This window comes from Heptranchias perlo, chromosome 15 (assembly GCF_035084215.1).
Source record: "Heptranchias perlo isolate sHepPer1 chromosome 15, sHepPer1.hap1, whole genome shotgun sequence".
In the NCBI taxonomy this organism is placed as follows: Eukaryota; Metazoa; Chordata; class Chondrichthyes; order Hexanchiformes; family Hexanchidae; genus Heptranchias; species Heptranchias perlo.
Genome location: NC_090339.1, coordinates 56,783,748 through 56,927,926, shown reverse-complemented (window position 1 = coordinate 56,927,926; position 144,179 = coordinate 56,783,748). Strand labels below are relative to the sequence as shown.

General features: G+C 43.2%; 1 protein-coding gene across 1 annotated transcript; it reads left to right on the top strand.

Annotated features, from left to right (window-relative positions):
- Window positions 1-41,654: 41,654 nt before the first annotated feature.
- Window positions 41,655-114,437, top strand: LOC137332821 (interleukin-1 receptor accessory protein-like 1). The gene is made up of 6 exons (XM_067996753.1): window positions 41,655-41,724; window positions 49,220-49,349; window positions 66,275-66,420; window positions 72,096-72,239; window positions 96,465-96,635; window positions 112,556-114,437. Exons 1-6 carry the CDS (start codon window positions 41,655-41,657, stop codon window positions 113,260-113,262), a joined length of 1,368 nt encoding a protein of 455 aa, XP_067852854.1. The 3' UTR covers window positions 113,263-114,437.
- Window positions 114,438-144,179: the final 29,742 nt, after the last annotated feature.

The window sequence follows — 144,179 nt, the reverse complement described above, 5'->3', positions numbered from 1 at the left end:
TATTGGCTATTCATATAGTGCGGCATCATCAGCCAATGCTATAATATTACAAGAAACAACATTTTAAACAACATTTATTAATCATATGAATGGCGGTGGACCCAGAACAGATCCCCAGAGACTTTCACTAGTAACTGGCACCAACCAGAGCTTTCAGTATTTTCATCAATTGGCAGTCAGAACATGAAGTCTGATATTCCTCCCTCTCCGCTGCAAAAACAACAGGAAATTTTGTTGGAAAATATCTTCTATGACTCTATTTTGGACAGTTACATGGGTAAGATGGGTATAGAAGGATATGGGTCAAGTGCAGGCAATTGGGACTAGCTTAGTGGTATAAACTGGGCGACATGGACATGTTGGGCCGAAGGGCCTGTTTCCATGTTGTAAACTTCTATGACTATGACTCTAATACTTTCTCCAATCATTTCCTCTTGTTTTATAGGCTGATTTTTATAAATAATCAGCTAGTTCGTAGTGTTACTGCCTTGTGATTTGAATTGCAACTCCAGACTGACGTGTACAAGTGAAAATGATTCCAGACACCATCACTTCCCAAGGAAACATTTCCTGAAGGGAACTAGGAGGCGATGCCACTTGTTCACTTTTAGTTAGTGGTGATGGATCTTCAGCAGTATTCTGCAGGATTGGTGTTAACAGCCAAAATTATAGTCTTCTTAACCATTACTTTTGTATTTTTTAAATGCATTCTCAGGATGTGGACATCGCTGGCAAGGCCAGCATTTATTACCCATCCCTAGTCGCCCTTGAGAAGGTGGGCCACCTTCTTGAACCGCTGCAGTCCACGTGGTGAAGGTGGTCCCACGATGCTGTTAGGTAGGTAGTTCCAGGATTTTGACCCAGCGACAATGAAGCACTATCCTCCAGGTATATTAATCAATGCCCTGAATTACCATTATTTCCCTGCTCAGCACCGCATCTTTTCTAAAGAGCCAATGCTTTTTAAGAAAAGTACCATGACCAAAACTGGACATCGTACTCTAATTGCATGATGTGATGTGGAGCATTAATGTAATATCCTTGGATTTAAATTCCAAACTCTGATAAAGCACCCTTAATATTCTGTTTATCTTATTAATTACCTTTTCACACTGCACAGGCCTTTTCAAAAACTGTAACCGCACTCGAATCATTTTCCACATTCATCAAGTGACATTCTTGTAATCAACGCAACCTTTTCGCATTGAATTATACTATCTTGCTTTAATCCACTTCGAGCATCACTAGCCCAACTATGGGGACTTTCAAAAAAATGCTCACCTCCATTATTCAATTTTCCTTCCCATGAAATTTTTTATTATGTTTAAAATACCTGCTTTTAATTCCCTTATTGAGAACATTGTGAAAATTGGAGGTCCAAGACCTGATGCCTTGGAGCTCAGAATGTAATGCCTATTTATATCTAACCTTGGGTCTAACCAGTTTTCAGTGCAGTTCACTGCCTCTGTGCTAATCCATGAGATATCAACCTTCACTACCAGTCTCTTGTGCGATGTATTCGGACATTCTATTTGAAAGTCAAGATCCGCAATATCTGCTGGAACGCTGTTCCCCAGTCTGTGGATCGATGCTCACCTGCTTCATTACAGACTGACCCAGAGTTTTGTGCATTATTATTTCACGTCCAGATCAAAAATGATCCCACAATCCTCTATTATGAATATTGAAAATGAAGAACTTATTTTAAAAATTCAGTCATCCTCTGATCATTTACACCCAATTTGGCATTTAAATCTAATGACAGACAACTTGCCCGTTAACCTACCAAATTATTAATCTCCGCCTGTACAAACATGATAGCAACATATTTTCTTAATACCCAATGATTTTATTTTATTCACTTCTTCATCTCCTCTCTCCTAATTTCCACTTTAGTCACCTTTAGCGATTAACAATTTGGAAGGTTGTGTATCGATGTATGTAAATTCCAAATTAGTTGCAGCTGAATTTTTAAATAAGTTCTTCACTTTTGCGGAAGGATTGAGGGATAACTCCTGGTCTTCCATATTCAACGTATCTCTTGCATTTCTGAATTTTTGAAATGTTTACCATCTTCAGAAGTTTTATTTCTCTCTGTATTTCTTACTGTATACTAAAAGTTATTTCCCCTGCAGTAAAGCTTACCGATAAAGAGTTTGGTGTCACATCAAATGCCTCACAAATTAATCTGAACCATAGTAGTAAGAGTGTACTAAACCTTCAGTACTGTTAGTAAGTGGCATTGCAAGGTCTGGCCTAAATTAAAAAGACTAACTGTTTTGATAACCCTGAGAGATTAAGAAAAGATTACATCATTCTCAGGTCTTTTGAAACATATTTGATCTTGATCATAAATACTATCTTTGTCCAATAAATACATTCTCAACGTTGGCTTGAATTTATGCATTGTCCAAATTCCAAAGATCAAATAGAAAAAGATATCATAGAATTACAGAATGGTTACAACACAGGAGGAGACCTTTCAGCCCATCAAGCCCATGCCATCTCTTTGTAAGAGTAATCCAGTTAGTCCCATTCCCCCACTCTTTCCCCGTAGCTCGTCTTTACGACCACATAAAGGTTCACTCTTACACATGGGCGGAGTGCAGTAAATATAAGTCGGAACGAAAAATGCTGGAAGTACACAACAGGATTAACTTTTAGGCATAGACCCTTTTGTCAGAATTTGGAGGGCTACGGGGTTAGGGGGGGGAAGTGGGACTAGCTGGATTGCTCTTGCATAGAGCCGGCACGGACTCGATGGGCCAAATGGCCTCCTTCCATGCTGTAACCTTTCTATGATTCTATGATTCTGACAAAGGGTCTTTGCTCAAAATATGAACCTGTCTTTTCTTTATTTCAGTTGTTGGCTCACCAACTATGTTTTTTCCAGCATTTTCTATTTTTCTTTTCAGATTTCCAGCATTTGTAGTATTTGCTTTGTGCACTAGCTCAGATTGGAGTGATCTTTTTGCATTCATCACTCACAGAGACAACAAAATAAGGATAATCTTGCTCTATCCATACCTTGCACTTCAGTGGGAACTACTGCCCTTTTGTAAATGTTTCTAAATCTTTTATTGAGATCCAGAGTTTATTAGTTAAATGTAGCTTTAATGATGCCACTTCTTAATTGTACCAAATGTTAATACCCTTGGAGTTATATTTTATATAATTTTTTAAACAAAAAAAAATTCTACTACTTTGTGCAGGGCTATGGGGAAAGAGCAGGGGAGTGGGACTAACTGGGTAGCTCTTTCAAAGAGCTGGCACAGGCACGATGGGCCGAATAGCCTCCTTCTGTGCTGTATGATTCTATGATTTGTGTCTATGCTTATCGCAGAGGTCTAACAATGTAATTATCTACATGGAGCAACATAATTTAAACTAGTTCCAGAAATAACTTTGTAAGATGATAAAGCTATAATGCTGGAAAGTGGCTGTGCAACAAAAGCAATGTTTTGTTCTAGGGATTTACTTACCCGCTGCAAAAAATTTCCAGTGTATCACAAACTGAATGTGGGCCTAAATTAATTTGCAAATCTACAATGCTAAACTACTTTCTGCACTATGTTAATATATCTGGGGGATTTTTATAAATTTCATACAGACCATTGGACTAAACTGAATATAGATTAAGAATTTGAATAAATATTTCTTTATGCAGAATAAATTAGAACTATTCCTTAGTGAGGAAATATTTAGTATCTTATAAGAGTTGATGAGATACCAGTATTAAACATGATTTTAAATTCTAATAGCATTGCTGTTGCCTTATTTAGGACTTTATTGAACATTCATAAGCAATTCTCAAAAGGTAATTACAATGTCATTTGATTTTGCAAGATACATCCTTGTGTATTGTGTTGCATATTACTGTGGAGATGCCGGTGATGGACTGGGGTTGACAATTGTAAACAATTTTACAACACCATATTTTGCATATTACTGTAACATTATTATAATTTATAATACTCATTTCTGCTTTCATATAAACAGATTTTAGAATAACTCATTATATATTGTCTGCTGTTGTGAGAGCATAGCTATCCTTTCCAGCCCATTTTCCAAATCTTGTCAACTGATGTTCAAAATTGTACAACCATTAAAGATTCGGATGAAACGTTAAACCAAGGCCCCGTCTGACCTCTCAGGTGGACGTAAAATATCCCATGGCCACTATTTTGAAGAAGAGCAGGGGCATTCTCCTTGGTTTCCTGGCAAATATTTATCACTCAACCACCATCACTAAAAAAACAGATTATTTGGTCATTATCATATTGCTGTTTGTGGGAGCTTGCTGTGCGCAAATTGGCTACTACGTTTCCTACATTACAATAGCAACTATACTTCAAAAGTACTTCATTTGCTGTAAAACGCTTTGGGATGTTCTGATGTCACGAAGGTTGCTATATAAACGCACGTTCTTTCTTTAAATGAAAAATTCAGCATTTGGGGTGTTAGTTCATTTATTTTCATTTCTTTAGCCTGCATGGCACCCATTGACAATTTTCAATAGTGACTGAGTTTAGACCAAGTAAAAGGAGCCCTTTGCCTTTAAAAGTTCAGAACTGTCTTATAAGAAATGCAGCTAATATGAAATAAAGTGGGACATTTCATCAGATTTTTCTTTTCTTACCTACATGTCCCTCTAGTTTTATTACTATTTCTCCCTCCTTTCAGTTTTTGTCTCTTCTAAAGAATCATTGATCTTCAGAGCGTTATCATCTATACGTCCTCTGATCAAAGTTTTAAAAAAAGTTGTATGTGATAGGCCATTTTTCCATTGCAAAAGTTAATTGTGGATTTTGTTCTTCAGTTAGTTTGACTTGCAGGAGCAGAATGAGCAGAAAAAGTCAGGCATTTAGTGTAAAATAACTGAGCAAGGAAATCCAACATGGCCATAAAAAGTGGTGCAACTGAGTGATGTTAGTTCTACGCTTAAACATTAACAACTTGCTTTCATAGAGCGCCTTTAACACAGAAAAATGCACTACGGCACTTCACAGAGGTATAGTTAAAAAATGGATACTGAGCCAAAGGAGGAGATATCCGGGGGGAGGTAGTTGGGCTTTTTGTTATCGGAGATGGTCGTTATCCGGCACCTATGTGGCACAAATGTTATTTGCCACTTGTTAGCTCAAACCTGAATGTTGTCCAAGCCCTGCTGTAGGTAGGCAGGAGCAGCCTCATTAGCGGAAGAGTTGTGAATGGAGCTGAACACTGTGGAATCATCAGCAAAACGCCTCACTTCTGACCTTATAATGAAGTGGAGATGCCGGTGATGGACTGGGGTGGACAAATGTAAGGAATCTTACAACACCGGGTTATAGTCCAACAATTTTATTTTAAAATCACAAGCTTTCGGAGATTATCTCCTTCGTCAGGTGAGTAGTGGACTACTCACCTGACGAAGGAGATAATCTCCGAAAGCTTGTGATTTAAAAATAAAATTGTTGGACTATAACCTGGTGTTGTAAGATTCCTTACACTTATAATGAAGGTCATTGATGAAGCACATGAAGATGCTTCCCCAAAGATCTCCGACAGCAATGTCCCGGAGCTACAATAATTGTTCTCCGACAAGCGCTACCATCTTCCAATGTGACTAGTATGTCTCCAGCCACTGGAGAGTTTGCCCCTTGATTCCCTAATGGCTGCAGCTTTACCAGGGCTCCTTGATGCCGTACTTGTTCAAGTGTTGCCTTGATGTCGAGGGCAGCTACTCTCACACCTCCTCTGGTATACAGCTCTTGTGTCCATGACTGGATCAAGGCTGAGACGGAGGTCTGGAGCTGAGTGGTTCTGGTGCAACCTGAATTGAACATGAGTGAGAAGGTTATTGTTGCTGGTTGAAGGCATTGTTGATGATGCTTTCTATCACTTTGCCGAAGAGTGGGAAGAGGTTGATAGGTTGGTAACTGGACGGATTAGATACATTCTGTGAATAGGATATATTTGAACAATTTTCCATATTGTCAGGTAGATTACCATGTCACAGCTGCACTGAACAGTTTGGTCGGCGGGATGGTGATTGGGGCTTGTTGGCCTGTTCTGGTACGTAGATATTTACCGCTACAGGATTTTGGTCAAGGTCCACTGTCTTCACTGTATCCAGAGCACACAGCTGCTCAATGTCATGCGGAGTGAAGTGAATCGGCTGGAATCTGGAATCTATGATGTTAGAGACCTCAGGAAGAGGCAAGTAGGATCATCCTCTCACCACTTTTGGTTGTAGACAACAACAACTTGCATTTATAAAGCACCTTTAGGTTGCACCATTTTTTTCACATCGTTCACCTGACGAAGGAGGAAGCCTCCGAAAGCTTGTGAATTTAAAATAAAATTGCTGGACTATAACTTGGTGTTGTAAAATTGTTTACAACCTTTAAAGTAGTAAAACATCCCAAGGCACTTCACAGGAACGATTATCAAAGAAAATTTGACACCGAGTCACATAAAGAAATATTAGGACAGGTGCAGAGGTAGGTTTTAAGGCGCATCTTAAGGGAGGAGAGAGAGGTAGAGAAATGGAGAGGTTTAGGGAGGGAATTCCAGAGCTTAGGGCCTAGGTAGCTGAGGGCACAGCCACATCAGCCTCATGTGTTGCTCTCATGCGCTGGGTTGCACCATGGTTCGGGATGCACATATTCGTGGAGTCTCCCCCTTTCATTAGTTGCTAAATTGCCAACACCATTTGTGACTGAATATGATAAGGCTAGAGAGCTTTGCTCTAATCCGTTGGTTGTGGGACCATGTCGCTCTATCTTTGGTCAGCTGATTTTGGTGTTTAGCATACAGGTAGCCCTGTGTAGTAGCTTCGGTAGGTTGGCACTTCATTCCTATGTAAGCCTGATACTGCTGCTGGCATACCCTTCTACACTCTTTATTGAACCAGGGTTACTTACCTGGCTTGATTTTGGTGGGCTAGTAAGGGATGTGACAAGCCATGAGGTTACAGATTTTGGGTTATATACAATTCTGCTGCTACTGATGGCCCATAGGGCCTCATAGATCCCAGTTTTGGACTGCTAAATTTGACATTACTTTGCCCACTTAGCACAATTATATTGTTATCATAATATCTTACAGCACAGAAGGAGGCCATTCAGCCCATCATGCCTGTGCCGGCTTTTTGAAAGAGCTATCCAATTAGTCCTACTATCATGCTCTTTCCCCATAGCACTTGCAACGCAATTATAGCTCCATTGAAAAACTAACAAGACAATGGGCCAGAATTTATTGTCAAAATAACAGTGAGGCTAATGGCCCTCACCGTTATTTATGCGTAAATCGCACAGCAACTTCAGACGCCTGGTTAAATGCGAAAATTGGGAAGTTGCTGTCCGAGACGCACTGCTCCGCCGTTTGCTTTGCAAAAACAGCATCTGGTCGTCTGACTCACCATTGAAATGTATTGAATGGCGTGAAATTCCTGTACTTGCGCAGTAGATACGAACTAAACTCGCCACAGAAAGTTAGCACTTGTCCATTTTAGTCTACGTACCTTTTTTAACAGCGTGATAAGTCTTAATTACTGCCAAACAACCTCTCTGACACTGAAAATTAAGTCTCATTCCTTCAGCTTTTAATTGTTGGAGATTTTTTTTTAAAATTAAATTACATTTTTCTTTACTTTTTCTTTCTGTCTCTTTTTCCGCTCTTAATCCAATCTTTCTTTCCCTTTCTTTATTTCTCTTTCTGTACCTGATTTGACATTGAATTCACTATTCCAACTTGTACTTCCTGGTTCAGACTCAGCGCTGCTCATTTAACAATTCTTCAATCTGATTGGTGAAGGAGATACCCAGTTGCTTGCCCTGTTCACGCAGGTCCCAGATGCCCTGTAGGGAGAGCCACGCCATTTCCATCTCCCACTTCCAGCAACTTCCAGCGCAAAAGCTCGTGGAAATTAAATGGGCAAGTGCAAGTCTAACTAATGGCGGGCTCCCTTCGGTCACTGGCTACTGTAAACTCTGGCCCTTTGTATTTATGTAGTGCTCTATCACATCTCTCAGTCGATGAATTATTTTGTGCTGTAACTGTTGTTATGTAGGCAGATTAGGCTTTATTACATTGCTGAGCTAGCCTGGCCAAACAGAAGTGATGGAAAGTGAATCTCTCTCAGGACAATAAGAAAGTTAATTTACATTCCGCTAATTGTTCAACATTTAAAATTTAAACTGTCTTAAAGTTATGCCTTTGGATTTAATCATATGGAAAAACAAAGGAGACTAAAAATTCAAACACTTAACGGTAGCAACATAATATAAATTAGCCCCATTGTTTCCCGTTACCACTAGAGTCTTGTCCTGTTGGTTAGCATCTCGTCCCGGCTGAAAGGCGGGTGACAAAAGAATAGATTTTCTTTTTTATTTGATAAAGTTCAAATCAGCAGAAACTGTACAAGATAAATGTGCCCAATACACAATGTCACAGCATCCGTGATAATGTGCACAATCTTAAGCACACAGCTATCACGTCAACTCTTTTCCCCTGTTATGATGATCATAAAACCTGATTACAGTGATAGAGTACCCTGTTGTATTTGATTACTGCACTATGCTAGACCCATATTATTATCTCTTGGCTACTGAAAGAGTACATTGTGTTTGTGGTTTATTTCGGGTGAGTGCAGCATAGAAACCTACTTGGGTGTTTCAACCACTAAGTGATTTGGGCCAATTATCCTATTGACTGCAGTATATCACTCCTGTCAGAAGGCTCCAAGGTCACTTTTAACAGGACATTTACCTGCACTGATGAATTACAGTGTCAGTCACTATTGCATAATGACCATGCTGCAGTAGCTTCCCACCGTGTGATCCACCTCCTCAATTCTGATTCTAGAATTTAGATTTTTGAAACATGTTTCACATGAAAGTTTTAATTTCCTTACATCTGTAATATAAGTTTATATTTCCTCGATACACAACTGGATTTTGCTTTCAGGGTTTCCTACATTTAAATTGTAAAAAGAAACATGCTTCAAAAAATTCTACCACAAAGCTCTGTCTCATTCAGGTGACATCAGAAGTTCTTTGCACATTGAAAGAAAAGAAAGACTTTCATTTATATAGCGCCTTTCATGACCTAATGATGTCCCAAAGCACTTTACAGTCAATGAAGTATTTTGAAGTGTAAACACTGTTGTAATGTAGGAAATGCGGCCGCCTATTTGCGCACAGCAAGGTCCCACAAACAGCAATGTGATAATGACCAGATAATCTGTTTTTAGTGATGTTGGTTGAGGGATAAATATTGGCCAGGTCACTGGGGAGAACTCCCCTGCTCTCCTTTGAAATAGTGCCATGGGATCTGTTACATCCACCTGAGAGTATAGACGGGGCCTCGGCTTAATGTCTCATCCAAAAGACGGCATCTCCGACAGTCGCAGCACTCCCTCAGTACTGCACTGGAGTGTCAGCCTGGATTTTGTGCTCAAGTCTTTGGAGTGGGACTTGAACCCACAACCTTCTGACTTCAGAGGTGAGAGTGCTACCCCCTGAGCCATGGCTGACACTCTTTATGAAGGACTCTCTATGACGTTTAACTATCTATCTTAAACTGTGGCAGAATTCAAATTGTCAGGCTGGAAAAGAGATCTTTTAGCCCATTTACTTTATATGTTTTCTTCCAACCGCAAGAGGCCATCAAAGGCAACCCTGAAACAAAGCAACAAAGTGCCATCAAACAGTTGCCTTCAATGGTTGGGCGCCGGGAGCAGTAAATATAAACGGCAACTGCTGGAAGCACTGCGGAAGGGGCCTACCAATTTAGGCCCAGCTTTCTCCCGCTGACCCTTCATGGACATCCCCTGATATCGCAACAACAACTGCACGTCTGTGAGCTTCATGGATGCTTGGTCGGTTTCAAGTAGTATTTGTGACCTGGGGGCAACTGCTGATGGGCAGATTCTTTGCACATTCTGCTACGTATTGTTATCTAATTTGCCAGGGTTGTGTGTGGAGTCGCTTTTGCAGCAGGAGAATTAGGTTAGATTACAGAACTTCTCCCAAAGGATATAAATGGAGTATAAACAACACATTTTTACTGTCTGGTTGCATTTCTGTAAGCCAATCTCGAAACTGATCGCTGGAGGTCTCGAACTGCCTTTTGAAGGGTTCCTGGTGACTGTCAGGGAGCTTGTGGTTTGACCCAAATTTGTTTTTGTTTTGAAGGCGCACTCATCAGCACTTCCCTCGATTGCTGCTGTTAGACTTGTAACAGCAGCATTAAGTGAATGAGATTGTGTTAAACGACACCATCTCACTCGACCAGCAGGAGCCGACTCAGCCTGCCTGTGTAATGGAATTTCACTGTGCCTGTGCATTTTCCATTGACTCCTGAAGTCTACGGAGGCTATTTCAGCCAGCCACACACGCTGAAATCTACTTACTGGAGTGAGTCTAGCCGCCCAAGAAACAGCAGACTAGATAGATTGACTCTTTCTGCACGGCATGATGTTGTGATGCGATGATGTTTCTCGGGCATTATATTGACTCCAGTTGTTACACTGGAACCAGCCAAATGCGACGCCACAAGCAATCAACACTCTCTAGGTTTAGCCGTCAAAGGAATAGGGTTTGATGAACTTCAATCTAATTGAGGTGTTTAAGATGATTGAAGGTTTCATAGGGTAGATAGAGAGAAACTATTTCCTCTGGTGGGAGAGTCCAGAACAAGGGGGCATAACCTTATAATTAGAGCTAGGCCGTTCAGGGGTGATGTCAGGAAGCACTTCTTCACACAAAGGGGAGTGGAAATCTGGAACTCTCTCCCCCAAAAAGCTGTTGAGGCTGGGGGTCAATTGAAAATTTCAAAACTGAGATAGGTAGATTTTTGTTGGGCAAGGCGGGTAGATGGAGTTAAGATACAGATCAGCCATGATCTAATTGAATGGCGGAACAGGCTCGTGGGGCTGAATGGCCTACTCCTGTTCCTATGACTTGCAAATTGGCACAGTTTATTCCTACAATTTGGCACCAAGGTTGAAACAGAGCACAAACATATATAGAGAGAGCTGGGAACCTCCTGGGCAATTCTGTAATTTGTTTTTAGTGCAAACTGGAATGATCTAGCCTCATTTGCCACTATTAGTACCACAAACTGAACATTTGTAGTTGATGTCATGGGTCAACAGGAACCCCTGAAGAAGTGGTTTTCCACAGGCTAGTTTGGATGCATGAGTCAAACGGACACATGTGGACTCCATTGCTAATCTCCCCAGCACCTCTGTCACCAGCTCACCCTGCCTACCTTCTCCAATATACCTTTTGCTTCCAACTAGTGAAATTTAAAATTTAAATGAAATGGTGTAGATTTTTTTTTTATTGTCCTTCATTCTGGTTTTCAATTTCAGTCACAGGGCAGCAGAGCACAGGGAAATAAAACAGTCTGAAGGAGAATAAGAAGGTGACTGGATATCAAGAGCAGTCGGCACTTGAGTTGCCTGGGTTTTTTTTTTGAGTGCACATGATTGTTTCCGGAACTGCCCTGAGGTAGAATAAAACAATTCGATGTAGCAGGAGGCAGCTGAGCCCAGATTACAGAACCAAACCTCAGGACTAACAATATATGAGAAAGCAATTACCTCAGGGTCCCATCCATTTGCAAGATCAACAGTTCAGGATTTGCAAGTTGCCAACTTCTCAAGCATTTGGATGTAATGTAGTTTAGCTAGCTTAGAATTATATAGATAGAATTACATAGAATGTACAGCACAGAAACAGGCCATTCCCATGTTTATGCTCCATGCGAGCCTCCTCCCTCCCTACTTCATCTAACCCTATCAGCACATCCTTCTATTCCTTTCTCCCTTAGGTGCTTATCCAGCTTCCCCTTAAATTCATCTGAGCTATTCACCTCAACTACTCCTTGCAGTAGCGAGTTCCACAATGGCTCAGATTTTCCTGGGGACTTGCGCCATTGTGCTGGCGCACCTACATTGTAAGGACCCTTGAACGGTGCAAAAGAAAGAGGAAATTACGGAGTAAGTGACTTACACTATTAATTATCCCACTCTATATTTTTGCCCCGCTCTGCCATTACCCTTGCCTCAGACAGTAAGGAGGTAATTATCATAGCTCCGCCTCCATTGAATTCAATGGGGATCAGGATTTCCTGAATTTAGGCCAGTTTCACGCCACTGCCACTTAGGCTTAAAAATACTGGTCAAAGTGACTTGGCAGCGATGTGATTTATTACTCCAAGATCGGGTTTAAACTCATATGTTGTTAAAAACGTGTTACTGTTGCAAAGATTAGACAACTAGGATCTTTGAATATCCACTTCCTGTACCTGGGATTTTCAATTTTAATATTGCCACACCATATATGTCCATTCAATTAATGGGAGCGTTTTCAGAATTTAAATGACCCGCTTCTCTTGTTTCCCGGAGCGCTCAATCTCACAAAAGCCACTAACGCAACAAATTATCTAATAACTTTAATTTGCTTATTAATCACTATTGTTTCTATCAGTTACAAATAAATTGATGTACGTAAACCTCAAAAACATTTCAAGCCCATCCACTCAGAGGAAAGTCAACGTGTCATTATGTCAGTTGTTGCTGCCCAAAAAGATTTTCGATCTTCAGTCTCAGCCAAACCCGGAACTTTTCAATTAGTTAAAAATTCATGGTTAGATTGCTTAGAATTATATGGAAAGAATTACATCGAATGTACAACACAGAAGGAGGCCATTCGGCCCAACAGGTCCATGCCGGTGTTTATGCTCCATGCGAGCCTCCTCCCTCCCTACTTCATCTAACTCTATCAGCATATCTTTCTATTCCTTTCTCCCTTAGGTGTTTATCCAGCTTCCCCTTAAATTCATCTGTGCTATTTGCCTCAACTGCTCCTTGTAGTAGTGAGTTCCACATTGTAACCATTCTCTGGGTAAAGAAGTTTCTCCTGAATTCCCTATTAGTTGCTTAGCTCATTATATGCCCTCGTAATCCACAAAAATAAAAGTCAATAATTATTTTATTCCTAAATTATTAATATTTTATAATGTAGCGACTTGGACTGCCCTGAATTCATAGATCACCTAGAGCAGTGAAACTGGCAAAAATCTCCAAACTCCAAAAGGGACGCCACAATTAATTGTAGATTCAAGTTTATTTTAAGGAGTTGCACTTTTGTTCACTGAAACCCTTCCGTGGTTCCGGACGGTGAATGTGCCGTCACCTCAGCTCTTCCATCGGCTCTGAGTGCACGATTCACCGCGTATTCTAATGACCAGCAAAATCTGGAGCAAGTTCGCAATGGCGAGATCGGTGGGTTGGACGGCGAGGTTTACAGCATACGTCATCAAACTCGCCGTTGCTGGAGATTCAGGCTCAGTCTGAGAAAAATAAATCTATCAGCCAACAACATTCTGATAGGGTTCAGATCAATGTTTGTTGAATCTCAGCTAACCAAGGTATCCTATTTATTCTGTGTGCTTAAAAGCCGTGGCTTCCTGTCTTTTCTGTTTCCACCATCAGGGGGGTCGGTAACCAGAGGACACAGATTTGAGGTAATTGGCCAAAGAACCAGAGGGGAGATGAGGATTTTTTTTAACGCAGCGAGTCATTATGATCTGGAATGCGCTGCCTTAAAGGACGGCGGGAGCAGATTCAATAGTAATTTTCAAAAGGGAATTGGATAAGTACTTGAAGGGAAAAAAATTTGCAGGGGGAGTGGGACTAATTGGATAACTCTTTCAAAGAGCCGGCACAGGCACGATAGGCCAAATGGCCTCCTTCCGTGCTGCATGATTCTATGAGAGCACCTTGCAAATACTGATCACACATCCTAGATTTCAAAACACAGTGACGGCTAGCCAATGGATAACAGCTCGCAGTTGTAAAGCAAAGTTTCATTAACGTACTGCAACCCTTCAATCAATAATACAGAGAGATATCGAAATTTGATGACAGAGAGAAATATCATGACCTCAGGGATGCCCTGAAATCCCTTTATCACCTCCAGTTTGAAATCTTTCAGATTACAAAGTCTCCCAGGCTGATTATCCCAGTTTGATAAATGTCATCCAGTTTGGCAAGATTCCTAGAGGATCAGTTTGGGAATTGACGGCAAATGTCATTAAATCATCCAACACTCACGCCATTATTTTTCACTCAATGATGCAACCTACTGTAGCTTTAAGAGGTACTTTCTCAACAGAGATTTTTTTTAAAAAGGACCTGCATTTATATAACATCCTTCGTGTTTTCAGGGTATCTTGAGAAGAGTGGAGGTACAGATCAGCCTTGATCTAATTGAATTTCAGGTCAGGCTTGAGGGGCTGAATGGCCTACTCCTGTTCCCTATGTTTCCTAAACAGAAGTGCCTTTCTGATAATTATTACATGACGAACCTCACAGCATGTGCTTGTTTGAATATGATTTGGCTCCTCCCCTTAAGCCGACGATTTGAAAACCGGTTGGAACCACCCTCGCAACGTGAATTAGGCTGGAGACTTGGTCTTTGAATTGCACCTGGCTTTTAAATTCCTGCAGGACATCTGCCCACCACTTCCTGGGTGGCCCCATCCCAAATCACAAATTGGCATGCAGTCTGCGCCTCGACAGCGTTTCCTGTTCCGCTGTGCTAGCAACAAAAACCAGAACAGAGCTTGTTACTCTTGGTTGAAGGGAAGGAAGGTGGGGAGGTCAGTAGGTGGAGTGGGTTTGGGGGGGTTGGGTGGGGGGGAATGGGAATGGAGACCAAGAAACTTATGGAGCCAAGATTAAAGTTTTTTTTAATTCTTAAGTCCCCGCTGGAAACCGTGAGCTTGCATTGTGAAGGCAATTCATCTCTTTTTGGGATCAATTACCTTTGCTCCTTACCTTTCATCGGAGCCTTCCAGAGGGGCCAAGAACAGAATCTGCACCTGCTGTCATCAGGCATAGAATTTGCTGGACCCAACTGGATGAGCTGGGTGGAATTCCTGAGGGAATTTGGGAAAGTGTCCACAGATGCCTCTAAAGTCAGTTCAGGGCAGAAAGGGAGTATCTGCCCTCTCTCACCCCATTCCCCCATTCCCCCCCTCCCCCCATGCACAATTTCCAATGAGAAATCTGGTGCATCCAGGTTCTGCCCCGATTTACCCCCCCGCCCCCACCTCCCACCACCAAACTGGGGATTGCACCACATTTGCACCCGTCCCAGAATTTCAGGCCATTTATGTTTTGCGACTGGATTTAAAGGGGACAGCCACCAAGCCGGAACCAGACAAAATGTAGTTCATTTTTGTTACAATCACATTCATGGGTTGTGCCTTGCAAGGGAAAGCAGTTGAACTGATAGGACATCGTAACAGTGGATTACACAGGTTTGACTTGTGGAGAAGGAGTGAGAATATGTCCGTCAGGCCTCACTGGAGGTTGACTGTGATCCAACCTGTTTTATTTTTTATTTAAAATCATGTTATGATTATAAGAAATTTCTTTTTACAAAAGTCGTACCATTTCATTGTAAAAGAATGATGATTAGTTCGGTAACCGCACACAATGCTGCGCAACTTAAAAGGTTAACTGCATACAAAGATATTTTAATATTTACTTTTCCAAAAGGAGCCTGAACATGTGCTTTTAATCCCTGTTTACATGCATCAACTAAGACTCAACAAACACAAATGTTTCAAATATATTTTCATGTGAAACTCTTATTTTTCACCACAAAATAAGTAGCTGTCAGAAAACTGTTCCAGTCTGACAGCAGCTGCACTTGGACATGTGGAATATTAATTTCTGAAATTCGTTCTCCACAGTTAGCAACCATGTAATTTGTACAAGCAGTTCAGTTTTATGATTGAATGGCACATAGACAGACAGCATTTCTGCTGGTTACTGACATAAAGTAAAAACAGTGAACAGAAATAAGTCATTGGAAACTGGACATCAACAAGACAGCTTTCATTATAAGGTACCAGCACGCCTTATTTAAAATCTATTTTTAACGACGGGAAACTTTAAAAATTAAATAACCAATTTGTGCCTGGGTTCTTGAAAATAAGCTGGTAATTTGATCAGTGATGATACCATTGGACCACGTGATTAAAAGGGAAGATCAGTGTAAGACTAAGTGCACTGAGTGTGTACTGATCTGCAATGTAAATCTCAAGCAATTCATTTATTGTCCCAATCTGTTCCTTATCAAGGCAATCTGTTTTCCAGGGTTCCTCCACAGAATGCAGCCTTCATCTATTTCAGATGATAATAGGACGCTTCTGGGGGTGGCTCTTTACATAGAATGTACAGCACAGAAACAGGCCATTCAGCCCAACTGGTCCATGCCAGTGTTTGTGCTCCACACGAGCCTCTTCCCACCCCTCTTCATCTCACCCTATCAGCATATCCTTCTATTCCTTTCTACCTCATGTGTTTATCTAGCTTCCCCTTAAATGCATATATGGTAGTCGCCTCAATTACTCCTAGTGGTAGCGAGTTCCACATTCTAACCACTCTCTGGGTAAAGAAGTTTCTCCTGAATTTCCTACTGGATTTATTAGTGATTATCTTCTATTTATGACCCCTAGTTTTGGACGCCCCCACAATGAAAACATCTTCTCTACGTCTACCCTATCAAACCCATTCATAATCTTGAAGACCGTTATCAGATCGCCCCTCAGCCTTCACTTTTCTAGAGAAAAGAGCCCCAGCCTGTTCAATCTTTCCTGATAGTTATAACCTCTCAGTTCTGGTACCAGCCTTGTAAATCTTTTTTGCACCTTCTCCAGTTTCTCTGTATCCTTTTTATAATATGGAGACCAAAACTGTGCACTGTGCTCCAAGTGTGATCTAACCAAGGTTGTATACAAGTTTAACATTTTAAATACAAGTTTAAATTTGAACAAATTTAAAATCTTGTGCCATCCTTAAAGGGCTGAATTGATTTCTAAGAGGGCTTGGCATTATAGACAGGCCTGGTTGTTAAGTATCCAACAGTACCTGGTCGGTAGAGATTGTTCTTGCCATCCAAGCAGCTCCCAATAGGCCTCCAGGCTAAACCGAAATAGAGGCTTCTAGTAAAATCAATAGCGTCCAGCAAGGGGAGCTATAGAGGCAGCTACAATGACACCAAATATTAAACAAAATTAAGGATATCATCTTTTAACTTCTACTTTTAAACAACAACAACTTGCCTTTATATAACACCTTTGACGTAGAAAAATGTCCAAAGGTGCTTCGCAGAGGTGTAATCAGACATAAATGGACGCTGAGCCAAGGAAGGAGTTGCTAGGAGGGGAGCAGCTCGGTCAAAGTGGTGGGTTTTGAGGAGGATCTTAATAAAGGAGGAGAAGGAGGTGGAGAGATAGAGGTTTAGGGAGGGAATTCCAGAGCATCGGGCCTAGACACCTGAAGGCATGGCCATCATTAGTTTGGGACAAGGTGATTTTAGGAACGGAGTAGGTTACAGAGATAGGGAGGGGAAAGGCTATGAAGCGATTTAAATATGAGGATGAGAATTTTAAATTGGAGACGTCGGGGGACCGAGAGCCAATGTAGGTCAGCTAGGACAGGGGTGATAGGTGAGCAGGACTTGGTGTAGGATAGGATGTGGGCAGCAGAGTTTTGGATGCACGGAACAGTTTTGGTCTCCTTATCTAAGGAAGGATATACTTGCCTTGGAGGCGGTGCAACGAAGGTTCACTAGATTAATTCCTGGGATGAGAGGGTTGTCTATGAAGAGAGGTTGAGTAGACTGGGCCTATACTCTCCAGAGTTTAGAAGAATGAGAGGTGATCTCATTGAAATATATAAGATTATGAGGGGGCTCGACAGGGTAGATGATGAGAGATTGTTTCTCCTGGCTAAAGACTCTAGAACTAGGATGAGGGATCGGCCATTCAAGACTGAGATGAGGAGGAATTTCTTCACGCAGAGGGTTGTGAAACTTTGGAATTCTCTACCCCAGAGGGCTGTGGATGCTGAGTTATTGAATATATTCAAGGCTGAGATAGATAGATTTTTGGACTCAAGGGTGAATCAAGGGATATGGGGATCGAGCAGGAAAGTGGAGTTGAGGTTGAAGATCAGCCATGATCTGATTGATTGGTGGAGCAGGCTCGAGGGGCCGTATGGCTTACTCCTGCTCCTATTTCTTACGTTCTTATGGAAGTTTACAGAGGGGGAAGATGCGAGGCTGCCCAGAAGAACATTGGAAGAGTCGATTCTGGAGGTAACAAAGGCATGGATATGAGGATTTCAGCGACAGATGGATTGAGACGGGGCGGAGGCAAGTGACATTATGGAGGTGGAAGTAGGCGATCTTTCTGATGGAAAGGATAAAGGGCCAAATGCTCAGCTTAAGGTCAAATTGGACATTGAGACTGTGAATGGCCTGGCTCACCCTGAGACAATGGTTGGGGAGGGGGATGGTACCGGTGGTGAGGGTACAGAATTTGTCGCAGGGATGAAGACGATGGCTTTGGTCTTGTCATTGTTTAACTGGAGCTAAATTGCGGCTTATCCAAAACTAGATATTGGACAAGTAGTCTAACAATACAGAGGCAGTGCAATGGTGGAGAGAAGTGGTGCAGAGGTAGAGCTGGATGTTGTCAGTGTACCTTTGGAAGCTGACACCGTGTTTGCAGATTATGTCACCAAGGGGCAGAACATAGATGAGGAAGGGGATGGTTTGGGGATTGGAGGTAACCGTGCTGGGTCAGGAAGAGAAGCCATTGCTGGAGATACCCTGGCTACGATTGGATAGTTAATAGTACACTCAAGTAAGTTCAGTCCTACTCAGCTGGATTATGGAGGAAAGGCATTGGAGGAGGATAATGTGGTTGACCAAGTGTCGAAGGCTGCAGAGGAACCGAGGAGGATGAGGAGGACTAGTATACCACAGTCGCAGTCACAGAGGATGTCATTTGTGACTTTAGTTCGGCCCGTTTCAATGCTGTGGCAGGGACAAAAAGCTGATTAGAGAAATTCAAACATGCAGTTGTGGGAAAGGTAGACACAAATTAGGGGACAAAATGCTCAAGGACTCTGGAGCGGTTGGAGATGGGGCAATAGTTTTCAAGAACAGAAAGTCGAGGGTGGGTTCTTTGAGGATGGGTGATGACGGCAGTTTTGAAAGTGAGGGGGACAGTACCTGAGGAGAGGGAACCATTCACAATGACAGCTAGCACGTGGGCTGGAAAGGAAAGTTGGGTGGTCAGCAGTTTAGTGGGAATTGTGTCAAGGGAGCAGGAGGTGGGTCTCGTGGTCAAGACAAGCTCAGAGAGGGCATGGGGAAGGTGGGAGAGAAGCTAGAAAAAGATGTGGGTTGAGGGCTGGGGCAAGAGGGAGCCTGGAGCGGGGCTTGGCTTCGTGGGTAAGGGGCAGAGTAGGAAGCAACAGAGGCAGCTCCAAGAGAGCTGGGAATACAGAAGGACCGCAATAGAATGAGTACTTTCAGCATAACCTTCTCCTTTAGGCATAATGTTACACAACAGAAATAGGCCATTCAGCCCATCTATCCATCTGCGTACGGGTCTCCTAATCTAATCTGCTGCGTGCTCACATTATCCTTTAATATTCCTCTTGTTCAGGTGGCTATTTTAACCATTAGCAACTAATTCCTCTTTAAAAGCTCTTGTCCTCTGCTTCAACAATTCCTTTTGTGATTGTATTAAATTTGTGCCCTCTTGTTCCCATCTCACCGACCTGCGGAAATGATCTATTTGTATTTATCTGCTCATAAGCATCTAGTCTCTATTAAGTCACCCCTCAATCCTTTCAACTCCAGTGAATAAAGCCCTGGCTTCTAAACTGTACATTCATAAATGTAACTCCTAGCTCCTGCAGAAATCGTACCTCTCCCATTGTCTTTATGCAAAGGGCTGTCCAAAATTATACACAATACTCCAACTACAGCCTTTAAATACCCCTTACAGCAATATATTTGTTTGCAAAAGCAATGTTTCTACACTTTTTCCTCTCTATTATCTAGCAAGCATTTATATTTATACCAGCTAGCTCTGTATTATGTCTTTATGCCTCTCTGTTAGTTTTAAGAATTGTGCATGATAAAATATCCTAATTTTCTTACAACTGAGAGTATGGTATAACACCAGTGGCAGTCCTGCTGAGTGGTGCAGGTGTTTTACAGACATACACTAAATCTGGAACATTTTCTTTCCAAACAAGTCTTTCCAAACAAAATCATGTCTTTCCAACTCACATTACCCTTTCTTATGGTGCAGCTTGCTTATGTACCAAAGTTAACTCTAGATTCAGGGTTTTCCCCTAAATTAGTTAACACAAGATAACCAAGGTCTCCACCCTTTAGCTGTCTACACTGCACCTCTGCTAAAGATACTGAACGATGTAGCTCACTGCTTTGTTAGTCCTTCAGTCAGAGGTGAATCTGACAAATTCAACCTCGTCCAGCCATTATGTTAGAATGAAATCCACAATCCCAATAAAAATATTAGCACCACACGGCTATATCAACACATACTTATTTCACCATTTCCTGCAGCTAAGTACTAGAGGTAATTGAAACATATTGGGCCTGATCTTGCTGGTAAATAGCAGCGTGTTAACGACACACATCATTATTAATGGGCGAACCAGCCAGCAAGTTTAGGGGATTAGGAGATACACCGTGAGTTGTGAATCTTCAGAACTTGCTGGTGGATTTACGCCACTCCGCTGTTTGTTTCGCACAAACGGCATCTTGCCCTTATTTTTAAGAACTTGCTGAATTTGCACATTAATTGCCCCTTAAACTTGCCACACAAAGTTAAGTCTGATAATTAAGACTGTCAGTACCCTTTTAACGACGTGATAATTGTTAATGATTGCCAATCAACCTCACTGGCCCAGAAAGGGAACAATTTAAATCTGTGGCGTCTCATTCCTCCATTCCTCAATATTGTTGATGGAGATTTAAAGAAATGTCAAATGTAAAACTTTTAATTTTTTTTTACTTTTCCTTTCTGTCACTTTTTTCTCTCTCTCTTAATCCAATCTTCCTTTCCCTCTCTTTATTTCTCTTTCTGTACCTGATTTGACGCTAATTCACCCTCCTTCTCCGTCGTTCCTCCGTTTCTTTCTCGATCCTTCAATCTCATTTGTTAAGGAGATACAATGTTGGTCCCATCCTTCACTAAGGTCCCAGATGCCCCATTACCCTTGTTATCAGCTCGCACTTTCCAGCAAGTTACAGCGCAAAAAGTTTTCGAGCTGAAGGGTGCAGAAAAAAGTCCAACTAATGGCGCACACTGCGAGATGCCCCACTACAGCAAGGTCCAGCCCATTAATTTCTACTAAACAAAAACTTAAATATCCTTCTTGGCCTCTTGTAAAATTGCTTCTCTAACCTTGTTTTTTTTCCAGAGTATCAGGACAGGATTTAATCATTGCTGGCTGGGTCTTTTTTTTTTGTCCCAGGTTTAAATTCCATCAACTGGATATGTGCAGTAATGATGCCTGAGTGACAGCCTTGTTTAAAAAAAGATTTCAAGTTCTAACCTGAGGCTTAACAATGACAAGGTGACCTTAGTGGATGAAAAGAATTAATAATGTCCATCAATAGTTTTTAATCAGACCTGTAATGTACCTTACAGGCTGGACACAGCATCCTTGGGATTGCGTATTTGGTGCTGAATTTAAATCCACTACATGTGTGTGTGGTGTGTGTAGTTTGTGTGTGTGTGTGTGTGTAGTTTGTGTGTGTGTGTGTGTGTAGTTCGTGTGTGTGTGTGTCTGTCTATGTGTGCATGTTCGTGTGTGTGGTGTATGTGTATGTGAGTGTGTGTGAACTGCTGATTCTAAGATTAATTTTAAATGAGTATAATGATGGCATAAAGAAATAGACTTCTTATAACATTTCCAACAAAACGTTTGGTGCATAATATGTTCCCATAGCATTGCTGTTTGTTTCACAGCAGGCTACCCCGGGACCCTATGCAAAGGTTCGAGGTTCAATTTGGGGCTCTTTACATTTTACTGGACAATAATACTAAATATCACCTACTTAACCTGGTGTCGAACCTGGTGTACGATCGTGGAAAGGGGTGTTTACAATAGGTAATACAAAAATAGTTGATAAAATAATTAGCAATCAATTACTAACATTGCATGGGTGTCCTTTCACTGGATGCACTCAGGGCCCCTGACTGGCTCGGGGCACTGTACAATTGCACGGTCCTAACAGTGCCCCTGGATCTATGTTAGCCAGCATCACCGTCATTCTCTTGTACAAAATGTGGTTTATGTCACTCGCAAACTCTCAGCACATTGTCAAAAAGGAAAACTTCACAACATTTTTTTAACTGATGTGATTAGTGATGTGAACATAATTCTCCATGAATTTCTCCATGACTAATATGTCTTGGGGAAATTTCAGCAACGCTTACAGGTACTGTAATGCGGCTTTGTTGGAAATAGTGTCACAAGCTGTAAGGCTTTCTGTCCATGAACTCTGCGTTTGCTGTTTAATGTGTCACACTGATACTTCTGAGGGTGGCAGCTGAAGATTAACATCAGACGCACATTACCCATGGCACTCTATACCTGGTATTAAATCAAAATTGTTGTTACAGACAGCAAAGGATCTCTTTGAATAACATGCTTATTTCCTAGCAGTTTTAGATATAAGGTGTTGTGGTTTATTCTGTTTTTCACCCTCAGTTTTAACTATTTGTTGACCAGATAATATCAGGTGCGCTCCTGTAGTTTCTTGTATCCATGGTTTGGTCAAAGTTAACATAGAAGTCACGGCTCAGTTATTAGTTTCTGGTTTTCATCAACTGCTGTCGATTGGAATGGGAACTATCTGCAAGTTTCACAGATGCACTCTGAAATGATTTAATTACGATGTACTGCTTTCGAAAAGGAATCATGCGACTGAACGACGAGTAAATAGGCTGAGAAAATGTACGGGGAGAACGAGAACTGTGAACAGTTTCTGGAGCCCCCAACCCACCCCTCCGCACCCCGATACTATTTGTGCAATGACATTTTAGCCTTTGGCCTGACTTCAGATCCTGCAGACATTCATCTGAGAACAGCAGGAGTTATGCTAAGTATGCAGTGGAAGGAAGCATTAAAATGGTGCCCTAAAATATTCATAAATAATGGTAATTTCACACCGTTTAAGCAACTTTGATGCCTAATTGGTTTTGGCCAGATAGGCATCATTGAGTTGAGAATGAGTTTGGAAAAAACGTAACAAACTGGTGCAACCAGTCGAATAGTGAGTCTCTTCAAGAATCAGTGGACTTGACACATGACAGTCTTATTCTTTGCTCTTTATTACTGCCACATCCCTGAGGTTTGGTCAAATCCAGATAAGAGAATGGCAGCTGAAATAACAATCTGCTGCTGTTCACATTTCAGTAACATATTGTGTAGCGAAGGCAAAGTTACCCATTGCATCTTCATTTCATTTATTTCTGTTTGTTATTAAAATGGAATGAATAAACTTGCATTTATATAGCACCTTTCACGTCCTCAGGACACCCCAAAAGCACATCGCAGCCAACAAAGTATGTTTTGAATTGTAGTCACTGTTGTAATGTAGGGGAAAAAAATATTAACATCTGAAAAATTACTGTAGTTCTGTTTCATATACGTGTTCTGGAGGCAAATTATTTTAATACCAATCAGAAATTTTAAAACTAATCTTATCAGATCAATTTATTTCAGCTGTATTTCTATTTAATAACATTTTTAGGTCGTCAAATTGTCTTTTCCACTGCAGTGAAATTTTCTGCAAATGGTGGGAGATGCAAAATCATTGCAAGCCTAAGCCTACAGACCAATGATCAGCTTAAAGTCCGAACATGCATGTCTTAAATTAATACAAGCACAACTCCAAGGAAGTCGACCCATCGGTCACCACCGCCTACTCCAGGATTGCTGCTGTCTGTTCAACATCAGGTCCTGGATGAGTTGTAGCTTCCTGCAAAATCGAAGCCGCCTTGTTTGGTTCCCAGCAGGGTGACCCACCATAACCTTCTTGGGGCAACTGATAATGGGCAATAAATGTGGTCTTCCAAGGATCGTCTACATCATGAAAATAATTTAAAAAACACTGATGCACCTCTGGTACTGACTCCATTAACTTCCCTGAGTTGCTCACTCGGGCTGAGTATGTTGCTGCACAACCTTGGTGTTCTGTTTGACTGTGAGCAGAGCTTTCTACCCCTGCATCTTGTCCTTTGTCAGGGCCCATCCTTTTCCTGCTCCTGCTTGCATCACTATCACAAGCCGACGCCTTCACCTACCTTGACTATCGATTCCCCAAATGCTGTCCTTACCGACCTCCCCACCTTCACTCGTCACAAACTTCAACTAACTCAGAACTTCACAGCCTAAGGGGGTTAAATTCGAGAGTGGGTGCCCACTGGTGCAGCGTTATTGCCCCGTACACAAATGGTGAGGTCTAAGGAGCTCTAGATATTGGGCCTCAGACCTCATCATCATGAAGATAGTGCTGCGGGAGGAGACAGCTACTCCAAGTTTGGGCAGCGGTCCGCAGGTAGCTGCTTAAACTCAGGATCAGGGCTTTAAATTGGGGGCCTTGGAGGAGTGATCGGCGGATGGGAGGGGGGAGGTGAGTGATCGGGGACCTGGAGCTCGAAGGTTGGGGATCACTGGACCAGGAGCACAGGCAATCAGGATGGTGATGGTAAGTACTTACCTTTTTGTTACTTATGCAATGTTTAGGGTTGGTTGGCAGCACTGGCTGCCTCGGGACAAACCAATGTTGCAGCAGGGAACAGAAGCAGGCGTTAGGCCCCTTATTTGCATATGCAAACGGCCTAATGCCTGCTTCCGGTGCGGGTAAAGAACATCTCTTGTTTGTCCTTATCTAATATGGCGGGCGACGCACTTCCGGTTGGAAGTGTGCACACGCTCCCTGCTCGCCATTTTGGGGCCTTAGGACGCCGCGTAGCGCCTGAAAAATGGGCGCTACACGGCCCAATTTAAGCCCGTACGTCTTCTCCTGCACAAGGTCCCACACACCAGTCAGGGTTTCTTTGGCTAGCTCTGCTGACTGACTTCCTGTGGCCCCAGCAAATTGGCTTCACGATCCTCATCCTCCTTTTCAGATTCCCGCATGACCACACACTTTCCTATTTGGATAATGGCTTCCAGCTATATTCAGACCCTTCACTCCTGTGACTCATTACTTGTCACTCCACTCTCATTGAAAGATGATCTTTCAGCCATTATGCCCTAAATCTGTAGCGTCCTGCTCCAAAACCATTTTACCTCACCACCTCTCTCCATCCCTTTGAAAGCCTTTGAACAAACTATTTTTGACTGTGTCTTTGGCTTCCCCGTAAATTCTTTTCTTCCTGTTGAGTAACATTCTTTTACATGAAAAGAGTTATGTAAATGCAAGTTGTTAATCTGTCGAATTTGGGTCTATTTAAGTTTGAATGCCAGAACAGTAAACAGAGCCAAATAAATATATTTTTAAAAATCTTTATATTTTATACACCGAAATGATTCTGAAATGGAAGATTTGAGACACACTTTGTAGAGACTAAAACCTATGAGGAATTTCAACAACAAAAACAACTTGCATTTATAATCGCGCCTTTAACATAGTACAACGTCCCAAAGCACGTCACAGGAGCGCAATCAGACAAGGATTTGACACTGAGCCGCATAAAGAGATACTCGGACAGGTGACCAAAAGCTTGGTCAAAGAGGTAGGTAAGGAGCATCTTAAAGGAGGAGAGGTAGAGAGTCACAGTGGTTTAGGGAGGGAATTCCAGAGCTTAGGGCCTAGACAGCTGAAGGCACGGCCGCCAATGGTGGGGTGAAGGAAATCGGGGATGCTTAAGAGGCCCTTCTTCACCAGGGATGAAGGCTGGATAATTAAATTTCATTAGTAGTGCCCACAGGCAGTGAGAACCAAACTTAAAACATCAGTAGTAAGGTTTCAAATGTTTTGGAAACTGCAAGCACATTGAATTTCTCACCAAGCGATACATTTTGACAGCTATAAGTGAATACAAGGTATGTATTTTGTTTTATTTGCTCCATTTTCTCCCCCGAATCTCACTGCTTCAGCACTATCCTCCTTAGCCAGATTTGGGAGGGGGTGTGTTCTAGGCTGAGACATGTACATGGTAAATCGAACCTGAATCTCCACTCCAGAGACTTGAGCAATAAATCCAGACTGACACTCCAGCGCAATACAGGGGGAGTGCTCCACTGTCGGAGGCGCCATCATTCAGATGAAACATTAAAACGAGTCCCCATCTGCCCTCTCAGGTGGACATGAAAGATCCCACGGCACTATCTCGAAGAAGGTCATAGGAGTTCTGGCCAATATTTTTCCCTCAACCAAAACCTAATAAAAAACACATTATCTGGTCATTACCAAATTGGCTGCCGTGTTTCCTACATTACAACAGTGACTTCACTTCAAAAGTACTTAATTGGCCGTAAAGCGCTTTGGGATGTCCTGAGGTCATGAAAGGCGTTATATAAACGCAAGTCTTTCTTGTTACCAGAAGCTGTGCATGAGTGACGTGAGAAGGGAATTGGATAAATACTTGAAGGGAAAAATTTACAGGGTTATGGGCAAAGTTCAGGTCGTTTTAGCTGTCTATGACTTGATCAATGCAATTTAATATCCAGTGCCATAGGTAATTACAGGCTAAAATTAACAAAATTGCCCTTAAATAAAATAAATATCATTAAACTGCTAATAATAAAGTAATTCAGTGCACTTTGAGATATTGGCTTTCGCACAATAAAAAATATATAAAAGCTACCCCATGAATCAACTTCAAAATCAACAGGGAAACAGTGATTCTGGTAAGATGTCCTTAATTTGGATAGTTCAGCTTCACAGGAACACAGTGAATAGTTATTGAGGAAAATCTATTGTTGATGGAGGAGGGGAGGGGGAAGTATTTGGTGCAAGAGCAATGTGGAGGAAAAATAGATCATTGCCTTTGACAAACAAAGAAAATTAAACTTAACAGCAGTGGGCATCAGCAGGAAAGAGATTGATTTCTCTAACTTTCATCAGCGTCGCACCAACACAGCAGATGTCGGCAAGACCTTGTGAGTAGTGCAATGAGAAAAAAAAACAGGGACCCCCCTTGAGCTCCTTTTCCATTTAAAACAATGGGGGTGCAGACCAGTGTGGAGTGCAGTGCATCGGACCATTTGATCTAGTGCCTACTATATATTTTAATAAAAATTCACTTTTTCCTTTGAATTCAATTTGACACCACTCCACGTTTAGCAAGAAATGAAAAAAAGCAATCATGGAAACATCACTTCTGACTTTTGGAGCAGCAGTTCATAGAAAGTTGACCCAAAGGAGATTTACCAGAATGATGCCAGGGATCAGTTATGTGGAGAGACTGGAGAAGCTGGGATTGTTCTCCTTGGAGCAGAGAAGGAGAAGGGGAGATTTAATTGAGGTGTTCAAAATTATGAGGGGTTTTGATAGAGTCGACAGGGGAGAGGCTGTTTCCACTGGCAGGTGGGTCAGTAACCAGAGGACACTGATTTAAGGTAATTGACAAAGAAGTCAGGGGGCAGTTGAGGAGAATTTTTTTTTAACACAGCGAGTTGTTATGAGCTGCCTGGAAGGGTGGTGGAAGCAGATTCAATGGTAACTTTCAAACAGGGAAGTGGATAAATACTTTAAAAGGAAATATTTGCAGGGCTATGGGGAAAGAGCGAGGGGAGTGGGACTAATTGGATAGCTCTTTCAAAGAGCCGACACAGGCACGATGGACCCAATGGCCTCCTTCTGTGCTGTACGATTCTATAAGTGTATTGCTCTTTATATGAGATCAGAAAGTGCCACACATACACTGCATGCCCATCAGCATCTGTAAATAGAAAAGACAAAGGTGGTCATTTTGACATTGGTCGATAGCATAAAATGGGTGATATTGGATCCGCCGCCTGTTATACACCTCTCGCGATGTTTGTTTTCATTGACTTCAAAGGAAACAAAAATCAGGAGAGGTAGTTAACAGACGGTCCAGCTGACATCATGCATTTTACACTATCGTCCAAAACCAAAATTACCCCCAAAGAGCCCACACCCAAAAGGTTAATGTTTCTTCTTTTTATGGATTTCCAGAATCTTCCGTGTTTCTTTTATTTCAGATTTCTGGCATTTGCAGCTTTGTTTATCTTCTTACATATTTGGCCCTAAATTCCCAGCAATTGCTCATGATAAATAATAAAGCATTTTCTTATGTAAAGCATGTGAACAACTGACTAGTTCATTTGAAATAAAAACAGAAAATGCTGGAAACACTCAGCAGCTCAGGCAGCATCTGTGGAGAGAGAAACAGAGGTAATGTTTCAGGTCGATGACTTTTCATCGGAACTGGTGACCAGTCTGTTTCCGGTAATGTCAGTAGTGTCGTCTTTCAGATGAGACGTTAAACCGAGGCTCCGTCTGCCTTCTCGGGTGGATGTAAAAGATCCCACGGCCACTATTCAAAGAAGAGCAGGGGAGTGCTGGCCAACATTTATCCCTCAACCAAAACATAAAACAGATTATCTCGTCCTTATCTCACCTTGCTGTGTATAGATTGGCTGCCGTGTTTCCTACATTATGACAGTAACTAGGCTTCAAAAGTATTTTATTGGCTGTAAAACGCTTGGGGATGTCCTGAGGCCATGAAAGATGCTATATAAATGCAAGTTCTTTCTTCTTTAGTCTGTTGCCCAGCTCCTTTGTAGTTAATTCCTTTACCAAGCTACCTTGATCAACAAAATTGAAAAAAAAATCAGTAGTGAAACCATAGTGAATGAAGTTTGCAGCCCAGACTGGACCAATTCATTAAACATGGTTTTAGTTATATACGATGCATTCAGTATCCATTACATGTGACAACTAAAAAAATGCACGTTTAAAGGAATTATTGTGTTGACTTTTCAATGTAATGAAATTAAGTTCATTAAATTAGATTTCTTGGATGTTATATTGTGTGAAAGTTAGATTACGTTTTCTGTTATAAATTTGTTTTCATGAGTCATTTTATCAGCAATTCTTTTCAAATCTAATTTTAAACTTATAGTTTTCAAATGGTAATAAAAAATGCTCTTGAATAACACTTAACTCCTCTCTCTCCCCACCCTCCTCTCCCCCAATATTTGGCTGTGCTTTTATTACAAGGGGTCACAATGAAATAACTGATTAACTTGAAGTTCAATATTATAAGCTGCGGTGAGAATCCAGGCAAATAACTGAAATACTTCTTTGTCATAATCAATATGTCCTATTTTATTGTGATGTGAAGTGCAGATATCCAGGGACATAAATTAAAACCTAAGCATTCTGTAATGTGTCAGAATCTTAGAGCTATTGGGGCAGAAATTATGATTGACACTGAAATTAAGAATACCATTGAAATCATGGATTGAAAGTTTTTTTTCCATGTATTGATATTAATGATTAACCAGATTTTTTTTAAGATGTTGCTTTGCCAGAATTGTTTGCTTTAATAATGATGGAGGCTCAGTAAAAAAAAACTATTAAATTCATCAAAGAGTTCATCTAGACTGTTCTGACAGTCAGCTTTCAGCTTTTAATAACAACAACTTGCATTTACATAGAGCTTTTAACATAGTCAATTTCCTAAGGTGATTCAAATAAGAAAAAAATGGAGGAGAAATGGACACCAGCCTATAGTTGGAGCAGATTTAGACACCTGACCAAGAGTATGGCTGAAGAGATTCTGCAGAGGTTTTTGAGGTGAAGGGAGAAGCATTGAGATAGAGAACTTTAAGGAGATAGTACTGGAGCGTGGTGCCAAGGTATTGAAGGCTGTGTCACTAAAGGGGGAAATGGAGGGATGGAAGACAGATTAGATCAGAGCCGGAAGAGCAGAGGGGGAGAGTTGGGACATAGGGCAAAAGGAGGTTGCAAAGGTAGGGCGGGGGTCAGGTCATAGTTGGATTTTTAAAATGAGAACAAAGCTATTGAATTCAATGCTTTGGTGGGCAAGGAGCCACAGGAGGTTGGTAAAGGCAGGGCTAATGGGTGAGTGGGACTGAGTGTGGATAGGATGGGGGCAATAAAGCTTTAGACAAGTTGGAGTTTGTGAAGGGTGGAGTTTGGGAGATCAGCAAAGAGAGTGCTGGAGAAGATGAGCCTGGAGGTGACAACAGCATGGGTGAGGGTTTCAGAAGCAGTGTAGACAAGGTAAAAGTAGAGCAGGCAATATTGCACAGGTGAAAGAAGACAATCAGGTTTGAAGCTCAGCTCAGGGTCAAACAGGATGCACACCCATTGGGTTCAGTCTGGAAAGGAGTGGAGTCAGAGGCTAGGGTGTGGAGTTACTAGTTGGAGCTAAACAAGATAACTGTGGTCATGGAGAAAGTTCTGGCTCATCCTTGACTTGATAGCAGACAAAGATGGAAGAACAGAGCTATGCAAGAACCTGTGGGATGAAGAATATTAAATCAGTTAGAACCATAGAACCATAGAACTATAGAAAAGATACAGCACAGAAGGGGGCCATTCGGCCCATAGTGTCCGTGCCAGCTCGAAGAACAACCATTCTAATCCCACCTTCCAGTACCCGGTCCGTAGCCCTGCAGCTTACAGCACTTTGGGTGCAGGTCCAAGTATTTTTTAAAGAGGGTCTTTGCCTCTACCACCAATTCAGGCAGCGAATTCCATACACAATGTTATTCAATGAAAGAAAGGATAGCAGACATATTCACAAAAAATCTTAAAATGACTTTCCGTCAGGATATGGGGGAAGATTAAAGATCGGGCACAAGTCTTGGAAAATTAATTCTCTTGCCATTGTTCACCTTGAAAAGCTTTGCTTCATATCCATGGGAAATGATAGGTGGAGCTCTGAAGCATGGACACCACAGGCTATGCATGTTACTGTTCTCTCTTCTGAACCATAAACTAATATAAAAGGGCAGCTATAGATTCTCTAAAATAGTTTCTAAGGCACAATCAAGTCATGCTGCTTTTCTCGGATGTGGAATGCAGTTATCTTGTGCAGTAAGTAAAATAAACAAGAAATGTTTCAAAAATGTACAGGGCCCAATTTCAAAACTTGCAGATGACACAAAACTCAGAAGTGTGGCGAACACTGAGGAGGATAGTGATCGACCTCAAGAGGACTTAGGCTAGTGGAATGGGTGGACACGTGGCAGATGAAATTTAACGCTGAGAAGTGTGAAGTGATACATTTTGATAGGAAGAATGAGGAAAGGCAATATAAACTAAAGGGTACAATGTTAAAGGGAGTGCAGGAACAGAGAGACCTGGGGTTCATCTTAACACCTCCTTGCTTTTGTATTCTATGCCTCTATTTATAAAGCCCAGGATCCCGTATGCTTTTTCAACCGCTTTCTCAATCTGCCTCCACCTCAATCTGCACACAGATCGTTGAAGGTGGCAGGGCAGATTGAGAAAGCGGTTAAAAAAGCGTACGAGATCCTGTGCTTTATAAATAGAGGCATAGAATACAAAAGCAAGGAATTTAAGATGAACCTTTATAAAACATTGGTTCGGCCACAACTGGAGTATTGTGTCTAATTCTGGGCACCGCGCTTTAGGAAGGATGTGAAGGCCTTAGAGAGGGTGTAGAAGAGATTTACTGGAATGATTCCAGGGATGAGGGACCTCAGTTGCGTGGATAGACTGGAGAAGCTGGGGTTGTTCCCCTTAGAGCAGAGAAGGTTGAGATGAGATTTGATTGAGGTGTTCAAAGTCATGAGGGGTCTAGACAGAATAGATAGAGAGAAACTGTTCCCATTGGTGGAAGGGTTGAGAACCAGAGGATACAGATTTAAGGTGATTGGCAAAAGAACCAAAGGTGACATGAAGAAAAACTTTTTTTACACAGTGAGTGGTTAGGATCTGGAATGCACTGCCCGAGGGGGTGGTGGAGGCAGATTCAATCATGGCTTTCAAAAGGGAACTGGATAAGTACTTGAAGGGAAAAAAAATTCAGGGCTACGGGGAGTGGGACTAACTGGATTGCTCTTGCATAGAGCCGGCATAGCCTTGACGGGCTGAATGGCCTCTTGTGCTGTAACCATTCTATGAAAACATTTTTTTAAAAATCATTCTTGGGATGTGGCAAGGCCAGCATTTACTGCCCACCTCTAGTACAACTGAATGTTTTGCAAGGCCACTTAAGAGTCAACCACATTGGTGTGGGAATGGAGTTACATATAGGCCAGACCAGGTAAGGACAGCAGGTTTCTTCTCTGAAGGACATTAGTGAACCAGTTGGGTTTTTACAACAATCCCATAACTTCATGGTACAGTGTGATTTGAACTCACATTCTACTCGGATTATTAGTCTAGGCCTCTGGATCACTGGCCCAGTAACATAACCACTACACTACCGTACCTTGTTACTCACAGTCAGAAATAAAACTACATAGTCACTTTACGGCACAGCCTTTAGGAACCATACCGAGAATGTTATGGCAAAGAGACGTAAACAACGCACTGGTTCAAGTCATGACACAACATTGACTCAGACCACATACAAGCTTCTCCATCATGGGCTCAACCCAACCCCTTTAGTTACCTGAGGAAAAGTTCGATAAAGATTTTCTCTGTCCTCCCCACCTATAAGGAAAAGATAAATTCCAGAAAACCTATCTGATTTCACACCCTACATTACTTACCTGTAACCATAGCTTGATCTGATATTTCAGTCATCCCAAAAGCACATGTATTGCGTTCCACACTGAAGTTAACCAGCTGTACCATACAACTGTCAACTTTGTTGCAAACTAGATATTCATCCACCTGTTTTATAAAGGAATTAATTGACATAGCACTAATTGGTTTCACTGGGAGACTCGTTCACATATCCATTACTCCATAGAAACAAAAATGTCCTTTACTTTCAAGTCCTGCTTGAGGCTTCTTAATTTTATGCTCCTATTCTCTAGTTTTGCGATCCCAGTCCAAGTCAAATAACTTGCTTGAATTTGTATGTTCATTTATGAATGCAATGGGTTCCTCCTTGTGATTATACAAATCAGCTTGAGCATGTCAACCGTGCAAGTAGTTTTGTCTTTCAAATTTCCCATTAAACTGGTGTTAAGCAAGAGATCGCTATTGTTGTCCATGAAGCAGGAGGAATTTCTTTGCTGTTTGTGTATTTTCTTCATAGCAATAAGTTAATCTCATTTTATCATCTAATAGAAAGGGTTAGCAAGACTTCTAGCCCATTCTGTACACGGAGAGACAACATTCGCTAAATGGTGCTGGTAATTGCCTCTGTAAATTCCAACTAACAATTACATTTTGCTCAAATAACCTTCATTTAATGGTCAGTGTTTTCTATTCTAATGCCATTGAATTACACTCGAAAGTTTGAAAGATTGATAATTATAAACTGTCCCTCCCAGTAATAAAGTAATCAAGCTACAGAAAGTGAAAGAAAAACTCAATTTGACTTAATTCATTGAACACTTTTAGCAGTGTTTAGTTACTTAAATCTGCAGCAAACGATATTAGGGATTGGTGGTGGAAGAAAGGGCTTTGCTTAAGTCTTGCCTTTCCACTTGTATAGGGGTGATAACTGCCATGCGGCCAACATAAGAAGCTGTCATAACTTACTTACACAGCTTGCAGAGATTCAATTTGCATCCAACTGATGTAAGCTGAATCATTCTGCTATGAATTACGACACATTTGCATGCAGCAAGCCTGCAGCTGTAGTTCACAGCAGAAAACGTAAATGTGAAAACCCTGCCAAGATACCAAGTGGTCTAGTTCTAACCTTTGGAATACATGTATTTGTCTAATCTGAAGTTGCAGGCAGAGGAATTTTCTTATAGCTGAGACCACAGACTTGGATTGAAGCAGGAAAGAGTGAAGTGTCTTTGCCTGTTTAAATAGTATGTCAGAGTTTTGCAGCAAGTGGCTGCTGCTCCTTAACAGGAACTGAATAAAATACAGGGAAAAATACCTTATTTCCCCAACGATAATGTGAGCCAATTTCAGAGAACTTCTCCAGCAGATTAAGGGTCGCGCTGTTAATTTGTTGCACTGAGAAGGAAATCAAATTTTGGGTTTAATCCTGGACAAAGGGGCAATCAGCCTGACCGAGTCTCAATGAAACAACACAACAATGAATGGCGAAATGTTCTGGGGGTGAGAAATTTCACTGAGCTATGCCTGGCTATTTGCATAGCTAGAAATTGCATTAATTTTACTGCAGAGCAAAATTAAATCTGTTCCCTAGAGATAGGAAGCCTTGCTCCAAAACAGATTACTTCAGCATTCATACAGCTACAACTGAGGTCACTATTCGGAAAGCATTGCTGATCTGCTAAATGTAAATAGGCCATATAGAATAAGTCATGCATTGAATATTGTTTTACAATAAACGAGTTTATTCTGTAAAATGTCACTCATGAATATATCACAAATAATGACCTCAAAATTGTACAATCCATTCCATAGTCCTATCTCACTTGCAACTATTCAAAGTCACTCTATTCAAATTGATAGTTCAATTTTTTAGCACTAAGTTCTCACTTTGCTGTGTTATTTACATTTCAATAATTCAAATGATTGGATAATTCTAATTTTATTTAGCGCAAAATGACTTTGAATTATGAGCAGCACGTGAGCTTACGTCTAAATAAAAGTATACAGCTCCTTTAAAAGCTGCCTTTACCTTTGTGAGTCCTTAACTTCTGTTGCATGTTGTAAAACACCCATTTGTTTTCTTTCCTGTAACCTCCAGTGAAATATACCTGTACATCTGCAATACGCTATGTTCTGAGGTAAACTTGTAAATCCTTGAAAGCCAAAACATTTTATTGCAACCTCTGTTTTTTAATGCAGAAAAACTCTCATATTCATCAATGGGTCCATCCATATTCTTCTGACAGCAAGCTTTCACCTGCTTTTAGAATATTAGCCTACACACTCCAAGTAAAATATTTCAACAGTTATCGGCTTGCTTGACATGTAGGGAGCTCTGGGACTATCTCAACTGTGTTCAAATTTATTTAGTGTCACTGGGTTTCGAGATAGTACTTGTCTTGCACATCTTCTGTAGAAATTGATTTTGCTTCCAGATTGCTGTCTTTGTCTCTTGGGCTGATGTACATGCTTAGTGAAAGAAATTATGATGATGAGAGAAAGAATGTTTATGAGCATGAAACATCTTTTTAATTCATTCTCAGGATGTGGGCAATGCTGACAAAGCAGCATCTCTAATTACCCTGAGAATGTGGTGGTTGGCCATCACCTTGAATGAGTCTGGGTGTATGAAGCTCTGCCTCAGCAGCTGGACAAATACAATTCAGACACCAAACTAAAATCACTTAATTGGCCACATTGATATTACCAATTTTATAGCAGCCTGAAAGCAGAATTGAGCCCAATATATATACACCTGCACTTCTACAACATTCATGGCAACTCCTGAAACCTTGATACTTTCCATTTCCATCTTCAGTCACCCTGCCCTCATCTTTTGTTTTCTTACTAAAACACCTCTTTCTACTTCTTTCTCTCCCAATTCCACTTCTGCAATTTCTACCCCAACTTCTGATCTAGAAGAGGTACAGGTATTGATGTTCATTTTGACTTCCCTGCTGCTCATCTTGGGTGTTTTGACTCACGTGAGTTTAATCTTTAATAATAAAATATCTTGGCCTCATCCCAGCAAATTCATCTGCTGCTTGTGCCGTTCTCCTAACCTTGATAACTCTCCAGAACTTTTTTGCAAACACAATTGGATCCATAAGCTCCAGCTTCCCCACTATTCTTGGCGACTTTAATGTCCACCATCAGCATTGGCTCCACTTCTCTTCAACTGATCAAGTTGAAACTAATGCCGAGTCCTTTGCTACCTTAAATTACCTCAATAAAACAAGTAAATCACCCTAACCATGGCTCAATTTTAAAAGCAAAGTCTGGGTGGGTTGGGGGCAGAGGGGGGCCAAAAAAAAATTGTATTTTTTTGGAGTGGGCAGAAATCCCAGCTCCAACAGGCTGGAGAACACACACGATCCAGAGTCAACTGGGTGCGCGCACCCTTCGCCGGCGGGACGATATTTAAACCATTAAATTAACTAGTTAAAGTAATTAAAAAATGAATAAATGTAATTTAGATTGAAGGCAAGCGATTTCAACGCTGCCTCAATGGACCCAATGTTACCAGGGCTGCGGGTTCTTGGCGGGGGGGCTATCGGGCGCGTGGGTAACGCGCCCAGCGAAATCAGTCAGCCACCCGCGTGATCATAGCCCAATTGGATCCACTTACCTTGTCCTCTAGGTTCCCCACTGCTGAGCTGCGCGTCGGGCGGGCTGCGCATGCGCAGTAAGGTCTGTCAGCTGGAGGAGCTCTATTTAAAGGGGCAGTCCTCCACTGACAGATGCTGCAACAAACAGAAAAAATTACAGCATGGAGCAGCCCAGGGGGAAGGCTGCTCCCAGTTTAATGATGCCTCACTCCAGGTATCATTGGATGGGGTGAGGAGGAGGGGGAGGACAGAGATCTTCCCCCCCGCAGGCGGGAGGAAGCGGCCTGCCTCTGCCACCAGGAAGACCTGGCTCGAGGTGGCAGAGGAGGTTACCTGCACCACCAACATATCGCCCACCTGCATACAGTGCAGGAGGCGTTCCAATGACCTCAGTAGGTCAGCCAAAGTGAGTACACTTATTCTTTCCCCTACACTCCGTCTGCCACATCACCGCCCCCACCCCACATCTCCTTCTGCACTGCCAACACTACTCTGTCACATCACCCCTCACACCCACTCAAAGCTCATCCTCATCTTACCTGCACCTAATCACCTCGCCAGTACTCATCCCGCCACTACCACTCAACCCAATCCTCATACAATCTCATGGATCTATCTCATACTCACCCTCTCGTGCATCTCTTTCACGGTCAGCTTCACTCAACCTGCCACTACCTGTGCTGCAGCCACAGGGCATGCATCACATATGTTCAGTAGGCAGCGTAAGGCAAACGTGTCGTGAGCATGAAGGGGATGCACAAGGGTGTTTGAGGGTTTGTCATGGTTGTTACTTATATTGAATTTCTGACCAACTCACATTACATATTATATTGGCACCACTAATGTCACGTCTTCGCGAATCTTGTCTGGTTTGTGCAATAATGCCCTTTCCTGAGGATCAGTATGAAGACCCACAACTGATGCCACCCATTGTGTCACTGCAGAGTGGTGTAGGTGTATTTGCAGGGCTCTTTTGTGCAGACGACTGAGAGACGTCAGCGATGTCCCCGGTGGCACCCTGGAAGGATGCGGAGGAGAAGTTTTTGAGGGCAGTGGTGACTTTGACAGCGACGGGTAAAAAGATGGTGCTCGGGCCAGCCAGGAGCAGCATGGCATGAAGGAGGCTGCAGATGTCCACGACTACATGTCGAGTGACTCTGAGCCTCCGTGAGCACTGCTGTTCAGAGAGGTCCAGGAAGCTGAGCCTCGGTCTGTGGAGCCTGTGGCGAGGGTAGTGCCCACTGCGACGCATCTCTCTCTGCGGTAGCCCTCCCTCCTGCTGTACAGGTGGATGTGTCACGGCGTGGATGGCGAGGCTGGTGAGGCTGGTGATGCTGTTCGCCCTCCGAGGAGGTCATGACTGCAGCTACAGCGGCCCCCAACCGGAAGATGTACATCTGAGGGGTCCGCAAGGTAGGTACATGTCTCTGGACCCCGGGGTAAGTGTGCAAGTTGGTGACTTTGATTGTCAGGAGGAGGGTGGTGGAGGCCAAACTTTGTCCCAAGTGACAGAGTGGCCTCCTGCAATGAGTGAGGGTCTCCCCCCGCCACCTGTCAAATGCACCTTTGCAGCTGCCACAGGCTGACAGCTGCAACACGTCCATTTGAACTGGGAAGTGTTTCCCCCAGTGTGGGAAACAGTCCCAGTTTGCTTTAAAATCCCACCCCTCCTCACATAATCCCTTAATCAGGTCAGTTAATAACCTGAACAAGCAAAATAAATAGCTTCAAGTGGCATCCCGCTGGCTTTAATTGCCTGCGGGATTCCCACCAGCGGGGGCTGCGCGCGCACGCCGGCGCGTCAGTGGGGCACCCGGAAGTGGGCGGGTTGGAGTCAGGCTCCCAACCCACTCCGGGATTCTCCGATTTTCAGAGCCCCCCCCGCTAGGAACGCACCCGATAGCGGGTGCTAAAATGCTGCCCAATGTGTTTCCCGTGCTGTGTGAAACACGCCATGGTGAAGGAGTCGTGTTTCAGCCGGCAGCCATTTGGACATTTAAATGCCTGTTTGACAGATGGGGATAAAAGGTGAGTTATTGCAGCAGGGCACTCAGTTCTCTCAGATAAACTTTTGCCTGGGAGATCTTTGTGTTTAGACTGAAAATTCTTGGTTTCCACTCAGAATTGCTTTGTTTGCACATATTTACCAACATTTCGGACCCCCTCAAACTGACACCATCAGGATGGGGGACGCGATGGCTGCATTCACCAGTGCACCCGAGGATGAGCAACATCACCGTCCTCACCAGGCACGGCGTGCACTTCCACCACTTGGAGCTCCACAACACAATGCTGTGCCACAGGGACGTGCACAAGAGCACAGAGGGGAACAACAGAGAGAGCGACGTTGCAGGAGGCACAACCCTCACCAGAGGGTCTACAGACCGAGGCTCAGCTTCCTAAGCCTCTCTGAGGAGCAGTGCATAAGAAGGCTGCGAGTGAATCACCAGGTGGTTGCAGAAATCTACAGCCTCCTTCGTGCCAAGCTGCTCCCAGTTGGGCCTGGCAGCATCTCATTACCCGTCACTGTTACAGTGACCACTGACCTCAACTTCTTCGTCTCCGGATCATTCCGGGGTGCCACCGGTGACATCGCCAGGGTCGCTCAGTCATCTGCACATAAGTGCATAAGGCAGGTCACCGATGGCTTCTTTCGCAGGGCCTCGCAATACGTCAACTTCCCCATGGACAACCTCAGCCAGACGGAGAGGGCAGTGGGATTCCACTCTGGCTGACTTCCCACGGGTACAGGGTGCAATCGATCGTATGCATATAGCAATCCGAGTACCTCCACACGAGCCAGGACTGCTCATCAACAGAAAGGGGTATCACTCCATCAACACTCAGCTCGTTTGTGACCAGTTCATCACGTGTGCGCCAGATTCCCTGGCAGCTGCCACGATTCCTTCATTCTGAGGGAATCCAACATCCCGGGCCTCTTCCACGCACCGAACACCCTTAAGGGCTGACTCCTTGGGGACAAAGGATACCCCTTGCACACGTGGCTCATGACACCTCTGAGGAACCCCATCAGCGAGCAAGAGCGTCAATATAACGACAGCCACATCACCACCAGGTCTATAATTGAAAATTTGATAGGGCTGCTCATGATGCGATTTCAGAGACTTGATTGTTCTGGGGGAGCGCTTCAATACGCACCAGCGAGAGTGGGTCGCATTATAGTAGTGTGTTGTGTCCTGCACAATATGGCGCATCAGAGAGGGGTACCGGTTGAGGAAGCCCCATCCCCTCATCCCTCATCCACCATCCACATCTGCCATCCACATTGAGGTGAAGGAGGAGGAGGAGGACGAACCCATCGGCAGGGCAGAGGCTCGCCTGGCTGCTCGTGAGGCCAGGGAATCACTCACGTATGAACGGTTCTCGTAAGATCAGAAAGTGAGAAGAGTCCAGTCCTCATACAAACCGGAAAGATCAGCGCCAACACCAGCACCAGCCACCTGCACGAAACAGTCCTGCAACTATACATACACCCAATGTAAAGTGACCCACTGGGTGGCATCAAGTGTCACCATTCATGATAAAGCACATGAAAGGGTGCTATCACAAAAGCCAGTCAAGAATGGGCAAGATGTGGCAGTAGTGATGAGAATGATAACATTTAATGTGAATATAACAAAAACCAAATATAAATGAAAAACATGACAGTCTGTCAGACACCCTTGTGCATACCCTTCATGATCACAAATCCTTAGCCTTTCTCTTCCTACCGCTTCTATGTGCTGCACCCCTGTGGCTGCAGCAGAGGTAGTGGCCGGTTGCTCATTTTCCTGCCTGGACTGCTTAGATGCTTTCGGCCTACGCCCTCTGGGTTTTGGATTCCCTGAGGGCCCTGCCAAAGACTGCTCCACCTGCACCTGTGCAGGGGCAGACTCGACCACCTGGAGAGGAGGCAGCATTGCGGGTATTGGTTGAGAGGGGGCAACGGGTGAGACATGGGAGTGCTTTGAGTGGCGTCCCCTCTTCCATGTCCCCTTTTGCCATGATCCATCTCCTGGACCAGGCCCAAATCACACCCACCACCCTGCTGGAGAACAGTTTGGTGGACAAAAATAATGCCTCGGAAGCCCAGTTGTAAAGTTTCTGTCTGCCTGTTTAAGGCGGCAGAATATTGTTCACCGTGAGTCAGAACAGCCATCGTTAGGGCCTGAATGGATTCCTTTGTGAGCCGTGTTTGAAGCTTAACAGAGGCTAGCCTTCTCTCCATCGCCGATATTCCTGTACTTACCGATGCCCCTATCTCAGACATTTCAGCAGTTACGTGCGACGCTATCTCAAACAGCTATGTCAGAAATTCCCTCACGTCTCTATGACACTATCTCAGAGATTCCCTCCCGTACCTGTGCCACCATTCCACTCATGCAGGAGTTGGACTCCTCCATCCTCTGCGCTATTCTGGAGAGTGTGCGTGGCACCTGTTCTAGTATCTCGCAAATGTGCTGCTGTCCCTCGATCATTCTCCTTTTAAAGGATGGCCCCCGGGATTCAGCATCTGCGTCCAGCTGAGCAGAGCCCGGGGAGGAGTGCTCCCACCGATGTGGACTCTCCACAGCTGCCCCTGCCACCAGTGTCTGCTCGTGCTCACTTGTGTGTGGTGACTCACCAGGTGCCAACCCAACTAAATGACTATTAGGACCCACTGAGGTGTGAGTATCTGCGCTGGTGGATGGCTCGCTAAGATGTGACAGTGCACCCTCAGAGGCCGGGAGCTCCTCTGAGGAATCGCCCTCTCACATCACTGCGGTCGTTGAAGGGCCTGTAAGAGAACAGAAGGCAATATTAAGCTTCATCACAGATGTGTCATGTTGTGACGAGCACACTGAGGTGTTCAACATGGCAAGCATTGTTAACATCAATTCATGTTGTGTGTGATGAATGTTAAAGTTCTGTCACCAGATGTTTGTGGGGTGCCAGTCTCGGCGTCCCCGACGGACAGGCACTCGAGGGTGCGGCTGATCTGGGCCTCCTCCTCTGCGTCTGTGAGGACCACTATTTGCTGTGCCCCCTCCAGTCCTCTCCCTCTTGCGTGCATTTTGCGCTCTTCTCCTACAAATGAGGGGCATAGATAAGGTAGATAGTCAAAATCTTTTCCCAAAGGTGGGGGAGTCTATAACGAGGGGGCATAGATTTAAGGTGAGAGGAGAGAGATACAAAAGGGTCCAGAGGGGCAATCTTTTCACTCAAAGGGTGGTGAGTGTCTGGAATGAGCTGCCAGAGGCAGTAGTAGAGGCGGGTACAATTTTGTCTTTTAAAAAGCATTTGGACAGTTGCATGGGTAAGATGGGTATAGAGGGATATGGGCCAAGTGCAGGAAATTGGGACTAGCTTAGTGGTATAAACTGGGCGACATGGACATGTTGGGCTGAAGGGCCTGTTTCCATGTTGTAAACTTCTATGATTCTATGATTCTAAAGGGGAGAAAGTACAGACGTGTGAGTGAGTGATGGTGAAGTGGCCAACAGATGAATGCATTTCTTTGGAAGAGGCTGACCATGAAAGAGGTGCATCAGAGGGTGAGTATGAGACAGAGACAACACATTGGATCCGGATCGGGGTGAGTGGTAGTGGTGGGGTGACTAATGGGGAGGTGAGGAAGTGCAGCTAAGTTGCAGATGAGCCTTAAGTGGGTGTGAGGAGTGATGTGATGGAGTAGTCTTGGCAGTGCTGAATGAGTTGGGTGAGGGGGTGGGGGGTGATGTGCACCACGGAATGCAGGAGAATCAGTAAGTGTACTCACTTTTGCTGACCTGGTTAGGTCATTGAAGCGCTTCCTGCACTGAACCCGTGCGGGAGATGTTGTCCCTGCTGGTGATCTCCTCTGCCACCTCGAGCCAGGCCTTCTTGGTGACAGAGGCAGGGCTCTTCCTCCTGTCGGCCGCGTAAAATAGTTCCCTCTTCCTCCTCACCCCGGCCAGTAGCAGCTGGAGTGAGGCATCGCTGAATCTTGGAGCAGCCTTGCCCCTGTGCTGCTCCATTGGGTCTTCTGGCTCCTTGCTCCAGCAAAATCCATTGGAGCATTGGCCCTTTAAATCCAGACGCTCCAGCTGACAGCCTGTCATGCGATTGCGCAGTCCGCCCACTGCGCAGCTTTCGGACGGCAAACCCGGAAACAAGATTAATGGCCACCAATTAAGTCGCGATCGCGTGGGAAAAGGTAAGTTTTTATTTTTCGGGTTTGCCGCTCGCCCAATGACCCCCCCACCCCCCGCCCCGCTGCCATCCCGCCGTCCTTTTAAAATTGACCCCCATATCTCTAATTCAGCTAATTTTCTAGACTTTAACTTAGTTCCAATCCTACCCCGTTACATAATATCTGTCTCCTCACCAATGGGACCCTTCACGCCATTGCCTCATATCTGCCTCTTGTCATAGTATCATAGTGGGTACAGCACAGGAGGGGGCCATTCAGCCCATCGTGCCTGTGCTGGCTCTTCGAAAGAGCAATCCAATTAGTCCCATTCCCCAGCTCTTTTCCCACAGCCCTGTAAATTTTTTCTTTTCAAGTCTTACAGAACATCATTCACAAATCGCACTAGGTGAGCCACTCCTGTCTTTATTTGGCACTGTAGAAAGCTAATCTTTACAGCTCATTTTTCTCCTCCAACTTTAATCTCAATAATTATTATAAAAAGCCTTCCTCATTGCTGCTTGATGTTCAAGAAAGAACTTGCATTTATACCATGCTTTTCACAACCTCAGGACATCCCAAAGAGCTTTTCAGCCTATGAAGCACTTTTGATGCATAGCCACTGTTGTAATGTAGGAAACGTGGCAGCCAATTTCTGCACAGCAAGCTCCCACAAACAGCAGTTAAATCAATGACCAGATAATCTGTCTTTAGATGTTTGCTGATGGATATATATTGGCCAGGACACCGTGGAGAACTCCCCTGCTCTTCTTCAAATAGAGCCGTGGGGCAGATGGGGTCTCGGTTTAACGTCTCATCTGAAAGATGGCACCTCCGACAATGCAGCACCCCCTCAGTACTTCACTGAAGTGCCAGCCTGGATTACGTGTTCAAGTCTCCGGAGTGGGACTTGAATCCATGACCTTTTGACACCGAGGCGAGAGTGATACCAACTGAGCCAAAGTTGACACCTTATGATCAAGTACTAATTTTATCCCTGCTGGTTCTGTTCTCTGATACCTGGATTCCATTAAGACCTCTGGTCTTTCAGTATCATTCTCAAGGTGTGTACTCCCAAACTTATTCCTGCTCTATGCCGTCTTTTTGATCTCTCTAACTCCTCACATACCTTACCTTCTCAATGGAAATTTGCTTATATTCGCCCTATCCCTGCAGCGTTTGCAGACCCTACAGAATGATGATGTAACCATGCTAATGTCAGTCAGGTGATGTCACCCATCAATTTAAACCAAGTACTGTCAGTACACCAAATTAAAGCCCAGTAGAGTACTCCTGGCCTAGATTCTACTACACATTATTGGCATTGAGCACCCCTGCTCCTTGTGTTCCTAATGTAAATTGTAAACAGGTCCAACTCTAAATATCCCAAAGCAGTTGCTTTAAAGCTGCAAACAGCGACTATTGCCAGCCACTGGGAGGAGGCTTGAGAGCTGAATGGCCTAATCCTATTCCTATCTTCTTCCATATTGATTAGTCAACATTCCTAGCAACAACAACTTGCATTTATATAGCGCCTATAATGTAGCAAAACATCCCAAGACACTTCACAGGAGCGTTATCAAACAAAACCAAATTTGATACCGAGCCACATAAGGAAATATTAGGACAGGTGACCAAAAGCTTGGTCAAAGGGGTAGGTTTTAAGGAGTGCCTTAAAGGAGGAGAGAGAGGTAGAGAGGCAGAGAGGTTTAGGAAGGGACTAGAAGGATATGCTGATAGGGATAGATGAAGTAGGGAGGGAAGATGCTCATGTGGACGACAAATACCAGCATAGACCAGTTGGACCGAATGGTCTGTTTCTGTGCTGTAGACTCGATTATAAAAATCTCTGTCATATCTATTGCTCATGGTATAAACGGTTAACTACTGCATCTTGGAAGACTGTATTATAATAAATCAGGGATGAACGCTAATGAGAGACTCAGCATATAGTTAGCCACCGATTTGAATTTGTTAATTTAGCTTTAATCAAAGTTTGTGAGATTACAGGAGATGTTCTGTATAGTTGAAGCCTAATCGATCTTTGGCTAAAGAAAATTAAAAGCTTAATAAAGTGAATTAAATTGATCCGCTGTCCTCCGATGTTTTCATTTTGGAATAATTAAAAACAAATATTTGAGCAAAGCGCACTGTTAATTAGATTGAAGTGCATGTCAATGTCATTTAGACGTCATCACATCATCAGCCAGTCCAAGATTACTTAGTCTACATTTTATCTTCTATAAAAGGTAATCATTTCCCTAATGGCATACTTAACAGTCACCATCATACAGTTGGGGAAGGTTGGCGCTTGTAGTGATTTAAGATCCCGTTCAAATCAGAGTGATGCACCTGGATCCCATTAGAAAAGGTGATTAGATTGCCCAGAACCATAACAGGAAAATTATATCGGAATAACACTAATTAATAATATTAGAAAGTAATTTAAAAGTCCTGCATTTTGAGCCCAGCTGGCATCAACGATTAAGATATATTTCTTTGCCTTCAGATAGTTTGAACCCAGCCCAGGAATTAGCGATGAGGTTCACTCTGCTGATTACTTTAAAGTGCTGGTACTCCCAGTGCATTCCTTGCTGCACACAAATCTGTTCCGAGCAATGTCGCAGACTCATCGGTTATCTTAAGATGTGATAGGACTGCAAGTTTTTATCTCTTTAAAGTGGGCTAAAATGACATAGTAGAATTTACAGTGCAGGAACAGGTCATTCGGCCCAACTGGTCTATGCCAGTATATATATACTCCGTACAAGCCTCCTCCCTCCCTACTTCATCTAACCCTATCAGCATACCCTTCTATTCCTTTCTCCCTCATCTACTTATCTAGCTTCCCCTTAAATACATATATGCTATTCGCCTCCATCACGAGCGAGTTCCACTTCTAACCACTCTTTGGGTAAAGAAATTTCTCCGGAATTCTCTATTCGATGTGATCTTATATTTATGGCCTCTAGTTTTTAAAATACAGCATGCAATATTTTCTAATCAGAAATATTGCTGCAAGATGTCACAGCATGTTGGTGTGGTGATGCTCTGAGCCACAGAATGGAGGACTACAGGACTTCAGCTGAAATTACTTGTAGAATGAGCTCCTGATTGTAACTGAGCTATTGAGCAAAGGAGGGTGGAAGAATTGGAGGTCACATCAACACAGGGTACTCGTGTGCACCTTCTAGCTTCTAGTTATGGGATGGCAGTGATGGAAGCCTGGAAGTAATTTATTGTATACTCTGGGAGATGGTGCTTGACATAGGGAGACCTCAAAATGGTGGTGGAGGGGTGGGAGGGAAAGAGAGGGGGAGAAAGACACAAATGAAATGACATATGCAATGACATTGCAGCGCGTACAGCTATAAATTCTGCCTCTCACCTTTTATGTCAATCAATTAAATCATCCTTTTCTATTCCACTGTGGTGTGGCTGCACAAACAAGCCTGCGGGAGAGTCTCTGATACTGGAGATTATTACATAGAATTCACAAAATGTACAGCACAGAATCAGGCCATTCGGCCCAACAGGTCCATGCCGGTGTTTATGTTCCACACGAGCCTCCTCCCTCCCTCCCTACTTCATTTAACCCTATCAGCATATCATTTCATTCCTTTCTCCCTCATGTGTTAATCTAGCTTCCCCTTAAATGCATCTATGCTATTCACCTCAACTACTCCTCGTAGTAGCGAGTTCCATAATCTACCCACTCTCTTGGTAAAGAAATTTCACCTGAATTCCTATTGGATTTATTAGTGACTATCTTATATTTATGGCCCCGAGTTCTGGTCTCCCCCACAAGTGGAAACATCTTCTCCACGTCTACCCTATGAACCCTTTCAAAATCTTAAAGACCTTTATCAGGTCACCCTTCAGTCTTCTCTTTTCTAGAGAAAAAAGCCCCAGCCTGCTCAATCTTTCCTGATAGGTAAAACCTCTCAGTTCTGGTATCATCCTAGTAAATCTTTTTTGCACTTTCTCCAGTGCCTCTATATCCTTTTTATAACAAGGAGACCAAAACTATTCACAGTTCTCCAAGCATGGTCTAACCAAGGTTCTGTACAAGTTTAACATAACTTCTCCGCTTTTCAATTATATCCCTCTAAAAATGAACTCCAGTGCTTGGTTTGCTTTTTTTTATGGCCTTATTAAACTACTTCTAGTCATTTGTGTATCTGTACCCCCAGATCCCTCTGTTCCTCTACCCCATTTAGACTCTTATTTTCCAAGCAGTATGTGGCCCCCTTATTCTTTCTACCAAAATGTACAATCTCACACTTATCTATATTGAAATTCATCTGCCAATTACACACCCATTCTGCAAGTTTATTAATGTCTCCCTGTATTTTGTCGCACTCCTCCACGGTATTAATCATATCCCCCAATTTGGTGTCATCTGCAAATTTTGAAATTGTACTTCCAATTCCCGAGTCCAAATCATTTATGTAAATGGTGAACAACAGTGGTCCTACAACCTATTCTTGTGGAACCCCACTTCCCATCTTTTGCCAGTCTAAGTAACTACATTAAACCCCTACTCTCTGTTTTCTGCTTTGTAGCCAGCTTGCTATCCATTCTGCTACTTGTCCCCTGACTCCACATGCTCTGACCTTAGTCATGAGTCTACTATTGTATCATCAGATGCTGCTGAATATGATTCTTCCCAATCATTAATAAAAAAGGATAGCATTATTGATAATTTTCAGATTAGAAATATTGTATTCTCAAAATCAAAATGTGGGTTTGTTTATAATATATGCCCTTTTCCATGTGATTCATCTCACCAATGTCAATATTTCACACTCCTGGAACTTACAGTGTGCCACAGATTTACCATCTTATTATGGTACAGATGATACAGATCGGAAGGCAATGCTTGAGCAATGTGCGTGTGCTGTTCCAGTATTGTAAGGATTAATGTAGTCATTTTGAGGGGTAATGTACACTAGTTGTGGTAGTTACTTATAGTCACAAATGGCTAGATGATGCTATGCAAAGTTAAGGTAACAAATTGAATGACACAATAATGTAGGCCCAAAATTCCCGAGGCCCTCCAGAAGTGTGGCAAGGCAAGACTTCTGGCTGCCAGTCTGCTGTGCCCCTGACCCAACTTGCACTGCTTGTAGTGCTACTGGGGGCAGGAGCAATAATTTACCGGAATGTGAGGAGGCCTGCAATGTGGGCTGAAAATGCCCAGTTATCTGTTACGAGTTTTAAAAGTAGAAAGTTGCTGTTTTCCCCAACAGCGGTTGTCGCTGTCCCTTGGCAGAAGTGGGGGCCACAGCTGCTTTAAATAGGGAGCCTGCATTTAAAACAGTTGCAGGCCCCACTTTCGCCAGAATTTGGGCCTGGCATGATAGAATGTCTGCATTATGCAACCATACTTGGCATTGGGGGCAATGGAGGTGGAACCTGTTGGAATCCTAGCAGATAATGGCATCACGCCAGCCTGCCTCTTCCAATAATACCTACATGGGAGTGGGAGAGACGGGGGGTGGGGGGCATGCAACAAGCACCCATTCCCTCTTCCAGCATCATTTGGTCACTTACAAAAAAAAATATGACAGAGTCCTTGCGGAATTGAGTCTCACCCCATATTCTGGTGCACCTGCTTGATTGCGTTATTGCTGAGTCCCAATTCCACACACTGTCCACCTCCCCCCATCTCCCAGGCCCAGAAACCTTGGATCCAGTGGCTTCAACTGTTTGACCCCAGCCTTTTGATGAAATGGCATAAGGTGCAAACATAATGCAAGCAGGCAGTGTCTTTCTGCCCACAAGGAGAATGTCTCGTCACTTGATGAGGCTGTGAGCGGCTGAAACTTATTCCGAATCAAGTCCCAGGTTCTGTTGAGTCAACCGCAATAGTCATCTCAACCACAAGGCTGCACAATCAGCCTTGTGTGCACCTTTTGAAAGAGGGCATAAATATTTGGCGGGCTATTTTACGGGGGGGGGGGGGGGCATTTCCCCATTATGAATTACAATACCATGAGTTACTGACTCAATGGAGGTCATTTTAACCCCCAAGGACGGGTGGGAAGGTAAAAATTGTAAAAATGTAAAATCCGCCCCACAACCCACCCACTTTTGGTTTTAACGGTGGCGGATCGGGCAGTAAAATATTTTAAGGAGGCTACGGGCCTCCATTTTAGTAACTTTTTTAACTCCTGGGGAACCGGGAATCCCGGGCCTTTAGATTCATGTAAGAGGAGGCGAGAAGGCCCAGATCAACAGGCCTTTATTGAACTGCTTGTGGGCCAAGAGGAGCAGGAGTGTTTCCTCCAGGCCCAACAAGCTCACCTGCCGCGATCCCACACACGCAATCGGCTGAAACCCCCCCTCCATGTCTGACCACCCCCCCACTCCAATGGCTCCGACCCCCCCCCCCCCCCGCCGATGTCTCCGAACTCCCCCCTCCCCTCCCAATGATCGACTCCTCTTCCCGATGTTTGATCTCCCTCCACCTCCAATGTCAGACGTACCCAGCATCTGCTACCCGGCTGCTTTCCTGTCCAACAGGCAGCCAACGTGTCAACCTGTGTGGGAAAACCACTGAAAAAATGTAAAAGACGTGTCCTGATGTCAAAATTGTCAGGACATCTGGGAAACTCAAATTTCCGGGTTTCCCATCAGGAAATGCTCCACACCAGCACCCCCGCCGCCCCCCTCACCAGTCTCTCCACAGCTCGAAGTAAAAGGCCGTATGATTCACACCAAACAGTGTAAGAGATTAGAAGACTACAACATTGAATCTGATGAGTGCAATTTCCTTTGAAGATTTCCCCTTTGGTTGCTCTTTCACCCAGGGCTACATATTGAACACGTGAGAAGAATGCTTTCATCTGCAAATTCTCTTTGTCTTTTGTTGATAGGCCGTCCTGCCACTCTGACCTGCAGAGCATTCTTTGGGTACAGTTTGGTAAACCCTATAATTTACTGGATGAAAGGTGAAAAGTATATGGAGGAGCTGGAAGACAATCAGATTAAGGAGAGTGATATCAGGTAAAGCTCATTTTACATGCATTATTATTTAAAGCCACATATTCTATGCCGTTTTTAATACTTTAGCTAAGCGTTTAGGCATATAACTTGACAATGAAATGGGATTTCTCTTTGTAGTAATTTTGCCACATAAACATGTCCTGTAAATTGAGCCAAAACTATTAAATGGAAAATAACAATCCCTAGCCTGCAGTATTTTTCATTAAGGCTTTGAATTGCACCTATTTGTTTAAATTGGACACATGATTTTACCACATTAGCTCTGCCCCAAGTAGAGTTATTGTTAATTATAAATCTTATTACACAAATTTTCTACTCAATATTGAATGTTTCCTCCCAAGGTGCATGTAAACCTGTTTCTCTGCTGTAGAAGTATATTTACCATGTAATATTTGTTCAAATATCTTGGCTTAGAAGTATTTCTAAGATGAAGTTATTCCCTTTAATAATCCTACTTTATTTGACTTGAAATGCTTCAATTATTAATTTTCACGTCGTCTCCTCAGGCATTATAGCCAAAGGTACCGGTTAAGGCATTTGATGAAGCAGTGGACTAGATCATAATGTTTTTGCCTCTGGGCAAAGGCTGAAATGCCTCTTCTTTCTGATGACTCCTGGAGGGAGAAATTGGTTTGCCCCAGACTACGGGTGGGGAAGGGGTGTCGTGACTGCAACGCAACTTGAAGAGGTTGGCCTGAGGATCACCTGAAATTAGTTCTCGAGCCTCATCACCATGATACCAGCAAACTGCGGGCACCAATTGGGCAGCCCCGTGCAACTTGCCGGTTGGGCCCAGCACAACATTTGCCAGCACGGATGCAGGCAGCGACCGTCAGGTAGATCCTGGGGGAGGTGGGGGGCGAACACAGGTCAGCAGTGGCCTACGGTATTGGTGTGGAGTCAGAAGGAAACACTCCTGTTCCTCCTGGCTCCACATTAAGGTAAGTTTTTTTTTCTAAAATTGACTTGCCTTGTCTTCTGCAGTCTCCAGCAGCCCCTTTAAGGACCTCTGGTTTGGCTGCAACCATTGCTTCTGTCTTTGACATTGAGCTGAAGGAAATTTCAGCTCGTCCATGCCGGACAACAGACAGTTGCACAGCACTACAGAAGTCATGGAGTTGAGGGTGACGACAGAGAAGTAAAGCTGGATTTTGTCACTGGACCCTGGAAGCTGACCTAACACTTGCGGATGACATTGCCGAGAGGCAGCATGTAGATGACAAACAGGAGAGGGTCCAAAGATGCAACTTTGGGGTAGACTACAGCTTACCATATGGGCCTGGGTGAAAAAAACCATTGGAGGAGAGTTACTGGCTACTTTGAAATAGAATGGAGTCACATTAGGACAATGCAATGGAGATTAACCAGGGATGAGAGGCAGTGCAGGAGTTTGGATTGTGTTGAAGGCCATGGAGAGGCTAAGAAAGCTAAGAGGAGATAAAGCATCACAATGTCACAAATGTCTTGTCAAAGGATTGTCTTGGTGGTGTGGGCAGGATGGAAACTGGACGATGGAAGAAATGGGCACAGAATTGGGTGAAAGTTATTTGGATAAACTCAATCCAGTCTAAGCTGATTACCAGTAATTAAGCAATTTTGGTATCAGGATAAATATTGTAGTAAATGTAAACATTTAAACATAACAGGAGTTTGCATAGCTTTAGGCTAATCTGTGGTTGTATTGAAATAATATAAGACAGATGAAGTGTTTTGTGACTGACCTCTGCTGTACCTGAAGTAAGAGGTTCATTTGTCACTGGGTGCAGAATGAGAAAAATACTCCGCATCCCAGCACTTGATCCTTCAGCTTGACCTGTGCATATATATCAATGCAATATAACTGGCTCAAACAGAAAGACAAAGTTTGCTATTAAAAATCCTATTACTGTCATTTCAATATTGATTTTTCCAGTGTCACTTGGCAGGCAAACAGCTCTAGGTGGAAAGCATTGGAATCTCAAACCAGTGGGGAGTGAGATTGAATCCCAGCCTTGGGATTGGTACACAATGGGCCAGTTTTGCTGCAAAAATAAGAGTCAGGTTAACAGCGCTCACCGTTATTTATGTGCAAATCGAACAGTAACTTCCGGCGGTTGCGCATGTGCAGTTAAACGCGGAAATCAGGAAGTTGCTGCCCGAGATACCCTGCTCCTTAAAAAGCTGTGCGAAAATGGCGTTTCGCCATCTGGCTCACCATTCAAACGTATTGAACGGCGTGAAGTTCCTGTACTTACCTCGGAGAAAAGGACTAAACTTGCCAAAAAAAGTTAGGGCTTGTCCATTCCAGAGTAAGCACCCTTTTAACCGTGTGGTAAGTCTTAATTACTGCCAAACAACCTCTCTGGCACTGAAAATTAACTCTTACAAGTGTGGAGTCTCATTCCTTCAGCTTTTAATTATTGTTGGACATTAAAAAAAATTAAATAAACATTTTTTTTTCTTACTTTTTTCTTTCTGTCTCTTTTATCTCTGTCTCTTAATCCAATATTTCTTTCCCTCTTTTTATTTCTCTCTCTGTATCTGATTTGACATTGAATTCACTGTTCTAACTTACTCTTCCTGCTTCAGTCGCTGCGCTGCTCATCAACGGTTATGATTGGTTAAGGGGATACACAGTTGCTTGCCCTGTTCACACAGGTCCCAGATGCCCTGTAGAGGACGCCGCACTGAATGGATCTCGAACTTACAGGAACTTGCCATGCAAAAGCTCGTAGAAACCCTATGGGCAAGGGCAATTCTAATGAACAGCTAGCATCGTTCATTTGCCACTCAAAGCAATATCCGGCGCATTATATTATGATGCACATTCTACCCATTTCTGATGTGGCGTTTTAATGATCTGTAATACCAATCATAAGTTTTTTTTAATCCTTTTCGGTCTGTTAAATTGAATTCTACTCGTTAGCAGAGAAATTCAGCTCTGTAATAATGCCAGTGTATTTTTCACATTGTAAACCACTGTGCTCACCTCAAGAGGTATTAATCCAGGTATAGCAGGCTCAGAGGACATATAGTTGTAACTGTTCAAAATATCTAATTTTCTCCCCCTCCCCACTGCCCCCCCCCATCAAATTCAAGTTCTACTTGAAATCACCATGTAAATCAAATGTTACTTTTGCACAATTCGTACATTCAGGTCTCAGATAAGATTTGAAATCAAGGCCCTGTCTACCTGTTCAGGTTGACGAAAAGCAGAGTAGTTCTTCTGGTGTCTTGGCCATCATATATACCTCAACCAAACCCACCAAAACAGTTTTAACTGGTCAGTTAACTCATTATGTGGAGATGCCGGTGATGGACTGGGGTTGACAATTGTAAACAATTTTACAACACCAAGTTATAGTCCAGCAATTTTATTTTAAATTCACAAGCTTTCGGAGGCTTCCTCCTTCGTCAGGTGAACAATGTGAAAATGAAATCCTCGAAATGAAATCGCATTTATAATTCACAGAACAATGCTTGGTGAGTACAGACAGTTTTTTCAACTGCCCGTTGCCAAGGCAATCAGTGTGCAGACAGACAGGTGTTACCTGCCAGGTCTCAGAATATACAAATCACCAAAAAAAACAACAAACAAAAAAAACAGAGATAGAGAGGTAGAAACATAGAAAAGACAGCAACTGACCCGTTATATTAAAAACAGATAACATTTGTTCGCTGGTGGGGTAACGTGTAGCGTGACATGAACCCAAGATCCCGGTTGAGGCCGTCCTCATGGGTGCGGAACTTGGCTATCAATTTCTGCTCGACGATTTTGCGTTGTCGTGTGTCTCGAAGGCCGCCTTGGAGTACGCTTACCCGAAGGTCGGTGGATGAATGTCCATGACTGCTGAAGTGTTCCCCGACTGGGAGGGTACTCTGTTGGTTGCGTCCCGGAACTGTCGATCGATGAGTCGAGCGTCATATCCCTAGTAAGAACAGGATATGACGCTCGACTCATCGATCGACAGTTCCGACGGGCCACAGCAAAAAATCGCATAGACCTCCTCAGGAGACTAACACGGGACGCAACCAACAGAGTACCCTTTGTCGTCCAGTACTTCCCCGGAGCGGAGAAACTACGCCATGTTCTCCGCAGCCTTCAACATGTCATCAATGAGGACAAACACCTCGCTATGGCCATCCCCACACCTCCACTACTCGCCTTTAAACAGCCACCCAACCTCAAACAGACCATCGTTCGCAGCAAATTACCTAGCTTTCAAGAGAACAGCGTCCACGACACCACACAACCCTGCCACAGTAACCTCTGCAAGACATGCCAGATCATCGACACAGATACCACCATCACACGAGAGGACACCACCCACCAGGTGCATGGTTCATACTCCTGTGACTCAGCCAACGTTGTCTACCTCATACGTTGCAGGAAAGGAGGCCCCAGAGCATGGTACATTGGCGAGACCATGCAGACGCTGCGACAACGGATGAACGGACACCGCGAAACAATCGCCAAACAGGAGAGTTCCCTCCCAGTCGGGGAACACTTCAGCAGTCATGGACATTCATCCACCGACCTTCGGGTAAGCGTACTCCAAGGCGGCCTTCGAGACACACGACAACGCAAAATCGTCGAGCAGAAATTGATAGCCAAGTTCCGCACCCATGAGGACGGCCTCAACCGGGATCTTGGGTTCATGTCACGCTACACGTTACCCCACCAGCGAACAAATGTTATCTGTTTTTAATATAACGGGTCAGTTGCTGTCTTTTCTATGTTTCTACCTCTCTATCTCTGTTTTTTTTGTTTGTTGTTTTTTTTGGTGATTTGTATATTCTGAGACCTGGCAGGTAACACCTGTCTGTCTGCACACTGATTGCCTTGGCAACGGGCAGTTGAAAAAACTGTCTGTACTCACCAAGCATTGTTCTGTGAACTATGAATGCGATTTCATTTCGAGGATTTCATTTTCACATCGTTCACCTGACGAAGGAGGAAGCCTCAGAAAGCTTATGAATTTAAAATAAAATTGCTGGACTATAACTTGGTGTTGTAAAATAGTTAACTCATTGTTTGTGGGACCTTGTTGCGCACAAAATTGGCTGCCTTGTTTGCCAATGTAATAACAATGACCACACTTCAAATGTAATTCATTGGCTGTGAAGCACTTTGGGATATCTTGAGGTCATGAAAGGCACTATATAAATGCAAGTTCTTTCTTCCTTTCTTTAAGTGGAGCTACAAAGTGAGTGAAATTAGGAAAGGAAGAAAGCACTTGCATTTGTATGGTGCCTTTCATGTCCTCAGGAGCTCAAGAAGTGATTTGCAGCCAATGAAGTACTTTTGAAGTGTAGCCACTGTTGTAATGTAGGAAACACGGCAGCCAATTTGTGCACAGCAAGGTCCCACAAACAGCAATGTGATAATAACCATATCATCTGTTTGATGATGTTGGTTGAGGGATAAATATTGGGCAGGACACCAGGGAAATCTCCCAGCTCTTCTTTAAAATAGTGCCATAGGATTTTTTATGTCCACCTGAAAGGGCAGATGAGGCCTTGGTTTAACATCTCATCCAAAAGACGGCATCACCAACAGGGCTGCATTCTCTCAGTGCTGCACTGAAGTGCCAGCCTAGATTATATGCTCAAGTCTCTGGAGTGGGGCTTGTATCCCACAACCTTCTAACTCAGAGGTGAGAGTTCTACCCACTGAGCCATGGCTGGGGATGTTAGTTTTGTGATTCCATCAATTGTCCACGCAAAATTTGTAGATCCACCAAATATGTGTCTGTCGAACCAGTGTTGTGTAATATAGCAGCAATTCAAGAGTGAGGATCAGTCCTACCCCACTGCAGCATGCCTCCTGTCAGCCAGTTAAAGAAAAGCATTGCCAATGAACATGTAAAAATAGTCACTGGAAGAAGAGTCTGAGATCTACAAAGGATTTAAAGGGACATTATCCTCTTCACAGGAGCTTTCAGGAAGCTTACATTTTTGGAATAGCCAAAGACAATCTGCTCCAAATACCCTACCACATCTCTGCTATGCTGCCCCCCTCACCAAGTTGATGGTGCAGCAGGCTGTGGAGTAGACTTTCCTGACCTTGCTTCTGGGCATGTTGGATCGTCTGACTGCAGCAAATATGGGAAAATCAAGCGGGGAGTAATGCACGCCTGTAAGAAAGCTGGCCTGGTTTTCCGAACATTCATTTAATGGGCAATTGGACAAGCTTCCTGATGGGGATTTGTGTTTGCTGTGTTCAGAGCGATCCAGGAGTGGGAAGAAGAAAATCTACCCCCATGTTTCAATGTAACTTATTTTTAGTTAATCTCACAAACAATATTACTGTATAATCTACACTCGACAAACAATATTACTGTATAATCTACAAACAGCAACCCATCGGTTTCCCCAGACATAGGCAGTGGTTTGATAATCTCATTGCATTGACGATAATGGCATTATGTAGTCTCATTTCTATGTAAAGTGCCTTGCTTTACATTCATAATCCAGCACTTCAAAAAGAAATGATAGGGGACTTGGTAGTGTGCTGGATTAAAGCACTGTCCTTTCACCAGTGAGACATGAATTCAAATCCAGCCCAAACTAACTCCTGAGATGTTAATCTTCTGTCTACTTGCAGTGTGAGACCTATTTGAATGGAGTTTCTGCAAGTTCTATGGACATGATTTGCCAGCACTCAGCTGCCCATAACTTAGCGCAGTAGGCACTAAATTAGTTGTCTTACTTAGGAGGTCACAAAGATGCCAGGTGTAGGAAACAATAGTACCAGCAGTCCTTCTGTCCGAGGTAGGGTAGAGGAGAGTTTGCATTGCTCTCACTTGTGCTCAGCCCAACATGAGCGTGATGGATGATGACATTAGGTGGGATGATCATAGAATCATACAATGGTTATGGCACTGAAGGAGGCCATTCGGCCCTTCGAGCCTGTGCCGGCTCTCTGCAAGGGCAATCCAGCCAGTCCTACTCTCCCGTTCTTTCCCTGTAGCCCTGCAAATTTTCTCCTTCAGGTACCTATCTAATTCTTTTTTGAAAGCCATAATTGACCCTGCTTCCATCACCCTTTCAGGCAGTGCATTCCAGATCCTAACCACTCGCTGCTTAAAAAGGTTTTTCCTCATGTCGCCTTTGGTTCTTTTGCCAATCACCTTAAACCTGCGCCCTCTGGTTCGCAACCCTTCCGGCAGTGGGAACAGTTTTTCTTTATTTACTCATAAGTGCTCATAAGGGCTCATAAGTGGCAAGTAACATTCGCACCAGACAAGTGCCAGGCAATGACCATCTCCAACAAGAGAGAGTCTAACCACCTCCCCTTGACGTTTAACGGCATTACCAGCGCAGAATCCCCCACCATCAACATCCTGGGGGTCACCATTGACCAGAAACTTAACTGGACCAGCCATATAAATAACGTGGCTACAAGAGCAGATCAGAGGCTGGGTATTCGGCGACAAGTGACTCACCTCCTGACTCCCCAAAGCCTTTCCACCATCTACAAGGCACAAGTCAGGAGTGTGATGGAATACTCTCCACTTGCCTGGATGAGTGCAGCTCCAACAACACTCAAGAAGCTCGACACCATCCAGGATAAAGCAGCCCGCTTGATTGGCACCCCATCCACCACCCTAAACATTCACTCCTTTCACCACCGGCGCACAGTGGCTGCAGTGTGTACCATCCACAGGATGCACTGCAGCAACTCGCCAAGGCTTCTTCGACAGCACCTCCCAAACCCACGACCTCAACCACCTAGAAGGACAAGAGTAGCAGACACATGGGTACAACACCACCTGCATGTTCCCCTCCAAGTCACACACCATCCCGACTTGGAAATATATCGCCGTTCCTTCATCGTCGCTGGGTCAAAATCCTGGAACTCCCTTCCTAACAGCACTGTGGGAGAAGCTTCACCACAGGGACTGCAGTGGTTCAAGAAGGTGGCTCATCACCACCATCTCAAGGGCAATTAGGTATGGGCAATAAATGCCGGCCTCGCCAGTGACGCCCACATCCCATGATTGAATAATAAAAAAACTTATTCAGGTCCCTGGTACTGACATCCCTCACATTGCATAGATCGTTCAAAAATAAGTGATTTAGAAGGTTCTCCCTTAACTGTGCCCTGAACTTTATTTACTGGAGAGTCTTGCAATGGAAAACTCCATAATTAGTAGCAAATATCATTGATGTGTTTAGTCGCACATTTAAATCTATAGAAAGTGCAAGATTCGCTTGTTGTTTCATAGAATCTTACAGCACAGAAGGAGGCCATTCAGCCCATCATGCCTGTGCCGGCTCTTTGAAAGAGCTATCCAATTAGTTCTATTCCCCTGCTCTTTCCCCAAGGCCTGCAATTTTATCCCCTTCAAGTATTTATCCAGTTCCCTTTTGAAAGGTACCATTGAATCTGCTTCCACCGCCCTTTCAGGCAATAAATTCCAGATCATAATAACTCATTGTAAATATTGAAATATACGTAAATATCCCAAAATGTCGCAGTTAATAATGACTGACAATGCCGGGAATGGCTAAACTGTGACTCAGTCCCTTAGTGAGGTATTTTCCCTCACCGTGATCCTACTTCTTCCTCGATGTTTACAAGCAGAGAACAGAATAAATAGTAAAATGGTAACTTGGTAAAATATGCGCCATCGATGATGTATGCATCATTACTGAGTGCATAGCACAAACCCTATTCAAAGTAAAATAGAGGTCTTACTTGGGTAGAAATAAACTTGTGTCTAACAAATCCCCCATGCTGAGAAACCTTAAAACCAGGCATCAAATGTAAATTTATGTAGCAGATGCTGTTATATTTGTTCACTCCAGTTGCAACATACAATACGCAAACATTTATTTGACTGCATTGCACCATTTTCAAATCAAAATAGAATTCATTAAAGTTTCATGTATATAAAATAAACATGACCTGCTGAGTGATGGGAATAAACAGTACTGATATCTCATTGAGAAGAAAATCTGCTATACACTTGTGAGCTTCTAAATCTTTCTTGCTGGTAATCTGTCAGTCATGTTTAATTGTACACTATGCATGTGGAGCTAATTATTGTACATCACCCATTGATTAACATGCAAATTGGTTTGTATTTCAATTGCGCCCTTTGGAACGCAAAGCAACAATCTCACTTCAGACGAACTGTCGTCAATCTGTTTACGCAGCATTCATTCTTTGTGCTATTGATGGCATCACTGCAGAAACCAGCTAGTCATAACAGCGCAGATATCAAAGAGGGCAACACGGGGGTGGGCAGGCGGGGGGGGGGGGGACGACAGCAAGTGTGCCTCAGCTTTTACAATAGCGATCACTTTGAATGATTTCTGAAGTGGAGTGTTCCCAAAAATAGTTTTCTTTTCCCCTCTCAAATATAAATCTCATGTTTGGCAAGGAAAAATAGCCTTTGTTAGAAAACTCAAGCGACAATGGAATAATACTCAGCTGTGCTTATTGCATTCTGTACCATAAGCGACACAGATAACATGTCTCAGTAAATCTTGGCTTTCTTCATCCCCGATTTTCATCGCTCCACCATTGGTGGCCGTGCCTTCAGCTGTCTAGGCCCCAAATTCTGGAATTCTCTCCCTGAACGTGCCAGACAAGTGCAAGGCAATGACCATCTCCAACAAGAGAGAATCTAACCACTTCTCCTTGACATTCAACGGCATTACTATCACCGAATCCCCCACCATCAACATCCTGGGGATCACCATTGACCAGAAACTTAACTAGACCAACCACATAAATACTGTGGCTACAAGAGCAGGTCAGAGGCTGGGTATTCTGCAGCGATTGACTCGACTCCTGACTCCCCAAAGCTTTTCCACCATCTACAAGGCTCAAGTCAGGAGTGTAATGGAATACTTTCCACTTGCCTGGATGAGTGCAGCTCCAACAACACTCAAGAAGCTCGACACCATCCGGGACAAAGCAGCCTGCTTGATTGGCACCCCATCCACCACCCTAAACATTCACTCCCTTCATCATCGGTGTACCGTGGCTGCAGTGTGTACCATTTACAGGATGCACTGCAGCAACTCGCCAAGGCTTCTTCGACAGCACCTCCCAAACCCATGACCTCTACCACCTAGAAGGACAAGGGAACAACACCACCTGCACGTTCCCCTCCAAGTCACACACCACCCCGACTTGGAAATATATTGCCGTTCCTTCATCGTCGCTGGGTCAAAATCCTGGAACTCCCTACCAAACAGTACTGTGGGAGAACCATCACCACACGGACTGCAGCGGTGTAAGAAGGCGGCTCATCACCACCTTCTCAAGGGCAATTTGGGATGGGCAACAAATGCTGGCCTTGCCAGCGATGCCCGCATCCCATGAACAAATAAAAAAAACCTCTCTACCTTTCTCTTCTCCTTTAAGTGGTTCCTTAAAAACTACATCTTTGACCAAGCTTTTGGTCACCTGTCCTAATAGTTCCTTATGTGGCTCAGTGTCATGTTTTGTCTGATAACGCTCATGTGAAGCCCCTTGCGACATTATACTATGTTAAAGGCCCTATATATATATAAATACACGTTTTTGTTGCTGTGCAAACATCCATGCACTTAGAAGACATCTCAGCTCCTTTAGGTAGAGAGGAAACAGGGAGTAGTGATGAACGGTTGTTTTTCAGACTGGAGGAAGGTGAACAGTGGTGTTCCCCAGGGGTTGGTACTAGGACCACTACTTTTTTTGATATACGTTAATGACTTGGCCTTGGGTGTACAGGACACAATTTCAAAATTTGCAGATGACACTAAACTTGAATGTGTAATAAACAGTGAGGAGGATGGGAATAGACTTCAAGAGGACATAAACAGGCTGGTGGAATGGGCGGACACATGGCAGATGAAATTTAACACAGAGAAGTGCGAAGTGATACATTTTGTCAGGAAGAACAAGGAGAGGCAATATAAACTAAATGGTACAATTCTAAAGAGGGTGCAGGAACAGAGAGGCATGGGGGTGTATGTGCACAAATCTTTGAAGGTGGCAGGATAGGATAAGAAAGCGGTTAAAAAAGCATAGGGGTCTTGGGCTTTATTAATATAGGCATAGAGTATTAAAGCAAGGAAGTTATATTGAACCTTAATAAAACACTGCTTCAGCCACAACTGGAATATTGTGTTCAATTCTGGGCACTGCACTTTAGGAAGGATGTGAAAGCCTTAGAGAGGGTGGAGAAAAGATTTATGAGAATGGTTCCAGGGATGAGGGACTTCAGTTATGTGGATAGACTGGAGAAGCTGGGGTTGTTCTCCTTAGAGCAGAGAAGGTTGAGAGGAGATTTGATAGAAGTGTTCAAAATCATGAAGGGTTTAGATAAAGTAAATAAAGAGAAACCATTCCCATTGGTGGAAGGGCCGAGAACCAGAGGACACAGATTTAAGGCGATTGGCAGAAAAAACAAAGGCGACATGAGGAAAAGCTTTTTAGTTATGATCTGGAATGCGCTGCCTGAAAGGGTGGTGGAAGCAGATTCAATCACGACTTTCAAAAAGGAACTGGATAAATACTTGAAGGGAAAAAATTTGCAGGGCTATGGGGACAGAGCGGGGGAGTGGGACTAACTGGATTGCTCTCACAAACAGCCGGCATGGGTTCGATGGACCAAATGGCCTCCTTCTATACTGTAACGATTCTATGATTAACTCTTTGCTTTTAGCTACCTTTTTATCCAATTAATCCCATAGCAGATAGAAAGTGAGAGTAAAGGGTTATATAATTATAAACTGATCATTTGTTCTAAAAATTGTGCGTTTTCTCTTTACACCTTTTTGACCTCATTAACTTTTAGCACCATCTTTCCCATTTCACTTCTCTACATTCTATATTTTCCCCTTCGTTATTTCCATTAAAGGAATTGTGTGTACTATTTGGTGGTCGACTTGCGCTGCTGTAATTTCAAACACCGGCAATCCGGTGAAAATACATGTTTTAAATCTTTTATTTGTTTTTATTTTTGAAGCGGAGCAGCAGTCTGTAGGACTACCTTACTGAGTGGGCTGAGCAGATTGCAGCAGTACATGTGTGTGTGTTCCACAAAAACCAGGTTTCCCAGAGCACACATCAGGCTGTGGGAAATGCCCATTTGCCCATTGGAAATCCAGCGCAATTTCTCTACGTCTGTCTGTGTTAGCGTCAGGGTTAGTCTTGTGAGAAACATCTTTTCTTCTTAAACCTTGTGTCCAGCCACATCCTGTTATGATGTAATCAAATGTACGGAAAAAAGCGGGGGGTGGGGATTAACACTGCAGACTCCTCCCAGCATCAACTTTTATATCCAATTAAATCTTAATGAGCCAGACATCTTCTGACATTGTCGGCAACCCCACACATGTGACTTATTTCACCTTGACAGGCCCCTGTTGAGATCTTCCGTCAGTGCTTTCTGCGTGGCGTGCTAAATTATTCCTCCAATTTGTCAAGTCACGCAAAATATATTGACTGCATATTCTTCTGTCAAGTCAATGGGATTCCAGAATTTTTAGATATAAAATTAAAGATATATTGGCTTGAAGGGGGTGCAACGCAGATTCACAGAATGACACTGGGGCTAAAAGGGTTAAATTATGAGGACAGGTTGCATCAACTTGGGTTGTATTCCCTCGAGTATAAAAAATTGAGGGGCGATCTGATCGAGGTGCTTAAAATGTTAAAAGGATTCGATAGGGTAGATATGGAGAAACTATTTCCTCTGGTGGGGGAATCGAGAATGAGGGGACATAATCTTAAAAGTAGAGCCAGACTATTTAGGAGTGAAATCAGGAAGCACTTTTTCACACAAAGGGTGACAGAAATCCGGAGCGAAGGCAGGTAAATGCAGTTGAGGTACAGATCAGTCTTGATCTGATTGAACGGCAGAGCAGGCTTGTGGGGCCGAATGGCCTACTCCTGTTCCTATGATCATGTAGAAATCCACAGCCTCTGCTGGAGGTGTGACTGTTGGAGTGTTCGGATGCTTGAAATTGTGGCCAATTCAGGGGAACATTTCAAGCACACAGTCACAGCAATGTCAGTTTTAATTAACTACTGCAAGGTATGTGTTAAAGGTTATCAGCTTTCCCCGGGGGACGTCGGGCTCACCAGATATGTATACACAATTCAAGGGTCACAGGCTCATTTCCATTGATAGTGAACCGAGGATTAATTTCAATCATACCGCACTGTAATGGAGTGACTTTAATTCAAGGCCACCATCATTGGGAATTAATGCACCACCCACTGCATAAAAATATATGTATGATTTGCTTAAATGAATCTAAAGTAATGGCGCGGGCACTGACCCCCTTAATGCCAATACTCATGACCCTGGGATTTGGGATGGTGTCATTAATAACAAGATTGGATGCCCCCCTCCCCAGAATTACTGTTTTTTGATGGAAGCATTTTTTTCTCATGTGGTTCACCAGAACAGAGACGACGTTCTGTTGGGAATGTTTCACCCATGAAGGATTTGACAGTATGCTGTAAATTTGCTGCTTCTCTGGCGTTCCCACCCAATATCAGTACGGAACGCAAGTCACCGCAATCGGTTGTAAAGTATTGTTTTAGCATTATGGACCAAAAAACAAATGATCGCCGGACATCCCTGTCTAGAGCAGATTTACACACATAAGCTGGGAATTCCTGTCAAGCCGCAATGGCGGCAGATTCCTGGTGAGGCGGGAGACTTCCAGCTGCCAGTCTGAAGTGCCCTGACACCATCCCAAATCTCGGGGTCATGGGTATTGGCATTAAGGGGGGGGGGGGGGTAGCTGCCCGTACCATTTATAGCAACAACGGGATTGCCTGCCTTTACCTCGTGCTCAGTGGGACAGCTAAACTGGCTGAGGTGGCGAGGTTTTCACAACTTCAGACTTGTGGCTTCCCAATAGTAACTGATCACTCTTGTTGGGTAACTGGTATTTCTCATATTCTACCGGGATCTGATCCTGGTACACAATGTATGAATCGTGCAGTGCCTCAGTAGATGGCCTTCCCGCCTCTGAGTCAGAAGGTTGTGGATTCAAGTCCCTCTCCAGGGACTTGAGCAATAAAATCTAGGCTGACAAATCGAGGTCCCGTCTGCCCTCTCAGGTGGATGTAAAAGATCCCACAGCCACTATTTTGAAGAAGAGCAGGAGAGTTCTGACCAACATTTATCCCTCAACCAACCCCTTAAAAACAGATTATCCGGTCATTATCACATTGCTGTTTGTGGGACCTTGCTGTGCGCAAATTGGCTGCCACATTTCCCTACATTATAACAGTCTCAGCAATTCAAAAAAGTACTTCATTGGCTGTAAAGTGCTTTGGGACGTCCTGAGGTCATGAAAGCCATGATATAAATGCAAGTCTTTCTTTCTTTCTGGGGACTACAGAGGTGGAACTGGCAGGATTTCTGATGGAGATGTCATCTCGCTAAGTCCAGCTCTTCCCGTGATGTCTGCATGGGTGAGGGATGGCAATGGAAGAAGTGCTCAGCCACACTTCCAGCAGAATTTGGGAGCAGGCAAAAAAAGAGTGGGTGACTGGGCAGAACCAGGGCCCACTCCAAGTTCCAGCGGGCAAGCCAACATTGAGCCACGGTTGTGACCATCATCTCAGGGCCAGGAATTTCGGACCTGTTTTACTGTTGCTCCCGAAAAGTCATTCATTGCAACAGTAAGATAGTATAACTCGCACCAAGTCCCGTTCACCCATCACCACTGTACTCGCTGACTACATTGGCTTCCAGTCCGGCAACACCTCAATTTTAAAATTCTCATCCTTGTGTTCAAATCCCTCCATGGCCTCACCCCTCCTCCAGCCCTACAACCCTCCGAAGTCTCAGCACTCCTCCAATTCTGACTTCTTGCGCATCCCCGATTTCCTAATATCTCCTCATGTGGCTCAGAATCAAATTTTGTTTGATAACGCTCCTGTGAAGCACCTTGGGACATTTTGCTATATTAAAGGTGCTATATAAATCCAAGTTGTTGTTGTTATGATCAACAGTGACATTTTTAGACTGTAACAGAAACATTGCACATCCCGAGTTTTGTGCTTCCGGACAGCATTTCAATGGTTGCTGTTTACTCCAGAGCTGACGAACCTCAGGATTACCACCTTTGTGAATTTTTATTTGCAAGTAAAATATCCGAATAAAACTATCCTGTTCTCCAAACTGTAAAAGAACATTCGGGCCTTAAACGGACAAAAAGGTCACAGCAGGCATTTGTTTAGTTTGGAGAGAGTAATTAATCTGCTGTTCAAACTGTTATCATTTCAGGTCAAACACTGTTCTTTACTAGCGACATTTAATAATGAGCAGCACCATAGGTTTTATAATAGCTCTGTAGTAAGACTGTAGCTATTGAGTCACATGAGTGGAAACGTTGGTAATGGCATTCTGCAAAGTCATGCAACATGGTGAACATCATTGCATTTGAAAGAAAAGAAACAAAAAAGGAAAGAATGATTGACTGACTTGCATTTATAAAGCGCCTTTCATGACCTCAGGACATCCCAAAGCGCTTTACAACCAATCAAGTACTTTTGAAGTGTTGTCATTGTCTTAATGTAAGAAATGTGGCAGCCAATTTGCACACAGTAAGATCCCACAAATAGCAATGAGATAATGACCAGATAATCTGTTTTTCGTGATGTTGATTGAGGGATAAATATTGGCCAGAACATCGGGGAGAACTCCCCCACTCTTCTCCGAACAGTGCCATGGGATCGTTTACATCCACCTGAGAGGCAGCACTCCCTCAGTACTGCACTGGAGTGTCAGCCTGGATTACGTGCTAAAATCTTTGGGAAAATTTTTTTTAAAAGAGGAGCCATCAATCTTACTAAAATTAATCCAGTCTTTCCCTCTCTCCACCCATTCCCCCCCCCCACCACCACCCTGCCTTTTCAGGTACAATAGATTACAGTAAAAGACTGAAAATATTAGTCTTTGTTCAGAGTAATATTTTATTATTGGTCTCAAAGCCATTTTGTCGCACTCTGACCTACCTCAAATGACATACCAGCCAAGACCAGGGACTCAATGTGTGGAGAATCATGGAGCCAATCCAACGTTCTGCCACTCTGTAATTCAGTGCCTTCCTACACTAAGACGCTACCCTAATGGGCTGCATTAATTATCCTGACAATCCCTTTTACTATAAACTACGTTAAATATTGAACTTATTCTCACAACATTGTAATTAAGTCAGGGAAGGATTGCAAATTTGGTGTTAAATTTGCAATTGCCATCGAGGTCTTTATTGGAATTGATTGAGGGGGAGAACAAAGTGCTGTACCCAGAGGAATAAGGTGTTACACTACAGAGGAATAGGAGGAGGCCACTCAGCCCCTCGAGCCTGTACCACCATTCAATTAGGTCATGGTTGATCTGTATCTTAACTTCATCTACCGGCCTTGGTTCCGTAACCCTTAATACCCTTACCTAATAAAAAATCCTTACATACTCAGTTTTTAATTTTTCAATTGACAGCTTTTTGGGAGAGAGTGTTCCAGATTTCCACTACCCTTTGTGTGAAGAAGTGCTTCCTGACATCACCCCTTGAATGGCCTGGCTCTAATTTTAAGGTTCTGGACACCCCCACCAGAGGAAATAATTTCTCTCCATCTACCCTATTAAACCCTTTAATCAAGTGCAAAAGGTTGACAGTGTACAATAAATGTGAAGGAGGTTCCTTCCATCTGCCAAATCCATCTGCCTCACACTCTCCCATCCAGCAGTTCTGTTGCAGCTGCACCACAGCTGATCTCAGCACCCACCAGTTCCCAAGTCCATCCTGAGCAGGTGGACCACTGCTGCATACCGACTTTAAATAGCGGTAGTTAGCTAATACGCTACAAGGGAAGCAGTGAAGCAGAAGTGCACTTAAAGGTTTCCTTTCATCCCCCCCCCAACCCCCAGTAGTGTTTCAGCAGTTGGACGTGTTCCTTTTTTGTTTCCCCACAGAGTTTTGAAAGAACACCTCGGGGAGAAAGAAGTGGAATTATCGCTGTTGTTTGCTTGGGTGAAAGAGGCAGACCTGGGGAATTATACCTGCATTGTAGAAAATCGGATTGGACGCTCACAGGGCAGCATTCTTCTCCAAAGAAAAGGTGAACATCAGCAATGTGCTGTGCTTTAATATAACAAATTGGTCCCTTGTGATTTGTGCTTCTGTGTGTTGACTGCATTTCAAACTTAAACAATATCCAGCAACCCATTAACGCATTCTTAGTCAACAGTCCATAAACAAGCTTTCAGTTAATTCCCCAGCTAGATTTTAAGCCAGAGAATACTTCTGTGCTCGAGCAGGCCATCCACATAGTGTGTGCAGAGTGCCCTCTGCTGCCTTCTTCCGTGCTTAGCCTTTCAAAATGCCTCGGGTAAAAAAAATGTCTATTTCAATTATAGCGCAGTTGAAATAAGTAGCACTTTGCACAATATTCCAGTAAAATGATTTTGATGGATGCTTCAAAAAATCCTAATTTATGCGTTGTATTTTTTTGCAAAATAAGGGATAAACGGAGTGTGCACTCTGACCGTAATGCATAGTGGCAGTTGCCGATGTTTTCTAACACAGACACTATTTGGCTGAACCCTTTCTTTTTAACACAATAATATTCCCTGTGATTGGAGCTCAAATTCACAGTTTTTTTTTTCAGTTTTATTAATCAAATTTTCCAAGTGGGAATTTGAAAATGTTTTACTGATTATGCCAAGTATAACCCTAAAGATAATCCTCCATAAAAGCATTTAAAAAAAAGATTCCTATTCCAGATTAAAAGGCAGTAGTTTTATACAGTATATATTCACCAAAGAAGGCCAAACTACAATATAAAGTGATTGTGATCAAAACATGAGATTTTTTTTTTAATTAAACCTGTCTTTAGATTGAAGCAGGTGTATTCATTGGGAGGAGGGGGGAGGGGGGTTACAGTGTATAATCCTCCAGAGGATCAAAAAGTGGGCCATCATTTATTTTTCCACGGTTTGGTCTCTTTAATCGTGTGTAATGCATAAAGGTAGCCACTGAGAATGCAAACATGACAAATTGACGTGCTTGTAACTCTAATGGGTTGAAGATTGATGAACGGTATGGACCATTAGGAGATGGATTTGTCAGGTGGATCCGTTCGAGCAGTGACTGGAGAGCCTGGCGTATTTTCTTTTCACGCTGCGAGCCAAGATAAAGGGGAAGGTAGAAATTAAATTTCAGGCGGGGTGCGGGGTGGGGGCTCAGGAATATCTCACCACTTTATGAATCATAGCACGACTTAGCAAACCAGGAGGTGTTAAAGTCATGAATGCAATGATAGCCCCGGAGACAAAGTGCACTAGGGTCAGTCTCTGTAGGTTCCCATCTGTCCAAGCTCTTTCTCTCTCTCACACATTCCACCTTTTGTATGCATCCCTCACTTATTTTGAAAGGCTGCACTATCGGATGATAGAGATTCATGTGATCCCGACTGTTAACTCCCACTGTTATATCAGTACTGTTTTGCATAGAATTTAAGTGTTTTACTCTGAAGTGGGTTTGAATTATTTAGAAGCTTTTACAAAAGGTGACTTTTATTTTACTTTATTATCTGCATTTATGGCACGGTTTCAAGCAAATTGCTCAGTAGCATGTTGGCACCATTGCAGAAAGAATGACACAAATAATGTTAATGTACGTAGGCAGGTTCGGAAGCTCTTCAATAAAAACAAAATAAAGTGCGTGATATTTGTTGGCATGCAATCGCCTTAGCTGTGTACAGCTTTCTTTCCAATTTTGTTCACTCAAGACAATAGAGCAATATAATGAAATGTTGGAAGTGTAGTGGGATCAGCGGGGGAGACTCCTGATATTGGAAGCGAAATGTTGACTATGGTCTGATATAGAGTTAAGCAGTCTTGAAACAAAATGAACACCCCTTCAGAGGCATAAAAATAGAAATCGAGAAAGGATGAGAAAGCAGGAATTTGAGATGAATGATAAAGTGAGGGCTAGGTATAAGAGATATAAACACACTGCCAAGAATTGTGAAGGTAAAGTAAGAGTGTGGAATGTAAAAGACACAAACCAAAACACAAGTGGGAAGAAGAATGTTGGATGGGAGATAAGCATAAGATGCTGCAGTAAGCAAGGGTGAGCAAGAAGCAGTGGACTGGGAGAGATAGGTGGGCTGGAGAATAAATCCGCGTGAAGAATAAGTACAAAAGAGAGGGTAAAAAGTGTTGAAGTGAAAAAATTCCTATTGAACCCACTATTTCTACAGACTATATACAATCTATCGTATCACAGACTATATACAATCTACAGACTGTATACAATCTACAGACTATATATACACAATCTACAATTACACACTGTATACAATCTACAAACTACATACAATCTACTATATCACAGACTCTTCCCCACTTATATAATTTTGAGACAAAATTGTAAAATAACAATTCTGATCCTCAGAGGCCATTGAGTGAAAGTTCAGAGTATTTCTCCAATGTGCATGTTCCTTTATTAGTTGAAGTTGTACCTGGATTATCAGGGAATCTCAGTGCTTCCAAATGATACCCCAATTGCTTCAGGTGATTGCAATTACTCTCCCATGGATCTTCCTGATGATCCCCTCTGAGTTTTCTATAAGATTTGAGATGGCTATATCTCTCCAATATTTTCAACACAATCTTTGAAGACTGCTACACATAATCCAGGGCAGAAAGTGAGGTCCATCTTTAAAGCCGTGCCCATTTGGGAAAGAATGTTGGATCGGTAGGAGAAGACATTGGAGAATCCCAGATGAACCATGACCCCTAATCCAGCTTCACAGTAACAGCTGTTACTACTCTGCAAATTCATTTATGTAATTTGTTGGGAGTGAGTTATATAGTATTTTAAACTTTACTAATTCGGGTTTTCTTTTGAAGGCATCAAACTTTCTCCCTGACGCACCGCTCTGGGATAGCTAAAAGGGTGGATTAGAATCAACATCAACTTATATTTATACAGCTCTTCACAATGTAGATTTCCAATAGAAAAGCAGTTGCTGAATATAGGAAGGTCTTTTGTCCTAATTGACGTGGTTGTCTGTCAGAGCCCTAAAACAGGCTATTAGTTTCCCACACATGCTGTGTGGAATATACAGGATCCCCTATTAAAAAGGCTTACAATTCATATGCTATTTCATTGTCAATACAGACTATGCTCCGCCTCCCGCCATCAAAGCCATAGGAGGATCGCATTGCTATATTTAGAAGACAAGGATGACCAGAAAGAGGCAAGCACGCACACTGGGGATGAAATTGAACTTGACTGGAGATGCAAAACAGGCGGATTTGTTTTTCCCGCCCGTTACACCACACACCCGATATTTAGTTCTGTTGAAGTCATTTGAACCGAAATGTGCTGGGGCCTATAACGGGCGATCGATGCAATTCCACCTGTTTTGCCTCCCCGCCCATGTACAATTTCATCCCCCATCATTTTATACTTGAACCCAAAGAGAAATAGGATGAAAGGACAGTGGCTCCAGGTCTAGTATAACAGGTGAATTGATCTGCTCTGAAATTAAAACCCTTGAGGTTCTGGAATATCTATGCCGAGATGATCTTTATGAATGCCTTTCAACATCAATGGAAACTACAGCTACTAAAACTAATGGTTCCACAAAGGTCATCATTATCTTGAAGAATTGGCCACTACTTGTTACCGTTGAAAGGATCCTGCCTGATTATGTCCTCTACAATATTAAATGGACCCATTCTTATTTAGGAGCTAGGACTTTTGTATAGATTTCAAAATCTGTGTTGAAGGTCAAGGTGCGTTGGTAAGTGTTATAAAGCAGAGAATCTTTCCAAGGGTTGGAAGGAACGAGGCTTAGGGCAAGGAAATGAGATTTGAGAAGAGATTTACTTGCAAGAACCTTCTTAAAAACCTGAAGCAACAAGGTGAAATATTAATTGCTTATGAATGCCATCCAGATGATTTGCCATTTTTTTTCCCTTATCTTCAGTGTTGTTGAAGTATGATTGCACTCAAAGCTTTAGTCAACTTTCTACTGGTTGTGGAATCAGAGAACCATTCCTCAAGTGCACTCCTGAAAACTTCTAGTTAATCCCTTGAACCTAAAATTCCCTAGAACGAACACTATAAGCAGTAGCGGAATAAACCATCAGTCTGTGACTTTACAACCAGTTTGAAGTTTACTGCAGCTGACAAAGATTAAAAATAAAGTGACAAAAGACACATTGAACATTAAACCCATAAAGAATCTTGAGTGTACAAGATACTCCCCAATGTCAGAGGTTTAATCTTATGCTGACATACACCCAGCCAAGACTGAGATTAAATATTACAGTGGTAAAAAATGCTTTTAAAAGCAAATATTGATAACACACAATTAAGAAACTGCATTGATATTTTACATATAATATTTATTGACCGTTAGTTACAAATAATTCTAATACATTCTGTTTTGCATGCTCCTGTATATAATAATGTTGTAGCTGGATTTTCTATTCATGTTTCTTGGCTGTGAATGGTGTAATATTAGGATGATGTCTGAGTTCCTTTTGTAACCACACAGTCAAGAATTGAAAGGGCTATCTGACATGTTAAATTATGATGTATATCTGCTGTGGATCGGGTTGATAGTCAAGCATCTTATAGGCTGGTATCGCTGGGAACAGGAAATATCTAGCTTCCCAACTCCTTTTGATAACCGATTGCACAGCATTTATTGTAGTTACGGAGAAGCCTAAGGCCTAGTTGACCTTCCCTCCTAGCTGATGGGTGCCATGTTGAAGCATGATCCTATGTAAGGGAACAAAGTATGTTATTCCTTATCTTTGCCAACATTTATCTATTCATAGTAACTTACAATATATTTATATATTTAATGAAAACAGCCAAATAGGGATTACAGTGGTATTTTTTTCCCTCATTTGATATTTACACTTTCTAAATTATAAACAATATATTTTAGAATCACAAACAGCTTATCCAATTGAGTTCTTGATTGTTTTGGAAGAGCAAAGAGGGCTGAAGTAAGGGCCAATTAAGTTGTTTATCTTAAACATTGGTCGCAAATCCACTTCAGATTTTGAAGACTCATATCTTGCAGAATATATTATCTGTCTTTTAAGTGAGCTTGTGCATACAGTGATAAAATCTGAGGAAAATGTTATTTTATTGATATGTTATATTCACAAAATGTCATCCTGGCAGAGTTCATAGTAACTATTATTTGACATAAACTTGTTATAATCTCAGCATGTTGAGAAGATAAATATTTGATAGCTGTAATATTTGTTGAGAGCTACATTATTTTTGAGGTATGAGCTCATAGAATCATATAGCACAGAAAGAGGCCATTCGGCCCATCGTGCCTGTGCCGGCTCCTTGAAAGTGCTAGCCAATTAGTCCCACTCCCCTGCCTTTTCCCCATAGCCCTGCAAATTTTTCCCCTTCAAGTATTTATCCAATTCCCTTTGGAAAGTTATTATTCAATCTGCTTCCACCGCCCTCTCAGGCAGTGCATTCCAGATCATTACAGCTCGCTGCGTAAAAACATTTCTCCTCACTTCCCTCCTGGTTCTTTTGTCAATACCTTAAATCTGTGTCGTCTTGTTACTGACCATCTGGCCAATGGAAACAGATTTCTCTGCATTAGCAGTCCAGACCTGATATGAGAGACCAATTTAAATGGATCACTGAATTTTTCTTTGGGGTCACCATTGCTGAACAGTGTTTATGCTTTGGTGTGATTGACTACTTTGTGTTTCTATTATCCTCCATTTGTTCCAGACCTGATGTACAGAGTAGAACTTGCAGGCGGCCTGGGAGCAATCCTTCTCCTCATCACCTTCCTTGTAATTATATACAAATGCTACAACATCGAAATGATGCTTTTTTACCGGAGCCATTTTGGAAGTGATGAAACAGAAGATGGTATGTAGACACACATTTTGACGATATAATGCTTCTCCTACATTATGTGGCAATTCTTTTTTCTGGAGTCGATGTATTTTTTTCAGGAGTTTGGGTTTTTACACGTTACGGCTGTGATTTTATTTTTTTTGCAAGCTCAGCTCCTCACAGGCCATTCGTGTAACCATTTTTCATCAGAAAATATAAGTGAGATAAAATGTTCTATTACCCAAAAGCAAAGTCCTCTTGACAGGCTTCTGTATACTATATAATACTTTAATTTAACAAAATGTCTCACCATAGGCTGTTGTCATATTTTTCATAACACCAATCACAGTACAGCAGCTTTTGCGTTGTATGATACTTCCCCACATGACAACTCTACCACCAAGTAATTTATGTAGACAAAATAAGTTGTTAAGTTCCACGGCCCTGTTCTATTTTTTTTTTCCAAGCACTCAATTTTTCTAATGCTGGCCGCTGAAAATGACCATCAATTACTTAAGCCAGTGACACTGCCAAAAAAAAAGAATTTTGTTGTTTAATAAATGACAGAATATAGGGGCTCAATTTTGAAAGCAAAGTCCGGGTGCGTTGGGGGCGGGGGAGGGCAAAGAAAATCGGAGAAATCTGGAGCGGGCAGGGTTCCCGGCTCCAACACGATGAAGAGTGCACACGACCCAGCGTCATCTGGGTGTGCGCGCGGTCCCGAACCCGGAGGTCCTGCCGGCAATTAAAGCCAGCGGGACGATATTTAAACAAGCAAATTTAACTCATTGAGGTGCTTAAAGTAGTTTATTTTTGACATATTGGCCACTTACAAAGATTTTGACCTTGCCTGGGTGGCTTTCCCGCGGCTTCCGATTCACGCATGGTAAAACCAGGCAGGAAGGGTCGGATCAGGTAAAAAGAAACTAAATAAATTAAATAAAATTACATTTCCCATTGTAAAAAAATAAATAAACATACCTTACACATGATGTCACCTGCACCCTTTGCTCCAATATCCGCTGTCTCTCCCCCACCCTCAGCTTCCGATATCCGACGTCTCTCTCCCCCCGATATCCGACGTCTCTCTCCCCCCGATGTCCGATGTCTCTCTCTCTCCCCCGCTCCGATGTCCGATGTCTCTCCCCCCACCCCGACGATGTCCGATGTCTTCCCCCCTCCGATCTCTGTCTTCCCCCCTCCACTCTCTTGCAACGGGTAACGAGTTCTCTCTCTCTCTTTCTCCTCCCCCCCCCCCCCCCCACCCCCACTTCGGATATGCTGCTCCTGTCGGCAGCCAACCTGTCAATCAGGCTGGCTACCATGCGCAAAACCCAGAAGAGGCTTTAATTAGCCTCATTAGGGTTGCGATCGCACCCCGCCTACTTCCCTTCTGGGTTTGGCTCTTGCAAATCACACCCCCACCCCGCTGCTATCCCGCCACCCTTTTAAAATTGAGGCCCAGATGTTTTGTGATTTGTTGCTGTGAGTTAAGGAGTGAGAAATGACAGGAACAATTTGCTCTTGTGTCTGATCATCACAAAATCCAAACTTTAAAAAGTCCTTGTGTATAAGTTACCATCTTATTGTTTTGGCTGCTATTTTGGTGTTAAAACAATAGATATGCTAGTTGGTCCTTATGAACTGAAACGGGTATGACATATAATCATATTGTATGGTGGATGGACTCTTTATTATATTCAAATAATTTATTTACAGGTACCCAGAACATCTCTTGTGCTTCTCTGACTTTTAAGGCAGAGAATGATCTTGTTCCTTTGCTCATTTGTTCCACAGGAGTTAAGTCTGAGTGCCGGTAATATCTTCAGTAACACTTCATTACTTTTAGATTATGCTAGCAGATTTCCCCTGGCATTGCTGATGGTGAGTCAAAGGGCACACTAATGTGTGACATCTGAACGATAACAGGAAATAAGTGTGAGGCTTACAGACAGTATGTGCTGTACACAAGGCATTAAATATGTGAGATAGTATATTTAATATATGACCTTTATTTACTTCTTGATGTCATAAATACTGTACAAGAGTTCTATTTGCCAAGTTCTCAGTGCAAATTCCTTTAAACCACCACAACCCGAATGGGGCTAAACCTGATGTTTTCGGTTTTTAAGTGTTGAAGGAGTGCTTTTTGAGATTGAGTAAAACAAGAGCAGCGTCAAAACACAGAAACAGGTTAGCAAGTCAGTACAGGAAGCCATATGCTATGGCAGAATTAACGAGGCCTGTTTTAACAGGTCTCACTATGCATACAGTAGAGTTAAGAAGAAAGACCATGAATCATGGACATCTGAAATAAAACCAGAAAATGTTGGAAATGTGCAGAAAGACTGGACAGGGCTTCAACGTCAAAAATCAAACAAATACTTGTGTTGTACGTAATAACATCTTCAACTCCCAGCAGACAACCTTCTAGAGCAATACATCATTGCATCTGGTAACAATACACCTGCTTTTACCTGCTACGGAATGTGATAAAGAGACTGAGCCAAGATTATATCCTCCTGTTTATTATCAGGCTGTGCTGCGGATTGTCAGTCAAACTCTGCCAAGGCATCTAGAGAATGGCTTTTTTCCTCCAGAATCCCAAAAATTACCAGGCACTGTAGCTCTAATCGGCTTCTTAGTGGAATGCAGTGTTTAATCTTTGATGGTATAATAGCTTACATGTTCATACCTAGCTCTCGGGCATTCCTGATCAGGTGACTAGAGTAATCAACACTAGATGATTTTCACAGTACTTCTTTGCTACTTTACTTCTTACAAATATAATCATAGTTTTCCATGGGATTTTGCAGTATTATTGATTTTACATTCTATAACATATTCCGTCTATCTAAGTTTCCCATAAACAATGATTTAGACACATAATCGATGCCCTCAGAAAGTCATGAGTTCAAGCCCCACTACAGGATTTGATCACGTAATCTAGACTGACATTTCAATGCTGTACTGAAGGAGTATTGCAATGTTGGAGGTACCATCCTTGGAGACGTTAAACCAATACCTTGTCTGTCTGTTCAGGTGGACATAAAATGTCCCATGGCAGGAGAACTCACACGGTGTCCTGGCCAACATTTATCCCTCAACCAACATTAAATTAATTGATCATTCATCTCATTGCTGTTTGTGGGACCTTGCTGTGCGTAAATTGGCTGCCATGATTCCTGCATTACAACAGTGATTAATGTTCAAAAGTAATTAATTGGCTGTGAAGCATTTTAGGACTCCCAAGGACATGGAAAGTGCTATGTAAGTCCCGTTCATCCATCACCTCTGTGCTCGCTGACCTACATTGCCTCCAGGTCCAGCAACGCCTCGATTTTAAAATTCTCATCCTTGTGTTCAAATCCCACCATGGCCTCGCCTCTCCCCATCTCTGTAATCTCTGCCAGCCCTACAGTCCTCTGAGATTTCATATTATTTACTCATAAATCTATAAACAAACATGAGGATGAAGCTGATTCTCTGAGAAGGGATGCACTGCTTCTGTGAAATTTTCCATCTAGTGACAAAATTCAGAATTGACCAAAGTCATCAGCGAGGCTGGGATTCGATCCCCAAAATAATGTGGGATCTTTTACTTGCACCTGAGATGACAGACGGGGTCTCTGTTTAACGCTTTATCCAAAAGACAGCACCTCCAACAGTGCATCGCTCCCTCACTGCTGCACTGAAGTGTCAGCCTGGATTATGTGCTCAAGTCACAGGCAAGAGTCCTACCAACTGAGTCATGGCTGACAGACTTTTAAGCAATAAATGGTTTTATTTAAATATGATGTACGAATGAACAATACACAGTTTAACTGTGATAATTATATTTCTCTATACACCTCGATATAGAACACAACAAAGATGTAACTCATTTTCTCGTTAAACATGTATCTTCAAACAAAAGACCACTTAATGTAAAGTCCCTTCAGCCTATCTTCCAGGGTTGCCAACTCTGGTTGGACATATTCATGGAGGTTTCATCACATGACCTCCAGCCGCCAACCACCCCGCCCCCACACTCCGGCTATTGGTTACCCGACATGTCCATCCTCATGTGCACCACCTTTCCACGTCAATCAGAAAGTGAATAGACACTTCATTTCCCAATTGAATGATTCTTCACTATCAGTCATGTTTTCCCCATGTACGATATTTGTATAATTAATGAACAATTTAATAAAGCCCCTATGATTTTTCTCCAGGTTTGCTCACAACAGTGACCTGGAGATTAGTCTTTAATTCCTAGTGAATCCAGGGCAATCCTGGAGTGTTGGGAACCCTACCACCTCCCCCTGGGAAGACGAACATTAATTTTAGACACATAGTTTACAGTTGGTGACTGCAAATTTCAAGCACTCTCTCACTGACCCAAGACTAAATGCACATAGTTTTTACAGCTAACTTAATTTCTGCAGCAAGAAAAAATACATTGATCTCAACTTAACAGCAAAAAGTGATACCTGGAATCTATTGCATATTGCACCTGCAAATAATCAGTCTCTGTGACCTTTGATACACCACAGACAAAGGTTGAAGACTGAGGTATTGTTTCCTTCATCAACCTTTTGACCTTAGGAGCAAGATGATGATAATCCTGTTGTTTCTACCGTTAGGATGTTCTTCTCTTTCATGGGTATTACTTAGCTGGTAAAATTAGCAAAATATGATAATAAAAGACAGAGCGAACTTACAACTAGACTCCTGGCTCCACTCTTCACTGTAGCGTACTGGTTACGTGGAACAGCTGTTGGAGCATAACAGTTTTGAAAAAGCAGCAGATACTGTGTTAACACCTGGAAAAAATATTGGTGAAAAGCAAGATTGGAGATTGTAAGGATAAGTGTAGGCAAAAGATAATCGAATCACTTATGGTGTAGAATGGTTCATGAACTGCTCCGGTCATGGGATGCCTTAGAAAAGCAATTGGACAGGATTGAAGAATGAAGGATGGAAGGTTGGATAGATATTCTATATCTTTGGTTGATGACCTCTGGGGTCAGATAGGTTTTAAGAACATAAGAACATAAGAAATAGGAGCAGGAGTAGGCCAAACGGCCCCTCGAGCCTGCTCCGCCATTCAATAAGATCATGGCTGATCTGATCCTAACCTCAAATCTAAAGAACACAAGAAGCAGGAGCAGGACCCGGCCACTCACCCCTGGGCCCGCTCCGCCACCCACAGGGCCTTGACCGATCCGAACTCAGCTTCATGTCCAATTTCCTGCCTGCTCCCCGTAACCCCTAATTCCCTTTACTTCTAGGAAACTGTCTATTTCTGTTTTAAATTTATTTAATGATGTAGCTTCCACAGCTTCCTGGGGCAGCAAATTCCACAGACCTACTACCCTCTGAGTGAAGAAGTTTCTCCTCATCTCAGTTTTGAAAGAGCAGCCCCTTATTCTAAGATTATGCCCCCTAGTTCTAGTTTCACCCATCCTTGGGAACATCCTTACCGCATCCACCTGATCAAGCCCCTTCACAATCTTATATGTTTCAATAAGATCGCCTCTCATTCTTCTGAACTCCAATGAGTAGAGTCCCAATCGACTCAGCCTCTCCTCATATGTCCACCCCCTCATCCCCGGGATTAGCCGAGTGAACCTTCTTTGTACTGCCTCGAGAGCAAATATGTCTTTTCTTAAGTATGGACACCAAAACTGTATGCAGAATTCCAGGTGCGGTCTCACCAATACCTTATATAACTGCAGCAATACCTCCCTGTTTTTATATTCTATCCCCCGAGCAATAAAAGCCAACATTCCATTGGCCTTCTTGATCACCTGCTGCACCTGCATACTAACTTTCTGATTTTCTTGCACTAGGACCCCCAGATCCCATTGTACTGCAGTACTTTCCAGTTTCTCGCCATTAAGATAATAACTTGCTCTCTGATTTTTCCTGCCAAAGTGCATAACCTCACATTTTCCAATATTGTATTGCATCTGCCAAATCTCCGCCCACTCACCCAGCCTGTCTATATCCCCTTGTAGGTTTTTTATGTCCTCCTCACTCTCTACTTTCCCTCCCATCTTTGTATCATCTGCAAACTTTGATATGTTACACTTGGTCCCCTCCTCCAAATCGTTAATATAGATTGTAAAGAGTTGCGGACCCAGCACCGACCCCTGCGGAACACCACTGGCTACTGGTTGCCAGTCCGAGAATGAACCATTTATCCCAACTCTCTGCTTCTTGTTAGATAACCAATCCTCCACCCATGCCAGAATATTACCCCCAATCCAGTGATTCTTTATCTTGAGCAATAATCTTTTATGTGGCACCTTGTCGAATGCCTTCTGGAAGTCTAAATACACTACATCCACTGGTTCCCCATTATCCACCCTGTACGTTATGTCCTCAAAGAACTCAAGCAAATTTGTCAGACATGACTTCCCCTTCATAAAGCCATGCTGACTTTGTCCTATTAAATTATGTTTATCTAAATGTTCCGTTACTGTCTCCTTAATAATAGACTTCAAAATTTTACCCACCACAGATGTTAGGCTAACTGGCCTATAATTTCCAGCCTTCTGCCTACTACCCTTTTTAAATAAGGGTGTTACATTAGCAGTTTTCCAATCTGCCGGGACCTTTGCTGAGTTCAGAGAATTTTGAAAAATTATTACCAAAGCATCCACAATCCCTACTGCCACTTCCCTCAAGACCCTAGGATGTAAGCCATCAGGTCCAGGGGATTTATCCGCCTTGAGTCCCATTATTTTACTGAGTACCAATTCCTTAGTGATTTTAATCGTATTTAGCTCCTCCCCCCCCCCCTCGAGCCCCCTGTTTGTCCAGTGTTGGGATATTCTTAGTGTCCTCTACCGTAAAGACTGAAACAAAATATTTGTTCAGCATTTTTGCCATCTCCATGTTTCCCACCATTAATTTCCCGGTCTCATCCTCGAAGGGACCTACGTTTGCCTTAGCCACCCTTTTTCTTTTTATATAACTGTAGAAACTCTTGCTATCTGTTTTTATATTTTTTGCTAATTTATTTTCATAATCTATCTTCCCTTTCTTAATCAATCCTTTAGTTACTTTTTGCTGTCTTTTGAAGACTTCCCAATCTTCTATCCTCCCACTAAGTTTGGCTACCTTATATGTCCTTGTTTTTAGTCGGATACTATCCTTGATTTCTTTACTTAGCCACAGATGGCTGTCATTTCTTTTACACCCTTTTTTCCGCAGTGGAATATATATTTTTTGAAAGTTGTAAAATAACTCCTTAAATGAACACTACTGCTCATGTACCGTCTTACCCTTTAATCTATTTTCCCAGTCCACTTTAATCAATTCCGCTCTCATACCATCATAGTCTCCTTTATTCAAGCTCAGTACGCTTGTTTGAGAACCAACCTTTTCACCCTCTAATTGGATATGGAATGTAACCATGTTATGGTCACTCATTCCAAGGGGATCCTTAACTAGGACATTATTAATTAATCCTGGCTCATTACACAGGACCAGGTCCAAGGTTGCTTGCCTCCTTGTAGGATCAGTTACACACTGCTCAAGAAATCCATCCCTAATACACTCAATAAACTCTTCCTCAACGCTGCCCTGCCCAATTTGATTTGTTCTGTTAATAAGATAGTTAAAATCCCCCATAATTATAGCTGTTCCCTTATTACATGCCCCGACTATTTCCTGATTAATACTTCTTCCAGCAGAGTTGCAACTATTAGGAGGCCTATATACTACGCCCACTTGTGTTTTTTTCCCCTTATTATTCCTTATCTCTACCCAAACTGTTTCATTATCCTGATCCTTTGTCCCAATATAATTTCTCTATATTACAGTGATTCCTTCCTTTATTAACATAGCCACCCCACCTCCCCTTCCTTCCTGCCTGTCCTTCCTGATTGTTAAATAACCTGGCATATTTAATTCCCAGTCGTTGTCACCCTGCAGCCATATTTCTGTAATGGCCACAAGATCATACCCATACGTAGTTATTTGTGCCGTTAACTCATCCATTTTGTTGCGAATGCTATGTGCATTCAGATAAAGAACTTTCAATTATGTTTTGTGACACTTAGTTCCTGCTTTTTCCTTTTTTAACACTTTACCTTTTACTCCATACCTTCTGTCCCTTCCTGACACGCTTTCCTCTGTCTCCCTGCTCAGGTTCCCAACCCCCTGCCACTTTCGTTTAAACCCTCCCCAACAGCACTAGCAAACACTCAGTGTCATAAAGTTGAATAAATTGGGTAGAGTCCACGGTAGGGTAAAGCGAATATGGTCCATAGAAGGAATGAGCGTGAAAGCCCAAATTACCTTTTTTCATTCCATTTTATTTTCTGGGATATTCTTTCCTCAACTACCATCTAGACTTGCATTCCATGACCAACTGACACTCATTAGTACTGGCACCATTGCCACACTGTTGAATCTTCTTTCTTTCATCCCAATCATAGAGTCATAGAGTCATAGAGTTATACAGGGCGGATAGAGGCCCTTCGGCCCATCGTGTCCGCGCCGGCCATCAGCCCTGTCTACTCTAATCCCATATTCCAGCATTTGGTCCGTAGCCTTGTATGCTATGGCATTTCAAGTGCTCATCCAAATGCTTCTTGAATGTTGTGAGGGTTCCTGCCTCCACAACCCTTTCAGGCAGTGAGTTCCAGACTCCAACCACCCTCTGGGTGAAAAAGTTCTTTCTCAAATCCCCTCTAAACCTCCCGCCTTTTACCTTGAATCTATGTCCCCTTGTTATAGTACCCTCAACGAAAGGAAAAAGCTCCTTAGTATCCATCCTATCTGTGCCCCTCATAATTTTGTACACCTCAATCATGTCCCCCCTCAGCCTCCTCTGCTCCAAGGAAAACAAACCCAATCTTCCCAGTCTCTCTTCATAGCTGAAGCGCTCCAGCCCTGGTAACATCCTGGTGAATCTCCTCTGCACCCTCTCCAAAGCGATCACATCCTTCCTGTAGTGTAGCGACCAGAACTGCACACAGTACTCCAGCTGTGGCCTAACCAGTGTTTTATACAGCTCCATCATAACCTCCTTGCTCTTATATTCTATGCCTCGGCTAATAAAGGCAAGTATCCCATATGCCTTCTTTACCACCTTATCTACCTGTTCCGCCGCCTTCAGGGATCTGTGAACTTGCACACCAAGATCCCTCTGACCCTCTGTCTTGCCTAGGGTCCTCCCATTCATTGTGTATTCCCTTGCCTTGTTAGTCCCTCCAAAGTGCATCACCTCGCACTTTTCCGGGTTAAATTCCATTTGCCACTGTTCCGCCCATCTGACCAACCCATCTATATCGTCCTACAGACTGAGGCTATCCTCCTCGCTATTTACCACCCTACCAATTTTTGTATCCTCAGCGAACTTACTGATCATACCTTTTACATTCATATCCAAGTCATTAATGTAGACCACAAACAGCAAGGGACCCAGCACCGATCCCTGTGGTACCCCACTGGCCACAGGCTTCCAGTCACAAAAACAACCTTCGACCATCACCCTCTGCCTTCTGCCACTAAGCCAGTTTTGTATCCAAAGTGCCAAGGCACCCTGGATTCCATGGGCTCGTACCTTCTTGACCAGTCTCCTGTGGGGGACTTTATCGAAGGCCTTACTGAAATCCATGTATACCACATCCACTGCGTTACCCTCATCCACACGCCTAGTCACCCCCTCAAAAAATTCAATCAAATTAGTCAGACATGATCTTCCCTTGACAAATCCCTTGCTTCTCCAAGTGGAGACTAATTTTGTCCTTCAGAATTTTTTCCAATAATTTTCCTACCACTGATGTTAGGCTCACTGGCCTGTAGTTCCCTGGTTTTTCCCTACTCCCCTTCTTGAATAATGGTATTACATTAGCGGTTCTCCAGTCCTCTGGCACATTCCCTGTGGCCAGAGAGGTTCTGAATATATGTGTCAGAGCCCCCGCAATCTCCTCCTTTGCCTCACACAGTAGCCTGGGATACATTTCGTCCGGGCCTGGGGATTTATCCATTTTTAGGCCTGCTAAAACCGCCAATACCTCCTCCCGCTCGATGTTAATATGTTCGAGTATATCACAGTCCCCCTGCCGTATTTCTATGTCTACATCGTCCTTCTCCATAGTGAAAACAGATGCAAAAAATTCATTTAGAACCCCTCCTACATCTGCCGGCTCCACACACAGATTGCCATTTTTGTCCCTAATGGGTCCTATTTTTTCCCTAGTCATCCTCTTACCCTTAATATACTTATAAAACATCTTAGGATTTTCCTTTATTTTGCTCGCCAGTGTTATTTCATGGCCCCTCCTTGATCTCCTAATTTGTTTTTTAAGTATCCCCCTGCACTTTTTGTACTCCTCTCGGGCTTCCTCCGTCTTTAGCCTTTTGTATCTGCCAAAAGCCCTCCTTTTTTTCCTAATCCATTCTCGTATATCCCCTAACATCCAAGGTTCCCTGGAGTTCTTGGAACCACCCTTGACCTTTACGGGAACATGTTGCCATTGTATGGTCTCAATCTCCCTTCTGAAAGACTCCCATTGCTCCGATGCGGATTTTCCTACAAGCAGCTGATCCCAGTCCATTTTGGCCAGATCCTGCCTTATCCTATTAAAATCGGCCTTCCCCCAATTTAGAACCTTTATTTCCAGCCCCTCCCTGTCCTTTTCCATGACCACGTTAAATCTCACCAAATTATGGTCACTGTCACCAAAGTGCTCACCTACTAGCACTTCTTCCACTTGGCCGGCCACATTCCCTAGAATTAGGTCCAGTACCGCCCCCTCTCTTGTAGGACTTTCTACATGCTGGCTCAAAAAGCTTCCTGGATGCACGTTAAGAATTTTGTACCCTCTAAGCCTTTTACACTTGTACGGGGTTTCTTTTTTACTGTTTCTCGGGCTTATAATAGGTCAGCCAGTTATGTTTTCCTGAGCTGCCCTGCCCGCAGTGCGGTTGCGAATCGCTTACCCCTTCCTGATTCTGAGCTGAGGACTTATCGAGTGGTAACAAAGACAGACAAACAGACCAGTGGATTGGTACAAGGAAAACCAATGTTTATTAATAAGAAAACTAAAACTACAAGGTAAACAGTATAATACAGAAGATAAAGAAATCGCTATGGATGTAATACAGTCTTACACTTATCGGGTTGAAAGAAACAGACACATCGAGGGAAAATTCTAAAATCACAAGTTCAGCAATATCCCTTAACCCCCAACCTTACACTTATGCTAGGTTGTCTTGTGGCAGCCAGAAAATTAATGCTCACCGGTGAAAACAGATGAAAAGGCCTGGCCCCTGTGCCTGCTGCTGCCGTCGACATGTGGTTGCGAGGTTTACTGGATGGCTTCCTTCTTAGTTGCTAGCAGACAGACAGGACAGGGCCAAGAGGCGAAGAGAACAGCCACACCGCCAGAAATATACTGGGCAGCTTCATTTATACCCTCTTGGTAACAGGTTTTTTCATACCTTATCAGCTTGCTTCATTGTTTGATTTAAGCACGAAACGTAAGACAAAGGACCTCATCTCTGGCCCATTTACATTATGGCCGTTTCCTGTATCGATCTGTATGCTAACTGCTTTACCATTGTTCCGAATGTACCTTGATGGTTCACCTTTTGTCCTGCGATCACTTCCTCCTCGAATTTTGATGTGTTGGGCGGCCATGTTGATAGCTTGCCTCAGGGCTAGAATGCAGCTGCATTCATAGAATCATAGAATCATAGAAGTTACAACATGGAAACAGGCCCTTCGGCCCAACATGTCCATGTCGCCCAGTTTATACCACTAAGCTAGTCCCAATTGCCTGCACTTGGCCCATATCCCTCGATACCCATCTTACCCATGTAACTGTCCAAATGCTTTTTAAAAGACAAAATTGTACCCGCCTCTACTACTGCCTCTGGCAGCTCGTTCCAGACACTCACCACCCTTTGAGTGAAAAAATTGCCCCTCTGGACCCTTTTGTATCTCTCCCCTCTCACCTTAAATCTGTGCCCCCTCGTTATAGACTCCCCTACCTTTGGGAAAAGATTTTGACTATCGACCTTATCTATGCCCCTCATTATTTTATAGACTTCTATAAGATCTCCCCTTAACCTCCTACTCTCCAGGGAAAAAAGTCCCAGTCTGTCTAACCTCTCCCTGTAAGTCAAACCATCAAGTCCCGGTAGCATCCTCGTAAATCTTTTCTGCACTCTTTCTAGTTTAATAATATCCTTTCTATAATAGGGTGACCAGAACTGTACACAGTACTCCAAGTGTGGCCTCACCAATGCCCTGTACAACTTCAACAAGACATCCCAACTCCTGCATTCAATGTTCTGACCAATGAAACCAAGCATGCTGAATGCCTTCTTCACCACCCTATCCACCTGTGACTCCACTTTCAAGGAGCTATGAATCTGTACTCCCAGATCTCTTTGTTCTATAACTCTCCCCAACGCCCTACCATTAACGGAGTAGGTCCTGGCCCGATTCGATCTACCAAAATGCATCACCTCACATTTATCTAAATTAAACTCCATCTGCCATTCATCGGCCCACTGGCCCAATTTATCAAGATCCCGTTGCAATCCTAGATAACCTTCTTCACTGTCCACAATGCCACCAATCTTGGTGTCATCTGCAAACTTACTAACCATGCCTCCTAAATTCTCATCCAAATCATTAATATAAATAACAAATAACAGCGGACCCAGCACCGATCCCTGAGGCACACCGCTGGACACAGGCATCCAGTTTGAAAAACAACCCTCTACAACCACCCTCTGTCTTCTGTCGTCAAGCCAATTTTGTATCCAATTGGCTACCTCACCTTGGATCCCATGAGATTTAACCTTATGTAACAACCTACCTTGCGGTACCTTGTCAAATGCTTTGCTGAAGTCCATGTAGACCACGTCTACTGCACAGCCCTCATCTATCTTCTTGGTTACCCCTTCAAAAAACTCAATCAAATTCGTGAGACATGATTTTCCTCTCACAAAACCATGCTGACTGTTCCTAATTAGTCCCTGCCTCTCCAAATGCCTGTAGATCCTGTCCCTCAGAATACCCTCTAACAACTTACCCACTACAGATGTCAGGCTCACTGGTCTGTAGTTCCCAGGCTTTTCCCTGCCGCCCTTCTTAAACAAAGGCACAACATTTGCTACCCTCCAATCTTCAGGCACCTCACCTGTAGCGGTGGATGATTCAAATATCTCTGCTAGGGGACACGCAATTTCCTCCCTAACCTCCCATAACGTCCTGGGATACATTTCATCAGGTCCCGGAGATTTATCTACCTTGATGCGCGTTAAGACTTCCAGCACCTCCCTCTCTGTAATATGTACACTCCTCAAGACATCACTATTTATTTCCCCAAGTTCCCTAACATCCATGCCTTTCTCAACCGTTTAAAGAAACCTGTTTAAAGAAACCTGTCTGAGACACGAAACCTGCCAAGTTGTTGAGAATGCAATTTCAAATCTGCCGGTCCTCGGCCATGTGTCTGACTGCAGCCATTTTGAGAGACCTTGGATTTTTTAAAACAGTCACACCAGGGTTTCTTTAATAACTCCAATAAATCTTCGGGGTGGGGGGAACATGTGAAATTTTGCGAATCCCTTCACACTCTGAGTATCCCAGTTAATATTGGGGAAGTTGAAATCCCCCACTATTATTACCCTATTATTTGCACAATTTTCTGAGATTTGCCGACATATCTGTTCCTCTATCTCCCCCTGACTGTTTGGGGGCCTATAGTACACTCCCATCAAAGTGCTTGCCCCCTTTTTGTTTTTAAGCTCCACCCATATGGCCTCATTAGAGGAACCTGCTAATATATCATCCCTCCTTATGGCAGTAATTGATTCTTTAATTAATATTGCGACCCCCCCTCCTCTTATACCTCCCCCTCTGTCTCGCCTGAAGATTCTGTACCCCGGAATATTGAGCTGCCAGTCTTGCCCCTCCCTCAACCATGTCTCTGTGACAGCAACAATATCATACTCCCATGTGTTTATCAACACCTTCAGTTCATCCACCTTATTCGCAAGACTCCTTGCATTAAAATAGATGCCATCCAGCCTTGCCCTCACATATTTGCCCTGTCTTCCAAGCTGACTTGTTTTTTTCTCTATATTTGGCTGCACATCACCCCCTATTGTAGCTCCACTCTGTATCCCATCCCCCTGCCAAGTTAGTTTAAACCCCCCCCAACAGTGCTAGCAAACCTCCCCGCAAGGATATTTGTCCCGCTCTGGTTCAGATGCAACCCGTCCGACTTGTACAAGTCCCACCTTCCCCAGAAGCAGGCCCAGTGATCCAGGAAACTGAAACTCTCCCTCCTGCACCAACTCTTTAGCCACGCATTCATCTGTTCTATCCTCCTATTTCTATACTCACTAGCCCGTGGCACTGGGAGTAATCCAGAGATTACAACCTTTGAGGTCCTGCTCTTTAATCTGCTACCTAGCTCCCTAAATTCTTGATGCAGGACCTCATCTCCCTTCCTACCTATGTCGTTGGTCCCAATGTGGACCACGACCTCTGCCTGCTCCCCCTCCCCCTTGAGAATGCCCTGAAGCCGCTCAGTGACATCCATGACCCTGGCACCAGGGAGGCAACAAACCATCCTGGAGTCACGTTTATGGCCACAGAAACGCCTGTCTGTTCCCCTTACGATAGAATCCCCTACCACTATAGCTCTTCCACTCTTTTTCCTCCCAGCCTGTGCAGCAGAGCTACCCCTGGTGCCAGGAAGTTGGCTGCTGCTGCCTTCCCCTGATAAGTCATCCCCCTCAACAATATCCAAAGCGGTATATTTGTTTGAGAGGGGGACGGCCACAGGGGACCCCTGCACTGCCTGCCTGCTCTTCTTACTCTGCCTGGTGGTCACCCAATTACTTCCTGCCTGTACAACCTTTACCTGCGGTGTGACCATCTCACTAAACGTGCTATCCACGACGTTCTCAGCATCGCGAATGCTCCTTAATGAATCCATCCGCAGCTCCAGTGCCGCAATGCGGTTTGTCAGTAGCTGCAGCTGGATGCATTTCCCGCACACATGGTCGTCAGGGACACCGGAAGGGTCCCTGATTTCCCACATAGAGCAGGAAGAGCATAACACGGGGCTGGGCTGTCCTGACATGACTTACCCTTTAACTAATTAATTCAAATTAAATGAATCCCACCAATTTCACTTCAATTAAAAGGTATACTCAAGGTCCCTTGCTGAACAGCAGTCCCCCACTACACAACAGAGACCCGAGAATCCACAAACTCTAACCTTCATAATCATTTCCTATTGGTATTACTCTGATGCAGTGCCTTAGAATAAAGAGTGTGTAAACAATATAAATATTCCCAGATAGTTTTTCCTCTGTCTCCAGTGACTTTTGTCTTGTGCCGTGAGAACAGATTCTTTTTGGTTCATCATATTGGGCTGTATGTCAGAACTATTTCAGACAGTAGTTTATTCATTTACCTAAGTTGATTTATTCTCATTGAGAGAACTGTCAAGAAATCTACGTTCTGCATAGAGGAGAAAAGCAACAGTGCCTCGAGTGTTCCTGATGAAGGGCGTTCTGTGTTTTTATAGCAGTAACAAAGGTTTGGGCGATAATGCTGAAGTCATAGGAACATTGGAACAGGAGTTGGCCATTCAGCCCTTCGAGCCTGTTCTGCCATTCAATTAAATCATGGCTGATCTGAATGTAACTCCATCTATCCACCTTTGTTCTGTAACCCTTAAAATACCCTTGCCCAACAAAAATCTATCAATCTCAGTTACGAAATTTTCAACTGATGCCCAGTCTCAACAGCTTTATGGGGGAGTGAGTTCCAGATTTCCACTACCCTTTGTGTGATTTCACCCCTGTACGGCCCATCTCTAATTTTAAGGCTATGCCCCCTTGTTCTGGGCTCCCCCACCAGAGGAAATTGTTTCTCTCGATCGACATTATCAATTCCTTTGATCATCTTAAACACCTCAATTAGATGACTCCTTAATCTTCTATATTCAAGGGAATACAAGCTTAGGCTATGCAATTTGTCTTCATAATTTAATCCTTTTAACCTCGGTAAGGGGTACGGTAGCATAGCGGTTATGTTACTGGACTAATAATCCAGAAGCCTGGACTAATAATCCGGAGTTATGAGTTCAAATCCTGCCATGGTAGCTGGGGAATTTAAATTCAATTAATTAAATAAAACCTGGAATTAAAATACTAGTATCAGTAATGGTGGCCATGAAACTACCGGATTGTCGTAAAAACCCATCTGGTTCACTAATGTCCTTTAGGGAAGGAAACCTGCCGTCCTTACCCGGTCTGGCCTATATGTGACTCCAGACCCACAGCAATGTGGTTGATTCTTAATTGCCCTCTGAAATGGCCTAGCAAGCCACTCAGTTATAAAATCTCGCTAAAAAAAGTCACAATAAGAATAAAACCAGACGGACCACTAGGCACCGGACACGACAAAGGCAAACCAAGCCCAGTTGACCCTGCAAAGTCCTCCTCACTAACATCTGGGGACTTGTGCCAAAATTGGGAGAGCTGTCCCACAGACCAGTCAAGCAACAGCCTGACATAGCCATACTCACAGAATCATACCTTTCAGCCAACGTCCCAGACTCTTCCATCACCATCCCTGGGTATGTCCTGTCCCACCGGCAGGACAGACCCACCAGAGGTGGCGGTACAGTGATATACAGTCAGGAGGGCGTGGCCCTGGGAGTCCTCAACATTGACTCTGGACCCCATGAAATCTCATGGCATCATGGGAAACATGGGCAAGGAAACCTCCTGCTGATTACCACCTACCGTCCTCCCTCAGCTGATGAATCAGTCCGCCTCCATGTTGAACACCACTTGGAAGAAGCACTGAGGGTAGCAAGGGCACAGAATGTACTCTGGGTGGGGGACTTCAATGTCCATCACCAAGAGTGGCTTGGTAGCACCACTACTGGCCGAGCCCGAAAGGACATAACTGCGAGACTAGGCCTGCGGCAGGTGGTGAGGGAAAAACTTACTTGACCTCGTCCTCACCAATCTACCTGTCGCAAATTCATCTGTCCATGACAGTATTGGTAGGAGTGACAACCGCACAATCCTTGTGGAGAAGAAGTCCCATCTTCACACTGAAGACACCATCCAACGTGTTGTGTACCACCGTGCTAAATGGGATGGGATAGATTCAGAACAGATCTAGCAGCTCAAAACTGGGCCTCCATGAGGCGCTGTGGGCCATCAGCAGCAATAGAATTGTATTCCAGCACAATCTGTAACCTCATGGCCCAGCATATTCCTCACTCTACCATTACCAACATGCCAGGGGATCAACCCTGGTTCAATGAGAAGTGCAGAAGAGCATGCCAGGAGCAGCACCAGGCGTACCTAAAAATGAGGTGCCAACCTAGTGAAGCTACAACTCAGGACTACATGCATTCTAAACAGCGGAAGCAACATGCTATAGACAGAGCTAAGCGATTCCACAACCAACGAATCAGATCAAAGCTCTGCAGTCCTGTCACATCCAGTTGTGAATGGTGGTGGACAATTAAACGGGAGGAGGAGGCTCTACAAACATCCCCATCCTCAATGATGGTGGAGTCCAGCACGTGAGTGCAAAAGACAAGGCTGAAGCATTTGCAACCATCTTCAGCCAGAAGTGCCAAGCAGATGATCCATCTCGGCCGCCTCCCGATATCCCCACCATCACAGAAGCCAGTCTTCAGCCAATTCGATTCACTCCACGTGATATCAAGAAACGGCTGAGTGCACTGGATGCAGCAAAGGCTATGGGCCCCGACAACATCCCAGCTTCAGTGCTGAAGACTTGTGCTCCAGAACTAGCTGCGCCTCTAGCCAAGCTGTTCCAGTACAGCTACAACACTGGCATCTACCCGACAATATGGAAAATTGCCCAGGTATGTCCTGTCCACAAAAAGCACGACAAATCCAATCCGGCCAATTACCGCCCCATCAGTGTACTCTCAATCATCAGCAAAGTGATGGAAGGTGTCGTCGACAGTGCTATCAAGCGGCACTTACTCACCAATAACCTGCTCACCGACGCTCAGTTTGGGTTCCGCCAGGACCACTCAGCTCCAGACCTCATTACAGCCTTGGTCCAAACATGGACAAAAGAGTTGAATTCCAGAGGTGAGGTGAGAGTGACTGCCCTTGACATCAAGGCAGCATTTGACCGAGTATGGCACCAAGGAGCCCTAGTAAAATGGGAATCGGGGAAAACTCCCCAGTGGCTGGAGTCATACCTAGCACAAAGGAAGATGGTCGTGGTTGTTGGAGGCCAATCATCTCAGCCACAGGACATTGCTGCAGGAGTTCCTCAGGGCAGTATCCTAGGCCCAACCATCTTCAGTTGCTTCATCAATGACCTTCCCTCCATCATAAGGTCAGAAATGGGGATGTTCGCTGATAATTACACAGTGTTCAGTTCCATTCGCAACCCCTCAGATAATGAAGCAGTCTGAGCCCGCATGCAGCAAGACCTGGACAACATCCAGGCTTGGGCTCATAAGTGGCAAGTAACATTCGCGCCAGACAAGTGCCAGGCAATGACCATCTCCAACAAGGGAGAGTCTAACCACCTCCTCTTGACATTCAACAGCATTACCATCGCTGAATCCTCCACCATCAACATCCTGGGGGTCACCATTGACCAGAAACTTAACTGGACCAGCCATATAAATACTGTGGCTACGAGAGCAGGTCAGAGGCTGGGTATTCTGTGGTGAGTGACTCACCTCCTGACTCCCCAAAGCCTTTCCACCATCTACAAGGCACAAGTCAGGAGTGTGATGGAATACTCTCCACTTGCCTGGATGAGTGCAGCTCCAACAACACTCAAGAAGCTCGACACCATCCAGGACAAAGCAGCCCGCTTGATTGGCACCCCATCCACCACCCTAAACATTCACTCCCTTCATCACCGGCGCACAGTGGCTGCAGTATGTACCATCCACAGGATGCACTGCAGCAACTCGCCAAGGCTTCTTCGACAGCACCTCCCAAACCCTCGACCTCTACCACCTAGAAGGACAAGGGCAGCAGGTACATGGGAACAACACCACCTGCACGTTCCCCTCAAAGTCACACACCATCCCGACTTGGAAATATATCGCTGTTCCTTCATCGTCGCTGGGTCAAAATCCTGGAACTCCCTTCCTACCAGCACTGTGGGAGAACCTTCACCACAAGGACTGCAGCGGTTCAAGAAGGCGGCTCACCACCACCTTCTCAAGGGATGGGCAATAAATGCCGGCCTCGCCAGCGATGCCCACATCCAACGAACGAATATTTTTTAAAAAATCATTCTGGCAAATCTATGCTGCAGGCCAATATGTCCTTCCTTGGATGAGGTGCCCAGGACTGATCCCGATATTCTAAAAGGGGTGTAACCAGAGCTCTGTACGGTTGTTAAATAACTTCCACGCCTTTATCTTCCAGCCCTCCTGAGATAATAGCCAACTTGTTCACGAGCTTTAGTCTGAGCGTATAATAGCTGAAGGTGGGTTTTGTTTATTTATTCAATTGAGTTTTATTTGAAACAGTAAAAAACGTCTATGCAGAAGAGACAGTAGGAGTAGAAATCTCAGGCCTGATAACAAGAATATGCTTTAGACAGGGAGTGCCAACCACAGTATAATCATGACAGGTGGTGGTGCTTTATTTTCATCGCCGACTTCACTTAATGATACGAGTATTTATGGAGGTCCTGTGTTTTGTTTTTTGTTTATGGTTACCAATGTCCAATTTCTCAGCAGAGTGTTCAAAAAGGAAATTCACTAAAATAGTAGTCATTTACCCAATGACTTTTTGTTTTATGACATGGAGGCCTGAATTATTAATGTTTGTTATCTATTTTCATTAATATTCGAACTCAGGCCATGATTCCACACTTGCCTCTCTCTCCATTTTGCCCTCACTCAGCTTTAAACATGGCAAAAGGTGGCAACTCTATTTTGATGGATGAAATTGTAAACTGGATTGAAAAGAAACTCATTGGTATTGGTATAATAGGCACACTCTTTTATTTCAGGGCTATCTGCCTGGAATTTCCAGTCGCATTGGAAGAACTTTGTGTATTTTTTTATTGGATAGAGGCCATGCCTTTACAATGTGGTCTGCTCTGGTCAATCTCTTATTTGGTAGATTCATCGCTTGTCACTTGCTAATTATTGTTTTGTTGGGTAATAACAAAATAAATACAGATGAGGAGGCTCATTTAGTTCACCCATCTGGATTTTACATGCATCACAGCATATAGCTGCTTGTTAAATGTTTCCAGGGTCTTTGTTTCCACCACCTTCTCAAGAGGTCCATTCCATGTGCTGATCACTCTCGTGTGAAGGAGAGGCCCTGGCATCAGTCATGAATGTTCCTTTCATTCATTTGAATACCACCACTATTTTCCCTTTCCCTTCCATACCATTTAAACCTGGAACTTGGTGCTTGGGATAACAGCGGAGGGACATTGAAAGCGTTCACACGACAGTCCTCCATCTGTGTTGACTCATTTGGTTGAAATAAGTTGACATCTCAGATAAAATAGCGGATGTAGGAATGTCACACATTCTGCTAATATCGCCAACAGTAATTCCTAAGTTTTTACTATCTTGTCTATCTCTGCTGTGAGGTACCATCTCAGTCACATCCATTCAAGGCTGAAAAGCCCAGCCTTCCCTCATAACTCAGGTGGGTCTTCTTTACGCTGCCCCAGGGTTTCAATCTCTTCTTTGTATCTCAGTGAATGGAACTGGACACAGTAGTCAAGGAGTGAATTAAGGATGACCTCCTCTGTCTTGTACTCAACTTAAGAGTGTCAAGGTTAAAATACAACCCTTAACACCAATGATTCTTAAGTCAAGCTAACATACTTGTATTATTGTTTTCAATTAAAACCATAGAATATTACAGCACAGAAGCAGACATTTTCTCTCATCTCCCCTTTAATTCTTTGTGATTATCTTAAAATACAAAAGAATGTTTCGGCAAAACAGGTTATGGCTCGTTGCCACGTTGCGTGTCTATGTTTTTGTTCCATTTTACAAAACAAAACGTAGGTGATTTATCTGTGTGTTTTAAAATCTGTCTGGTCTCTCACCTCAACTGCCAAGAAAATGAGCAGCCTGCTGTGCTGCTATTCCTTCTGGCTGGCTGTGTGGAGGCATGAGATACCCTGCAGGTTCTTCCTCCCCTTGCAGAGAGATATTGTAGCCTCTACCTGATGCCTTCCTGCATTGCGAGACTCAAACCAGAAAATGAGAGGAAGAGCAATCAAACCAGCAACCGTCCCACTCCGTGTGCTGTGTATTAATGCCCCAGTGGCCATTACGAACATGTGAAATTGATGGGCAGGAAAAGACCAGCTGGTCCATCAAGCCTTCCCCACACCGTGATGGTCGGAGCATCATGACTAGACACTTCCGGTCTCCTCCCACCCCCCTCATTCTCTACCCCCTCCACCTCCCTTTCCCCCTCCCCCGCGTACCCCCGCAGCCATGCAATCTCCTGGGAGAGGCAATAACACAGAGAAAAAAAACAGGTCTAATAAGGGAAAAGGGACTCTGGAAAATTCCTCTCCAACCCCCTCAGGCGATCATTGCCACTATACAGTTACACAGAATTTACAGCACAGAGCACAGGCCATTCAGCCCAACTGGGCTATATCGGCGTGTATGCTCCGTGCAAGTCTCCTCCCGCCCTGCTTTATCTTTTATCTAACCCTACCAGCAAATCATTCTATTCCTTTCTCTCTCATGTAGTTATCTAGCTTTCCCTTAAAGGCATCTATGCTCCTCGCCTAAACCACTCCATGTTCCACATTCCACAGCAAGTTCCAGATTCTAACCACTCTCTGGGTAAAGAAGTTTCGTCTGAACTCCTTATTGGATTTTTGTATTTCAACTTAAGTCAAAAAAAAGTGGGACACCCAAATATATTCTGCTCGTAAACCCATTTGACAGCACACTTTCATAGAATCACAGAATCCTACAACACAGAAGCAGGCCATTTGGCCCATCATGTCAGTGCCAGCTCTTTGAAAGAGCTATCCAATTAGTCCCACTTTGGTTGTACTTTCTAAAGAAATTCTAACGTATTAAGTTCATAATCTTAGCACACTTACAGATGGAGTAAATTCCGTAAGTGAGTCACTGGGTGCGGCTCTCACACACCAACCTGTAGCACTGTCTGGGCTAAAGGATTGGGACTGCTTATATGACCTCATGAAAGGGGAATCATGCGTTGTATTGTGGCAGGGAAGCAACAAATGGGGTAAAAAAGAGGCCTGAGATTTGTTTGCAGCAGACTGAAGTAACTTGGCTGTACCAGGTAGAAATATAAATAATGGTCCAGGATTCTCAACCAAACTATCAGTGGGTTCTTGGCTTAAATTAAAGCAAATAATGTTGGGTTGAAAGGCTGAGATCTTTTTGCTGTTCGTAATGAGTCGGACTTCAATGCATTTTCTGATGGTGGAGTTATCCTCTTTAACCTTGAGAATTTCTTTCCCCCCCTTGGCACAGAAAACACAATCAACTGTCCATTAGGGCAACACCCTGGCTTCTACTGCTTGTTGTGCCATTATGATAAACACTGCTTCATCTCCATGGTATTAGTCATGGAGAATAATACTTTCTCTTTCTTTCTGCAACTGTCTGTCTTATTCATTTGCTCTTGCTCTCTAATCTTCCTGTTGCTCTCTGTCTTTCTATTCATCTTCAACTCTTTCTCGTTCTCTCTCATGACTTACATTTTCATCACTGTAGTGCCTACCTCTCTATTTGTCGCCAACATTTTTTCTCACTCTGTGTAAGTCCCTGGTGCTCTGCGTCTCCTCCCTCTTCCATGTGGCTTTTCCAAATGTTCCTTTACTCCTGTACTAAATTTCCATCTTTTACTATATTTCAAAACCCCATTGTTTGCAGGAAGATGGTAGCCAGTGTGCACTGGGTTGCAAGTGTACTCGGATTGGGTGAAGAGAGGCTGTCCATTTTTAATTGTGTTCATGTGATTTATATCAATTAGTGTTAATTGTATTCAGTTGGTGGGTATCAGTTGGGGACTCTCTTGTATCTCTTGGAGGGAGCTTATTTCAGGGGTGGGCAGTGTGTAATGGGAGCTCTGAGAATAAAGGCTTGGAAGCAACTGAAGACTAGGCTCTAGTATTCCATCCTTTACCACCTGGCTATCTGACATTTTACATCCATGAGCTGGTGGAATATGTCTGGGTGAGAGAGAAAGTGAGGGTTGTTGTTTCAGCCTGGGAGACTGGCCAAGGATGGGTGAAAGCAGAGGTGTTTTAGAACCTGGAATTGGTGCAGTTGGCTGTAGAGGTCAATAACTGAGAGTGTGGAAGATTCTGGGGCCTGGGATTTGGAGTTTGGGAGTATGGTGAGAAGGGTGGAGCCTGGGATTACTTGGCAAGATAGCGGAGTGCAACTGTGTTTTGCCATCTGTGAATACTCAGAGAGCAGTCTGGGAGACTGGAATTTGGGAGTACCTGGGCTGGGGTCTAGGATCTGTGAACAGTCAAGAGTGTTTGAGTCTGGGAATGATTGGATGGGGTTGTGGATTTGTGACTCGAGTAGACTACATAGCAGGGAAATGGGACTACAGTACATCGAGGAATGAGAATAGACTACATAACAGGGAAATGGGACTCGAGTCCTTAGCAGGAAAATAGGACGATTGTAGATAGCTCCTCTGGAGAGCTGGCACTAGCACAGTCACAATGGACTGAATGGTCCCCTTAAATGTCTTTGATTCTATAATACAGTCAAGCATAGTGTTGTCTCTAATACTGAGCTTCAAATAATTAAATCTCACAATCAGATGGTGGTGTACTTGTCACAATCCAACCCTATGTGACTGAAGGTCAGACCCAGTATGTGATTGATTTTAGCATGGTTTCATTAGCTCGCTGTGTGGAAGCTATTGGTTTTATTAGCTGAAAATGCACAAATCCAAGCAACATAAGAGAATGTCATTCTTAACCAACCCCGAACAGAGCGAAGCATTGTATTGACCTGGCCCAGTCAGCTGACCCAACTTGGATAAGCTTGAAATCTGCCATGAGTTTTTTGTTCATCTGCCATAATGATACCATTTTATTTAACAGCAGTCATGAGTTTCAATCTATCTCAGTTAAATTATTTCTGCAGTGCCTTCCAGATCTAATTTTGAAAGGGTGCATAGATAGTTTATGAGCTTATTTTCGCTTGGCCATCATTTCAACAGGTTTTTTCTTTCTTTTAATATCTGTAGATAACAAAGAATATGACGCATACCTGTCATATACCAAAATCGACCCTGAATCACTCACCCACGAAAACAGGGAAGAAGAGCAGTTTGCTTTGGAGATACTGCCAGACGTACTGGAGAAGCACTATGGGTACAAACTATTTATTCCCGACAGGGATCTAATGCCGAGTGGAAGTAAGTAAACGTTACTTATTGATGTTTTTCCGTTCATGTCACAGCACAGGAAGCACTGCAGGTCGTTTTACACAGCTGGAATATAATGGTACAACCCTTCTACCCCTTCACCCATTGATTAAATGGAATATCCCAGCAAGGTACAGCTGGGAAAACACAAGCTGATAAGTAATGAAAGGATCAAGAAAGAAGAGGACATTGTCACTTGCTTTTCTCGTTAACAGTATTAATTAATTTTGATAAAGGGTAATTTAACTCCTCAAGTGGGACAAGGGCTGTCAGAAGCACATTTGTTGCTTCTCAAGTTAAGGTACAGCATTCCAGGAAAATGGAAGGAAATTTACCTCATGCCAAGTGTTTAGGTCTTTAGGGGCTCTCATGGAATGATTCATTCATGCAAGGCAAAGCATTTATGGCACATAGAACCCTGCAGATTCCTCTGAGCAGCCCCTTTTCATGAAGTTCAATGAACCACTTGGTACGGAGCCGTGATTGTCACAGTTTGACATCTTAACGGGTGGAAAATCAGCCAGCTGATCCCTATTAGAAATGAACTGGTCGCTAATCCATCGGTCACTTATTCGGGACTTCAGAGGTATGACGCAAAGGCGTTCAAAAAAATTGCTTCACCTACATTGAGGTGTTAGGCATTGTGCAAGAGATACTCGTCAGGAGGGCAGCAATATTTGGCTTTGATGTGCACCCCTCCACCCCTAATCCACAGGCCTGTAAATAACCCTGGAAAGATATCGCTAACAAGGACAATGACTTGTCCACCATTTATAGTGTCAGGAAGTGTCTCCATTATATGGAAAGAAAAGCAAAGCAGGACCTAGCTTTCAACCACTGGGGTGCACGATTAAGGGGGAAATACACAAAGTCGACACGTGGGCATGTATATCACACGTGCAAAACAAAGAATACAATGATGTCAATCATTGCTCTGACTTTTGTGCCCCCTGTCAATATAATTCTGATTAGACTTAGGGCAACAGCACGTTTGAGTAATGAGAATGTTTAAAATTATGAAAGGATGGGACAGCGTAGGTAGAAGCAGGCTGTTTCCTGTAGTTGAGTCGAGAACAAGGAGCCATAGATACAAGATTAAGTGTAAGAGGTAAGAGAATGCAAGAGAAATTTCTTTGCACAGAGGATGTGGAATTCACTTCCATGGTTAGTAGTTGAGGCAGAAATTATGTCAATATCCAAGATTAGATTGGATAGGTGGATGAAGGGATATGGAAACAGGGTGGATAAATATAATTAGTCTATTTGCTCAGATGAAGGGTGATCACCAAGATGTACTGGTTGGGCCGAATGGCCTGTTTCCATGTTGTACTTTCTACGAATGGTTGTGGGTGTGACACAAAGAGGAAATGATTGGTCAGTATTTGTGCCTGGCGTTCAATCAGACATATGTATGAAGTTTCTTGCCTGCCCCTGATTGGCCCAACTGAAATGGTCAAATTGTCCCTTACCCAACTCTCGCATGACAGTGCTATCTCATTTTCTGCTAATGCAGTCTGCTAACATATTTTGTCCCCCATAGCCAAAGCATTCACTTCAAACTGAAGCCCCTTCTCGAGGTCAAGATTATGCTGCATGCAACGAAACACAATTATTCTGCTCACTTTGTCTTTTACATATTGTAATGTCCTCCTCTACTTCCTTTCTCTCTCCTTGAGCTACCAAAGTGGTGGGGTCACATCTTGAGGACAATGGTGGTTTCCCGCATAACTGATTTACATGTGTGGCTGTGTAGAGATGTTCTACTTCTATCTGTTGGTTGTGTTATAAGGTAATGAGCCAGATTTTCAGTCCATTAGCCTAACTCTTCCAATAACCAGCCTTGTAGTTGGTAGCCAATTTCTAATAGGATCAGTTCCTTGTCTGCTTATCTGGAACAACTATCTTTAAATTTTGTTGTCCCCCTTAGTCTGTCAGTTCAGCTGCTGGCTTAATGTTCAGGTTGTATTACAAAACTACTCCTACTTGGAGCAGTGTTGCGATATGCTGGGGGTTGCAATGGTATGGAATCTGTCCCCGTAACATTGTGAGGCAGCAACACCAGGAACAACCGCATGTGGGCAATCCTGTGCATGCGCATTCAACAACAACAACTTGCATTCATATAGCACCTTTAACGTAGTAAAACGTCCCAGGGCACTTCACAGGAGCGTTTATCAAACAAAATTTGACACCGAGCCACAGAAGGAGATGTTAGGACGTGTGACCAAAAGTTTGGTCAAAGAGGTAGGTTTTAAGCAGCGCCTTAAAGGAGGAGAGAGGTCGAGAGGTGGAGATGTTTCGGGATGGAATTCCAGAGTTTAGGGCCGAGGCAGCTGAAGGCATGGCCGCCAATGGTGGAGCGATGGAAATTGGGGATGCTCTTATTTCTGTCAGCAGCCGGGGAAGATGTACACAGGTCATCAAGCAGGAAACACCATGTTGGCCCTCCCCTCAGTCAGACATTTATGTTGTTCCATGAGCCTGCTGCCTCTGGTGGCAGAGGGGAATACCATCTCATGAGGTGGGTCTCCATGCTTTCTGGGGATAACCATCTCATGAGGTAGCACAATCTTTGAATATCAAAGCTGGGGCTGCCAACAATGGCATCTGCGGATACCGTCTGGTTGCAACAAGAATTACTTGATGCTGCTATACCACATATTTTACAACTGACTCAAGTTCTTTTCTGTAGTAGAACTATTATGAGGTTGGTTTTTATGCTAGGGATGATTTTAGCAAATCACTGTTTTCTTTAGTTTGCTCAGTCAGTATCACCTTATCTAACATTTTAGTAAATTCCAATATTGAGTCACTAATATGTACACACTCACAGCTAGGCATTTATTCACTGCTACATATTTATAGCTACACTTATTCACAGTACAGTCATTGGCTAAACTTCCTGAGTAGCATGGTAAGGTTTTGTCAGCAGTAGGCAACTCTTTCATCTACTACAATTCCTGGACTTTCCATTCAGTGACTAAACATCTTATATTTGTCACCTCCCTATTACTTTCTGGACATTTGAAGAAATGCTACACATCCCATTGAAAAGTTTAAGTCTGTTATTCCTTTATCTGTAGAACTGAAGTGGCTCAAGTGAAGCATTGGTGGTTTATGGCTCAGCTTATTCCCACATTTGGTGCAGCTCTTTAACGATTGCTTGTTACTGAGACGGATAGAAAGAAGGAAGGAACATTGAATACAGGGGTTGGGATGTCTTGTTGAAGTTGTACAAGACATTAGTAAGGCCACACTTGGAATACTGTGTACAGTTCTGGTCACCCTATTATAGAAAGGATATTATTAAACTGGAAAGAGTGCAGAAAAGATTTACTAGGATGCTACCGGGACTTGATGGTTTGACTTATAGGGAGAGGTAGGATAGACTGAGACTTTTTTCCCTGGAGAGTAGGAGGTTTGGGGTGATCTTATAGAAGTCTATAAAATAATGAGAGGCATAGAATCATAGAAGTTTACAACATGGAAACAGGCCCTTCGGCCCAACATGTCCATGTCGCCCAGTTTATACCACTAAGCTAGTCCCAATTGCCTGCACTTGGCCCATATCCCTCTATACCCATCTTACCCATGTAACTGTCCAAATGCTTTTTAAAAGACAAAATTGTACCCGCCTCTACTACTGCCTCTGGCAGCTCGATAGAATCATAGATAAGGTAGATAGTCAAAATCTTTTCCCAAAGGTAGGGGAGTCTATAACGAGGGGGCATAGATTTAAGGTGAGAGGAGAGAGATACAAAAGGGTCCAGAGGGGCAATTTTTTCACTCAAAGGGTGGTGAGTGTCTGGAACGAGCTGCCAGAGGCAGTAGTAGAGGCGGGTACAATTTTGTCTTTTAAAAAGCATTTGGACAGTTACATGGGTAAGATGGGTATAGAGGGATATGGGCCAAGTGCAGGCAATTGGGACTAGCTTAGTGGTATAAACTGGGCGACATGGACATGTTGGGCCGAAGGGCCTGTTTCCATGTTGTAAACTTCTATGATTCTAAAGAACTTGCAGTTATATAGCTCCTTATCACCTCCAGACATCCCGAAGCATTTAACAAGTAATAAGTGACTTTTGAAGTGCAGTCATTGTTGTTTTTTTACACATAGCAAGCTCCCACAAACAGCAAATGAACGAAGACCATAAAACATGTAACGTACCTCTGGGAGGCTGAGGTTTGTGTATATTACTCAACACTAATTTAGTTAATGCAGTTGGTGACATTATGTGCATGCATGCAAGGAATCAATCAATCCATTTTTGCTTAATTTCCTGGGGATTGCTAAGAGTTTTAATGAATTCTCCTTCGCTCCAATGTTGCCCAAAGCCATGGTAATGTTATAGTTTTCACTTAGTGCACACATTAAAGCAGGTAAATGTTCCATCTGTTCTGGAGGTGCAGTGACATAGCTGAAGGCATTGAATCCCTACTGGGATACATATTCATGGCTCCTGGTCACTGCCCCCACCCCCCCCCCCACACCACTGTACTTTGCTCAAGAAACCATTATTTATCTATGAGCCTTGACAGTGAGTGTTGACAGACTATTTTACCATGAGAGGCTTCTTAGCCAGTCCACATGACATCTTGACATCCACATGGTGCACTTTCAGCAGAGGTTGCTGGATAATGGTCGGGGTAAGATGCCTAGTCAGACTTACTGAGACGCGGTGGGGGAGACCAATTTACTACATATACTGTAGCAAAAAAAAACTGCTTTGTAGGAAGTGCATAGACCATTTTTATCAACACAATTTGCCAACTCTTGAGTATTTAATATAATGTTGCATTAATCGGACTTCAAAGGCTCGTTCAAGGAAAATGGTGAGATTTGTAATCAATTAAAATCAAAAAGAGTTGCTGACAAGAACTGGGCTGGTTGGTCTGAAGATCTTAATGTGTATTATTCTCTCGGTGCCAACTTATTTTCAGTTTGTTAAACGTACATCGTTTCTCCCTCGACTTTTACAAATGCTGCAATATTAATTTAATTAGCTGCCTTGATTCACTCCAAAACTTCTTGCTAATAGTCTGGTGTCGGTAATTGTGTGTAATATAATAGTGCTTCACTTTAGGCAGCTGTTAATAATTGCAAGCTGTTGCTATGGTTGTGTGAAACAATAAGCAATCCTTCACAGCAGTAATGTAACAAGAAACGTTATTTATCACTGCTTTGTCTATAGTTCCAGCCAAATTATTTTCCACGTGTTTTTATTAATGCGTCCGCCGTCCACATTTTTATATATGCACTAAATTTACGAAGTAATTAAAGCAAAGAAAGGGCATCTCTTATCAGCCTCTAAATATATTTAAAACAATCTGTTCAATCCTACTCCCACTTCTGGATGAAGCTGGGCAGGAGACTGAATGACAGGAATCTCAAGTTGGTGAATAGAAATTCACAGAAAATAACGAGAGCAGTTGACGGCTTGAGGAACAGATACCAAATATTAACCTAGACTATCCGTGTGGTCTAAAAAGAAAAGAATTTCTAAGTTATCCCTCCAATGTTATTTTTTGACACGAGCTCTACAATACTGCTATCTAATTCGTGAGGTTGTGCCTGAAAGTTAGCGTAAGTTGGCTTGCCCTTGATGTTTCCTGCCTCCTTCTGGTGGAGGTCTTTCACATGCACCTCTTCCAAGGCAGCTGGATGCGATCAAACCCTTTGCCATATGATGGATTATGAGTGGGAACCCACATCCTATCAGTCCATAAGATAAAGGGCCTGTACTGAGCTGTCCTCTAGTTTTTTTTTTACATCCCAATCTATTTTTTGCAGCAAAGATCCTTCCACAGGTTAACTTCCTTTCCATGGACAGCTGAAGCAGCAAGATAAAGGGAGCAACACTTCACAAAACAAATGGAGGACACCATAAAGTCGTGCATTAATAGTGATTCCAATGTCATTGCTGGTGCAGACGTCTTAAAGCCTTAACTCAATGAGCACTTGTTATCCGTTCACTTTGACGTAGTGAATAAGTTGCTCTTTGCTGAGTTTCAGGGTTTAACAGCAGAACATTCAGAAGAAATAGAAGCTTTTTTTTTTGGACATTTATAAATAAACAATGACTGACATCTTTACATAGGAACACAGCATCCTAGCTGAATGAAGATGACTAAAATGGCCTGAATCCTGCTCCATCAGAATTATTAATAGCAGCAATCTGAACCCTTGACTGTTTGTTTTTTTTTCTTTTAACTTTTTTTGAAATAATTAATGTCTGCCTGATTTACCTTTCAGCCAGGGATTTTTTTTAATGGGCATTGCTACAGGGCTGTCTGATTCATTATTGTGGAAATGATGAAAGTCGTCTTATAGTTAGTTCATGCTTGTGTTTAACTTTTACAGATTAAGGTTGACAGATGGTTCTGCCTCAAGAAGCTAAACTAATGTACGTTCGTTGCTAATGGTTTAGCCACTGCCCATACATCTGTCTGTCTAACTTTCTTCCGTACAATAGAGAGATGAAGTAATAGTCATTCTGTGCATTCCCAATTTTCAAGTTTGTCTAATTATTTTGGTATCTTATAAATGCATAAATATTGCGTGTCAGCCATGTTAGCACTCTCACCTCTGAGTCAGAAGATTATGGGTTCAAGCCCCAATCCAGAGACTTGAGCACAAAATCCAGGCTGACACCTCAGTGCAGTGCTGAGGGAGTGCTGCGCTATCAAAGGTGCCATCTTTCAGATGAGACATTAAACAAAGGCCCCATCTGCCCTCTCAGGTGGAAGTTAAAGATCCCATGGCACTATTCAAAGAAGTGCAGGAGAGTTCACCCCAGCGTCCTGGCCAATATTTATCCTTCAACTAACAGCACTAAAAGCAGATTATCTGGTCATTATCTCATTGCTGTTTATGGGACCTTGCTGTGTGTAAATTGGCTGCCATGTTTCCCTATATCAGGACGGTGACTATACCTCAAAGGTACTTAATTGGCTGTAAAGTGCTTGGGACATCCTGAGGTTGTGAAAGGTGTTATATAAATAAATGCAAGTTCTTCTTCTTATAGATTGCAATCGATTCCTCTCTTGCTTTGTACAGTACTTTGCCTTAAGGCATTAACGTTGCCTAAAGGGTATGGCCTACCAGTGTAGTATAACATGGAACGGTAGTGTACAGGTTTTTGCCTGCGTCTATTCACACAGCGAGCTCCCATCCTCGGGTGGCTTGTCATGAGGAGGCGAAGCATTTCCCTACGGGAAACAAAAATCAGCAGATGAGTCACTCGTGGTCGCTCCTGTAACACCTCTGAGCAGATGGTTTTGAGGGCGTCATAGACAGAGGACTGGGAGTGGAACAACTGCCTTCCCTCCTGACCGAGGAATTGTGTGAGGGCTGGGGGGGGAGGGGATAAAAAACAAATATGTGAGCAGGATGTAAAGACATTGTTTTAAAGAAATAATTAGCAGCATTGTTGCCAGCTGTTGTTACTCTATCTATCCTTGTTGAATCCAGGTACACGATTATTTCTCTTCAGTGTAAAAATAAATTATCCACATTTTTAAAAAAGAGACATGAAAAGGTCACGTGAGGAAAAGTTGTTTTTAAAAAAATTCCTACCTCTTCAGATTTATCTCCTGAGAGCTAAACTTGGAATTTTGCATTCCACAGTGGCACCTCTGACTGTGGAACATCTTAGCACCATGCATAAATCTGAAATGGGCACAACTCTGAAACATACACAATCTGAAAAATTTATTTCTGCACAACTTTGGGAGTGAAATTGGTCTCGGGCAGTATCACGAAGCAGGTGATAGCGAATCACCATCGAATTTTCTTAACCATTCACATCAATTGGCTAATATTATTATGCAAATGTTATGATAACAGTCAATTCCTGTCCGCCATGTCATACTTCCTGTGTCGCACTTTTGCTCAAATTCCACAAAAAAGACAAATCAGAACTCAGTAATCTCTACTCCCATGGGAGATCTCTGGTGTATATAAAAGTTTCGAGATGTATATAATGTACTTCATGTCGTATTTTGCCACTCAGTGAAATTTATGTATCACTTTTTTTTAAAGTATAAAAATGAAAAACAAAGTTATTCATTTCCTGCTGGCCTGAATTGACCTCAGCATTGAGATTTACAAGTAGCTGTCAACCTACAGAGACACTTCCTCAGCAACAAAAAATACACTCTAATTGACCTCTTAAAATATGTCTAAAACAAATTGGCCTGTACTTGACTTCAGGAGGTGCCTATTTACAGCAATTAAAACTGGTACAAAGATATAATTTCAAATGTAACATATATTAATGCCTTGGAGCACACTCTAACTCATATTACTCTTTACAACATCCATAATTGGAGTTCTTAGTGGGGAGTGTTGTTCTGTTTTTTTTCAAACTTCTTTTGCTGGTGGCAGGAGCCATCGTGGACAGTGTAGGTGGGAAGGGCCACACAGTGAGATTACAGGATAGGATTTATTGCAGAAACTGTAGATAATACTGAGTGAGTGTTACGCTGTCGGAGGTGCTATCTTTCAGATGAGACATTAAACCGAGGTCCCGTCTACCCTCTCAGGTGGACGTAAAAGATCCCATGGCCACTATTTCGAAGAAGAGCAGGGGAGTTCTCCCCGGTGTCCTGGCCAACATTTGTCCCTCAACCAACGTCACTGAAACAGATTATCTGGTCATCATCACATTGCCGTTTGTTGGGATCTTACTGTGTGCAAATTGGCTGCCGTGTTTCCTACATTACAACTGTGACGACACTACAAAAAAGTAATGAATTGGCTGAAAAGCACTTTGGAACGTCCTAAGGTTGTGAAAAGCGCAATAAAAATGCAAGACTTTCTTTGCTCTTTATAGTCAGGGTGACGGGACTTAAAAAGAACATTGAAAGATGTAGTTTAATGAAATGATATGAAGATATTTATCTAGATAATAAAGAATACAATAGCTTCTGTATATTGCAAACAGATTTTCTCGAATGTTACGGCTAGCATGGCGTATGTATAGTCACAAAGCCAATGCTTGCAGTTCGTTCCTAATTACACTAATTAGCATGTTGTTCCTCACAGTGTAATAATTACAGTTCCCAAATTCCACAAACGTACATAAATTAAGCTAATTAGAATAGAGACTCCCCCATGTAACTAAAATTATTTATTTAAAATGTAACTGGGTAAAATGTAACAGTGAGGTGAGACCAAAATGCTAGCCTAACACTCTGGAGCAAAGTATGTTTCAGGATTGGCTTGGTCTGGATGGCACCAAACTGCTGGCTTGACCTGTTTGCAGATACATGTCCTTGTTACACAGAGGTTTTCACCAGGGAAAAATATCAGAAGATAAATTAATGCAAAGCTTTGTTTAAATATTTTATTGTGAAAGTGACTTCCCTTACACTTTTGCACGTGCACATTTTGTCCATTGGCACACTTGAATATGTTGTTGTGCACAGCATAATGATTAGAGTTGAGAAGTCTCTTAGGACGGACTTCTTGCAGTACATGGAAAAATAAATCTGTGTGTTTAAATTAATTACTTGGCATAAATAAAATGTGTGGGACTCCTAATATCATTACAAAAATATTTTCTAAATTTCATAACTTAATTTGGAATTATAGGATAAAGGCTATTTTTTAATAAAATGAAATCTACTTGGCATAACTCATTAATTTGTTTATATATTGTAAAACAAAATTGGTATTTCTTTTTAAAATAATTGGGAAGCATTGCCTTTATTGGTGAAAGGGGCACAACGCCCACTATCATGCTTCCCTCAGAGAAAAGTGGAGAAATCCGATGGGGATTCCCCCACAGACATCCCAACATGTTCAGCAGAGACACCTCGAGGTTTGAGCCCTGATATTTGCGAGGGACCGTGCTTGTGGGGGGGAAAATCAGGAAATCCCGGTAACGCAGAATTTAACCTCGATATTATCTTTGGAAAGATCGGGTGTTGGTGGGAGGGTCGGGCTGGCAATCAGGAGGGGGGGGGGGGGAACTAGGAGAGATCGTGGGGCAAAGTGGGGTGGTATGGGCTGGCAATTGAGAGGGAGGGGGGACTGGGAGAGAACGCGGAACAGAAGAAGGGGGGTACGGGCTGCCATTTGGGAGGGAGGGGGGATCAGGAGAGATCGCGGGGCTGAAGGCTCAGTTTTGTGGATTTGGAGGGGGGGGGCGTCGGGGCGATCGGTGCAGAAGATTTGCTTGGGGGGCCGGGGGGAGCACTCCTGCTCCTCCTGGCTATAAAAAGCACTTACCTGTTTGATCCGGCTACTCCCGTCTCCATTTTTCCGCTGGGTTTCCCGAGCGCTGGGAAACCCGGCCCGCAGACGTTAAATTTAATCATCAGGCTCCCAGCTGTACTGTGGGAGCCTGATTTAAATATTAGAATGAGGTGTCCCACCTCTTGAGAGCGGGACACAGTCATGACTCGCAACCCGCTGCCGTAAAAATGGCGGCAGGCGCCCATGAGGTGGGTTGGGGTTGCATTATGCGATTTCTTTTATTTCGAACCTCCCCCCCACCTGACCCTTTTCCGCCCATCGTGGGGATGAGAACTCCTCCCCGCCCCCCAGGGAAGAAGTATCTCCTCGACCAGAGTTCAGAGTGTGGTGGATGGCATGGAGGGATATATCGAAATGTGAGAAAAATATCCTTCAAAATATTTAAGCAACAGTGATTCAGCTCCTAATTTTCCAGTCCACTGTCCATTCAAGACTGTGTGTTTGTGAGATCTGGCAGGCAGGTCAAGCCAGCAGGATAATGCTGTCCAGACCAGTTCAATCCTAGAATGTGCCTTGCTCCAGGGAAGGGCAAACTACGAATTTGGTTGTCCTTAAATTGTTATCTTCCCCACAGTGATATTTGAAAGAAGTGGCAATATAGTTATTTCTGCTTAAACTCGATTAATCTTTTTTTTAAAACTTGTTTCAGGAATCTTTGTAATCCAAAATTGATGAACAGAAATAATTTTATGAAAGTCTTAAAATATAATATTCAGGAGTAATCAACATTCCCCAGCCTCTGCCACAAGCTCGAATTCTACAATCTGCCTAATGCATTCTGCCTTAAACTGCTTGCTGTTGGCACATTGTCAGATACTGATTGTTAAGAGATTGTCTTTAGCTTACATAATCCAACGACATGAAGCATTAACATTTACAGAGGTAAAGGAGGAACTTTTGGCTGCATTTGGCTGAGGCTCACCACTTACCAGGAGCTTAACTTGACCAGCCATATCGACACCATGGCTGGGTACTGCATGACAAATCGCTCACCTCCTAATCTCTCAAAGCTTCTCCGTCATTCTCCGAGGCTCGGTCTAGAGTGTGATGTGACACTGACCATTCGACCTGGATCGGTGCAGCTGCAATAAAAAAATAAGCTAAAGAAGCTCGACACAATCCAAGACAGAGCAGTCTTCTTGGTCACTGCCCTGCACCGCCAACGCACTGTGGCTGCAGTATATACGAACTACAGGACGCATAGCAGCAACTCACCAAGCTTACTCCAACATTCCCACGATCTCCACTACCGAAAAGGTCAAGAGCAGCAATATCGTGGGAACACCACCACCTCCAAGTTCCCCTCCAAATCATACCCCATCCCGACTTGGATATAAAGCTCGGTCAATAGACAGGAACTCCCTACCAAACACCACTGTGAGAGCGCCATTAGTATTAAGGCCTGTAGCGGTCCATGGAGAAGGCCAGTCACCACCTTCGCAGGGCAACTAGGGATGGGCAATAAATGCCGGCCCTGCCAGCGTCGCCCGCATCTCCAGAATAAATTTTTAAGAAATTTGCATTACGACTGCAGTGTGGATGTGAAATAGTTTCACTTCGCACCAACGCTAAGAAAGTGTAATGTATATGTGGGACTGAGCTCGGTCTGACTCCAGGACGATGGGGATTGAGTCTCACTCCTCCAGGTTATCTCATGCCACCTCGCTCTGGTGTCAGATCAGCCCTCACCATGGATTTACAATCAAACTTTAGTACGGGCGCAAAGCAAAACCCCTTCACACCAAAGCTGTAGTGGAAATACAGGTCCTACGACATCAGTACAGCTTGTGACTAGAAATCATAATCCTGTAGGTCGTAATATCAGTGAAGTGTAAAAACCCAGAAAATCTAAATTACCCTAAATGTAACTAGCATTACAAAGGATTTACAGAATATTACTGCTTCTTCATCAGTCTGATTACACTGTGGATAATTTACATTTTCTGTGCTTTCACAGCTTACTCCTATTATTGGCTGTGCTATAATGATTACCATTTTCTTTAGTCCTTGTTCAGCTTCCCATCTAATCCCTCTCTGAGCCTAATTTGTAACACTGTTTAAGCAGAATTAATGTCCACTTGCCCATTTTATTCAGAATTTGCAATTTTTACTACAAAGGAAACCTCCAACGGCAGATAGAGAAAGAAGCATGTGACACAGCAATGGTGTTTCCTTGGCAACAAAGTATTCAGTTTCCTTTACTTTGCATCTGCTGTTAGTGTTGGTTTACCTATCTTGCACTAAAGGGCCAATTTTAACCCCCACCGTGCCCGGCAGGAACAGGGTCTCCATGGGGTGGGGTGGGGTGGGGTCTCCTACCCTCTGGCTGTAATTTTAACTCCCTGGTTTCCGGAAGCATGTGATTTCGGGTCGCCAACTCTCTTCAGACGTATTGCTGGAGGTATCATCACGTGACCTCCTGCCTCCAACTGCCCCGCCCCCATACGCCTGCCATTGGTCACCCAACATGTCCATCCTCACTGTGCACCGCCTTCCCACACCAATCGGAAAGTGAATAGGCTCTTCATTGACTGTCAGTCAAGAATCAGCCAATCAGCCTTTTTTTTGGTATAACTAATATATAAAAGTGTTCAAAGAAAACTTTTTAAGAAACACAATTTTCTATTGCCCCTATGATTTTCCTCCTGGGTTTGCTCGCAGCAGTGTCCTGGAGATTAGTCTTTAATTCCTGGAGACTCCAGGGCAATCCTGGAGAATGGCAACCCTACTGTGATTTAAGGGTTAAATTAAGAGGACAGGTTGCATAGACTAGGCTTGTATTCCCTCGAATATAGAAGATTAAGGGGTGATCTAATTGAGGTGTTTAAGAGAATTAAAGATTTGATAGGGTAGATAGAGAGAAACAATTTCCTCTGATGGGAGGAGGCCAGAATAAGGGGGCACAACCTTAAAATTAGAGCTAGGCCGTTCAGGGGTGATGTCAGGAAGCACTTCTTCACACAAAGGGGAGTGGAAATCTGGAACTCTCTCCTCCAAGAAGCTGTTGAGGCTGGGGGTCAATTGAAAATTTCAAAACTGAGATTGATAAATTTTTGATAGACAAGAGTATTAAGGGTAACGGAACCAAGCTGGTAGATGGAATTAAGATACAAATCAGCCATGATCTAATTGAATGCCGGAACAGGCTCGAGGGGCTGAATGGCCTACTCCTGTTCCTATGTTCCAGCGTGCTAGCCCACTGCCCCATCCAGTCCACTTGAAAAAAACTGAGTGTGCACGTTGTCAGCATTAGCATCGTGTCCGACAGGAGCTGCAACAAAGATTTGTGATGTTTTTGTGCAGTCAGATTTACTTTGAATAATGCAAGACGCAGTTTAAGTGCTGACAGAGTGCTTGAAATATATGTGTAAATTCTCCAATTGGGAACATTACAAATAAACTTCCAACCATAAGTCACGCATTCATAGCGGAAGGTTTAGCTGCCAAAAATGTGACTTCAAACTGATCCTGTTATTCGAATGATATTGCACTGACATTTCTGACGATCCACCTCCAGTGTGTTTGATCACAGGGGAGATACAGATGGGGAAGGTCACTCAGTCCAACTTGGCTCATTTGTGATGTAACAGGAGTGATAATCGGCCCCAGTTTGCCAGCGCTCGAAGTCCGCAGCTTGACTTCTTTCTTAAGAATGGCATAAAAGCATTTGCTTGCGGACTTCAACAAAGACCAAAAATACCATGTCGTTCCGCGCAGTCGCCTTCTGAAAAACTGTTTGCACCAAAGGATTCCTGTTCCCAAGAGATCGAAAATCCAAAAATCTCCAATTCAGTGGGTTCTAAAAAGAAAGCGGTGGGGGAGGGATTGCCTCTAAGCTTCTGGATTTTATGGCTATTCCTTACTGGTGGTGGTCATCACATGATAACTTCAGTACTGAACAACACTACCACTGCATTATCACATCATTTACTTACCAGTGCTGACTTTTTAGCAGGGGTGAATACCGATTTTGAGCACTCGCAGGCATTGCTGACATTATGGCCTCGATATTTCCCCCCACACAACGGGCGGGAGAGAATCGAGGTGGGGGGGGTTAAAAATTTTTAAACGGGGAAAGAGGCCCCAGCCTGCTGAGCACTGGCCCACTGCCATTTTTACGTCGGCGGTTTTGAGCCATGCGAGTTTCCCACCTCGGAGAGGCGGGCACTTTATCATCATATTTAAATCAGGCTCCCACAGTGCAGTTGGGAGCCTGATTCAAACTTAACAGCTGCCGGCCAGGTTTCCCAGAGCTCGGGGAACCCGGAAGCAAAAGGGAGGCGGGAGCAGCTGGCTCCAGAAGATGAGCGTTTTTTTATAGCACTCCTCGTGGGCCAGGAGAAGCAGGAGTGATCGCCCCCCCCCCCAGCCTCTCCAGGAAGCCTTCAGCTGCTCTTCTTCCACTCGCGGCCTCTTTCTCCCCACTGCCGTGATCGGCGACCACACACAACCCCCTCCCCCCTCCCCCCACCAAGCCCCCGATCTCTCCCTCTCTCCCGATTACCGGGGACCGTCCCCCAAGGATCCTCGCCTGCGGCCTCCTGCCGCTGGTTTTCCTGCCTGGCGGCTGGCCAGCCTGTGAATTTGACCGGCTACCAGGCTTGAAACAGAAGAAAAAAATTATGATGAGGTCCTTCCATTAAACTCGGCAGGACCTCTGCGTCCCCTTCTTTGCCGGGTTTCCCCCACGCTGCCAGGTATCCTCCCCGCCTCCCTGTAAATATCGGGCCCTGTGTGTATGCACAGAAATAAAATCAATAACTGCAACTATAATTTTGCGTTAGCTTGGCTCAGTTGGTAGCAGTCCTGCCTCTAAGTCAGATGCTTGTGAGTTTAAACTTCACTCCAGGACTTAACCATATAAGCGAAGCTGACACTCCAGTGCAGCACTGCACTGTTCTTTGGCTGAAATATTGATACCAAAGCCCCATCTGCCTGTTTCAGTGGTACAGGTAGACATTAAAGATCTTGTGCTACGATTCAAAGATGAGTTCTCTCACTGTCCTGTCCGACGTTCCTTCTTCAACCTACAATACCAAAAATGGATTGATTGGCAATTGGCAATTTAAGGTAATTGGCAAAAGAACGAAAAGGGGAGATGATGAGAATTTTCTTTCCACAGCGAGTTGTAATGATCTGGAATGCACTGCCTGAAAGGGTGGTGGAAGCTGATTCAATAGTGACATACAAAAGGGAATTGGATAAATAATTGAAGGGGAAAAATTTACAGGGCAATGGGGCAAGAGTGGGGGTGTGGGATTAATTGGATAGCTCTTTTAAAGAGCCGGCACAGGCACCATGGGCCGAACAGCCTCCTTCTGTGCTGTATGATTCTATCTTATTCCTGTTTGCAGGATCTTGTTATGCGCCAACTGGCTGGCGTATTTTGCCTACATAACAACAGTCACTGCAGATAATTCATTGTCTATGAAGCACGTTGGGATGTTCCTCAGAGCCGATAAGGCATTATATAAATCAAGCCTCTCGTTTTGTAATTTGTGCCACTGTTGTGTAACTGTATACAAACTGCTGTACTACTCCTGTTTGCAGAAACCTGCTTGAGATCTCAAGATCCAGTCAAAATGATTTGCAGGCTCTTTTTTTTTTATTCGCATCAAATGACCTGTTCGTTCTCTTTCTGAATCCGCAGCTTACATTGAAGATTTGGCACGGTGCGTCGATCAAAGTCGGAGATTGATTATTGTGCTAACGCCAGACTATGTCATAAGGCGGGGGTGGAGCATTTTTCAGCTGGAAAACAGGCTGCATAACATGCTTGTGACCGGAGAAATAAAAGTTATTTTGATCGAATGCCCCGAAGTGCAAGGGATAATGAACTACCATGAAATTGAAGCCTTAAAAGACACTATAAAACTTTTATCTGTGATCAAATGGTGTGGGCCTAGCTGTAACAAACTGAATTCCAAGTTTTGGAAGAAGGTCCAATTTGAGATGCCCATCAAGAAAAAAGAGCTGGTTTCTCGTGGCCAGGTCCTGGATTCTGGTGAACAGGGTATTTTTGGAGAACTGCAGACTGTCTCAACTGTTTCTGTGGCAGCAAACTCTGCCACACTTGCATCTTCCCAGGCGGAGCTACCGTCCACCTTTCACAAAGCAGATCATATGCAACTGAGACATTACTGTCGAACGTACGAGTATGAAATCCCGCCTGCTTCAGTGCCCATTACCTCTATAAGCAATCAACACACCTACTGCAATATTCCAATGACGCTCATCAATGGACAGGCACCGCAGATCATCATCACCAGAGACCCAACCCTCCGGGACGCCCCCATGAACAATGAACGTCTGCCGATGTCTTCACGAGAGATCGGCATCACCAGCGATATCTGGTAGGGGTTGGATGGAAGAGACCCATTTTCCCATCTCTTGCGTTTCCACTGCGAAGCTGCGTAAAGGCTCACAAGAAAAAACAAGGAAGTCCTAAAACTAAACTTGCAAGCCACGGACACGTTGCAATATCCTAGAACAACGGCATCTTTCAGAACGTTGATGTGTGAGCTTGTATATTTTAGTTCAAACTTTAAAGAGTTGGTCAGCCCGTGTTCATCGAATGGCTTTAACCCTTTCCTGCCCAAAGTTGCTAAATCTGAATCAATTGATGATGACGTTTGTTGTTTTGAATGGGTTACTGTGTCATTAAGGTTAGAAGGAAGCTGGCATTGAGCTTGGTGGAAATCTGGAACTCTTTCCCCCCACCCACCTCACCCCCCACAAAAAAAAGCTTTTGAGGCTGGGGGCAATTAAACATTTCAGAATTGAGATTGATAGATTTTTGTTAGGCAAGAGTATTAAGGGTAACAGAACCAAGGTGGGTAGGTGGAGTTAGGATACAGATCAGCCATGATCTTATTGAATAGCGGAATAGGCTTGAGGGGCTGAATGGCCTGCTCGTGTTCCTATGTTCCGAGCCTTTAAGGCAGTGTCTACTTGACATACGTTGTTAGAAGTGAGGGCACTGGGAATTCATATTTTCACTTCTGTTTTGTACTCTGCCAAGTGTAAGCTTCACAGATGTGGTAAAATGCCACAAAACGATACACTCGTGAAGCATGTGAGAGCCTTGATCAGCCATGAACTCTGACTACATTAAAAAAAACCACAGACGAATCACACGCTGAAATCTCATGTGAAGAATGACTGTTGAGAAGAGCAGTGGTTAAATATAGTGCACAGGATACAGCTGTGTTCGGTACTGTCAGCCTCTTGTTGTGGGGCTAAAATTGTCGCACAACTGCCAGATGATTTCCATCACTGTTTTTTTTTTGTTTCATTTTCCCCTGGGGTTACCTTCCTCTACCACGTTGAGCTTTTGACAGCCCAGCAGTCTCAGCACTCAGCGGTTAATACAATTTGCTTTGTGACACAAGGATCGCTGCAGTTGTTTTTTTTGCTTTGTTATTGCCAGTTAACAGTAGCATGATGTTAGTAATTTTTATTTGATACAATTTGCCATAAAAAAATACTGACGTCCCGGGAAGTAAAAATTAGGGAAATCAGATGCGAGAAGTATGTGTCTGCAGAGAAAATTTAACACTGATAATTCACGCTCGTGGAATAAAATATTACTGTTATGGGCACACCAACAGGGAATACCATGTGCCTGTTTACAAATCCACTCACATTTACAAGAAGTCCATATATATGTACTGGATCAATCAGAAAAAAAAGCACATTGAATGAACAGAATAACTCCCCTTTGATTGACAAATGCAGGGTTTATTTCAAGTCTGTGACAGATCTACATAATTCACTTAGGCCAATGAGTTCTGGGCCAGTAACCCTTGTGTGTTATGAATCTCTCACATCCAGGAAATAACTAGCAGACCAACTAATGTCGGGTGAGTTAGCTTCAATTTAATGCCAGATGACTGCATTTTAATCAATCTGGCCCTTCTATTTGAGAAGAAAGCATTTTTAAATGATATATGTTTCAACCGTCTAACAGAATCTTACAGCTAGGGTTGCACAACTGGCTGATGAATTGGTTGGTCCACCAGTAACTTATTAGTCAGAAATTCTCCTGTAGTGGGCTCCTTAGTCATTTTAGATGCACTGCTTCAGAAACACTCCGGTTGTCAAGAAAAAGATACAACTGCTGTCTCCTTTATGAAGTAAAATCTAGCTCCGTTTAAAGCTCATGTGTGCAAATTATCTACTTTTTTAGTTGCTGTAGCTTTTGAACATTTGAGCAAACAAACCAGCCAATTACCATCCTTTTAGAGGACATTTACTCGTGGGATTAGATATAAGGTAAGTGTATCTTGAACATAAATTCGAAGAAAAAGACTACATTCAGTTCCTATTTTTGTTTAAATTGATATCAATTAAACAATACCTGCCCTTGATATTAACAGCGTTAGAAAAGAATCTAGAAAGAAAGAACTTGTATTTATTTAGCACCTTTCACGACCTCAGGACGTCCCAAAGCGCTTTACAGCCAATGAAGTGCTTTTGAAATGTATTCACTGTTGTAATGAAGGAAATACGGCAGATAATTTGCACCCAGAAAGGTCCCACAAACAGCAATGAGATAATGAATAGATAATCTGATTTAGTGATGTTAGTTGAGAGATAAATATTGTCCAGGACACCAGGGAAAACTCCCCTGCTCGTCTTCAAAATAGTGCCATGACATCTTTTACGTCCCCCCTGAAAGGCCAGTCAGGGCCTCGGTTTAACATCTCATCCGAAAGACTGCACCTCCCACAGTGCAGCACTCCCTCAGTACTGCGCTGGAGGATGTGAGCTAACAACAAATTACATTTGTACACTGTACCACAGAGACCCAAATAAAAATTCAACTTCAAGTGACATTTGTAATTGGACTTACCCTAAATGCACATTGCCAAATTAATCTGGAACGATTGGCACAGTAACTGCATGGGGCCAGTGTGCATAGGACACGTGAGGGAGAGAAAGGCAATCAGGGACTCTTTGGTGAATTGCAGTTTGGCACCCCCTATTGGCTGTCCAGAATGCTGCAAGAAGCCAGGAAGACACCTTCAGATGCCAAGTGTAAGTTCAACTTGGCAGCAATGTGTGAGAATCAGGATTGTGGAATTGACAAACCTGTAACTTGAAACTTTTTAAAAAAAATTTCTGGATAAATGGCTGTGCCATTGTCTATAAAGGTCATCTTATTTATCTTACTGGGTTTTAACAATTAACAAATGAATCCTATTTCCACCTCCGCAGAACTTTACCTTAATGAAGGTTTCCTTTGGTTGTATCTCAATCATGTTATCTTTTTCCTTTGCACGATTGTCCAAAAACCCTAAATTTGCCACATCATTGTGTTTACTCTGGTGATCTGACCTTTAATGATATATTTTTTTTGATTGAAAATCGGTAACTGTAAACTCCTTGACTTCTGCTGTGTGATTGTTTCATATTTCTTCAATCTATAATTGTAGAAAAAGTCAATCTGTGATTAATATTTGGTAAGACAGGGTTAAGCAAACAAAACTGCTTTCATTATAAGCTTCACAAAAAGTTGATTCCCATTGCTTTAGATTTTGGGGGGTCATTTTTTGAGTGCACATCAACAACAGGAAAGATTCCAGGCTGGCATTCCCTGCTTGAATGACCGGCCCTTTAATTCCATGTATGAAACTGTCTGGGACTATTCATTAAACTTAGATGGCATTTCCCTGTTCGCCATGAATACATTCCCCTCCGATACCCAGCACCAGTTCCTCACACTGGAGTGTCTTTTAGATGCTGCTGTGAATCAGGAGATATTTGCCGTAAAATTACCAGTAAATTTGCCCGTTGAACTCACCAGTGGATGTAGCCCCGAAGTAATGGGCCAGAAATCGCTCCCGGTATAACGGAGGAGCTCAACAGCGCTCTCCGTTTTTACTGTCGAATTGAAGGAGCAAGTTCCCGTGTTTGCACAGGCGCAGTAAAACGCGGAAATAGTGAACTTGCTCCTAGTGGTTCGCCGGCGATATGACAGCTTCGAATTAAAGGGCCATCGCACGCTGCAATCAGAGAAATCATTGGGAAAGCTCCAATTTGTTCATCTGCCCAGCTGGAAAGTAACTAATTACGTCACCAAACAGGCACGCTTAAAAATACCAGGCCTAAACCAAGTTTTAAAAGCGAGGTTAGTCTTAATAACTGTCAAACAACTAAAAATTAAATTTTAAAAATGTGGAGTCTCATATTACTCCTTATTTTAATAGTTTTTGGTCATTAAAAGAAAAATTTTAAAATTAAAAAATATATTTTTTTTATTTTTCCCTTCTGTCTCTTTAGTTTAATTCAATTATTTCTTTGGCTTTTTATATTAAAAAAAATGTAAAATTTGTATTTACAATGACATCCAGAATACTCACTTTAAATGAATGAAGTCTGCTTGCCTGCTTGAGCAATGCAGCCTGAATCTGTGGGCGGGACTTCTTTTCCTGACAGACTTTGTGGGCGTGTCTTCTCCTCACGGACGTTCCCAGCGGCGGCAACTCACGCTGCTCAGAGGCTGGGTTGATAGCGCACACTTTGTTTAAAGTTTGAATTCAAGCAATTCGATGCCACAGAGCCCACGGTAAGTATTTTCATTAACTAAATTCCCAGCAGCTGCGGTGAGCGTTGCCTTGCTGCTGTACACGATTTCTGGCCCAATACGTTGATTTCTGTTTCTTGTAGAATTTGGTGCAGAGGTGCAACCATATACAAAGAGTGGGAAGGTATATTGGGCACCAATCTGGAATTTGGAGCAAGGGTAGGGGACGGTATTATTTGTGCCAAATATTGTTCTGTAGATTATGCCCCCATTATTCTCCCCAGTAGTTCTGCCTATGGTTTGCTGTAATGTGTACTCCAATTCTTTTTATTCCATCAACAGATGATCAATATCAAGAGGGAAGATTTCCTCTTGTGTGCTATGTGCGTCAAAATCATAAAACCGTTCAGAAACAATGTTAAGCTACACAAAATGCATAGAGGAAATCTTTCCCCTGTTGTCTGTATTCACAATGTGGACACTTCAGGCTATCCATCAATTGTGATAACTAAATTCTCTTTGGCATTAGAGGTAATGTCTGCCATAAGGACTTGATGGAGCAATCAAATAAATAAATAGCTCCTCCCCATCCCTTCTGAAGGTACTGACTCTTGCTGAGAAACTCCAGTGTTTCGAGGTCCTGACATAAAAGATCCCCTAGTGCTATTTTGAAGAAGAGCAGTAGAGTTCTCCCCGGTGTCCTGGCCAATATTTATCTCTCAACCAACATCACTAAAACAGATTATCTGGTCATTATCACATTGCTGTTTGTGGGACCTTGCTGTGCAAAAATTGGCCACCGCGTTTCCCACATTACAACTTCAAAAGTATTCATTGGCTGTAAAGTGCTTTGGGACGTCCTGAGGTCATGAAAGGCGCTATATAAATGCAAGTTTTTCTTTTCATTTGTGCCCAAATGGCCATTCTTCATAAGTGAGCTTGGACTGTTTGACAGTGAAAGGCATTGCAACCAATGTTCACACACATACACTCACAACAGGAATCGCCAGATAGCAGTCAAGAGTGGGAATCCTTCACGATTTTCCTCCCTTCCCCAGTGCAGGGGTGCGGAGGCCAGCTGTAGACCCCAACACCTGCCCTGGTTGAGATCGATTAACTCAGCACAGACCAGGAATTGAAACCACGAGCTTCTGTTCTGCATAGTTTGGGCTGTTGTGTCGTTACCCATTAGACAATTGGGGGAGTTCAAATAAGCAGGTTTCAATTAAATAAAATTCACTCACTTCCTCCAGCAAATCATGTAAGGCGGTGAAATTCACCTCACAATAAATACAGTTGTCCTGAAAACATTACGACATCTCAGTTACCCCAAGGGCAGAAAAGAGGATTCTGGCACAGGATATCATGTGTAAATTTTTGTCTGCAACATGTGAGCAGTAAACTGGTGGAGCGGATTAGCGGGGGGCGGGTTCTACAATGGGGGGGGCGGGGAGCGATCCATTCCGCCAGGTTACTGCCCCAAGTGGTGAACACAAACATCACCCCCTTTGTTCCGATCAGTTCCACCAGTCAACATCCTCAGACTGTGAGCACCTTTCCCGTTTGTGCCACACATGAAAAGGCAGCCCTGGGGATCCCAAGAGATTTGGGGGAGGGTAGGGGTAGGTTCTATTTGTGCAAAAAATAGCAGGCAGTGTGAGTGTAGTAGAATGTCTCCCTCTCCACGCCCAAGGTTAATGATTATACTACCCAAGGTGGACAGTGCAACTTTGTATTTAAGTAGGATTTTTAAACTAAGATGTTGATGTCTATATATTATAAAATAATTTTAAGGTTACCAATACTTAACTTGCTCGTATGTCTTAAAGCTTACAGCATCAGTTTAATTGATAAAAGTAGGATGTCCATGACATATTAAAAATGGTATGCAATGGTGAATTAACATTATCGTAGAACAACACAGAGTAAGCTTTTCAAATACAGTTTTGTATTGCACTAAACTACATCTGGCCAAGTTAATGGTGACCAACAAATAAAGCTGTTGTGACCTTGGAGAGGGGATGAGGGTCTTCAGTTAGGTGGAGAGATGGGGAAACTGGGATTGTTCTCCTTAGAGCAGGATAGTTTAAGGGAAGATTTAATAGAGGTGTTCAAAATTATGAAAGTTTTTGATAGAGTAGATAGGGAGAAACCATTACTGGCAGAAGGGTCGGTAACTAGACGACAGGGATTTAAGGTAATTAGCAAAAGAAGCAGTGGGAAGATGAGGAGAAATATTTTTAAGCAGCGAGTTGCTATGATCTGGATTAAACTGCCTGAAAGAGTGGTGGAAGCAGATTCAATAGGAACTTTCAAAAGGGAATTGGATATATACTTCAAACGTAAAAATTTTCATAACTATGGGGAAAAAGCAGGGGGAGTGGGACTAATTGGATCGCTCTTTCAAAGAGCCAGCAGAGGCACAATGGGCTGAATGGCCTCCTTCTGTGCTGTATGATTCTGTAATTGTGTTGGAGAACACATTAAATACCCAATTTATTGAAAAGCTACTCCACTATTTCTGAGTAAGTGTGTCCACTTGAAGGAACAGCATCTTTAGTAAGATTGGACTGTCTCGGCTAGTCTGGTTACACGACCACCAATTAATAGCGAAGCATGAATCACATGTTACTGTTGGGCCCCAAAACCAGAACTAACATGCCCGCTCATTAGTCAGGCACTGCTTATTTGACACAACCAACTGATAAAAGATAAGCTGGCGCAATGGGGCAGATAAGACTTATTGATCCACGTTACCAGGTGGAGCTGTTCAACTGGCCGTTATCTCTCCAACATCTAATGTAAATAAACATAAAGCCTTTAAGTAATGTTATATTCCTGCGGTCTATCTTTTCACAACACATTTCAAATACTGAAGCTCTGAGCTACAAAGATGTAGAGTTACTAGATTATCTCAGCAATTGCACTTTCCAGACACATCAACCATGTACTGTGGTCACCTTGATGGGTGAACGAGCTTTAAGATGCTTCCCTGACTAACAGTACCCTACAAGGTCAAAAGAAGTCCATTAGCATATTGATAGCAGCTACAAAGAAAATGTTTTCACGGATGTATTTGTTAGATTTTATGAGCACAGAACATCCAGTATCCCATGTTTATCACAGCACAATGCTCTTGCTAAAAGAAAAAAAAACAAATTTTTTGGATTTCTTGTAAATTACCAGTTAGCCGTTGGAAAATTTTACTACTTGTACATAAATATTTTTGTATTTAAAGGGGGTGATTTCGCCACCTTTGGTATACAAGTAATTTCAGGAAGAGAATTGCCGAATAATTTGCCAATTTTGTAAAGTGTTTCACTATACTGTCTTCTCACTTACAACATTGTGTTAATATATTCTTAATGCAAATTGTTATGTAACACAAAACAATAAAAAATCTGCATGAAAATGAAACGGGAGTTTTTTTATGTTGAGAAAGAAATTCGCAAAGCATTAAGTGATGGCCTGGCAAACGTGTAATAAGATGCTTCACAATCCTCTGATTGCAACTTCAAGTGCTATGGTTCCTGAGTCTCAAGTCTGCCAGACATGCTTGAGATATGCATCTTCAGTCCCAGGCCAGGTCACTGTGTGAACAATCTGCAGTAGTGAATGTTCCTTTTAGCTCTTCTCTTTAATAAAACCTCTATTTTACTTTTAACTTATGCCATCTTTGCTACCAAGAACCTTGTACTGTATTTATAATGAGAAAACTCAAGTATCTGTTGATGCTGAGCAATTATTTATCAAACACAATAAAATACAAGACTGAGAACCGATGTATGGTGTTTATTGCAGGATGCTTTCCTTTATCTGTATGAGTGCCAGCTCCCAAAATGGTTTCGGGCATTTCACATATACTGAGTTCCTAAAAGTATTGCCTTATCATTTGGCTTTCTAATTTCCCTTGAACTAGGGTGGTGAGAGGGTTGGGGATGTTGTCTTTTCATGGCAATTGGCACTTCAACTCTCTCACTTGAACAGTGGCATGGTAGGTGCAGTGGGATAAATCTCCCTGCTAATTCTTCCACTGTCTATGCTAAGGCACTCTACCCCCATGTGTCTGCAACTACTTGGCTTGATCAAGAAACAGTGGAATGTATCTAAAGGGAGGGTTGTTGAGTTCAAATGAGTTTAAACTGGTAATTCAAATCTGGCCATCCCAAGTTGGAATCCATCATTTAGTTGCTGCAGTTACGTGGAATTTACAGCACAGAAACAGGAAGCAGTAGCTTGTAAAAGAAAAGAAAGAATTTGCATTTATATAACACCTTTCATAATCTTAGGACATCCCAGAGGGCTGTAGATGCTGAGTAGTTGAGTATATTCAAAGCTGAGATAGATAGATTTTTGGACTTTAAAGGATGGGCCGAAGGGCCTCTATCTGTGCTGTATAACTCTATGAATCGAGGGATATGGGGATCAGGCGGGAAAGTGGAGTTGAGGTAGAAGATCAGCCATGATCTTGTTGAATGGCGGAGCAGGCTCGAGGGGCCATACAGCCTACTCCTGCTCCTATTTCTTATCCAAAAGTGCTTCACAGCCACAGAAGTACCTTTGTAGTCACTGTTGTAATGTAGAGATTCAATGTAATGTAAAAGGCCACGTGCACAACAAATTGTATTTCTCTTCATTGTGCCGGTAATAAATAGGTATCGATTTTCATCTGACTTTTTAAATTTTATTTTTTTGTTCTCCTTTTCCTTTTTCTTGCATCCTAATTTCAATCACAAAAGGGACTCTTGTCACACAAATCCATCAGGCACGGTCAAAATTTATTATATGGTTTTGTGGTTCTTGGCCAGAGTACCACATGTGACATGTGAAAAGCAGATCTGACTTTCCTAGCTTACCTATTTTGCATTTAAAGATAATTGACACTTAAATCTACATTCCACTCTTGTTATGGTGACGATACGCTTACCTTGGGGATCTTCTTAAAATGAAATAGAAACCAGAACATTAATAATATACCAGAATGCAATGTTTCACAACATCCAGTTCTGCTGGTCCAGAGTTTGTGATATATTCTTTCCAGTTCCAGAAAGCTGCATTGTGCTTTCCACATTATTTTATTCACATATGAGACTGGCATTGAATTCGAAGGGCAGAAATTCAACATCGATGCATCCGTTTTTTATTTGGGAGTAAAATCAACATTGGGGGGACCAATTTTGGGCCCTGATATCCCACGCACGATCTGTCCAGGGTGTCTACCCACTGGCAAATTGGAAGCCTTCATCTTCCAGGTGCGCAGGGCACCCACCTGAAACAGGCATTAGGGGCTGATATTAGGAGGGCGATGGGTTTGCAGCGGGAGGTCGACTGGGCGCGTGGGTAACGCGCCCAGTGAAATCTGAGTGCTCCTCACTCAATCGCAGGCTAATTGCAGCCACTTACCTTTGCTTCCGGGTTTCACGCTGGAAAGCTGCGCAGCGGGCGGACTGCGCATGCGCAGCACAGGCTGTCAGCTGGAGGAGCCCTATTTAAGGGGGCAGTCCTCCACTGACTGATGCTGCAGAAAATAGACAAAATTACAGCATGGAGCAGCCCAGGGGGAAGGCTGCTCCCAGGTTTAATGATGCCTCACTCCAGGTCTTACTAGATGGGGTGAGGAGGAGGGGGAGGACAGAGATCTTCTCCCCGGCGGGCGGGAGGAAGCAGCCTGCCTCTGCCACCACGAAGGCCTGGCTCGAGGTGGCAGAGGAGGTCACCAGCACCACCTGCATACAGTGCAAGAGGCGCTTCAATGACCTAAGTAGGTCAGCCAAAGTGAGTACACTTACTCATTCCCCTACACTCTGTCTGCCACATCACCACCCCCACCCCACATCTCCTTCTGCACTGCCAACACTACTCTGTCACATCACCCCTCACACCCACTCAAACCTCATCCTCATCTTATCTGCACTTATTCACCTCACCAGCACTCATCCCACCACTGCCACTCAACTCAATCCTCATGCAATCTCATGGCTCTATCTCATACTCACCTTCTCATGCATCTTTTTCACGGTCAGCCTCACTCAACCTGCCACCACCTGTGCTGCAGCCACAGGGCATGCATCACATATGTGCAGTAGGAAGCGTAAGGCAAACGTGTCGTGAGCATGAAGGGGATGCACAAGTGTGTTTGAGGGTTTGTCATGGTTTTTACTTATATTTAATTTCTGAGCAACTCACATTACATATTATATTGTCACCACTACTGCCACATCTTTGCGAATCTTGTCTGGTTTGTGCAATAATGCCCTTTCCTGAGGATCACAATGAAGACCCACAACTGATGCCATCCATTGTGTCACTGCAGAGTGGGTGTAGGTGTATTTGCAGGGCTCTTTTGTGCAGATGGCTGAGAGACATCAGCGATGTCCCCAGTGGCACCCTGGAAGGATGCGAAGGAGAAGTTGTTGAGGGCAGTGGCGACTTTGACAGCGACAGGTAAGAAGATGGTGCTCGGGCCAGCCGGGAGCAGCTCGGCATGAAGGAGGCTGCAGATGTCCACGACTACATGTCGAGTGACTCTGAGCCTCCGTGTGCACTGCTGCTCAGAGAGGTCCAGGAAGCTGAGCCTCGGTCTGTAGACCCTGTGGCGAGGGTAGTGCCCTCTGCGACGCATCTCTCTCTGCGGTTGTCCTCCCTCCTGCTGTGCAGGTGGATGTGGCACAGTACTGTGTTGTGGAGCTCCACGTGTCAGAGGTGGACGGCTTGGACGGCGAGGCTGGTGATGCTGTTCGCCCTCCGAGGAGGTCATGACTGCAGCTACGCCGGCCCCCATCCGGACAATGTACGTTTGAGGGGGTCCGCAAGGTAGGTACATGTGTCTGGACACCGGGGTAAGTGTGCAAGTTTGTGAATTTTATTGTTAGGAGGAGGATGGTGGAGGCCAAACTTTGTCCAAAGTGACAGAGTGGCCTCCTGCAATGAGTGAGGGTCTCCCCCCACCACCTGTCAAATGGACCTTTGCAGCTGCCACAGGCTGATGGCTGCAACACGTCCATTTGAACTGGGAGTGTTTCCCCCAGTACGGGAAACAGTCCCAGTTGACTTGAAAATCCCACCCCTCCTAAAATATCATGTTGATCAGGTCTGTAAACGACCTGAAATACCTAAATAAATACCTTAAGTGGCACCCCGCCGGCTTTAATTGCCGGCGGGAGTCCCACATGCGGGGGCTGTGCGCGCATGTAAGCGCGTCACTGGGGAACCTGGAAGTGGGCGGGTTGGAGCCGGGCTCCGGACCCGTCCTGGGAATCCCCGATTTTCACAGCCCCCCCCGCCACGAACGCACCCGCTCGGGGGGGTGAAAATCGAGCCCTAGGTCTCCTGCATATGTAAATCAGGGTTCTAACACCAGGTGTGTCATACTTATAATGACATCACATAAAAGTGAAGTATTTCAAGTAGGTTTACAACTTTTAATGAGATTTATGTTGCTGCATTTCATGTTTGCAAAGAAAGAAATATTTGCCAAACTCCTCTTCATGAAGATGAAGCCTGTTTAGGACATGCTGGGAGCCTTGGGCCCAATGGGGTTCACAAGGTCATCAGAATTGTTGACTTAATAGCACATTATTTCTGCCACTACAGACAGGTAAAAATAATTTTTTTACAGTGATTACACCGTTTTGTCTTTAGTGGCTACTTTTGGAAGTTGGGGGTAGCAGGTCCCCAGCACTTCAAAGTTTGAAAATTACAACATTGAGGGACTCCATATTTATCAGCTGCATGTTAGCAGTGCTGTTAACCCAGAAGACTAAAGTACTTCTCACTTGGAGATCTTATTTCATCTTGCAGTCTTGACTGACATTCACACTTCAAATTCCTATGGCCTTAACGAGATTGTCTGTGACAGAGGAAACTGAGTAAGGGTGACTCCTTTCCCATACCACTCAAGGCAGACCTTGATGTGTCATCCGGATATCAGCGCTGACAGATTCACCGGCTTATGGCTCTCGACTGTATCATCCCACATCCTCAAGCCAAGTGGATAGTGTAGATGTAAGGAGAAGGTCCATTTGGATGAAAAGACAATAGAAAAAAAGTATTCTCTGTAAAGGAAACAAAATGACACCCTTTATTTTAACCTTAAATATCATGTCGGAACTCTGACAGTTCTACATGTTTAGAAAGGGCCATGTCAAAGAGATAGTTTATGTGTTGGGGGTGTCTTGAATATGAGTCACTGGATTGTCAGCTACACTTTACCTTTAAATCAGTGATGACCATTTGATCACTAGCTTGTACCTCCTCCCATTTCTACTTCAGATTTCTGCATCCCCCCCTGCGTTTGATTCAGTATTAAAAACATGGTTCATAGGGGATTCAGAGTTGTTAGTATCGGATGATTTGAGTTAGATGCTGTTAAGCAAAATGAACAAATGGTTTAATTTATGAATGAGTTCATGAGAATTGAAACAATGACTAAATCAATAATTGGCCCTGGTAGAACCAATTGCCTCAAATAGGTTATTTATTGGGAGTAAGTTATTTGAGGGACCACAATATATTAATTGCTGGCAGATAACAATAAACTCTAAAACTGAACAAATTGGATCACTTACCTAATTTTTATCAAGTTGGTTGATCACCTGTGCTACATCCCACAGACAAAAATATAAAATGTTGTTTCTTTAGCTGCTTCTTTGATTCAATCCCTTTCTTCTTATTGCTGTCTTGAATGTCTGCTTGTCTAAAACTTTTTTGCTCACTATTTCTCCCTTTGTGCAAGTCTCTCATTCTGTCCAACCTCCATTCAGTGTGTGCCTTACTCTTGCTTTATGCCTATTGCACACTGTCTGTCTCTCGTTCTATATGTATGGCAGTCTGAATTCCTGTCACACTTTCTCTCTGAATGGTTGGCTCCTATTTTTTTGCCTGTATGTCTTGCATTTAAGTCTTCCTCTCACCAGTGATGGAATCATACTTGAAGACTCCAAATCTCTGGTAGTCACAAAAAATTATCTTGCCTCTTTCTAGGCTACTGTACTGTACTATCATATCCAACTTTGAATGAAAAAAAATCAATGAAAATTTAAAATGCTGACAAAATAATTAGCAGATTTCAGAGGGGGGAAAAAGTGGCCAGTTAAATAAAATAAAACACTGATTCGACAGGCAAAGGAACTGTGTCTGTACAGAAGTTGTTCCCAGCTCAGGCCTAATGCTGCACAGGCTCAATCAAAACCAGATTTCAATGGAGAAAACCAGTCAGACTGAAAATAAATGAAGAAATTCTTGGCATTGGAACCAAACCAGCAACAACACAGACCATTGTAAAATATTGCCAGTATGGGAAGAATGGAGTACGTGTACGTAATTAGGCAGGTTTTGAGGATTTATTAAAAAAAACGGCAGAAAAGCCCAACTAAAGGAGTGCCTGAAAATTCCAGCCCTAGCCCCGAAGAAAGGGATGGGCTGCTGCAGGACAATATTGCTGTGGAACACCACAAAGGCAACTGTATCAGTAAGCATAATTAATTTTATCTGAATTATTTATTTTGTTATTTTATAAATGTTATTTACACAGGTATATCATCAGATGGAAAATCAAGACGGTGGCTTAATCCATTAACTTTATTCTAAATGTTATTTTTAGATGTATGTAGTGAGCTGGATGTGGAATTGCCATGGTAACTGTATGCTATCGAATTTATTTTGTTGGTATATTGTGATTGGTTCTTTTTGTGACTGAACCACTCGGATGTGACACAAGAGAGGTGATTCTGGGGTCGAATTGATCCCTGATTTAATGATCCTGGGATCTGATTGGTACCTGCTTCCATGGCTCCAGAATCTAGATGATTGCTGGTTGATTGATTGAAGGATCTGGGATCGATTAGCTTAAGGAACTCCAGGATATTCCATTCAGACATCCACAAAACCTTTCGCAAAAACGATAAGTAGAGTTTACCTCGTTGATGGGAAACGTGTGCTTAAAACTTCAAATATGAATCCTGCTTAGGAAACCCTTAAACCAAGTATTTTTAAACATAAAATAAACATTTACCAGATGAAAGGTACACCACCCTTGAGTCACCAGTTTTGTTGCTGAGTTCAGTGGTCCAGAGAAATAAATTCCAGCATCAATACCACGTTAAAACATTTATCGAAAATTGGCAGATGGAAATTCCGAATCTGTACAGGTCAAATCTAAAAAATCTATGTGAATAGTTTCTGTGTGAAGCAATGGACTATTTCAGTCAGTTCTTCTGGCAATGCAGTCAATCAAAATCAATGAAATTCAATCAAAATAATCCCTTGCTGACAGTTATAACATTCCACAATTTATTTTGAGCAATGCTGGTATGAATCCTGCATAAAAATAAGCTAAAAAGAGGGAGGGCGAGGAAAAGAAGGTTAATAATCGAGTTTTAAATCTACAAACAAAATGGCGGGTCTGCAACTTTACGATGCAGCCCGAGGTTCAGTATGAATTTGTTTAGCGTTAATGGAAACAATTTAACCAATTGTGACATACTCGTAATAATTCACATTTAAGGGCACGTCTCCACTGCGACTGTTGGTCTGAAATCGGTAACGACAAGTTGGGTTCCAGCCAGGCAGATCACTCTTCACGTTGCTTGACTTTGAGCCTCGCTGGAATTCTAATCTTCCTGTCTGGGAGAGAGCGAGCACTGCATGGTATTGGATGCTCACAACCCCAACACTTAACATTTTTAAAATTTAGAGAACTGGGAGGAGAGGATGCGTGTCCTATGAATACTGGCTCCAAAAATCTGCGATGGGGCGATTTTCGAAGGAAGTGCTGCCAGGAACCTCAGCCACTGACCCCGATGGACCTCCTAGGATTCCTCGATTTGGTTGGTCTGTGCGGAGAAGCAGCTATATATTCCGCCCAATACTCCCTCACCCTTTCTCCCCGCCCCCCCCCACCCACCCCCGTCAACCATTGGCCCATCCCTGCTGGATTTTTTGGCATCTTTACTATGGTGGTCACTCTAGATGTGTTCCTAGTGGCACATCAGGGAACCTATATAAGGGGGTTACTGTACCATCTTTAAGTAAAAAAGGCTTTTTATCTTTAGGGGTCCTGGCCAGGTGGGCTGTACTTCTGTCCCTCGGTGGGTAGTTACACTTGATCTCCTCAACAGTTTAAAATTATATATGTTTACGAAGCTGGGAACGGAGAGTCCCCATTCTATAAACATCCTGAAAATCCATGGTGGAGCGCATCGCACTAAGATGCACCTTTTGCTACATCTCGCTGAGGCCATTGCAACTCCCAACACAGGAAGTCCCCATAACCCTCCATTGCTTGATGGCTTCGCAAGGAGTGGGTGGAGGCCCCACCCCCTACAAGGCCAGCCAGAAAGTTCAGCGGAAGGCCAGGACCTGCCGTATCCAGATCCCAGCCTCGGTTCCAGCTGTTCCGATGTACCTCTGCCACGGTGTTACGGTGGGAGTACATCGCAAGGCCCACAGATTTTCGGGGCCATTTAAATTAAGGTCAGGTATGTTTTAAAAAGTACACGGGAGATCCCTGTCAATGAGGTTTGGCACCACGCTCGATTTACATTCCCTGACTAGTCAAATCCAAGGTTTGTGCGACTCCCTCCCCCAAGGAGTCTCGCTCTGGAGTACGTTAGACCCTCATTCCAGATTTCCATTGAAAACTTAATGGTAGTGTGAAGTAGAAATCACTTCACATCAATGCTAAACTTACAGCATAAAGCAGCAAAATAGCCTGTTGGCTGGTATAAATGACTAATATTTGTTAACCTAAGTGTCCTCTGGGCAAATACTGTGCGTAATGGTTTGACGGAACTTGTGAAAATCTTGACGCGTCCAGAATCAAGTACTCCCTAACAAAACGTATTCCCCTAGACTGCCCTATCACCTAGTGTTGGGGGAAAGACTCTTTATGGATCAGATATATGCTGTAAATTTTCAAGCATGGGATATATCCAACTGATTTTTTTTTAAAAGATTGCCAAATAGAAGAAAAATTGGTTTAATCTTTCTCCAAGGTCAAAAGTATTCACAAGTCTTGAAATGTTGATCAAGAGGATCAAAAACAAATGTAAACTTTTTTTTTTCAGGAGACTTTTCTTTTGGAAGAGTAAAAAAAAATGAGCTTTTTGTACAAATTATCAATTTTTTTTATGTCAATCAATGCAGCTGAGGTTAAATAGATGTTAGTCATTCAGTTAAACCCAATGTAAAATTGCCCTTCTGAAAATCAGCAATATAATCTTACATGATTTCCCTGAACACATTTTGAGAAGGGAGCAATGGCCCAGAGCAGCAGTAAAAACATAAAAAAACTCATCACTTTCCACCAGCCTTGCTCCCTTGTTTACACAGGTCTAGCTTTTCATCAGAACTAACACACACAAGATATAGCCCATTGTGACTATGGATTCAAGTGTCCCAGTAACAAACACGCATTATCAAGCAGAAATCTGAACCTGGACCTATGCTTCCAGGCAAAAATCTCCTGAGTGATAAATCATTTAAGTAATTCAAGAGGCAACCACTGTAACACAGACCTTTTAAATGCCAAACTATCAAAAATCCAGTCCTGTAACACAATCAATTTACCTGTTAGTCTTTGTGCAAATAATCTTTTATACAAATCTGAAAGTAAACCAAGTGTCAATAATTGGCACCCATCATGAGGTTTCTTATTTCATTCGAAGATATTGGAAAACAGATTGCTGAATTCTTCAAAAATTTACTGGATGTTTGGCAGCCTCTCCAATTCCCAAACATTCCTTTCATAGGTTCTTGTGGTGCTGTCATTTTCCAGTGGATCTTACCATTTGATTTTTACTGTAAAGAGCTCCTAAGGTAGAGACAGAATGTATCAAAATATTTTATGTGATACGCTTTCTGTTAATGTCGTTCAAACCATACTTAGGCCCCAATTTCAACTAATTTATTTTAAGATAATTGGCAAAAGAACCAGAGTTGGGGGGGTGAGGGGGAATAAGGAGAATTTTTTTTACACAACGAGTTGTTATGATCTGGAATGCACTATCTGAAAGGGTGGTGGAAGCAGATTCAATAGTAAATTTCAAAAGGTAATTGGATAAATACTTGAAAAGGAAAAATTCGCAGGAGTATGGGGAAAGAGCAGTGGAGTGGGACTAATCGGGATAGCTCTTTTAAAGAGCCAGCACAGGCACGATGAGCCGAATGGTCTCTTTCTGTGCAGTGTAATTCTAATTTCATTTATAATTATTTATCTGAATCAAGATTCCTGTAAAGTGGGATCCAGTGGAGGTTCATGCTCTGTTGATCCACTACTTTTTATGCTTTATACAAAAATGATTTTCCTCAGATCTGCAGCTAACTGACGTTGTTTGTGTGTGTGCAGGTCAGGTCTGGAGTCTAAAGGTGTTTTCACACGACAAGTTCAGGGTTGGTGTGACGAGGCTTCGGCTTTGCATTGACCCTAAGCTTGTGCAGTGTAAATTGGGCGTTAAGGCCTGAACTCACTATGAAGTAAAGTGAAGTGGAGTGGGATTACCTTCTCCTGGAAATCATCACTCCAGTCTCAGATTGAAACCTGACTATGGATCCAGGCTGCATTATTTAGGCCATAACAATAGTGTCAAACCAATGCTAAGATTGGAATGTATCTGTACCTTAAATCAGTTTGTGAGATTTCAGATGCGATATCACGATTGTGAATAATTGGATTTGTACTAAGTTAATTCAAATTTAGCTCCCACTCAAATCTAAATAAATCAAGCGGAATTACTGGCTTAACTGTTCCGTGAAAGCATTTTTCAGTATAAATACAATATATAATTCAAATGTTACTTGCTTGAGTCCCTGGATTAATTCTGCTTTGAAACTAGTTTCTTCTTTGTATTCTGCTTTTCAAAACAACGATTGTGAAGTGAAAGCTTTTCTTCAAGTCCAGATATCTGATATATGTCATCTGGACGATAGCCATCATGCACAATGCACATCTGGGTCAGATTGATTCTGCTTTGTCCAGACAGCAGGACATAGATATAGGAAGAACGACAGAACTACAACTGCTCTATTCAGATTAAGGCAATGTTACTGATCTTTTGTAAACAGGAATGATCCCCCTACAATGCAAATAAAAAATATGGACTGCTATGAAGAGAAACTTGGCAAATGGGTGTGTTCTTTATGCGTGTGCATCTCTTAAATTCAACTGAAAGATGCCAGACGGATTTCTATAATATTTCGGAGGTAGTAATACCCTGTTATGTGGATTGTGAATGAAATAATAAAGGGCATGATATCTGACAAGAGTTCTCAGATGAGGCCACTGAATAAAACAGTACAGACTCCACAAAATGACATAGTGGGGGTAATTTTAACTCCCTCCCCCCAGGGCAAGTGGGGGGGTTAAAAATATTTTTAAAAATGGGCAATTCGACTCCAACCCGCCCATTTCCGGTTTTAATGGAGGAGAGTCGAGGGATGGGTGACCAATCCGTTCTCAGGAGGCAGGTCGGAAAGCAGCCGACCAATCCGCTCTCAGGAGGCGGGTCAGTCTCCGGTATATTTTAAGGCGCTGCGTGCCTCCAATTTAACTTCACATTTAGTTTCAAGGCCTGCAGGCCAGGTTTCCCGGGCCTCAGGAAACCTGACAGCTAAAGGGAGGCATGAAGGGCTGGATCCAGCAAGTAAGTGCCTTTACAGCACTGCCTGTGGGCCAGCAAGAGCACGAGTGCTCCCCCCACTTCCCTCCCCGTGGCGTCCGACTCCCCCCACCCCACCCCTCCACCTCCACCGTGTCCGACTCATCCCTGCTCCACTCCCCGGTTGCCTTCCCACTTGACTGCTGCGGCCAGGAAACCTGTTGAAAAAATTTAAAACAGGTCCTGGCATTAAATTCGGCAGGACCTGCGGGAAACCCTAACTTCCGGGCTTCCAGGACGTAAATCATCCCCAGCCCCAGCCCCCGACCCCGGCACGCCCCCTCCCCCTCCCCCTCCCCCCCCCCGCCCCCAGCTCTCTTCCCGCCCCGGAGTTAATATCGAGCCCTGTGACTCCATTCCCTTAATCAACCAAACTTTGAAGAATATAGAACATCACAGCAGCAGGTCAGTCGAGCAACTTCTATACCTGTACCTTTCTTTGGATATTAAACTTACAAAATCAAGCGTATACAGAGTCAGGTTTTAACACGTTTGATAATATTTATTTTTATTAGAAATAAAACTAGAGAGTAATTTTAAAAGGAGATTCGTGTTAACGAAATCGTAATACTTGTCAGCATTTTAGGATTGTACGTCTCTTTCAGGCATCCTCCTTTGATGGTTCAGGGCTTTCATAGGAAGGAACATAGGAGCAGGAGGAGGCCGTTCAGCACCTCGAGCCTGTTCCGCTATTCAAATTAGACCATGGTTGATCTGTATCTTCACTTCATTTACCCGTCTTGGTTCCGTAACCCTTAATACCCTTGCCTAACAAAAATCTATCAATCTCAGTTTTGATATGTTCAATTGACCCCCAGCCTCAACAGTTTTTTGGGGGAGAGAGTTCCAGATTTCCACCACCCTTTGTGTGAACAACTGCTTCCTGACATCACCCCTGAATGGCCTAGCTCTAATTTTAAGGTTATGCCCCTTTGTTCTGGACTCTCCCGTTTTGGGTAAATAATTTCTCTCTATCTACCCTATCAACTCCTTTAATCATCTTAAACACCTCAATTAGATCAACTCTTAATCTTCCATACTCGAGGGCATACAAGCCTAGTCTATACTACCTGTTCTCATAATTTAACCCTTTTAGTCCCGGTATCATATTGTAACTGTGCTTTGTGGTGGTAGACGAAACCTGAGGACAGTACTGGGGTCGATTGTAACTGTTCCCTCCAGGATGGAAATGGATGGCAGCAGGTCAGCCTCCATTTTATATACAGCTCATTGACGTCAATGAAAAGGAAAATGTTGCAGGAAAATGACAGACCCGCTTTCGGCCGGCAGTTAAAATCGACCCCAACGTTCCTCCATTAGTGTACACAGAGAATACATGTCATAATTAGAAAGACAGGCACAGGCTTGGATTCGCTAGTAATTTGCTGGGGAGGGCCCAGGATGAGAGTAGATCCAGGTCAGCACATTCTGTAATATCTGATCATTTCTTTTACATACTTTTTTCTCAGCTAGATGACGCAGCAGGTTGATGTCCTAACAAAATGGTCCTCAAACCGTTTGCAGCACCCCATTGAAGCGCTGCGAGACCAGGCCCATGTTGAGTGCAGACGGGACGAGAAATTAATTGCCAAAACTGCCGATGCTATTTCACCCTGAAGTGGTGGGATTGGTGCTTCTGTAACTTAATATAGATTTGTCTCAATTTTGGCACATTTCACCAACCTTTCTTTCCCGTCACCTTGTTATTTAAAAAAATTTTTGTTCTCGGAAAGTGGCCGTGATTATTGCCCACCCTCAGTAGCCCAGAGAAAGTGGTGGTGGGCCTTCTCCTTGAATCACTGGTCCTTCTGGTGATGGTGCTCCCACAATGGTGTTAGGCAGGGAATTCCAGGATATTGATTGACCCAGCGATATTGAAACCAGGATGGTATATGGATTCGGAAGGGAATTTGGATGTGATGATGTTCTCATGATATTGTTGTCTTGTCCTTCTCAGTGGTAGAGGTCGCAGGGTAGTGAGCTATTCGTGAAGTAACCTTGGAAGGTTTTCTGCAGTGCATCCTGCGGATAGTACATAACTGCAGTCACAGTGGGCTGGTGATCGAGGGGTGGATACTAAGTCCAGTGGCAGGGGCGCCAATCAAGCAAGCTGCTTTGTCCTGGATGGTGTCAAGCTTCCTGAGTGTTGTTGCTGTTGTACTCATCCAAGGGAGTGGTGAATATTCCATCACATTTTTGTCTTGAGCGTTATAGAGGGTGGAGAATCTCTGCCCTGTTCTTGTAGCCACGGTTTATATACAGCTGGTCCAGTTAAGCTTCTTGTCAACAAGATGGTGACATTGCACAACTTGGTAATGATGATGTCATTGAGAGTGAGGGGGAGATGGTTGTTCAAGATGGTCATTACCTGGCACTTATGTGGCACGAATGTTACCTGCCACTCATCAGCCCAAGCCTGGATGATGTTCAAGTCCTGTAGTAGACTGCCATGGGCTGTCTTTTATTGGAAGATTTGTGAATGGAGCTAAACACTGAGGAATCATCAGTGAAAAGCCCCACTCCTGACCTCATGATAGAGGAATGGCCATTGAGGAAGCAGCTGAAGAGGATTGAACTGAAAATACTTCCCGAAAGAACGCCTACAGTGATGTCTCGGGGCTGCGATGATTGGCCTCTGACAATCAAAACTGTCCTTCCTTTGTGCCAGGTCTGACTCCAGCCACTGGATGGTTTATCCCTTGACCCCACTGACCTCCATTTTGCTAGCGCTCCTTGGTGCCACATTTGTTGTCAAACGCTATCTTGATGTTCAAGGCATCTACCCTCACTTCTCGTCTGGCATTCAACTTTTGTATCCATGTCTGGACTAAGGATGCATTGAGGTCTAGAGCTGAGTAGTTTTGACAGAACAAGAACTGAGTGGCGGGGAGCAGGTTACTGGTGAGTAGGTGTCGCTTGCTGACTCCTTCCATCATTTTACTAATGATTGGGAGGAGGCTGATAGGGTGATGATTAGTCGGGATCAATTTATCATGTTTTTGTGAATAGGACATACCCAATAGATTACTGCAGACAAGTCTAGCTTTCCTGGACATCACATTACACCCAAGAAAGATTGATAAAACTCAAGGGAGAAATGTGTAGAATATAGAACTGATGGGTGACACTGTCAAGAAGAATAAGATGCAAGATGTAGCTATGCCTCAGTACCACAGTATGGTCTTCCTATCACAGCAGAAAAAGGCTTCGTCGATTGGTTGAGGTTTGTAATTAACAAAATTATTTATCTCTTTACTGTCTCGAGCTGGATCTTCACCAGTTGAGGAGGGAAAGCTTAGATGAGGTGGGCATCATTGATGTTACCACAGTGTCAAACCAAACGATAAAACAATATTTTCTGACTGAATAATGTTTTGTTTATGAACAGCAGGACACACCTTGCCTAAAAACTTCAGAAGGAGGATGGCACCCCTTTAATACGCAAGCACAAAATGAAAGCAAAGCTGCTGAAATGGGGAAGATTCCTGCAGCAACTCGCTGGGATCTGGCTCGAGAGCGACTTGGAATGAAAGCGAACAGCTGCAGTTGTTTGCCAGCGAGCTTCCGCTGCTGGCTTTGATGCCTTTCTCTGGAGGAGCTTGGACAGTCAGCCAATGTCCTAGCTTGTGAAGCAAGTCAGGACTTGTGCCAGATATCAGTCTCCCCAAGCTTCCCCCTCCTCTTCGTCTCCCCCCCCCCGGACCCCCAGCCCCCCACCATTGTAACTGTATGCACATTTCCCCTGGCTAAGATATAAGGAGGTCCTTGTCTGAACCAACACCAGGGCAATAAATTTTTCTTTTAAAAAGCAATCTAGCAAATCATGATATTGGAAACATTTTTCTCAGATGGTTTGATAAATGTATAATTTCCAATGCTGGATACACACCCAGGCTATTCATTTCCAACCTATTCTATCATTTTAGTGGATTCAGTTCAGAAACTAGCTTGTGGCTGACACATCCCCTTTCATTTATTTACAACCTTGTATTTCTTAGCAGAAATTCCATAACTGCTGAAGAATTAATTGGTGCTCTAAACTTGGAATGCCTATAAGGAATAGCAGTGAAGCCTTTGAACTGTTTAGTAGGTCTCACGGCCAGGCCAGTACTTGGCAAGTATCAGTGGGACATCTAATGCTATTCATAATTTATGTCTGCACAGCAGCAAATTCTGACTAAGACAGCTTCTGTGATAATTACATTGTTCTGAAAAAAAAACTGTCTGGGCTCACAATTATTGCAGCTGGGAAACTGTTCAAAAATATGGCCAAATGTGTATGGGTCTGTCTGAACAAGATGAATGACATGGAAAACGTTCATGTTGTATATAGTCATTATCGACAATAGTCTTCCTTAAAATTCATTCTCTGGAAGTGGGGGTCGCTGGCAAAGCTGGCATTTATTGCCCATCCCTAGTTTCGCTGAGATTGTGGTGCTGGACTTTCTTGAACCAATGGTAATGGTTTTGATGCAACTGAGTGGCTTGCTGGGCCACTTCAAAAGGCAGCTGAGAGTCAACCACATTGGTGTGGGACTGGAGTCACATATAGGCCCATAGGACCAGACCGGGTAAGGACGGCAGGTTTCCTTCCTTAGAGGGACATGAGTGAACCAGTTGGGTTTTTATGACAATCTGACCTCTTCATGGTCACTTTTACTGATACAAGCTTTTTATTTCCAGATTATTTTAAACAGAATTCCAATTCTCAAACTATCATAACAGGATTTGAACTCACGTTCTTTTGGATTATTAGTCTAGTAACATAACCACTACGCAACCGTCAGCCCGTCGACGATTACAGATGGTGAAGTTCTGTGTCCATATATACGTGAGAAAAACACCATTTTAAGGTAGCACTGCGGCTTGGTGTATCAGGCTATGGACCTGTGCTTATAGTTCTTTTCTAGTGAGGTACATATGAAAAAGGTTCCCTTCATTGAAGAACATTAATGAACTGGTTTATTTTATTTACAACAATCTGGTAGCTTCCATGATCATTTAACATCATCCATCTCCTCCCCTGCCTCAGCCCATCTGCTGCTGAAACCCAAATCCTTGCCTTTGTCACCTACAAACTCATCTATTCCAATTCTTGGCCGGCTTCCCAAAATCCAGCATCTGTAAACTTCAGTTCAAATTTAAAATTCTCATCCTCGTGTCTCAATCCCTTCAGGCCCTTGCCCCTCCCTCTCTCTGAAACCTCGTGCTGCCCTATAAGGCTCCAAGAACTGTAACCTCTCGTGCATTCTCAACTCCTTTTGCCCCACCATTGGCGGCCGTGCCTTCAGCTGTTTAGGCCCTAAGCTCTGGAATTCCCTCCTTAAACCTTTCCATCTCTATCTCTCCTCCTTTTAGACCCCCCCCTTAAAATCTACCTCTTTGAACAAGATTACGCTTCTGTTAAACAACTTGGGACATTTTTCGACATTAAAGGCGCTATATAAATGCAAGTTGTTGTTGTTGTTTGGTGCCAGCCCACAAATGATCAATTTTATTGAATTCAATTTCACAACTTGCCACGGTGGGATTTGAACTCATGGGCCTCGATATTAACCCTCACCACGACGGGCAGGAGAGCATCAGGGAGTGGTTAAAGAATTAAATAAGGGGAACGCATCCCCAACGCCCATGCGCCCGCCGCCTTTTTTATGGCGGTGGATATCGTGGTGTCCGAGTGTCCCGCTATGGAGAGAGGGGACACTTCATTAACACATTTAAATCGGGTTCCCACAGTGCAATTGGGAGCCCAATTTAAAATTGACCGAGTTTCCCAGGGGTCGGAAAACCTGGCAGTGAAAGGGAGGCAGGAGCTGACGGCTCCAGAAGGTAAGTGCCTTTCTTAGAACGCTTTTTGGGCCAGGAGGAGCAGGAGTGCGTCCCCCAGCCCCGACTGCAAGCCCTCCCCCTGCCAACCCTACCCCCATCCCCCAGCCCTCCCGATTGCCAACCACCCACTTTCCGATCACCGACCTTTTCCCCCCCCCGCCAATACCCACACTCTCTCCCAATCGCCAGGGACTGTCCCGAAGGGTCCCGCAGACTGCGGCCTCCTGCCACTGTTTTTCCCTCCCGGCCTCCGACCAGGTTGTCCATTTGGCCGGCTGCCAGGTGGGAAAGGGAGCTTAAAAATGTTAATGAGGTCCTACCTTAAGTTTGGCAGGACCTCTGCGTCCTGGCCTTGCCAAGTTCTTCGGCCGTTCCCACGCCCTCCCCGTAAATATCAGGGCTGTGATCTCTAGATTGTGCCCTACTATTAAGTGCTCCACTGGTTAGCAATATTGGTGCATGCTGAAGGATAGCACAGTGTGTAAATTACTGTAAGTAAACGTTTATACTGGGTACTGTTCATTTACCTGTTGTAAATTTCACAAATTGAAGTCAAGGGAAAAGAAAATTAGGCTCTGAATCGCTATGTGCCTTTTTCGTGCTACTGGTGAAGACTGATTTCATCCCCAGTGTTTCTCTTAGGCCAGCAGTAGGTAGCCAAGTGGTTAGATTAAGCCCTGAATTAGAGAGAAGCTTGAACTACATGCCAATGAACAACAGAGCCATGACTGACCACAGCTTGGTGAATCTCTCAGGCCAGCATTCTAAAACATAGAGCCTGAAGAGACCTGACACTGAAGAAACTTGAAGGAAGGAGCATCCCATCTTCAAAAGGAACCACAGATAATGGTAGGTGTGTGTGTGTGTGTTGGAGGGGGGGCCGTATTGAATTCAGGGAACTGGTAGGGCCTATTGTAAATAAAATCTACTCACAGAAATGTAAAATATATAGAATTACTCTGGAACTAAACTATTTTTTTCTAAAACTGGACAATGTCGACAGCAATGAAAAGCAAGTGCATTTGCAGAGTAGACGCATAGTACAGTTTGAAGCACCATAATATATGGTTGAAAGCTTCAAAGTTGAGCAACTTTGTCACCTAAAAATGAAAAGTGTTGCAACCCATGAGTAAGTGTTACTAAATTTCTTTCTTCACTACGAAATTCCTATTCTTGTGATTGCTTCAGCACTTAGCAAGTCAAAAGTGGAACAGTTTCCACTGCTGAGGTAAACCTCAGTTTGCTACTATTCTGCTGAGACAATAATACAAATCATGCAGCATTGCAATCCCAGATCATGCTACACTGTTGGTCGTGTAATGATTTGCACATATATTACAATTGTTTTCACGGTAATGAATGGTTATATTGGTAGCGGCAACATTAATAAAGAACATCTATTTACATAAAAGTTTTGAGAGTCTCTGTCACACTCCAGGCAGCACACTTTGTATAAAGCACCAATAAATAAAAGGAACATAAGAATTGCGATACGAAAAAAGATGAAGGTCCATCTAGTTCGCCTTCTACCATCCTGGTGGTCGCATGATACAACAATAATGGAGTTGTTGACCAATTATAGCAATCAATCTCTATCAATGAGTCCACAACAGATCCAGAAATGACACAAGGAAAACCCCAGAGGTGGAGAGCTTTGGGAATCATAGGTCCAAAGTCACCTTTTTCATCCCAAGCATGTTACACTTACCACATTACTTATAATCCACAACTGTCCAATCTTAAAGTGTACCAGAAAAGAAAGAAACCCAGTTATTTCCTACAGTTTTTTCTGACCCAGAGGTAAGCTGAGATAGAGGAGAGGAAACAAGCAGCTATCAATCTGGAGAAGCTTCCAACTACAACAATACCTCGCAGGTGGATGGGAACCTGAGCGGGGAGTCAGAAGGGAGTAAAGTTGAGAGCAGCAAGAGAGGGGAAGACCCAGGGGAAATTTACAATACAAATAGTACAAACAGTTGTTCAAGAACAAGTGAAAGGGAAAAGCGTAGAGCAGTGGAAAGAAAGTGTACTTTAGGCACTACAGATAAAGTGAAAACTAGAAGGCATAAGGCGATTAACCCAGCATCAAAGCTGAAGGTCAGGCTAGGGTGTGTGGCCCAACTAAGAGTTCTATATACAAATGCACAGAGTATAAGGAATAAATTAAATGAACTACAGGTTCAAATTCAAATTGGAGGGTATGACATGATAGCTATTACGGAGACATGGCTGCAGGATGGTCAGGATTGGGAACTAAATATACCGGGTTATAAGGTCTACAGGAGAGATAGGGAAAATGGAAGAGGGGGAGGAGTAGCCTTAATGCTTAGAGATGAAATCACTTCAATGATAAAGGGGGATATAATGAGAGGTAAGCAGCCAACAGAGACTTTATGGGTTGAATTGAGAAATAGGAAAGGATCTAAGACTATAGTGGGAGTTGTGTATAGGAGCCCTAGCAGCAGCTCTGAAGTGCTAGATTGTATAAATGCAGCGATTAGACAAGCATGTAAGAAAGGCATAGTGGTCTTAATGGGGGACTTTAACCTTCACATAGATTGGGAAAAGCAGACTACCAACTGTCAGAAAGGTAGCAAATTTTTTGAGTGTGTCCGGGATAGTTTTCTACAGCAGTATATCCTAGAGGCAACAAGGGGGCAAGCCATACTAGATTTAGTAATGAGTAATGAACCAGATTTAGTTAACAGCTTAACTGTGCGTGAACATCAATCCAATAGTGATCATAACATGATCGAGTTCAATGTAGTGTTTGAAAGGGAAAAAAGTGAATCAGCTGCTAAGATTCTAGACTTGGGCAAGGCCGACTTCAATGGGATGAGACAGAGACTGTCCACAGTAAACTGGGCAAATCTGTTAATGGGTGAAACGACTGATGATCAGTGGGAAATGTTTAAAGTAACATTTAACGTGATACAGAATCGGTTTATACCCGAGGGGCAAGAACTCTACTTGCCAAAAAAAACAGCCATGGACAACTAAAGAGGTAAGGGACAGTATAAGACATAAGGAAAGGGCATACAAAAAGGCAAAAAATGGCACAGATCCTGGCGAATGGGAAAGGTACGAAGATCAACAAAGGGTCACAAAACAGATAGTAAAAGCTACAAAAAGAGAATGTGAAAAGAAACTCGCAAGGGATATCAAAACCAATACAAAGAACTTTTATAGTTATATTAGGAAAAAGAGGGTGGTCAGGAGTAATGTTGGCCCCTTAAAAACTGAAAGTGGGGATATTGTCATTGACAATGGGGAAATGGTGGACATGTTGAATAATTGCTTTGCGTCAGTATTTACAGTCGAAAGAGAGGATAGCATGCCGGAAATCCCAAGAAAACGAATATTGAATCGGGGAAAGGGACTCGATAAAATTAACATAAGTAAAGCAACAGTGATGAAGAAAATAATAGCACTAAAGAGTGACAAATCCCCAGGACCAGATGGTTTCCATCCCAGGGTTTTAAAGGAAATAAGTGAGCACATTGCGGATGCCCTAACTATCATTTTTCGAAGTTCTCTAGATTCAGGAACTGTCCCTCTAGATTGGAAAATTGCATATGTCACTCCGCTTTTTAAGAAAAGAGAGAGAGGGAAACCGGGGAATTATAGACCAGTTAGCCTAACATCTGTTGTGGGGAAAATGCTGGAGTCTATAATTAAGGATAGGGTGACTGAACGCCTCGAGAACTTTCAGTTAATCAGAGAGAGCCAGCATGGATTTGTGAAAGGTAGGTCGTGCCTGACAAACCTGATTGAATTTTTTGAAGAGGTGACTAAAGTAGTGGACAGGGAAATGTCAATGGATGTTATTTATATGGACTTCCAGAAGGCATTTGATAAGGTCCCACATAAGAGACTGTTAGCTAAGATAGAAGCCCATGGAATCGAGGGAAAAGTACGGACTTGGTTAGGAAGTTGGCTGAGCGAAAGGCGACAGAGAGTAGGGATAATGGGTAGGTACTCACATTGGCAGGATGTGACTAGTGGAGTCCCGCAGGGATCAGTCTTGGGGCCTCAATTATTCACAATATTTATTAACGACTTAGATGAAGGCATAGAAAGTCTCATATCTAAGTTTGCCGATGACACAAAGATTGGTGATGTGGAGATGCCGGTGATGGACTGGGGTTGACAAATGTAAGGAATCTTACAACACCAGGTTATAGTCCCACTGTTTTATTTGAAAATCACAAGCTTTCGGAGGCTTTCTCCTTCGTCAGGTGAGCGAGTGTGGGATTCCATGGAAGGTTACCGCATTTATATTCAGAGAACAATACCTGGTGATTACAGATAATCTTTACAACTGCCCGTTGTCAAGGCAATCAAAGTGTTCAGACAGAGTGATGTTACCAACAGGACCACCGAATACACAAACGGCCAGAACACAAAACAGAGAGAGAGAGGGAGAGAAACATCCGAAAGGAAGAGAAAGACAGAGAATGACCCGTTGTGTTAAAAACAGATAACAGTCCTTCGGACATTCAGCCACCGATCTTCGGGTAAGCGTTCTCCAAGGCAGCCTTTGAGACACACGACAACGTGAAATCGTCGAACAGAAATTGATAGCCAAGTTCCGCACCCATGAGGACGGCCTGAACTGGGATCTTGGGTTCATGTCACGCTACACGTAACCCCACCAGCGAAAAAAAGTTATCTGTTTTTAACACAACGGGTCATTCTCTGTCTTTCTCTTCCTTTCGGATGTTTCTCTCCCTCTCTCTCTCTGTTTTGTGTTCTGGTCGTTTGTGTATTCGGTGGTCCTGTAGGTAACATCACTCTGTCTGAACACTTTGATTGCCTTGACAACGGGCAGTTGTAAAGATTATCTGTAATCACCAGGTATTGTTCTCTGAATATAAATGCGGTAACCTTCCATGGAATCCCACACTCGCTCACCTGACGAAGGAGAAAGCCTCCGAAAGCTTGTGATTTTCAAATAAAACAGTTGGACTATAACCTGGTGTTGTAAGATTCCTTACAAAGATTGGTGGCATTGTAAGCAGTGTAGATGAAAACATAAAATTACAAAGCTATATTGATAGATTAGGTGAATGGGCAAAACTGTGGCAAATGGAATTCAATGTAAACAAATGTGAGGTCATCCACTTTGGATCAAAAAAGGATAGAACAGGGTACTTTCTAAATGGTAAAAAGTTAAAAACAGTGGATGTCCAAAGGGACTTAGGGGTTCAGGTACATATATCATTGAAGTGTCATGAACAGGTGCAGAAAATAATCAAGACGCCTAATGGAATGTTGGCCTTTATATCTAGAGGACTAGAGTACAAGGGGGCAGAAGTTATGCTGCAGCTATACAAAACCCTGGTTAGACCACACCTGGAGTACTGTGAGCAGTTCTGGGCACCGCACCTTCGGAAGGACATATTGGCCTTGGAGGGAGTGCAGCGTAGGTTTACTAGAATGATACCCGACTTCAAGGGTTAAGTTACGAGGAGAGATTACACAAATTGGGGTTGTATTCTCTGGAGTTTAGAAGGTTAAGGGGTGATCTGATCGAAGTTTTTAAGATATTATGGGGAACAGATAGGGTGGATAGAGAGAAACTATTTCCGCTGGTTGGGGATTTTAGCAGTAGGCGGCACAGTCTAAAAATTAGAGCCAGACCTTTCAGGAGCGAGATTAGAAAACATTTCTACACACAAAGGGTGGTAGAAGTTTGGAACTCTCTTCCGCAAACGGCAATTGATACTAGCTCAATTGCTAAGTTTAAATCTGAGATAGATAGCTTTTTGGCAACCAAAGGTATTAAGGGATATGGGCCAAAGGCAGGTATATGGAGTTAGATTACGGATCAGCCATGATCTTATCAAATGGCGGAGCAGGCACGAGGGGCCGAATGGCCTACTCCTGTTCCTATGTCTCTAATTGAATTCAGGGCCTATGTAGATTACCTGCCGTAGGAGTACCTGAACAGAGGTCTCCAGGAATAGGCCATCGCCGAACATTTGTGTCACTCTCCATTTTATATCTCTCTGTTCTTTACCAGGTTGCATTTTGGTTTTACAAATGTAAGGTTACAGTATGGGAGGAATGCTGCTTTGTCGGAGTTGCCCTTTGGCTGAAACGTTAATCTGAGGCCCTGTCTACCTTGCTCAAGTGGACTTTAAACACCTGGGCCTGGAGGTTCCTCTGTATTTGTGCCCAGGCACACCTGTAATCTGGGCACAAACCGATTATGTGGCTTAAAAGATCACAGAATTTTGGGTGTAAGTGAGGTACATATG

What these genes read in the sequence shown, in the direction of transcription:
- LOC137332821 (XM_067996753.1), top strand. Translation starts at nt 41,655, where the DNA reads ATGGTGAAGTGGCCAACAGATGAATGCATTTCTTTGGAAGAGGCTGAC. An exon ending in AAGTGATGAAACAGAAGATG is followed by an intron (nt 72,240 to 96,464) that starts GTATGTAGACAC and finishes TAATATCTGTAG; the next exon opens with ATAACAAAGAATATGACGCA. An exon ending in GGATCTAATGCCGAGTGGAA is followed by an intron (nt 96,636 to 112,555) that starts GTAAGTAAACGT and finishes CTGAATCCGCAG; the next exon opens with CTTACATTGAAGATTTGGCA.